The sequence below is a fragment of the Ascidiella aspersa genome, chromosome 4 (assembly GCF_963924565.1).
Source record: "Ascidiella aspersa chromosome 4, kaAscAspe10.2, whole genome shotgun sequence".
Lineage (NCBI taxonomy): Eukaryota > Metazoa > Chordata > Ascidiacea > Phlebobranchia > Ascidiidae > Ascidiella > Ascidiella aspersa.
The window spans coordinates 838,157-978,209 of NC_139450.1; the positions used below are offsets into that span (position 1 = coordinate 838,157).

The 140,053-nt window shown below is 36.3% G+C and overlaps 3 protein-coding genes and 1 pseudogene across 3 annotated transcripts; 2 read left to right on the forward strand and 2 right to left on the reverse strand.

Annotated features, from left to right (window-relative positions):
• The first annotated feature begins 330 nt into the window (after positions 1-330).
• On the forward strand, positions 331-71,292 carry LOC146146530 (ephrin type-A receptor 4-B-like). Its single transcript, XM_083387211.1, has 20 exons — positions 331-633; positions 12,458-12,522; positions 18,010-18,167; positions 18,617-18,740; positions 23,081-23,191; positions 24,821-24,979; positions 25,400-25,517; positions 36,949-37,107; positions 43,717-43,825; positions 46,900-47,044; positions 49,508-49,601; positions 53,795-54,024; positions 55,294-55,496; positions 59,349-59,557; positions 61,478-61,725; positions 65,123-65,332; positions 65,809-65,958; positions 66,513-66,700; positions 66,982-67,326; positions 69,602-71,292. Exons 1-20 carry the CDS (start codon positions 564-566, stop codon positions 69,774-69,776), a joined length of 3,270 nt encoding a protein of 1,089 aa, XP_083243337.1. The 5' UTR covers positions 331-563; the 3' UTR covers positions 69,777-71,292.
• Positions 71,293-77,294: 6,002 nt separating this feature from the next.
• LOC146146531 (ephrin type-A receptor 4-B-like) lies at positions 77,295-117,422 on the reverse strand. Its single transcript, XM_083387643.1, has 18 exons — positions 117,292-117,422; positions 111,147-111,211; positions 107,438-107,595; positions 106,954-107,077; positions 104,247-104,357; positions 102,667-102,825; positions 101,881-101,998; positions 93,214-93,369; positions 90,116-90,224; positions 86,927-87,071; positions 86,297-86,387; positions 84,678-84,910; positions 84,186-84,379; positions 83,359-83,591; positions 80,470-80,720; positions 78,458-78,667; positions 78,081-78,230; positions 77,295-77,486 (listed from the first exon to the last, which is right to left on the reverse strand). The coding sequence occupies exons 1-18, from the start codon at positions 117,371-117,373 to the stop codon at positions 77,295-77,297; spliced, it is 2,781 nt and encodes a 926-aa protein (XP_083243769.1). The 5' UTR covers positions 117,374-117,422.
• Positions 117,423-120,912: 3,490 nt separating this feature from the next.
• Positions 120,913-124,024, forward strand: LOC146146532 (COMM domain-containing protein 4-like). Its single transcript, XM_083387647.1, has 7 exons — positions 120,913-120,979; positions 121,637-121,702; positions 121,980-122,019; positions 122,087-122,206; positions 122,450-122,613; positions 123,201-123,279; positions 123,345-124,024. The coding sequence occupies exons 2-7, from the start codon at positions 121,649-121,651 to the stop codon at positions 123,386-123,388; spliced, it is 501 nt and encodes a 166-aa protein (XP_083243773.1). The 5' UTR covers positions 120,913-120,979; positions 121,637-121,648; the 3' UTR covers positions 123,389-124,024.
• A 281-nt stretch (positions 124,025-124,305) lies between these two features.
• Positions 124,306-130,682, reverse strand: LOC146146533 (uncharacterized; annotated as a pseudogene).
• Between the last annotated feature and the right edge of the window lie 9,371 nt (positions 130,683-140,053).

The window sequence follows — 140,053 nt, forward strand, 5'->3', positions numbered from 1 at the left end:
ATTATTTGGTGGAGATATGTTCGGATATCGCCAATGAAATAGCAGAAAATAACAGTTAACAATTGGCCTGATCAAGTTATGTACATTTTTCCAATGTTTTGTAACGTTTTTGTTTTTACTTAAATTAGTTTGCCGTTGCCACTTTAAACTCAAACTTCACAATACTCGTGTAACCCCAAACGTAAGGCATGTAATTTGAGTTGAATTGACATAAGCATTTTTCAAAAGGGAACTATTGTTGCGCCATTATGACGACACACACACAAACATAGACAGTGGTAATTATTAACTTGCACTTTACTCACAGCCAGGAGATTGTAGAAATCACTTGGGAGACTTTGTGGTTTAAGCAGCCGACTCCCAGTCTGCCAACGTCTCTGTGCCATTTATATAGCGGCAATTTACCGGCGCTTCGCAAACTAAAAACGTCGCGACACAACATTAAACAAAGGAGCGTCGCCGACATCACTGTTACGTCACAGAAGTGAGCGCCGCGGGAGACAGTGGATTAGAATTTTTGCAGGGGATTTTATGCATCGCTGAAGACAACAGAAGGATAGAAAATGTTGCCCGGTGCGAATTTAGCCTTGCTTGTACTGCTGGCTACAATTGGACTTATCGTTGGAAAAGAAGGTAAGTCAAACTTGTAATTTGTTTTCGAGGTTTGGTTGTAAACTCCTCATTAAAATCGTCCGATTTGTGTTTATTTAACGTGTAAAGTTCGCCTTAAAATGGTCAAATGTGTTTATTCAACATATAGTTTGTGTGATTCCCTTTGGAACTTACAAACCTGGCTTTTTAGTTGTTTTCGGACAACTTATATGCCATGTTGCTTTTTCGTCGTTTTTAAGAGTGATAAACTATCTACAGTTCAAGTTAAAGATGTGCGAATTGTTACTTGTCGGATTACAAAGGTTTCTACTTGGCCAATTGTGATTGAATGCTTAATTTTAAACCTGAATTATAACACAATTGAGCGCCGGTCAGGTTAACACATCTCGTGGTCGGTTTAATTTCATCGGCGGGCCTGCAGTTCCCTTTTCCCCGCAAATTTTACTCGCCACACAACAACGTTTCGTCTGCTTTGTAATTGTCGGTTGCATCGCTACAAGTGCCCGAGGCGAAATAGTTGAAAAGCGACCGACAATTTCAGTTTTGATCCATCCGGGAACGATTGGCCAGTTTTAACGGCCCTTTATAATTGCAAGGTTTCATTTTGACCGAAATTCAGTGATTTTATGTAATTTAACTACTCCCTAATCAAATGTATACAGCTATTTCCAAAGCAAAATCATTTTTCGCCGCTTTTGAACTTTTTTCATACTTTAATTAATATTTTAAAAAGAGTGCCGGCACTGAGAACAGGCTAGTTCTTGCAACCGCCCTGTGATTGTAATTGCGTGTTTTCCGACGTCGCACTTTGCTTGTGCGGTTATGTAAAGGTCACAACCGGGATACACACCTGGTTCTGCTGGCAAATTATTAGCTTCTGCTTGAAAGTTTGTATACAGTACGCCACGTTTGGCCAAAATACCTTTTTGCTCAGATCACTCTACCAAAAGCACCATACGATGTTTAAAAAGACATTGGCTTGTTCGAAACGTTTGCACGGCATTATCGTATTGTTTAAGAGCTTTGTTAAATATTACAACCTTTAGACATTATGACGTTGTAATGCTCATTGTGGTATTGGAACACTCGTACAATGTACCCTAACTCTGTGCGTTTGAACCATTTTTTCTACTTTTTTTTCTATTTATGGAAAAGAGTTGGTCGTCATTACTATACCTCGTCTAGTTCATTAACCCCCACGCGGTAAAGTATAGCTGTTATGTCCAAAGTAGGATTGTATCACGTTGCTTACGCAGCGTAAAGCCTCAGGAAATGACTGGTAATAAGGGATTGGCGGAAAACCTGGTGATTCTAGTGGAAACAGGGTCATATATCGGAAACCTTTGGTTGACACACGAGTCTATGTTTACCCTTAGCTGATGAATCACTACCACAGCCCCAAGAACTCAGACCAGTTTTAGACTAATCAAATTAAAATACCACCTTTAGATACTGGCCGTTGCCGCAAACCAAGGCTTCATTAAAGGTTTTGAAAACATTCGAGTGTTAACCATCTTGGTAAGAACTTAACTTAAAGGGGGTTTATGATATTAAAAGGCTCCAACAACGCCCCAAACCCCATGACTACCCTATTAAATGTCATGATTCACACACAAACATGTGTTGTACAATACGCCTACATACATCACTCAGTCATGCAAGGTGCAGGTATGAGTTGGCACGTTCACCTTTGACCCACTGAGGTGTCGGGTTACCAGCAGCTAACACCAAACTCGTCAGTCGTGTAGTTTAACACAGAGAGCTCGTAAAACACAGTTTTACCATGTTCCCTTTTGTAAATCTTCCTGGCATAAAATCCTGGAAATACAAAAAAACACGTCAGGCCCAGTTCTGTTTACAAAGTAATTTTTTTTTTTAAAGTATGTCCGAAATATACTTGATGCAAAGTCTTATTATCGGTGCCGATCCGATACCTGATTAATTTACGCAATTCAGCCATGGTTTTACAACCCATGTTGAGTCACCAAGTTAAACCAGACAACTTTGTCAGCCTGCAATTTGTTGCTAAACCTTATAAAACCGTGCTGGTTTCATACGGTATTAAATGTATTGGTAGACGTTATTTGGAACGTCTAGATAGAATAATTGATAATCGCCTATATATTACGATTTTGCTTTAATATGAATACAAAGCTGGTTTTGCAATCCCCTTAAAACGTGTAATGTCAGCAAAGATATGTTTTAATGGAATGAAAACGCATTTGTCATTGCGAGTGAAACGAAGACAGCAGCAATACGCCACTGCTCATTGCGTATTAAAAAAATAAGGGTTAAAATTTTGTTTGTCTTTCGTATTTTATCAATTCTATAATCGCTAATTGTTGCAAGAATCGCGTACAAACCTGCATTTGTGCTTCGTTTAGCAAATAATAACTTCGATATTTCCGCTCTGAAAATATTACGGATAACACAATCCCGCAAACTTAAGTTGGATTTGAGCCAGGTTTTGCCTCAATGTTGAGAGCCGATTTTCATCGCTAGCTTATCGAGTCACTGAAATTGAGTAGATTGCGAAGGGTCTGTTGCACACCAGATATAATGCGGCCCTAGTTCGGTAAAACGTTGCCGACGAAAATCTAACCAGGTTTTTTTTTCTCCCGTTTAATGTCGTGCTTGTGGTGAGCGGTTATGAACTGGTACTTTACATGGTCTTGACCCGCCCCTAGGGCAGAAAATATTGGGTATTTTTGACTTTATTGGCGTCTAAATATTTTAAGTCCATTTGTCTAAAAGTATAAATTTTTTTAAATTTGATTGTAGATTTACCTTGTACTGGTCAAATTCGTTAATGAAACTTTACTTGGTGTTGAGTAGCCTCTAAAACAGGGTATATTACGTATTTTAGGCGTTTTTCTGCTCTTGTAAGTTGCCAGTGGCCTACCTTTAACCTGTGAAAATCTTTACTTTTTGTAAATCCAAGTTGCCGCGAAATTATATAATTTTTGTTTCGGACAGTGTTGTACCTTTGCCTTATACTGAAATTACCCGAATTTTTCTGGTTAAAATATAACTGAAGGTTTTAATGATGCCTCGTCTGGTTTTATTTTTCATACACCCTCGTATTTGCAATTCAAAAGCTCCCGCTCAAATACCACCTGCAAATATCATTTTTATCGACAAATATTGTGTTAAGGTTGTCAGAAGGATAATATTTCCATGTTTTTCGCTGCGATATATTCCTAGATAGAAAAAATACATTTCCAAATTACATTTCAATTCTTTAGAACTATGCCATGGCATTTTTGCGGCGATGTCTGTAATGGCAGGGAAGTGCGAGAGAAATACTATTATCATCCCACGTAAAGAGTTGTGACGATGTGTATTTTGTAAGGCGATACACTCTAACCTTCTAGCTGTGGTAATAAGCACGCACATGGCTACAGGGTAATCCCAACCTACACAAGTAAAGGGCACAAACGTACGGCGCAGTTTAACCGAGAGATTCCAAACTGGAGGTCGCTGAGCTTTATGGGTCGCTGGTACGACTGTATATCACTTTCACACAAGTGTTACATTTATGTAAATTGTACCCGTTTCAATTCCGATATGTAAATATCTTTAAACTAACGCAAAACACAATCCCAACTCCACATCACTTCAGGAAATGAGTGTAAAAGCGTACAACAAGAAAAGTTGAACAAGAATCCGATGATGCCATTTTGTAATAAATTCCTCTTTACATTTTATAAAAACGACTGAAGTTAATTATGCCAGGAAAGTCTGAAAATTACTCATGAAAAAGTTTCCTGTTTTTACTGTAAATCAATCACGAAAAAGTTTAAATGAATAGGGGTGCAGACAAGGTTTGTGAAATCCAGGCTTAACCGACGCAACGTCGTTAATGTGCCATCCACATAGTGCGTGCGTGCGTAGAGCGATAAGCGTTTCACACACAACGAGCGATAGTGACGCTTGGACGATGTTTACCAATTTCCACGCAGCTTTCCAGACGTCGTAAAACGCTTCTTGATCGATGACAAACACTGGGGGTCGATATAGAAGGGGGAGGGGACTTTCCAAACCATGGAATCCTTGATTAGCGAAGTTGTTTTTTTGCAAGTGTTTTTATTTGTTAAAAACGCAAAAAAATCTTAAATTTTTTATCTTTCCTTGCTAAATTGCGTTAAAATTAGCTTTACACCACTGAGCTTGCGAAAAATATGCGTATTTTTTACGTATTTTTGTCCACCTTTGTACACATTCACACTAAAAGTCACATGTAAAAAGGTTAGCGCCGAAATAATGATTTTTAGTCCGGCTCTGCCACCCATGCACGTTTTCTGTGATTCAAGTTTCTAATCTTTGTTCCACTTCACACAAAACTCACACAGACCTCACGGGCTCCTTTTCATCGGGGTTTTATTGTTTGCAGACGAAGATCTTAGTTCGATATAGAATAGGTTCCCTTTCGGCCAATTAAAGTTTTACAACGGCCGGGCGACTTTTTCACCCTACTAAAATTACCTAAGGGAGAAAATATTCATTAACCAATAACTTTATAATGGTGGAATAACGATTTGACGATGGCCTTTCACATGGCAGTTCGAAAATGTCGCAAAACTAGTTTTAAATACATCCATAAGAGTTTTAAAGTGACTATATAAACATGCAAATGCTTAAAAATACAAAAGTACGCTTGAATGGGGCCTAGTCCTTCTAAAACGCCCGTGTAGGAGATGTCAAGTTTTGGAAAGCGCCGTAAACTATAGAGTTGAGTGATGACGTTATGTAAAGATGTTCGGCGTTAGGGTGACGTTTTATCACGCCGGTTGTAAATCGACTGTCTGTGTTTACTTTGCTATATTCGGCCGTTCGTGCCAGTCACATTGCACATAGCGCCTACGCCGCGATTCTCCTGATGAGTCGTCTGATAGAGAGGTAAAAATCACTTTTTTTCACATTTTCATTCGCACAATTGTTTGTGGTTTGGTGAAAATGACTCTATATCATCGATCAAGGAGTGAGAAACGAGTTTTATCTTACGCAATCACGTTATAGACGACCAACGTTCTTTGAAATGTCTATAATGTAGTTTCTGGTAAACTTAGGTGTTCATTTTATAAAAATAGCAATATTTATGGAACTTGAAATGAGTCCAATTGCCAATGCATCATTAAAATTGTATCGACATCTTTCTACAAACTTCAACCAGTATGGGGTCACTAATAATGCATGGTTTGTTGAGACTTTTACACAATTAGTACTTTTTCAACGTCTTTCAACAACGCCTCTTTTCTCCCCTTTCCCTAGAATATATTGTCCATTAGTTTTATATAGTTTTTAAAACAACCTCACATGTAGAACACCCAACTGGCGTCGGCGGGAAAATGCCTGTATTTATGGCGGAATTACTATTCCCCAGACCCCAAGTAAAGCATACCCTAGAAATTGTAAAGCAGGCCCCAGAATGCCAATTTAAAGCAGCCCTTCTCGCTTCGCAATTTAGAAAACTGTGAACCTCATTGTTGCAAAAATGGTCGCTGAACCTGAAAACCGCAAGGTCAGTGTTTCTGGCATCTAAAGTCACCGGCCCCATTTTTGCAATATACCCCTTATGAAATTAATAAAAAAGCACAGAATTGAAATTCAGAGACAGAGTGAATTTAATACACCCGAGGATTGAAATTTAGCGTGGGTTGTCAAAAGGCAGTAAAAATTTGACATAAAAAGCTAAGACTGTCGACTGTGAGCGAAACAATAAAACCAAATTCCGAACTGGAAGCGAAATTACGCTGGCTGCGGTTGACGTAATTGGAGATGTGCCTCATTGGAAGAGTTCAAGTTAAAACTTACTTGGGATATTTGGCGCCTTATTAGGGCACGAAGACAGTAGCAAAATCCGGCTGGAGCGACAAATTTTAATTCGTTTTTTTTTTTAAATTCCACGGACATGGCTATTGCACGCAAAGTTTCAACAACAATTCGCGCCTAATTTAAAACGTTTTTTTTCTTCTGGAAATAGCAAGTTCCTTGTTAAAAAATAAATAGGCGTCGTTTAAAAACGAAGATTTTGTCCTAAAAGTTTGGAAAAAAGTTATTTTGGAGCCAAATGTTTTGTGGCTACACCCTTTTTTCAAATTACAAATAAAAGTCGCCGTTTTAGTCATTTTGTCACAAAATTACCTGAAGTATGGCGATATCAGGCCAATAAGAATTCTATTTCATTCTCATTTCTGGTTAAAATTGTGCAATGCCGTGCCCCAAATTACAACCTACACCACATAGGGTATTATTTATAGGTCAATTGCTCTTTTCATAATGCATTGTGACGTATCAATCATCGGCGCGCGACAGTGGCATAACACACCGCTCTCGTATGTCAGGGATCAGAGGATTCCATCGTAATCCAAGAACTTTGCCTCTATAAGCTGTTTATTGTGTAATCGAGCTTTCGACGTTTAGATACAAGTAGGCGATAAGCGTGCAATGCAACTCTGCTGGAGAATCGTGACTTTGTTCATGTTGCCAAATCGTAGCGTGGCTTGTTGTTCGACTTTGGTGAAAAATGACTCTGTCAAAGTCATTAATTTCCCATCACAGGTCTCGGATCCCTGCCATTATTGCGCTGTAAGATGGTGGGGAAAGCTTGGTTAGGGTGACGTACTTACATAACCTCACGCATCACTTGAGCATTTTAATATCAGCCCGTTTATTAAATCTAAGGAAACCATGATATTTTGTTTTCATAAATATATTGATTTAAGGCACAACAAGGCTACTTGTTTGCCTCCAATATAAAGAGTCTTATCATAGTTGTTAAGTATCTCTTTTAAACATGTGGCATTGTAAACTTTGGCAAATTATTTACAGTCAAGTTCTTGGACATTAATTTAAGTATCTGATGCGTAACAAGGTCGAAAGTTACAATTTTCTCGGAGTACGTTTTTGGTTAACCACGTAGATACAAAAACTTTCAAATTATGATTGTAATCTTAGTACTACCTATTGAACTCAAGTTTTTGGCGACCAAACGTTATGAGAAGTACTCTGGTTAGAAAGGATTAGTTTTAAGCTGTCGTGTTGTTTTTCTACAATTTTGGCCAGTTAACAAAAATGGTCTTTTTCTGTGCTATATACATCTTGAGTTGTGAAATCGATAGAAAAGTGTCCACAATAAAAAAGAGCCTATAGTGTCCAGGACCAGGGTTAAAATATGAGCAAAACATCTAAACACCGCTTCATGTAAAGCAAAGCTGACAAATGCGTTGAAAAACGTAATGATAAATTGACCGACAACACAGATGCCATGTGAATTGTCCAAATGATTCTTCCAACGTCAAGTTTCTTTTGATGGCGAAATTTCGGCGATGATTTCTATAACGAGCCAAATTACTGCCCGTGTTGTCCGTCGCATCCTGCTTTGTAAAGGCAATTGGAAGATGACAGTCTGTAGTCGAGCATTATTCGCACAAACTGCTCGGGGCTATCCGAGTAACGACTCTTGGCCACAAAAGGAAATCGCGACTGTAGTTATCCTATTTACGTGACTTTGTCCAGTTTGCGAGCTTACTTCAAACGATCTGGTCGCAATTTCCACGGTTATTTTCAGCACCTTTGTATGCTTTAAAACAGTAGCGCCTTTTTAACGCCCATAACTCAATTTAAAACCAAAAATTAAACTGTTTAACTGTTTGATCTAAATTTTGAAGCGCTTTTGTTTTGTTCTACACGTTTGAATATATTTAGATTACATTTATTCCACATCACTAGCCACCCTAATATTGGACGATTACCGATAGTACACTTGAAATCGGGTATCGGCTCCGATCTGATATTATCGGACATCCATCAATTATTATATAACGAAATATTAGAGCATTTACAACCACTTTATAAAAAATTTTTAATACATTTAAAATAAATCGACTCTGGCTACCAGATATTTTTCGCATAACGGTTATATAAAGAGCAAAGTAAACGTATTATTTCATGCTGAGTGATTTAAGCATCGCTATCTTATTCAAGTATGTTAGGTTTTTTTTAACCCCTTCATATGTTAGAATTCACAAGGTAATAGTAAATACTCGGCGGCGCCAACATTAAGCATAAATGCCAGTAATAAACACGCACTAAACTAAGTCAAGTTTCACATCCGCTCAATGGAGACACGAAACTCACTTTTACGAGCTTTCTATCGCCCAACCGACGCCCTAGTGCCGTATCAAGTCTATGTGTGTTCCGTGATGTCTGTATGTACTCAGGTTTATTGCCTCCCCCGCACAAACAATCGGGGGGTGGGGGGGTCACATGGTACCTTGGGGAACTTCTCGCCTACGCTATGACGTCACAATCTATCGACAATATTAACCCCCACAATGGTCCCAAGTTCTTTTTGGAATACGGCGTTCGGGGTTTTAATGTTGCTGGTGAGAGGGGAATACCCGGGGATTAAGACCCTTCTCAGCATTTATAAATACCCTTTGTTTCAAAAAAGGGAATTTTATCGGGATTTAAGATTACTAAAATATTGGTGATATTGCGAACAAATATATTTGTTTTAAAGAAAAGCTTGTCTCTTAACAGAAAATTGGGGTAGTTTACCTAATAATTAGTTTTTAGGGGATGAACAAACAATAACAGACGATAATTATTATTAGTTACTTTACCTTTCGTTCTCCAAATACATTTGGTCGTTGATATCTTGCACAACTGTTTTACTATTAAAAAAATCAAAGGTTCTTTTATAAGGCTCTTTTACCCTTTTTTACTTTTACTGACAGTGAGTCTTTTTGGGCCGTCGTAAAACTTTACGAGCTCTTACAGCTTCTGTTCTTCAATAAGAACCGAGCCGACAAATTAAAGCTAAATACGCGTTATTAAGTGACAAGCCTTATTCTGCCATCAATAATTGATCGCGTGTAATTTAAGTCCCAATTTAGAGATGGTGCAAGCATGAAAGATATGGGACGCCAAATATTTACTGCGCCAGGGCCTGTGGAAATGGTGGGGGTAGTTTGGACGAGAGTTTGGGGGTGGCGTGCTGGGTGTCTTTAAGTAAGTTTTGTTAAATCTTGTTTACTCAATTGACTACAATTTTTCTTAAAAATCTGTAAATCAGTTTTATCAAGTAAATCCACGAAAGACTCTAAGCCTGACCCGGGCATTATTTTCCTTAATATGACCGCTTTTGATTTAGAATTTAGATACTTTCTTCTCCAGATTGGGCCTGTTTGCAGCTGAGCAAATCTGGTTTGAAGAGTGTGTGATTTTGGAGGGGGTTCAAATGGGTTGTTTAGCTGTTAAAGGATCTTTTAAAACGTTCTGACGTACTGTGTTGGTCACTTTCTTAATTTAACAGTCTATTTGAAAAAAAAAAAACCAGTAAATCCAAAAGGGTCTCTGGCATATATTTTCTTCAATAAACGACCTTCCTTTTCCTGATATATCCCCCATATTGCGATTTTTGCAGCTTGCTAAATCTAGTTTGTTGTTCGCCGGAAAAAAAATCTTGAGGTGTTATCGCCTTTCGAACAAAACTGTCGTGCTAATACTTTTAAATTGTTTTTTAATTATTATCGACATACGTTTTAATGACGGTAAAATTGGAATTAAAACATTTGAAATATGATTGTTTTACTGCTTTTTTTAACTAAACAAATGTTTTGTTGTATACCGAAATTAGGTTTTATAATTTCAAAGGGTTTAAAATCCATTTTAAATTGTGTCGGTAACTACAATGTTTACGCATTTTGTGTCACTTACAAGTTTAACATTAAAATCGTATTGCAGCCAATATATTGGAAATAACTCAAAAGCCTTTCGTGTAAAGTGAACCAGCTGATTTTCGAGTATTTCCGAAAACTTGCCAGGGTGAAAAAATCATTCAAAGCACGTTTTAAAACCAAGCTATTCAAAGTGCTTTTGTGGGCCCCCGAGAAGTTTCAGCTGGGGTCTTAAGTGTTATATCCGCTGCCTTTATTCGAAGCCAAGCCACACAGGCTTTCAAGCGAGGTTCAGAGGTCAGGAGTTCAAGGGTCGTGTGTTATTTCCAATCCGTATCACCACAGACTTAAAAAAAAACGTTTCTGTGCATTTTTATATTGCTAAATTATTGTCCCAAGTGTTTTGCCTCCAATATTTCGCATATAATATTGTTGAGTTGGAGAAATTTTCCTACATTTTCCCGCACTTTCATTTGTTTTGCCTTGTTCCTGTTTATCGATTGGGAAGTCTTGGATTTCCGAAGCTCAACTTTGTTTAAAACACGCACCAGACCGTATTACCAGCTGCTTTTAAATGCTTACCGGAAAAAACTTTGTACCACGATGTTACGTAGCGTTTATTCAGAGTAACTAATAGAAAACCCAAGATAGTCTTTAGAATTATCTAATTTCAAACAACTTGGTACTGCCAGTTGTTCTAAATATCGTTTTAACGCCACATGTTTCCGCATTTTACCCCAATCCATTTCTGTTCTTTGCAATTTGATTTTTTGGTAAACATTTAGCCCCGCGAAGCACCCAGCATTCCTGGTCGCCACAAGATACCCACATCCGTGCTGTAGAAGCGTGACATTTCCCCAGACTAAACACAGACTTAACTCCGATTCGCTTGTGTGCCAATTCGCTGACTAAACCCTCACAAAATGCCAATACAAGGACATTCTTTATCAACTTTTTGCTTAATATTTAAAATCTATTTAGTTAGATTGTTGATTCGGCGCCCTAAGGGTGACTTTTAAAACCGTTTGTTCTTCTGTTCGATTCGAATTTCTTTGTTCGATTGTTCTCCGATTGTTGACCGATAATTGCCCGATTGTTTGATGTTTGCGTTGTTCTGGAACGGGTAGAATTCAAGTTCCTAGGGTAAACAATGAAACGACACAATGTGACTTTTGTCGGTTTTATATATCACTGATCAACGCGAATGTTTAATCTTGTCGCTCCATATTTGCTTTTGCTCTTTGAATGATATTTTCACTGACATTGACGGCACAGAAGTTATTTGTTTAAGAGAGTGCGTTAAGTTTTATTTAAGTAAAAAGTAAGAGTTTTTTTGTATTAAAGAAAACCTAGTATATCAAATTTCTAAGAATTTATTGAAAATCAAACTTTGAAAACAAATAATAAAGGGGCTGAAAAAAAAACATCGTAAGTAAACCCTTTAGAACACTCAAATGAGCACAAAACTGAATTCCTGGAGCCAAAGCATCGTAGTTTCTCTGCAATTAAGTGTGCCGAGCCCAGGAAGTCGAAATCCTTGGAGTTGGCTTGAAAGGTCCTGATTTGTGTTAAGCTGCTCCGAGTTAGGAATGTCACGTAAGGTTTGCCCCTCTCCTAAAGTGACTTGAGTAGAAGCGAAGAGAAATTCGGTCAACCCGTTTCATCTCTCGACTAACGGGAGTGATTGCTTTACCAATTGAGCGCCTTTGTCGAAAATTCCTCTTGGTTTATCAACTTTGTGGCTTCATAAACTCTTCAGTAAAACTGGAACTGATGTTTCTTTAGGTTTATAAATTACGTAAACTCTTTAATAAAACGAAACTTGCAATGTCATTTATACCGACATTTTGTTTGCTATATGACAAAAATGTATTTCGTTAACAGTTATAAAAGTTTTGGTTAATACATTCATTAACTGATTGCTTAACATTTTAAATACGAAAATCTACTTTACTCGTATTATATGGGTTTCATACTTTTAGTATCTTGCAAAATGCATTCCAAACAAAACTACCTGTTTTAACTGTATTTTTGTCTACAGGAAGAATAATTAAGCTATTAAAATTAAAAAATCAAGTATTTTTTAATTAATTAGGCCTAAGGATTCTTTTACGACAAACTAAGTTCGTATGCATTCAACTTAATGTCGCTCTTGTTTTTAGATATTCTTCTTGATACGAGAACCGCTCTATCCGACCTGGGATGGACACTTTCACCAGGATCAGAGGTAAGATTGCTTTTTACACTCGATAAAAAATAACCCGTTGTTTGTTTTGCAATTTGATTTGATGTCAAAAGGTGATTTGGAACCATCAGTATTCAGTGTTACAAAAACAAAACACACAATTCTACTTATTAATAAAGATACATGCGATTTCCCATAAACTTAACGCAAAAACGGCAGAACGCAAAAATCCCAACACGACCAAACCAATTAAAAAAATGTTAGTAGAAATTGCGAAACCTATACCCTATAGATTAAAGTCATTCAGGCAGAGCGTCTTAACTCATTCCGCGCTAACAAGTTTTACAAATAAATGGCCGATTCCGCTCCCGGATTAACAACGACAGGTCATTCTTAACCATCGCTACTAAATCACCACCTTCTCGTGGGGATTGACGCTGGGGGCTTACATACCCCATTAACCCCCTAAAAAGACGGGGTTAGACCCCTTTACTGCTGCCCTGGCCCCTGTGATGGACCCCCCTCAACCCCCTCGTTACGCCCCACTGCAACAATGGTTTCCTTTGTTACGACACAGTGCGCGCGGAATGTAGTGTGGGCTCTGGTTTGCTCAACTTATTTTGTTTGCAAATTGTCTCCCAAGAAAACCGAGTTATTTCGTCTCTGGGTTAAATTAGATGGCATTTGATTTGTCACACATTGATATGTAATACATCTATTTATATATTATGATATGTACAATTGGCAAGTTAACAAACACAAATATTACCTGAATTGCAATCTTGTTAGGTTTGGAAAAAAAAATCGAAATAGTATTTAAAATCAAATAAATGCTTTTTATTGGTTTTAACTTTTAATTGTTAAAAGTGATTAAAAGAAAACACCATATAAATCATATTATTAAGTTTTCAATGTCCACTAGTGAACTTTTTTCATAGTTTTTAGGCAATTAATGTAAGTAATGTTCCCATGAATGGACAACAATAAACGCAATTTTCTTGTTTCAAATCTTCCCACGAGTTTTGACCAACTTTCCACGCAGATGCGATTTACTTATCAGTCGCATATCGAGCTCGCTGACAAACGGGCTTTATGTTCTACGGCGCCTTACAACAGGCCTTCTCGCCAATCGACTTTAACAAGATGCTGATTGTAGTAGGCTTGAGGTCCCAACTAAATTGGATTGCACTCAGTGAAAGTGCCTTGGAATGTCGTTGATAAATTGTCGGCTCGATAGCTTTCACTTGGTATAGCTCCAACCACTTGAAAAGGTTGTTATCTGGGGTGCAAAGCTTCTTTCAACCCCTCGCCATCCACACTTATCCTGGTCACCGATAAAAAACCTAAAATGCTTTAGGCAGGTTTAGAAAAGTAATAAAAAAGTTCAAAACGATTTAACGATGTATTACAGTGTTTCTCAACCCATATGTGGCTGTTTGATTTGGTTTGGTCGCCGACTGCAGTTCGTTTTAATATGTTTATTTAAATTTATAGAATATTGGTTCTGAGCAAGATTTTTCCTATTTTGAGAGAATTGCATTAATTTATATTAATTAAATTCCAACTTAGTTATGCCAATTTCATTTTTCTTTATTTACAAAACGTTCGGCTTGCAGAATTGGGTTGCCCAAGTCTTCGCTGTAAAACACCTTTTTTATTCATCAGTTCTGCAAAAAACGTGATTCGAATCAATTTATTTAAACATTTATGGTTTTTTTTGATCGTACGTAATTGAGAAAAAATCAACAACTGAAAGTATTGGAACAGGCGTATATCCTAAAATAAACAATATTGAGATTATTTTAACAACTGCCCGAGAAATGGTATCATTGGCTTGCCCAAAGACCGTTTTTGACCAACTATTTTTGGCTATAAGATCACTAGAAGCCTGTCAATCGGCCCTGGCCCTCTCAATCAATCAACAAGCGATTCCAGTTCTAGCGATGACCATTAATCGTCTGATAATATCTCGACACTTTTTTAACTTACAAACGCTCTTCTTGTTTTAACTATCTTGCCCTGTCTTGTCCTGAAGCACAAAGTATTTCCCACCCTGTAAAAAATAGCTTGCCCCAATAGACCTAAATGAATTAATACCATAAAAGCAGGTATCTTGTATGTTATTATTTTTCAACCTTTTGTTTAGGCTTTGTTATCTGAAAACTTTAAACCATAGTGACTTGGTAATGCGTATTGTTTTAAAAGAACACTTGCACAATGCGACTGCCTTTGTAATAATTTGATATTTATTTTATGCGTTTACTACGAAACAAACTGATGTTTCAAGGGATAAAACAAATAAGTGCCTGAACTTCTTTCAGTATACACTATGCCTGGTAGCAACAGCATATTTCCTGGCGTTTCAACATTTTGTCCCAATTTTTTCAACTCTTATCGGTCTTTGAAGTGGTGCGAGGGCAATGCGAAGTTAACGAGGCGTTAGTGGAGATACAACAGGTTTGCCTGGCTTGCAAGATGCTGCCGAGCAACTAGCAAGTACTTTGACTTAATGAAGGCCGATTGACGACTAGCAGAGGCTGCAGAACTAGGTCGTTTAAACATGTTACGGTCACTTGCGTTGGACATTTGTCTTCGTAGAACCCACAAGAAGCGGTGGTAGTATGTGTGCCTTGTACTGCGCGGTTATCGATCTAGGGTAGTGGGCACTGAAGGACCTGGAAGATAAGAAAAGGTATTAATTGTACCCTGGGTGGTCACTCCAATGTTTAAAGTGGGTGCTTGGCCAGAGGGCAGGGCTTCTTAAACTGGGACCCATGGACTAGTTTTAAGGCTCCACTCAGGCTTAATTAAAATCTTGGTGTATATTTGAAAACTGAATTAAAAATAGTTTAATTAAAAAAAATCTTTAGCGCCATCTCCTTGAATGTATTTAGACTCTATTTCCGTTCCACATTTTTTGGACCGAAAACAGTGGATTTTTTAATCTACTGGTTTTATGACATCAATTTATGACGTCATCTCTAGAAATCCATTGTCCACGCGAACCAACATTTCGCGTTAGAAAAAGTTTAAGGAGAACCCCTGCCGTAGGGGATGGCACCCATTTATAGAATGTGTGGTATAGGGAATTTTATAAATATGATGCCAGATATATTTATTACTCAACTTACTTTGAAGAAACACTGCCTAAATCCAAGTTTAAACGTACAGTCGAGTCTGATAAAAAAAATTCATAGCATAAAGGCCGTTGGAGTTTTAGTAAGAATATCAATACCCACAAAGAAGTAGGGCAGTATTTTGTGAACGTTTCGAATAAAGATATCCACTTTCAACATGAAAATCTTACAAATTTAGGAAACTAACAAAATGCAACAAATTTCACCAGTTTAATCACTTTACCAAATTTAACCCAAAATCAATCAATAACAATCCCGACTACAATTCAATGATTCTAAGTTCTAACCCTTCAATGGGTAAACCTTTTTATAGAACCTAGCGAACCCCATAGATCCCATATTCGCACATTTTAAACTGTGTTGTGGGTTTCGTATGCTGGGAAAAATCTTTGCACGTAATGATAGGATCCCTTCCAGCTGTCCAAGTATCAGGGTTCCTTGGTTTAAGGTTACCAGTTATTTGCCACACCGACCACAACTCAACCGAGCTCGTGAAAACCGGGAAGTTGAAGCTATTTTTAGAAGTTCCAAGACTGGGTTGAGAATTTAGTTGCACTTGCTTACGTTGGGTTGGTGATTAACCATCATAAAAAGTATGCAGGCGTTGCACTCGTACGCTTTAAATTAGACCTAGCCAAGTTTCGAAGCGTATGTCTGCGTCGGAATCTGCATTTCACAGATTGTTTGAAAACAAACTAAACCTGGTTTAATATCTCGCATCAGTTAATGTGTTTTTTTTAAGTTCGTATCGAAACGTCTTTATCAAGATGATGTCGATTTAGTCGTTCTATTTTGGCTTCGAGATTCATTATCAAGTTCGCCTATTGTGTTTTCTATAGCTGTGTTTAAACTTTAAAGCGGCCTACATGTTCCAATTTAGCGCAGCCCACTTTAACGTGGCATTATCCTTATTGGTCTACCATCTGCCACGAATAACGTTTCTGTGTGCTTCTGTACAAAATCCACAGGGATATCAGAACCATCTGTTGTTTTAGATAAAAATGTGGATCTCATGCAATCAGAAAACGATATCGTTCTAGTTTAGACATTTCTTAGCATAGTATCAATATGTGTTTTTTAAACGTGTATATAAATTTTCTAATAGTCATTCTTAGGTATAATTTTATAAATGCAAAGGTGAATATTTTACCAGTTTAAAAATGGGTGGTTAAAGTATAAAATAGATTTGTTTAAAAATAACATTTTTTTATTTAAAACAGTTTCGGTTAAAATGCGTATTTCAAGGTTTTAGAAACCGTAAAAAATTCCCAGCTAATCGTGACCAGGTTACCGGAAGTAAACTTGCCCCCTAAAGCACAGTGCTCTTTGTTCGAAATTCACCCTTTATTGTTTCAAGTGTCGCTTCCGAGTGTCGCGTACAGCGTTACGCGTGTCGCGCTACACACAAGGCGACATTTCACGCAGCGAGCAAATGGCAGTTTCGTGCAATTGCTACCTCAGTGATGTAACAAAGGGCGACGCGATGCGCTGTTGGACTGGGTTTGTTGTCGAGGTCTGTTACGAACAATAGAACGCGCGAGCAATCCAATACGCAAGTGTGTGGAGCTCCCGCTAAATTGCCAGTTCCGTGTTTTGCATCTAAATAATTCCTTTTCGCGAACCAAGAAAACGCTGATTTATTGGGAGAATTGAAACGACAAATTAAGCCTGAATCAATTTATCGGCTTCAGGTTCCGTTTGCAATTTGACGAAACGCGCTCAACCGTTGCGGGAATAATTCACCAACGTTCCAGTTCGTTGAACACCGCTAATTTATGCATTCCTTGCGAAGACGTTTCTTCAAACAATTGTGTGTTTGCTGAATTTTATCATCGCTATATCGATTCTTCACTTCCTCTCGAACATCTTTATCTATAACCTTTTAACGGCTTCTGAACCCAAAATATGGTTAAATATTTGCAAAAAATAAGAAAATATTATAAAAAATGATTAAAATGAGAAACATACCAAAGATATTTGTGTTTCCTGTTTTACAGTAAGTGTTGTTTCATCGATGTATAGATGAGTCTATATTTAACTCATTATTGATCAGGCCTCATATGTCAAAAAAGCAACAACAAACTTAAACACATTCCACAACCTTAGACACCATAAAAGTAGTGTACTGTACATTAAAGCTTTTTTTCCGTCCCTGATGTATGATTTTATTCTGTATTCACCAAAAAGCTGAATTTCTTGTAAATTGTGAATCATTTTTTTGTTTGCATAACGTGGCAATCTTCTGTTGTTGGTATTTTCTATTTTTTCTTGTAACCTGAATCCCTTATACCTTCAGGGTCAACTAACTCGATAAAACTCTCCGTTGAATAGTTGCTACTGTGTCCGTATTTTAGCAACAAATTATCATTTATCTTATCGTGTGTCCCTCTAGTGGCAAGAAATGACGAGTGAGGATGCTCGTGGGAACGATCGTCGGATGCACATGGTTTGTCAGATCAGGAAGCCAAACCAGGACAACTGGATAAGAAGTGATTATATTCCGGTGGAAGGAGCTCAGAGGGTCTACGTCGAAATCGAGTTTACTATAAGGTGGGTTAAGAATGAAGTTTTGAATTTTGTTAACATTGAAGCAATTTAATAAAATACAGGGAAACAAAATTTCACTTCTATTGGCATATGCCTAAAAAATGGTAGGTTTTTATTACGGTTTACTGGCCTTTTAACATCCAATTCCTAGAGTGGGTGATTATGTACCGCAAATAGCGAAAGTCGTGGCCGAAATTTATTCTCTTTTGTCTGATTTTTTGTCTGATGAATTGACGAGTTCACATTCACGTATCTTCAAATAAAATTTAATAACTGCTACGCAATTTGATTCGCCAATTTTGATTGTAATGTAGCCACGTATTTTGGGTGTGTTTATTTAGTTTGCAAATTGATAACAGCATGCAACGTGGTAATTTCTCAATAATTCAAGTCAAAAATGTCAAAGTTGTTGGTTGTTAGCTTTCCATTAACAAATGCAATATTTATTGCAGATCTTGCGAGGATGTCCCCAACGTTGCGACTTGCAAAGAGACTTTCAACTTGTATTATTACGAAACAGACCGCGACGAGGCGTCCACCACTTTCCCCCCTTGGAGAGAGGGAGCTTATATCAAGGTTCGTCAAAACGGTTTAAACAACCAACAAGGCATAATGCAGAAAAACTTAGAATGTCTGGTAATATTTGGAAATGTGAAATAAACGCACCTACTTTAAAGTTTCGTGGAATTATCAAACTAAACGTGGCTATATGTGAAGATGATTAATATTATGCATTACTTGCCTGTATTTGCCTCATGCATAAATATGACTGTCGTGGAAAAGTGTAAAGTACGACAACGCAAAAAGCCGAAAATTAAAAGACTGTTGCAAAGTTTAGAAAGACAAACGCAGCAATTATTCCACACCAGTCCGTTGCATGTTTTTCAGTTACAGTTAGCGCTGTACATATGATACAAACGTTATTTTTTTAATTAAGTTGGCTTTAAAAGAATGTGACATATTCACCCAGTGTAGCCTTTTGAAAAGCTAATTAAAATTTTCAAGAAACATTACACGAAATTAATTGTAATGAATATGGCTCTAGCAGAAAAGCAAATTAAAAAGCGCATTAGCCTTAACGCAGGTTTACTTTAAGAATAAAAAATATCCACGTTGTTGTTTGTTTCTCCACCACACCAGCGCACACTGTTTTTAATATTAGTAAAGATACTCGAACAGATCATCGCTTAAACTTCTTGTTTGATTTATTTGAAAATTTCTACTGAGTGGCTAATAACTAAACAATGCGTGGAGGAATTCAAAGTTAATCTTGTTGCTAAAACAAGTTAATGGTTGCACACTCGGGTTGTTTTAGCCTATATAAACAATTCGTGCATAAATCGTTCGCGTTTACAAAATACCGCCTTTTAAATATATATGTCTACCACTCTTGTGGGTACTGTGTTATTAATGGGGCTAATAAGCAGAGGCTTAGAGTAGGAAGCCATCTTAGAACTAGTAAAAAAACAAGATTTGATTAATCGCGTAAGGAAATATTTCTTTTAATTTGATTATTGTAGGCCAAACTGTGCTTACCTGCCAATATTACAAAAACAGGCGTAAACGTTAATACAAAACTGTATTTTATTAATGAGCTGATTAATGAGCTAAGGCCGCGGGTTTTGAGGATTTCTGTTCGTGGTTTACGAACCATATAAGGCTTGAAAACTTTAGTGTGAACGTGTTGGTTCTTTGCCCAACCGAGCATTTAATGCGACGGCTTACTAATAGGATTAGCAGGTCGCTGAACAAAGTGTCTGCGCAGTTGTTCAAATACGGGCTGGTGACAAGCAGAATATCGATCTTTAAGCCAACTTGTGGCTTGAAACAGGCTGCTGTTGTCAATACCAGGCCTCCATGTCCGCTGGTTTCGTGTTTCTACTGGTATTTGGCGTTTAAGAAATGTTAAAAGGTCTTTCGTTCGGCGAATATTTTACATGCGCCAGCTTGCATATATGGTTTGAATCAAATATTTTATATTATTTTTTCACAAGTTTAGAAGCTGGTTAACATTTTTTCTCTTTTTGTTGTATCTATAATTACAGTGATGAAGTTTATCAAATCATTTTATGTTCCTTAAGATAAAAACGTTTACCCCAGCTATCAACTAATTAATTATCTGGCATAATAGAGAAATGGTCAACGAACATAATACATGATGTAAACCTACCCTAGGAATAAGCTCTAATAAAATATAGTGACAATTATTTCGTAAATTTTAATATTTTGTTTATTGAAATTATTGTTTTTTTAGTTGCACGTAATACTTGGATACAGAGTTTCCGAAAGGCTCTTATCTTTATGAAATCTTAAACCTTCTTGCTCGCGCCCCTCATTGAGGTTTTGACCCAAGATTAGAAAAAGGCCGCTTTACTAGAAGCCAAACCACAAAGTAGAGTTGGGGCTTAACTGTTGCTTCACAGCACACTTCTATCGCCAGTTGTAGTTCACTTAACCGCAACTTAACCCTGTAATCAAGACATATGGAAGCTTCTGGCAGCCTTATCTTCCAGCCATTGTACGGTTACTGATTTATAGACTTACTAATCCTCAGCACCATCAGCCTTTTGTGATCTGAAACGCCTTCAGTGATCAACCTTTTTACTAAGCCAGTTCATCTGCACACACCTTTGTCATTACTTCGTTTCTACGCTTTGCACAGATTGGATTTAATTCGGTACTGACATGTTCTTTAATGTGAAGTGTAGACCATTAGTTAGAACGGGTTCTAAAAGGTTTTGGGTTGTAAAGGTTGATTTCGATACGATCTGGTGGATTAATTGTATTCTGTCGTCAAGATAGACGAATGGGAAACACTTCGCATAGGTTTCTGCCAAATACTTAAACTTGAAAGAAGCTAGGTATATTGAGTTTTGAAATTTTTTAAGCTTTTTTACGTTTTTGTTTGATAAACTATTGTTAAAAATTGCGGGTATTCACAAAAATGAAATCAGAAAGGGTGACACAACTATTTAATTGTAGTTCGTTTTCATCTCACACTAAGCCGTTTGGCAAATTTGAAGCATTTTTAAAATATGAGCCTTTGACCATTTTTTTTTTGACCTTCTAATGTGTTAGGATTCAACTTTTGTTTCAATTTTTTTTGTCAGTAGGCCACTTTAAAACCCATTTTTTTATGAAAGCCATCTAGTTTTTTTATTTCCACCCACCAACACAAATATCCACACATAAACCGTGGAATGCGGATATATGTGCTTATCAAGTTGCAAGTTGCATTCAAGCCCCCTCCCATTTGACACAAAAACAAAATAAAATGAATTTCAATTTACGGTTAAGTTTTCCGCCGGTATAAAAACTCCTCTCTTAAATGTCACCCTCTATCCACTACCGGTTTAAAGACTTTAAAAGACATTTTTGTTGTGATAAAATTAGAAGCAACGGTGTAAAATGTTTTATTTGTTGCCATAAGGAATTCTTGCAAACAGAAATTCATCTTTTACGACGTGAATTTTTAATTATAAAATAGCCAAGTCAAACCTTGTGGAAGTTATTGCGTCGAAAGTTTGCTTCTCTAGCACAATTGCTCAGCATTTCTATTTGCGATAGAAGAAACATATAGCAAGCTACATTTTATAGTTGCGTGAAATTAACGTTTATAGGCCACATAAAAACAACAGTTTCCAAGTTTTGCATTAAGTCAATACAGCACTGAAAGGTTCTCTCCTATCTATACAAGCTTGATTCAAAGTGAAGCGGTTGTATTTCACCGTCGTATCGATTTTCCTTCTTGATGTGAAATCAAATCCACTTGTTTGACTTCCTGCATTTAAGAATTTGTCATGATAGATTTACCGTCACCTCTGCTCTATCGATTCGCGCAAATCTAATCTACAAAACGCAAAACGTTTCCATGCCTTAAACGCCTTTACCATGAGGAATGCTGCTTGTTGTAAAATGGCAATTGCCGTCAGGAAAGCATTGTGTGATAGTTTTAACTAGCATATAAATTTGGAACTGTACTTTTGTTACCCGCTGACCAGCCAACTATATGTAATGAAAGTGTTTGTTCTAGGCAGACTTGGACAACTAGATAATTCTAGTTTTCTAATTCATTGAATTAGAGCAAAATTCGGCTAATTCTAGTTTTAATCTAATTTGGATTGTACCAAAAATGCTACTTTGTCCAACGGCTTTTTTAGTCTCTCAATTCAAACACAGAATTTCAATTAAAATTTTCTGGTTGGAACGACTTGCATGTCATTTTTACAGGCTAAAAAGCATAAAAATGCATATAAATTAGCACACACATATTTACCATTCACGTTCTTATAAGAATAAATTGTGATTAAATTAAATTGGTTGTAAAAACTAAACGTGATTCTAGTTCAAATTCTAGTTGAAATTAGATTTCTTTAGGAGTTCGGTAATTCTAATTTCAATCTAATTTGAGAAAACTCAAAATGCTCTAATTCTAATTCTGATCTAATTTTAAAAAGCTAAAATAAATCTAGTTGTCCAATTCTGGTTCTAGGTTTAATACACTTAACCTGCCTGATGATTAAAACCTGTATTTTCACGTTTATACAGAAAAGCGCCCTGTGCAGTTCCATATATGGTTCCACGTATGCGTATATTTAATAGTAAAATCCATGCGGCCTTAATTTAAGAAAACAGATCGTTTTCCACTCAAACTTACTTTACTTCTGTCTAAGCAATTTTTTTCCATATTGTGTTAATTTGTTGCACTTTAGCCCTGTTATATTTTGCGTGTAGCGTTATACACTTGGTTAAGTTATTTTATTCTAAAAACAGACAAACCTCAACGTAGCCCAATTTAGCCATACTTTATAAATAAATGATGTGCGGTTTATTAAATTTTTAAATTGCTACATCCGGCTTAAAGCAATTTCCAAATCGTTCCCGAATTTAATAAATACCCTGTTATTTTCACACAGGTTGACACTATAGCGGCCGACCAGCGGTTCCGTCCCGGTTCAGTGGACACCAACTTTGAAACCAGGGACATTGGACCAATTACGAAGAAGGGATTGTACCTGGCAGTTCAGGTGAAAAAAATGACGCTTACAAAAATTTTAACATTTTACTTTTTTTTCATTTTATGCGTCCACAAAGCGTAATTCGTTTTAATAAAGGTGGAAATAAAGCTTTGTTGTACCAGTTCAGGTGAGGAAGATCACGTTTTAACAAAGAACTTTTTTTTCATTTTATGCGTTCACAAAAGGGTCTCTTATAGGGGTGGAAATAGCTGTTTTTATCGTACTCTGTCGCTTGCATTTGATACTAACACTTTTTTCATAACCCTTGCAAAACATATCTACCCAAGGGACGTTCTATTATCGTATTATGTTTCAAGCGCAGTAATTTTTTAGAAGAAACCATCTAGGCATAAAAATTGAAACAATTCAAAACATTTTGATGTAACTTATACGAGTTTTGCAAATTTCATTCTATTTTACATGCAAATAAAACAATTCATTGATTTGATGGAATTTCAATTAAACCTATGTTATTTAACTTTTTTAAATGGCGGTCATGGTTTAATGTTGTCACGAAACTTCGAATAAATAACTATTCGCATGTAAAAGTTATAAAACCATCGAATACATCCAAACTCTAAAGCTCAGTAGTATGGACTTTTGGTAATCCATCTACATTACCTAGCGTTAAGTAAACCCATGAAGTGAAAACCCAAGTGAAGTGTGCTTATCTTCAGCAAATACACTTTCATCGCGCCCCTGACTTTGTTTGCTGAACAAGCAAAATGTGCCTGAAATGTCGCGCCATATTTCCTCCCATCTTAGTTGGCCAACTTACACGGCCAGTTTAAAAGCGGCCGGCTCTTGCTTTCAATTTATTTTGCGTGAGAAAAGCCGAAAAATGGCTAAAAAAGCAAGGATATGTGTTTAGCTGCGTAATCAAGCAATCATATTTATTTTTTTTATGTAAAATGCAAAGTTTGTTGTAAAATCTAAGTAACGGAACCGATTAAAACAAGCGGTCATATAATTTCACTGCTGTTAAATCGTCTTTATAGCTGTTGCAAAGAAAGAGCACAAAAACAAAAAAAATCAAACTTTAAAAAGAACCCAAAACAGGCCGCATTACACAGCCTATAGATTAAACACACTTGAGGCGCGAAACTTTCATTTTAAATGTAAACAATGGCTCGACCAATCAGACACGATTCTTTCACACGTTGAGGTGTTAGGAATGGATTTGCGATGAAACCGGAGACGAGTTGACCACAATCTGTCAACCTACACAACATGGAACGTGCATTGCTTGGGGCTGCTTTGGGGTTCTTTGTCTCGTTTAATTGTAGCCAAAACAAAACTAATGCTCCTGGGTAAAAATAAGATTTTATTGTATTTTTGTCACTTCTAAAGCGAGGCCTATCTTTATATATTACATACAAATAACACCAAAACATATTGCAATTTTGATTAAACATCTATAGTGCGAAAATCGTGAACTATTTTTCGGTGAATTGGCGAAACAAAAAATAAAATATAGAAAGTAAAAATGCCATTGCAAGCTTCGTATCCTGCATGTGGGATTTAAGCTAAAGTCATTATGGCACGCTGTTTTTATAGATTTAACAGCAAAAATAAGTTTTTGTTTCATTATTTTGACGCAACCGACCCGTAAAATACTTTACTACTTCGATCCTCTAGGACACGGGAGCTTGTGTGGCGATCATGCACATCCGGGTCTACTACAAATACTGCCCCGAGTCTATCAGCAACCTCGCCTCGTTCGGGAGGACCAACGCTGGACCGGAAATGACGTCACTGGAAGAATCGACCGGAACTTGCGTAGCTAACGCGTCACCGGTAAGTTTCATGTTTGAGAAAAATTGTAATTTTCTAAAATTTCATATCTCTTTTTAATTGTTAAAAATGAAATTTTACGGGAAATATTTTTTACATAAGCTTGATACCGAAAAACGCTCAATGCTAAGACTCGGTTGTTATAGAGAATCAACGAAAGACTTTCAATTTTAAAGTAAAATTTTTAAACAACCCTTACCTTTTGCGAATCAATATCGTCATATCGAAGTTTTGAAAGGCCTATTTATATATATTTGCCTAATTTTTTTTAAACAGCATTAAATTAGAATTACTGTTTTAAAATGTGAAACTATAAAGTTCGTAGCCACGAATGTGCAAAACGTATAAACTAAAAATTATAGGAATATTACCAAGACTCCCAAACCACTTAAATCGGAACATTAACCAAACAAACTTTCACAGACCTCTAGTATAACGCCCACCTTCTACTGCAACGGTGAGGGAGATTGGACGGTTCCATCTGGAATATGCGTCTGTAATGAAGGATACGAGTCAAACAAAGCTCTCTCCAAATGCTCAGGTAAGGACACTAGTGTTACCAGAATAATATTTTTTGACAGGGTGTAAATAGCAAATAAATGTGATAAGCGAAGTAGCAACACAGAAATGTTACCGCTTTTCCAAAGACGTTAAACTTTGGTGGATTGTTGTAAAAAGGTGTTTTACGGTTGGATATACTGTAAAAAAATTCTGAGAACAGATTCAAAATATTACCGCTGTTCTAAAAACGTTAAACTTATATGATTCATGTTGACAAATTTGATTCTTGGAACATTTTTTTTTTTCGGATTGTTCATTTGGTCAGTTGACTCTTGCTTTTTGAAAATATAGTTTTTTTAACTAAATAAATTAGTGTTTAACTGCTTACATACTGCAAAAAAAAACATGTTATTTAATTCAAATGAAAAATCCACTAATTGAAAACTCGTGATCAAGCAGCACCAATACACTATTACAAAATTGAATATAAGTCCGACATTTTGTTCATCTCTTCCTCTTAAACTTGAAGATAAATGGATTCCGCCACCCAGTTATCGTTGGGAATTGTGTCACGTGCACAAGCCGATTAAAATGTTTATGCTACCGATTTCTATGGACAGAATACACACGACTTTCAACCCGCAATCGCATTAACTTGATAGCTCCAATCAAACCCAGCTTTAAATGCCGTCTGACGCACGCTCGTAACGATCCTGTCGACAAATTACAGCGATAAACAAATGGATTTAAAACGAATTTAATGACTAGATACTTATTTCATTTTTCGCAGAATTATTTCTAACAAACCTTAAATAGGTCATTAGTCTAATTTATTTTAATGCTGATTGTTGGATCATGATATATGTATATTAAGTAAATCCTGTGCAATAAAAACTATTATTTACAAAGAATCATACAACTCAATTGCACAGAAGGAAATTTGACTAAAATGTTATGCGTAACTTTATCGATTTTTGACACTTTTTTGGGGTAAACATTTTTTGATTTTCTATTTTGTCATACCATTCACCGCATGTAAAAAGTTAAATATTGCTGGGCTGGACTCGCTTAAACAAAGTTCTTAAATGCGACACACGACAGGCTTAGAGTTGCTTCCCATGTGCTTAAAGTAAAGTGGCGAGGTTTAGCGATAAGGCGCCTGTCCTTTGAGAATCTGCACAAAGCGAGGAGGTGATTTATCACCCAAAACACAATTAAGTCGCCTGGAAAGTAGACCTTCAACCTTCTCAATCACATCAGCAGAAACAGTAGGAGAGATAGCGAGGTTGAACGGAGTTTGGTGCCGGACAATCTAAGTGGCCAGTTTACATTAGGCTTTTAGAGAAGTTCTTTCACCCCTCATTTAGGTTCGTTTTACGTTTTTTTTTTTTATTTAGGCCGTTTTTACGTTTTTTTTTCGGCGGCCCAACTTATTGAGCGAAGCTTTGGCGACTCAATTTTCTTCACTAAACCACTTTAGGTTAACAAAACATAAATAAATTGAATTTAATCATTATGAGCTATGTTTTCGTATTGAATCCATCTCGAAAAGTGTTAATAAATTAAAAGGGGTGGCACACCGAAATTTGCGAAGCCCTGTTTTAGATGATGCAAATCTAAATCGGGCCATAAAAGCATAAAATCACACTAACAAGGAGGCCTAAGAGGAGATTGCAAAAGCATGCTAAGGAACCGCATTTAACAAGACCCTAGTAGCTTTACAATTGTCCTGTCGTGGCATTTCACAAGTTAAAAAGTGTAAACTGGCCAAATGAAATAGCAACCCCCCTATAAAAATAGATAAAAAAGTTTCTGTGTTTTAAGTGGGGCGTGCAAGCTGACCTATTGACCTCCTTGACCCTAACTGGGCTGAATATTTGTGTCTGGGGATTTTGGCAGATCGCCGCATCAGATTAGGAATCGCCCTTCCCTTGTTTGGCTCTGCCCGTGTTGTTGGTGAATTGGAAAGAATGCAGCAGTTAACAAGGTTGCATTTGCCTGGGAACAGTGTGACTTCGAATTTTCGAATTCGAATTTCTTTTCCGTTGCTCTATTTGTCTTTTTGTTGAAGGCGAGTTTTCTTATGGTTTTAAGTGATATAAATTACATTTATTCAAATATCTGTCCCTTATGACAACTTGTCTTTGACTGATAATGAAGAATATGTTGTTGTCACTCGAAAGATAATTTTATCGGGAAAAATGCCAGTTTTTGGACCTCACATTTTCGCCCACCTTGACAACTCGGTATTTCAGGAATTTACTTTTTATCTGCCACTTGTAACTATAGGTACGTTGATTGGCATCGCATGTTTGCGCAATCTATTAACCAATTTGCTTCTGCACAAAATTGCTTTTCAAGGCTAAGCTGATCAAATTGTCAAGAAAACCCGCCCTTTTAGACCTCAAGTCCATCGACTGACGTACATGCTAAAACTTTTGGGTTTATAAATCCAAAAGTCTAAAGTCCCAGTCTAAGCTGGTTGGCAGCCAAAACACGATCCGCCCTCCTTAATAACCGACAAAGTTTTTCATCGCTTGCCAGTGTTGTAATGACTTGAGTCAATGACTCTACTTAGGTGCACTTAAGTCACTATTTTCAAGGGTCTTGACTTGAGTATTTTGGAAACTGACTTGGCTTGAAATAAAGTATTTTCATTAAACTTTTTTCATTTTAATATTGAGTTATTTGTCTTAAGTTGGGCTAGACTTGAAGTTGACATGCTTAATAATTGACTTGGACATAGACTTTTTTAAATATGATCTGACTGGGACTTGAGTCTTCAACTGACTGGTTTACAACACTTACGTTTGTTAATCCAATCGAGGATGTGAACAGTCTCCATCGTTGTCTCGCATAAATCGCTTAATTCACTCAAAGTTTAATCAACGGTTCTTTAAACCTCGTGGTGTGGAGAAACCCCTTTACATTGGCAGCTTTCCAGTCGCTGTGGAGGCGATAAAATGCGATTAATCTTCGTTGAACGCGCAGCAATCTTCGCATTATAACGCTTAATCCTATCCTGAGCATGCAGAATTGGCGAGGACCGTAACCAGTGTACCTTAAACCACATAATGAACCAAGATTCGAAAATGAGCAGATTTTCTCCTTTCTTGTTTAGGTTAGATGTTAGCGCTTTACAAGCTTAATGTGCCATGATGAATTTTTTCATCCAATGCTAGTTTTAAACTTGTCTGCAAGCGTACAATGTCTGTCCTTGTGTTTTTAATGGGCGGTGTAAGAGCAACCAATCATTGTCCAATCGTTACCAACTTAACTTACACAAGCATTTCTTGCCGCCTGGAGTTGTTTACTTTAAATATCGCCTCACACATTTGGGAGAAAGTGAACTAGCACCTAAAATCGTTCGTGAATGCGGTTTAACCTTCTATCGACGACATATCGACGGAGATTAAACTACGGATGATATTCGTGGAAGCCATCCAAAGTCCAAACCAAATAAACAAATTTAGATTATTGCTCGTTCAATTTTAAGCCGATTTTTAGATGTACTGTTAAAATTGTTTTCTCTTTTTACAATACGTGGCTTGTTTGTTGCATAAGGGCGAAGGTCAGTTAATAAAACCAAGTATGGAGCTGGAGGTTGTAGACAGACGTAGAAAAAATATCAAAACCCATAGAGAAGTAGGTGGCATTTTGAACGAACGTTTTTGATAACGAGTTATTCGAAACGTTCACAGGCTATCTGTAACCTAACACGTGGACATATCTAGATTTGGAAAAAAACACTAAACAGTCTGCAAATGCTTTAAAACAGCAATGTTGCCGCAAAGTATTTGAATCTTTAAAAAACCCCATATGTTTTTTTCCAACATTCTATGAATTTATTTCATGTGCTGGTTGAGTTATATGTTTAGAAAGTGCAATAGTATAATTATACTTTCAAACCTTTTGTTAAGGTGTTGACCATGGCATTTATAGTTCTTAATTTAAAAACTATCAATTATATTTTTATATTTAAAAACTTGGACTGATTAAATATTTTCGGTCTTTGAAAAGCTATAAATTGTCTTTAAAAATCTGTAAAACCCTGTGATGGTTGTATCAGCAACAAAACGTTTACCATTTTTATATTTCTCCCTTTTAATGTTTTAAAACTGGTAGTCTAATACAAAAAAGCTTCAATCCGTTATTCCAATTAGAAATCACCAATCAATTTTCTGGTAGGTGAAACTTGATAAATTTACGCTAAAATTGTGTTTGTAATTTTCCATTGAACACCCAATAAGATATTAAGCGCATTACACTGCTTTAAACTTGTACTTTGACCTGCATAGCGGAGGAAAATGGATTAGCGTATTACACAGTGTGCATGTGTACGAACGTGCAACTTAACAGCGATTTATGTCGCACGGTCACGATTTAATCAAATGCGATTAGAATTAAATCGCTTAAATATACACATCATGTAAATGTGACAGGTAAAACGATTAAATCCTGTCTGTTGAAGTTGTAATCATTTAAGACGTATATCGTGATCCTTGGTTGTTTCAGGTCTAAACAGGCCTACTCCAAGTTCTTCGTATTAAAATACAAAGTCCAAGCAGTAATATCTCTCCCATCCTAGATGGTTTTAGGCTCGTCAGTTTTCCATTATATAATTACAAAACTAAACATTAATAGCGAAATTATATCAAGCTTTTTAATGTGAAATCAACTTAAATAAATCGTACTTTTAGTAAAACAGGAGTGTCAGTCGTCTCGTTTGCCAATTTGGAAATTCAGTTTAGTTAAAATGGTCTGACGGTTTTCTAAATAGCACCATGCGATTTTTTACTGTTTATTTAAAGAAACGATTAGTTTCTTAATAATTACGGTTTCTGCAACATTTCGAAAATACTGAATTCTTTTTTATGATTTGTTAGTCTTTAATTTATATTCCTAGGTAACGGTTGAAAAGTTTTCGCGGTATATTCTTCATAGCTAGAAAATCGATGGGCGCGTCCAAAAGTTGTAATTTATGACCAAGTTTTAGGAAAAGCAGCAGAGATAGTTTACGCTCAATATCGCTTCTGTTTACGCGCTTTCAAATTAGAATCTCACTTTTCCATGTTTTGTCGCCACGAGCAACAAACACAGAGTGATCAATCAGCAAAATGTAAGTTTTCGCGTTGCATTCAGCAGTAAGATGTTTCGGCCTGTAACCATTTTATCTTTTAATCGTGTTTTTTGTTGCAAGTTTGCAATTTTTAAAACTATTTAGTAAAACTGGTTTTCAATTAGCAAATTGCACAGCTTTGCATTTGGCCAGATTTTCACGTTTTTTGCAAGTTTTCGCAATTGTCTTAAATAGATAGTGGAAATTTGTTGTTTTTTTCACAAATGCACTTATAATAACTTAAAACTCGCCAAAAGCTCACTAAAACAGGGCAAAATATTAGGCCCGTTTTCAAAGTGGCCAGAAAAAGTGTCCGAACCGAAGCGTTATTTTGTTTGCGATAATTGCTTTACTCTTTTGACCTCGCTCGTCGCTTTTGTTTGTGTCTACGAAAATCTCGACGTGGAAATCCTTTAACGAGTGACCTCAAGTAACCCCGTGACCTCGAGTAACCCCGCGACCCGGTCAACGTAAAGTGGCATCTTTGCGAGCGAGGGGACGGTCCCTATTGTGCGGGTTTGTGTTATCTCACAGCGATCTTTTGTTTACGTTTTCTCTTCGCTTCGAAAGATTGTTCGTCGCTGTTCTGAGTGCTTCTGGTTGCACGAAATACTGGGGAGGTAAATATCTGCAAGTTTCAATTTCGAAAGTAACCAAGCCTAAAAGGATTTTGATTCAATGCATTTTTGCCCCATTCGTATTAGTAGTTTGCAAGGTTCAATTTCGAAAGTCTTTCTGTCCGCTTATTTTAAGTTTAGCCTAATTCTTATTCAGCGATTTTAGTAATTTCCAAGACAATACCTTTTTTAAATTTTTTTTTTATTTATTTTTTTTTTTTTCTTATTAGGAGATAGTTTCTGATTAAACTTTATATTGAAAATATGTTTACCCGTTATATTTTAGTAGTAGAATTATAGTGTCTACTCTAGAGCGACCCTAAACTTTGCAGAGGTTTAAGCGTGTAAATCCTTTATAAACGCATTTTCTTCTAATTTGCAACTTTACATTTTTTCGTCATTTTTTCCCAATCATGTCAGAATTTGGCATGTGGCAGTATATTTTTTGCTTTTCTCAAGAAAACTTGATCTATTTGAAATTGAGAAGATGTGAAAATGTTCCTTGACTTTCCGTCCCGTCTGTTCCACCGCTATTACTGTCAACTTCAACTGACAGACCTGGATAGCTTCTATTTCGGTCGTGTAATGCAAGTTTGTGTTCTAACTTGTGGTTAGCTTGTTGTTTCAGATAAACACTGCTTTCGTATCCTCGCTGTAGCTTGTAGGTCCAATCTTGCATCTTCATCTCGAAAGTCGTGGAGGCGTTAAGCCTAATTTAAGTGTGTTGTTACAAGACTTTAACTATTGTGAATTCGAACAAGTTATTCTAAGCAGGGGACTCTTAAAGTTCTCTTTCGGCGAATTTGTACTTTCTCGTATTTTTTTATTGAAATAACAGAAATTCGTTGTTATGCCTTTTAATCAGAAATAGCTGAAATTTATTAGTTTTTTATCAAAAATAGCAGAAACGTATATTTTTAATTTTTGTCCTACTACGCAGATGAAATAAAAAAATATAAACTTTTTATTTCCACATCATCTAAACCGTTTTAAAATCCCCCTTAGTCGCGCCCCTAACCCCTAAATACTGTGTCTGAAGTTTAGTTTTTTGTCTGAAGTTTAGTTTTTGCTTATACGTCATGTTCCACAAACCGTGACGTTGTTTTTTTTGGAGGAGCGGCAAATATTTCCCCACAGACAAACTAAATGCGCTTGAAAGATGTTTTATCCCTACATGGGTCGGTTTTGGGGGTTGTTTATTCTGGCAGGATCCACCCTGACTTTTACCCCTTTAACCCTTGGTTAAAGAAGTGGCGGCGTTTCAATAAGGCTGTAAATAACTGTTTGAAGTGGACAAGTACCTTGTTGTTAAAACACCACAAAGTCGACATAACAATCAATATCAATGTATATAAAAATAAGATGTAACACTATCTACCACATCATTGTTAGGTCTTTCCAAAGTAAAATCCCAAATTTTGCTTATTTAGTTCCAATTAAATGTAACATTGCTGCGATTAAATCACGTTTTCCGAATGCTGATATCGTAAAAAGCGACAAGAATTACTAACTTTTTATAACCTCGCCTAACTTAAAAAGAAAGTTTGGTTTGTTTGAACAATTGGTTTATTTTTATTATGCTAACAATGTTTAGGCTACCTCGTTAAAGTCAATAAAAATTCACACTTTATGTAATGTGTTTTTTTTCCGAATTAAAGTTACTAAAAGTCAGTTGCCGTCCTCTTAATTTTTTCATTGCTTCTAAGTTTGTGTTTGTTTGAAGTTCACGGTCCATCGATAATTCTGTATCGAGTTTCCTGAACTAAACACAATCTCTTTGCGCGTGAAAACTAATTCGAGGTGTTCTGTTTGTGTCAGTTCGCCTCGATTCCCTTGCAAGGACATTACGAACAAATAGTTTACAATTCCTTCAATACAAATAAACTGGCGGAAATTTGCGCTAAATTAGGGACATTATAGTTACGCAATTCGCTATAAAAAGTGTCAAGTCGCTGTCGATTTAATTTCTATTATTTTACACAAAGTTCTTAGGAAAAATGTTTTTTTATTATTATTTTACCGAAAGTTCTTACAATATAGGATATATATTTTTTTATTATAGTTATGCACACAGTTGTTAAAATATTGTTGCTAATGTTTTGGTTCCAAAACAGTCAGTTGCTTTCCTTTTTGTACAATACAACACAAAATAAATCCCATTGGTTTAAGAAGATTTTGAACTATATTTAACAACAGATTGTTTCTGATTTTAAATCTTAGATAGGTTTACGTTAAACTATTCTTTGCATCAGAAAATATTGCTCACGAACGAAACCTTTTTTAACCAAAATTCAATCGGATATTTTACAGCAACGTTCACGATTTGTATTGAGTTATTTGTGAGAAATTGAATATTTTACTTACTTTTCGCCAATACAAAAAACAACTCAACTTAATTTTCCCAGCCACAGATTTTCCCACACTCAAGCCAAAAGTTCCCAATTGTGACAAATTAAGTTGGCATTTTGATCGATCAAACTTAAACAGGGGGAAGAAATCAATTCCAACTGCTTTCCAATTTACCCACAGCCCCATAGTGGTTTGTTTTGCCCCACGGGCCCTAATTTCACCCCTAACCCCGACACCTGGAGGGTGAGTCGCCCTAGCTAGAGTGGGTAACCGAAAGCGAGCCATTAATAACCCTCGAGACCCCTAAACGCCCCTCTCTGCGCCAAACGAGCACTTGGACTCCCCTGTGAGAACCAACTCAGCACACTTGCTTCGAGGTTTCGGTTTACAAGCTGTGCGCGGTAGAGCGTGATCATTTGAAGAGTCAATTTTCAAGTTACTTTGCAACAAATTTGAGGTTTTTTCTTCTATTGCTTTGCAAGATGATTTAGCAATTTGTAGAGTAGTGTGTAGATGATTTTTTGAACGGTCGTGTATGGTTTTACATTACTACGTCCAAAAGCTCCAAAATTACCAAAATGTTATAGAAAGTCAGGTTTTGAACCTGACTGTGATCTTGGAAGATAATTCTGATCCCGTGTTGCTCAAAGTACGATTGATATGCTTGCTACTATCGTTGATGAAACGTTAGAATTAGGCCAATAACACAATCTATTCCTCAGTAGAAAATAAGTAGAAACAAAAAAAAAAAAAAAAAAGCTTTGGAAAGATCGTGTTTGTTAGGAGTTTTAATAATACCAAAGGTAATAATACCAAAGGTAATAATACCAAAGAGTGGGTAAAGTATTTGATATCTGAGCGGGGTAATAAACGGAATCCTTTAGATTTTTACAACAGTGGTTCTTAGCCTTTTTCCTAGCTGCACCCCTTTCAAATTACCAAGCAATTCTCGCCACCATTTCTAGAATTGCTTAAATAACAAAACCAATGTAATTTTATTTTTGTACCGTAACTGATAACACTATACCAAAATGTGAGTTAATTTTAACTGACCAAAAAATCAACTGACCAAAAAAAAATCAACTGACCAAAAAATAATCGCAGTAACACATTTTCTATGTCTGATTCAGTATCCCTACAACCCCGTGGAATAGTTCTCGCACCCCTGGTTAAAAACCCCACTTTAGTACAACAGTACAACAGTAGTTGTAAGGGGAGTTGATTAGTTCCGATTAACTACAAACTTAAACAACAAAGTGTTGGTGTCCTTGCATAGTTAAACACACAAAGGATTACAACAACGGACTACACTAGTTTTATCATGTTTTCAAACCATAGATTCCAGGCAAGATTCTTTAGTTAGCAAACAACAAGTCTTGTTTTCGTCCAATTCGACTCACAAGCCTTCATCACAAAGCTGTGTTTTCGGTCATTAGCTGCAGGCAACCCTCCTATTTGAAGCTTTACCGGCCCATTCATCTTTCTCGCTCGCTAGTGGCTTTTAGAGCCCATAATCCCACCTAGAACTGGTTGGAGCGTGCGCAGACTTCAGCAAAACTTTTTAGTTTTCAGCACTTCCCTCTCGAGCTAATCGCCTGGAAAAAGCGTCCTTCTGCGAGTTTATGAATATTAACGCCCCTCTTCTGCAAAAAAAACGACCAAAAACCAGCGCTAATGGGTCTACTTTACGGCACCAATTAGAAAAAGGTTGAGCTCTGTTTTTGAAAAGCTAGTCTCCCTTTTTAAATCTAGTCTCCCCCTCCCTTTTTAAATCCTGCCAACCCTTTGATTGCTGTAATACCCTTTAAAGGTACTACGTTTTTTAACCAATGTTTATCGTTTATTTTTAAACACTCTATCAGTGAACTCTACTGGACCAATTTAAATGCGCCAGTCTGCGTTTTTAAACCTTACTTTTATTTCATCCTCATCTAGTTTAAATCTCCCTTATAAATATTGCAACGACCCTATTGTGACCCATTTTGGTCGTTTATTTTGACTAATTTACGTTGACACACGGAATCAAGCTTCCATTTTTAGGGTAAAAAATGTAAAAAAATAAATCAGTGTAAAGTCGGCAGTCGACTTGATTTGAAGTGTCCATATAAACACGCCGCTAATATGGTTAAGGCGTTTTTAAGAGCCCACCCCATCCAGTTAAGGACAGCTTTTAAAAGTGCTTCACAACTGGTCTCTCTTCACTGGAATCCCCGGAACTTTGTTTTTGCCTTGCCGCCAACGATACGCTCTATTGAGCACAGTTCGCCCTTTATCTAGTCTCCAAGCAGCCGTGCAATTACTGAGTTCTGTAAAAAAAACAAATTTTTAGCCAAATTTTAAATTTTGACTAGGAGATAAATACCCATTATTATAAGACGAGAGTTAAATTTTCCCTTCAGTAAAGATAATATGTAATGTATCTTAGCACACATCTCTTTAGTTTAGAAAATGATATGTTTTTTGTTTTGTTTTTATAACTAGCATTCACATGGCAATACCATATATGGACTGCAAAATACTGCGATTAGTTACATTTGTATTTTATTATTGCTATTGAACTAATTGCAGCAAAGCTTGCAAACATTTAGCAAAGTAGTAAACTTAGCTTTTAAGCCAACCTCGGTAATTGATGAGCGTTTTTCACTCAAAGCCGCTTCAAAGGCGCCAGATAATTTATAAATAGCCAGGCCGGGGATGATTGCCGGTATTTTACAAAGGGGGGAAAACACACTTTATAGTCAATTTAAGCGTGGTCTGTGTCACCCGGTTTCAGTGTGATGTAAATATTGCCAAGTTAGTTTTTACCCAAAATTTATTTGTTTTCCCCAAATCATAAAGTTTGTCTTAAGTTAAGCGTCTTTAACAAAATTACAGACTTTCTTTTATCCTATAAAACTCGGCTACCTACCTCAAAAAGTCTACACAACGATAGAAACTTTTTTTGTTTTTTTAGGAAAGCATTTTTTCATGTATTTAACTTGTTTCACCTTCGCATTTTTTCCATGGCAGTTGAAACACTCGTATTTCTATAACATTTTGCAGCATATGTTGGAGATTGTAGTTGGACCTAGTAAGAATACCAAAGCCCATACAGAAGTAGTAAGCATTTTGAACGTTTCGAGTAAATCTTTAAATAATAGCTGGAGGTTGTCGTTAGACGTAGAATGAATATCAAAGCCCATACAAATATTCATTTTCAACATAGTCTGACTATCTGTAGGCCTATGGGCTTTGATATTATCACTACGTCTATAACATCTGATTGTTAATTTAAATATCACCATGCCATTACCCCTCCAGTTACCGACCCCTGGCATTGGTTTATCGTTGATATATGGGCAAGTTGTTCATTGTTGCTCACCAAAGCGTCGCACTTTTATGTTCAGCTTGTGCTCCTGGCTACTTCAAATCGAGCGTGTCGAACAGCGCCTGCAAAAGATGCCCAGCCTTCAGTTCGAGCCGGGATGACGCGTCACGCTACTGTCAGTGCTCGTATGGATACTTCAGGGCTCCTTTGGTCGATTCAGTTGAAAAACCTTGCACAAGTAAGTCGGTGTGAATTATAAATAAATTCATTGACATGTGTATTCGACCCGGACAATGCAATATTGAGCTATAGCAAACTTACATATGTGGGTCTTTTAAAGTCTGTAAGGGAATCTAAAGTGAGTCAATGTGATTGTATTTGGTCCAAGAATGTGGCTTATTTTGAAGTTAGTAAGTCCATTCCTAGTCCCTAAACAAAAATTAACGCAAATATTCAAAAACATTTTAAAAAGACGATTGAAATGGATGTATTATGCAATAAACCCAACAATCGTAGCCAAAAATAAAACCAAACACATTTAAAAAACCTCTTAAATTTGACAATTTTGACACAAGTTTTTTTTTAGTTTGGTAGTTAAATTTAAACCAATGATGTTTATTCCGATTATAAAGGAAAAACACGTTATATCGAAGCAAAAATTGAACACTACCACCAAGTTCAGCGTAAACGGCATTAGCTACCGCCAATATCCATCAGTGAAACCTTTGAGCAATAATCGTGGATCAGTTTCCTTGCCCGAGTTAATTGGATTTGCGAAAGCGGTTTTACGCCATCAGAAGCGGTTTCACTTTTCTGGCGATCCACAAATAAAACGAACTCACTTCAGTAGAGCAACCAACACCAGCCCTTCGTTAACATGCTAAGGTGAAGTTTTTCTGGCACGGTCACAACTCATTGCTGAACCAGTGCGTAATCAAACAACAGGTTTTTTTTTGGCTGGCCAATGTGGCCGATTAAAACGGCCAGGCCACTTTTCCAGATGTTTTTTTGCAAGTTAGTAAAAAATATATGAGAGTTTACCGTTACTTTTTAAATTGGCCACGTTTATTGAAAAATACTGTGATATTTTAGCACCCATAATTTCTACAATGTTTATTGCAATTTTTTTAATAAAATATTGAACCAAAAGTTGTTTACCTTAAATATCCCTGGAATATATTATACCCTTTCGCTCTGTTTTCATACATTATTTTGACAAACTGGGCTAAAAGTTTACCGAACCCATTTAAAACGGCTATGTTAATCCAATTCTTAAACCTCTGTTGTTTTAGAACCTCTCTAACTTTTTCGGCCACGTTAAAGTCAGTTGGCCACATTTTGGTTCCTGGTCCGGCCGTTATTTGATTGGCACATGCTAACAGTTGTGCACCTGAACCCCGGCGCATACTTGGTGTGCGTATGTTGGCTTCTTGTGTGTTTGTACGACTAATTTAATCCTCGCTCGGAGTTCTGTTAGTTTGTTCGACCGCAGATCAAAGTTAATTTATTCCTTCTTTGACAAAAGTCTAGTTTTTCTCTCAATTTCGCCATCTGTGCCTCCACGAAAATTGACATTTAGGGGATCGTGTGTTTTACAGTTTGTAAATGCCAAGCATACATAACATAACAGGCAAAAGCGCTATATAATATGTTTTTTGAATCAAAAAATATTGGTTAAGTTGGCATTTATCGAAAAATCCTTAAAGTTGTTTAAATATTTGTTAAAACCAATCACTTCTGTTTCTAATTAAGACAAGCAAACTTTGGCGTTCAAATGGTTAGGTTAGGAGATACGATTATATTGTGAATATTTGTTTTCTGTATTAATATTAAAAAAATATAGTAGGAATTGATCGGGCTATCTTAAGAAAATTCGAAAAAACATAGTAAATTAAAACTTTTCAATAAGAACCTTAACAATTACCCGAATCACAGACACTTAACTATTGCGCAATTCTCTTTACCTATTAGGCAATCCTTTTGCCAAGCAATAAAATGCAATCAATCCCATAATCATTGTCGTTTTTGTACGTGACTCAAAATGTCCCTGAATTGTGAGCGCAGCAGACAACCATCATTTCGTCTAAACCGCATATCCCCCTACCTTACCCCCTTTAGCCAAACAAACCTCCATGAAAACCCTCGCTTTCTTGCTCGGGTCATGGTCGCATGACTTGAATACACACAGATTCAATCTCCCGTCTGACAAAACACCTTCCTCGAACTTTTGAACCAGTTTAGGGGCATTCAGGGGCATTCAGCTTCATATAGAACATGTTTATACAAAGTATTTACTTTTTCGCCACACTGCATATAAAAAAAGATGAAAATTAAGAGAGAATGGCATTAAGACTTTGAAATCAGCATTGTAAATAAACAAAACGAAAATAAAAAACTTTTATCGTGCTAAAAACGGTGTTAATTGGTCGGTAAGAGGTAAAAAAATTATGAAAGGTTTCAAAAGCACTATACACACAAGGTATGTATAAATTTCCAGCTAAATAACCAGTAAACATGTGAATATAGTCACAAAAATAACGTCAAATGGGCAGTCACGCTTTTCAGCCTAGCACCTTTAACATTCCCGTGTTGATGGCCTTATATGTCGTTCTGCTGACGCCAGAAAGTTCACCCCAGGTTTTCTTGCGTTTCGCCGCGTTTCAAATGCCATTTGACCGCAGAAATATCGTCGCCTTCCAACGTTGACAAGCCAAGCCTGTTGTTTGAGATGTAGGCTTCAATCGCTCACCACCTGTGCATTAATAGCAGGGCAAGGTCATGAGTATTTGACATAACCACCTGAATGGTTGCTTCCCTGCACAGCTGCTGTGGAATATTGGCCACGCTTTACGCACCGCTAGACAAAATTGGTGAAGTTCTGTTGTTTTGGAACAAAGTTGGTCCTGCAAGGGCATTACTCGTGTGACTACTCGTGAGATCCACACTAAAGTAAAAATGTATTTTTGTTTACCAAAAGTGCCTTCATAATTTCAATTTTTTATCCAAGAAATACTTTGGTTTTATTCGTCAATTTTTTATCAACATGGGCATTCTCAAGATATAATTAATTTTTTTAAGTTGTCCTCCAATTTCCAATCATCAAGCCGACGAAACAATTTGTTCTCATTTGTGCGAACTTATTTGACAATTCTGCGAACTACACTTAAAAACAAAAAAACGTTCTGTGCTGAAATCCAAACTGAATTAAAAATGATTTTTGTTTACCAAACATAAAGATGCAATTTTTAATTCTAATCAACATCTGTAATTCTCAACATACAATTTAATCAATTTCCAAATATCAAGCCCTAGTAACTGTTCTTCACAAATATGTAAACCTTACTTGAATCAAATTAACGCACGTCACTAAATGATGACGTCATTATCTGCTTTAGGTCAAACATTCACTTCCGATTTGCATATAAACACCCACGACCCCCAACCCTGTTCCTAATCCCATTCTTTGTCACCCCGGGGCAGTTGTCACCCAGGTGTGACGTCACAATGCGACGCGCGATGCGTTAATAATGGTCCCCGTTTCACCCACAACACAAGGGTCCCAACTGTGACGTGTTTCGATGGAATTTCGAATCGTAATTAATTGCCATGGTAACTAAGGTCACGAAATGTTAAGTGCATGAAATAGGGACAATTTGCAGAAAATGAAGATTGATTTCGAGTCACTAATGATCTTTATACAGCTTAATTAATTATATATTGGATAAATTGTAACTCTATACACTCTAGCTTCAGGTAGACTACATTTTTTTAACAATTGAAAATAAAGGATAAAAGTTTATATATTTTTATTTATCAAGATTTTATTTTTTGTTTCATCAACAATAGTTACCAACCAAAGAAAATGACCAGCTCTTTCCGCATTTGTCCATCAAAAAGCCGCAGTCTTTAACGCAAATCTCACACCTCATTTATTTATTTTGCCGACCTGAATGAAATTTATGCGCCTCGCCTAAAAGTTGGTGACATTTTGTGTCAAATAGGCATTTTGTGTCACCTCACAACAGCCAATAACGTCACACCGTGTTAATGATAAAACACGATTTTATTTGTCGCTTGTCGCTCGCGTGTTTGCGGCATTTTTGTCGCGACCGGTAAATAGAACGCGACAGGCGTAACGCGACACATCAACCGCAAGCCCCGGTTTAAGCGACCTTTACGTCACCCTTTGCTTGATGTGCGGATATTAAAGCGGGAGCCTTTGTCTGAGATGCTTCAATGAAAGAAGTAAATTCCTCTTTAAACAGAATTCGTGCAAATTGCAACAATATCTTAACAGTCTTGAAACATCTTTGAACCGATTTTCACATTTAATTTTTACGTTTTAAATATTTTTACACAAGTCTCGCCAGTAGTGTTTCGTTGTCTTTTAATTGTTTTGCATACGGAAAGTAGGTTTTTTTCAAGTCTATGAATTTATTTTATATACAGCTTACGAATTTTGTTTTAAAAGTGGCGTAGTATACCACATTTAAACTATTTATTATTATGTTGGCAATGACATCTATTTTGCTTTCGAATAATTCAAAACTTATCGGTAGATCCAATTTTCCAATTTAAGTATCTGACAACTTAAAAATTTTCTCTAAAAAGTCTTGAATATCTTTGAATTAATTTCATATAATTTTGCGACAACCCTGCTGAAAGAAGTCCAATTCCTCGCCAGCTTTTCACGTCGCCACGTTTTAATCTGCGACCCGGAAGTAACATTAAGTTGTCACACGCTTCACAGCGACATCAAGTGTCGACAGGTCAAATTCCGCCGAACTTTTATGACGTCATAACCGCTAGAGCGCCCTGTGTCGCAACAACTCGAAAAATAAAATTCTGACGGGCGTGTGTTAAATTTCGAGCCCCGATTTTGCGACGGCTTTTCTGCGATGTAATCCCGGCGGATTTGTAAAAACAACTTTGGAAGAGAAGCGTGTTAGCGCTGTCCCTGAAAACGCCAAAACGGAGCAAGTTTATCTCCTATAGGGGTAAAGTGATGGGTAACTTCGCTAAAGGGGTGAAAGGCGTTGGTAACTGGACCGTTTCTCTAAAAGGAGTAAGGGGGTTGGGGTTAGGTTAAGGGGTTAGGGTCCAGTGTTTGGGGCATCCATCAATGCCCACTGGACAGCACCGACCACTGCTAGTGGCACCGGCGCTAGTAATCAGTTTTAATTTGCTCTTTGCTTTCCTTGCTAATCCACCCATCTCCCCTCGCTGTGGCCGAAGCTAAACAAGGGATGCTTTACGTCGGGAACTAAAGGCGTTCTGCTAAAGTACGTCAGAAGGGAGGGACGTTAAGTTGCTCAGTGAACCGTAACGGCCAGGAATTGTCAGCTGTCAGTTTTAATATGACGCTTCGACTTTAAAAACTCGTAAATCACGTCTGTGTTTGCAAAGTAATTAGGCTTTTTTAAACTCCCGTCTTCGTAAAAATAACTTAAACCACCTGATAGTTATATTTTGCACGCATTTTTTGCTTTCAGTGATCAAAATGCTATGACACTTTATCTTAGTTTTCTGACGCATTGCAAATAAATATTAAACCTCGTGAGTAAAATGTTAAACAGAGATATTCCTAATTAACATGTGCATTGTCAAGATGGTTACCACTCAACGAATTACCTTTTCTAGATTTTGTTTTAAATTGTTTGCTCTTAGCTTTTAATTGGCGCCTTACATCTTCGTTTTTATTAAAACTAACCCCTGTACTGTTACCTTTGACCAACGACCCTTTGCTGCTTTATATTTGTTGACAGTGACAGCGATTATAGCCCTGCTAATCCCTCCTTCAATTATCCCGCCACCCTAACCTACTATGCTTTGTGTGCCTAGGATAATAACCCGGATCTATGTGAACCCATTTGTACGGCCAGTTAAAAGGGACAATCTGCTTTAAAAAAATATGCTATAATATATTTTTACTACACATTTTAATTTTTCACCGAAATTTAAATGACTTTGAAAGGTGACACAAAAAAACGAATTGTTTCACGTAACTTTGCGCGAAAATTTATATGTTTAAAAGTATTATTTTTTGGAAACGAAAATTTGTGGTTTAGCCGTTTTAAGGAATATTTCTGTGGCCTATTTGTTAGGAGGAACACCTAATCAATGGGTTTTCACGTAATTTTGTGCAAAATTCTCTTGATCGGAAAACTTTTTTGAAAAAATCCTTTCAATTGGAAAAAGTGTTAAACACGGCGTAAGAAAAGGCTGAAAAACACTTTTTCAAGCAGCCATATAAACCTTGTGTTGGGCATCTGCTATCTTTCCATCTTCCAAGCGACGCCGCTCGAAGTTTACGCAGCATTTGAGCAAACGTGCGTCGTCCACTTAATTACAAAGCAAATAGCGGCTGCTACGCCGCGTCTCCACAACCTTGTATGGAACCTGTTTACGTTAGCTCAAGCCAGACTCGTACTAGCTAGAGACGCAGGCTTATCGAGGTGCTGAGTGCCCAAGAACAATCACAAACATAAACTGTCGCCATGCTATCCCACTTGTGCGATTAATTTACAATTAAGTGCTGCGTAAACATCAAGGCATCTGAATAGCGTAGTAAGAATATCAAAGCCCATACATAAGCTGGCAGCATTTTGAACGTTTCGAATAAATCTTAAGATAATGGCTGGAAGCTGTAGTTGGACGTAGAATGAATATCAAAACCCATACAGAAGTAGGTAAATTTTGAACGTTTCGCATAACTCTTTACTCATTTTTTAGCATTTACAGCATTTTGAACTAAGGCCCTTCGTCGACCCTCTAAACGTAATCCACCTATTTTAGTTTTCCCACCCATGACTTACGTTTGTACGAATAAAGTAATTATTTCACGCAGAGCCACCTTCCAGACCTACAAGCCTGTACACAGTTGTGAACAAGACTTCTGTGAACCTTTACTGGGAACGACCGATGAACAACGGTGGAAGGACGACCCTGTGGTACAGGTGGGAAATAATTGTGATACTTTCCTGTTGAAAAAAAAAATTTTAAGTTTTTACTTTCCTAAAGTTATAAGCTTCCAAGGTTTTGTAAAAATCTCCGTTTTGTGTGAAATTTGAAACTGTTTGCTTAAACCAGCGTGGTCCAACTGCAGGCCCGCGGGCCAAAGTTGGCCTGCGAGTTCAGCTTTTTTGGCCCGCGAACTGATAGTCAGCTTTGGTTCAATCTAGCAAGATAACTTCAATTTTTGTTTTTTAAATTTTTTGGTGTTGAAATTACCGTAACTGAACACAGGTATACATTCCATAAAGTTAGTAGATACGCCATAGACTATGTATAATTTGCCAGCAATAAGCCTAAGAATCGCAATTTAAAAACATTGGCCCGCAAGATAAAATAAACCTTGTTTTTGGCCCGCGATGAAAAGAAGTTGGACCACCCTGGCTTAAACAATGAAACGTGCTTCGGTAAAAAAACATATTCTTTTGAAAGTAGCGAAAAAACTAAGATACTCACTGAAAAACATGGATAGGCAGCGAATAATGAAAAAGGTAATGATTGTCCAAAAACGAAAAACAGGACATTTCATGCGGATAATCTCGCCATAAGTAACTCAGCCATTGGAAGAATGCCGATAAATCTTGTAAAACATCTTTTCGTGTCGTACGCATCCGCAATCCAAGCAGGTTTCCACCAGGATGCGCCACTTTGACCCCCCTCGCTTAATAGCTGCTTACAACCCCGCAATCACAATCCTAGCAATTATAAGTAGTGAGCTTCTAAGGAAATCTTTTCTCCGATAAAACTCGTGTGAAATCAACGCCCTGTGCGCATTCAGCCGTGGAACGCACCTGAGCGTGTCGTCCGAGCGGTAGATCTTGTTATCACGTGATCATTTAAAAACATAAATATCGTCTATTTATTGTTGCACAGGATGCTTGGAAATAAATGGTATTAAGAGATAAGTGCTTAACAGAAAATTAAAACTTTTATTTAGCATCAATTTTTATAAACTACGTCCAGTCCGGCCATTGCTGTAATTTAATCAGCGTGTCAACCTTAAAGAGGAATAAAAACTGAACTGAACCTTTAGCTAAGTGTGGGAATGGTATATTAGACACTTATGTTTCCACCTGAATTTAAAACCCTCAAAACAGAAAGGTACTTCTGCTTATGTATCAGTAGTGCCAAAAATATAGCGAGCATTTTTTTAAACTTTGACAGTTATGACCGCTTCTACATAATATATTGCGAATTTCAATTATTGCGGTATCTGCAAAAAACTTCAAAACCTGGTGAACAACGTGATAGCCCCCTTAGCACACACACACCCACTTTCATACGCACAGACACACCACAGTCAGCCGGTGTTCTGTGCTACGGTTTAATGGGATAACCCGACCACAAAAATGTCGATCAACTCAAACACGGGAGCACCTGCATAAGTACGAACATTTAAAAGCTCAACATGCCCCAATATCCCGGGTATTTCCCACCACCTGGGGCACAATACCTGCTTTTGTTTGGTCCCGAGTCCACATTTTGTGAGGGGGGTTAAATAATGTCAAAGCTTAACCTTGAACCTGGCTCTTAACGCAGAGTTATTTGCCGAACTTCAAACGGTTCTTGTCATGCTCGGATATTTTGTTGATTTAACTTCAATCACCGAATCGCGTTGTTAGGGCGTTTTACATCAAGCGAAACCTTTGAATGCAAATTATTCATGCTCAACTAAATATACATTTTTTTAGTTACCACTATTTGCAATTTGGATGCATTTTTTTATTTACCACTATTTGCAATTGGCACATTATTGCAAAAGGATCTTATCCATGGCATAACAATGTAATTCATTTTTATCAAAGTTGTTACATTTTTCTTTTTTAATTGACGCGTGTCTAGTTTAAAATTATTAAATTCATTGACATTGACAATTCAATTTTTAAAGCTAACCGTCAATCACATGAAGTTACTTTTAATTTAAAACTGTAGCTTCCTTAATAATTGTTTTTGTTAGCGCTACCCTTCTGTGAAAAAACACGTGAATATTTAAATTTATGGAAGATCGAATAAAAATGTTGTTTTTCAATAACTCCGTGCTATAGATGACGATATAAGGGAACTAACCAATCTAATCTTACGCAGTAATCTCAGATCAGCGAAAGATAGCTCACCATTTATATACTGTTGCGAAACCTGTTGTTTCATACGTGGGATATTACCATGATCTTTCTCGAACTAAATTACTGTTGTATAAAACTGGTTATACACGTTATGGTGGTTTTCTGCATTGTTTTTTCAACAAAACAAGGTTTCTTCACGTATTTTTGTAAATGAGATATTTAAGTGTACAATTTGTTTTGTTTGTGTTTACCAAAAAGAAATTCATCAAACTTGCACAAATCCTGATTTAACCTTGCTATTGCGGCAGATACACCTAATGCGTCTATAGTTGTAAATAAATCGGAATTAGTCATACTCCACTAAATTTAGACTGTCGCTTCAAAATTTCAAGTTTAATACGACAGAATAAATCGCTACAAGCTGCCACACGATACACTTAATAGTGGTCGATTCTAGCCGATTGTAAGCTGCTAATATGCTTCAAAAGTGGCAGTAATACCCCAGGAACGCTTACCTGGGCTTATTGTGAGGTGCGACTTTACATTTAGCTCCACCACCAACTTCAAAGTGTTCGTAGCGGGTGGCCCGTATTACTGTGGTTTCCACACACGTGTATAGGCATCTTAAAATTAGTGGACTTTTAGACAGAAGATAGTTTTGATAAGTGGTTCTTAACACCTCTGACGGGATTATGGATTTTAATCAAAGACCCCAGAAAATGCTCAAACATAACCGGGATTTAATTCATAATAAAACAACATAAATATTAAAATTTTAAATGCAAATAAATGAAATACTTAAAACTACTCTTAGCTGCCAAGCCTTAAATGTTTTTAGCAAAGTATTCGACTGTCAAAATTGTACTTTTTCAAATTACCCTAAGTTTTCGTCAGTTTAATGAGGGTCTGTTGCACACCATTTTCCCCAACATATTAACTTTGTATATTTCTTCCAGCATCGAATGCTTCCGATGTGAAGCCGGCTTCATCTCTTGCTCCCCTTGTTCGGGCCAGGTCAAGTACTCGCCCTCTCCTCACAGAATCGCCAAGACAGAGGTCGCAATCAACTCGCTCAGCTCATACGCATTCTACAAGTTCCAGGTAAAAACAAAGTTCATTTAGTTTAAATGTAAAATTGAGATTTTACCGATCATATGCATTTTTAATACACATTTTCATTGTGATAATAAATGACGCTGTGCTAACTCGAGTTTTAAACCAAACAAACGCATTTTTTAATTGAAGTCTAATTAGCCCCAATATCAAGTGCGAAAAATACTAGCCCCCCTCCCTGAATCACAGTTCTTATAATCAAATTATTAAAACTTACGTTTTACCAAAAGTATTAGTTAAAATCACGCTACAGACTTCCGACACCTTTCTGATTTTGGGTCAGGCCCGCGGCTAGAAAGGTTGCCGACCCCTCGTTTATACCAATTCATTTATTAAAATTAGTTTACATATTTCCTCTCAACCAATATTTTTTTAAATCAATATTTTTTGATTATGGTAAAACCAATACTTTTTTGACGAAATGGACAATTTAGAAGACTCTGCATAATTCTTGTAGTTAAAGTGGAAGAATGTGGTTCATGCGGCAAATATATCACGTTGACGTTTTAGTGACGGGAGTAATTGACTTGGTTCGTTCTGCGCCACTTTTTAATTCGCTCGAAATGCGGTATTAAACTTAATTTCCTGTATTTTAAATTATTTCCACGATGTACTTTCTAATCCCTTTATATACTTAGTAAGCCCGATAAATATTTATTTAATTTAAACCGTTCTTTGGGTAGGCGTTAAAACCAATGTTTTTAAACGAAATTGGAGTTTAGAAAATTGAAAGACCTCTGCAGTTTTATTCTTCTGAGTTATTATTGTGCCTCTGCAAAATACTCGTAGTAACTGGAAAAATGTGGTTTATGCGGCAAATATATCACGTTGGCGTTCTATTGACTCGAGTAATTGACTTGCTTCGTTCTGCGTCATTTTCCATTTCGCCCGAAATCATTGGAAATTCTTGGCCGGTCAAATTTGTCGAAGTTTGTTTAAAATCGGGCGGGGGAGGTCTAATAAAACAACTTGTTGTCTTTGGATCGCACTAGGCCACGGGCTGTAGTCTGATCGATTTCTATGAGCGCGCACGATTTTTCCGGCATCTTCGTTTGACAAATGACTTTAATTATGTCGCGCTCAGACGAAATAACCTTATCGGATTTTCATTTGTTCTGGTTTATTCTGTCCTGTTTAAGTCAAACAAACGTGTCCTTAACGAGTTTTTTTCGTTGCGGTTTTGGAAAATCTATTAAATCGCAAATGTGCAGTAGTTACTCTAATCAAGCTTCCTATTGAGCGTATATTGACGGCAGCAACCTCAAACATAGAAGGGACTCGTTTTGTTGCATCCTTGATAATTCCGATGTAGCTTGATAATGAATTGCCATTTGCAAGCTGTATTACAGATCCGTGCATAGTGCACCCAAATCCGATATTGACATTGGGATGCCAGCTATTATTCTCTAAGGTTCAAAGTTCAGTAAACAAATATTGAGTTGCCAGCCACGTTATTGTTAGAAAAGACTGATACAATTAAGATTTCATACTAAAACGGTTTATTTAAACTAATGTGCAGTCTGTGATATTTGTCTCTGATAAAAAAAACTTTTGTTCCTGTGTCCAATTATGTTAATGTCTGTTTTTATGCATCAAATTTATGTCGCTAACTGAACTATGCTTATACACCACATGTGTGTAACTCAGATCTTGAACCAAGACACTTTAAAGACGTACAACAATATAAAACAACGGAGTACTTTTAATTTAACTGGTGTTATGCTTAGTAGACTAAACGATTAAAAGCAACATTCAGGTAATCCCAAGATGTATATTTTTAAAAAAAATTGACCATTTCGAGCAAGACTGTGGTGCCGTACATCCACCGTTGGACCAAATATTCTGCCGTAATGTAATATTATGACACGCATGGTAAGGTTGTGCTCCTGCTGCGTTGAACAACATCTGCCAGTTGTAACAACATTGTAAAACCACACATATTTTTCATATAAGCAGCATATTGCCGATGTTATGCTTGTCACTCATTCTGCAGCAATGCCCTGGGCACCTGATCTAATGATGATCTATTTGCAAGGGAAATAAAATTTAGAGTTTTTTATTTGTGTTAATAAGGCTTTAGTACAGAAAACACCGAACTGTTATCTAGCGGTCAAATTTGCTAACTTTTCGAAAAAAATGCAACTGACTGTACTGACTTGGTTGAACAATTGGAAGCGTAACTACCTTACTGTGCTAAAAGTTTTTTTTTCAATAGGTTCTGTTTAGGCTTTTATATTACTTAGCCGATTTTATCGGCCGAACTACCGATATATTTGTATCAGTAAACTTGGGCCAATTTTTACCGTTATTGCACTCTGATATTATTATGTAGCGTTTTCTTAAAAACAAACAAATTTCCCAATTTTTTAACTTTATTTAATGGATGACAAATATTTTGGTTTTACTGTGTACAGAATTATTGCATATTATTAAACCGTGTTTTTTTTTCAGGTTGTCGCACAGAATGACGTGAGTGACGTAGCAGCTGCAAGTGGATTACGCATGAGTAGTTATGCAGAAGTGACCGTTCAGACCAACCAAGCAGGTATGCTAGTCTTCCTTGGTTTTAATCATTAGCCTACTGAAATGTATGGGTTTTCAAAAAGTCTTTAAATTTTTTAAAAGTGTGTGCAGCTTAAGTGTTGAGGAAGGGCTTTAGTACAACTATTTTTCCCGAATTTAATTAAAAACGTCGCGCGACCGAATTTAGGTCTTTAGAAACCTGGTAATTTACTTCGAATGCACGAGTTGCAAACAAATAAGAAGCCCATGTATGTATCTTTGGTATTCTACCAAATCGCTACAGCGAATCCGGCTCATAATTATTGAGCAAAAATTTAAACGATCGAACCAGAAAAGCGCTAGGATTCCATCAAACTAACGAATAACGTGTAGTTTGTAATTTGGTGTGGATCAGATCTTGTATACAAGATTAAAATCGATGTTATACCTGACAACTCCCCTGTACTTCACTAACACTGTGGTCTGTAAACATAACGGGCTTAATTTAGCGTAATAGACCTCGCCGTGTAGCGTATGCCAGTGTGCAGGCCGATCCATAATTCATGCAATATTGCCCCTTAGACGTTAACATGTCTTGTTTATTGATGCTAATTTTATCAGCTTTTCAATTCCCAGGACACTCGCAAATTCCTGCGGGAACATTAGGGTTTTATTAGCGCAGAGTGTAACCGCGCTGTGGAATTGGTTCAAACGAAAGCCCAAAACTAACTTTCACGTAACATTGGTGGTTCTGTTTTCATGGGTATTAATTTAACGAACCTCATTACTTATATGCGATTTCTTTTTTGGGGGGGTTCTTTATGTTAACAAAAGGTTTATTCTTTTTTTAATGTAGGTATTTACTGTTTACTCCGAGGGTAAATTTTTTTAAGAATAGATGATTAAGTTTACCATGTTAAAGCCAAAAATAGTGAAACAACTGTTGATCAAATACCATTAGGCATCGGCCAATTTTTTAAACGGTCACCGCATTAACCATTTTGCTCTAAATAATTAATGCACATTTATTTCGCAATTGCTTTGGGTCGTTTTTCAAATTAAAATGAAAGCGACATCCATCAAACGCCCATATGTTGCTCTCGTTTCACATCATTTAAGACGGATACAAGCAATCCGTATTTCAAACCCTAAGGCACTCTAGACTTTGCCCCCCGTGCATTGGTGAAAAAAAAACGTCATTTACTGGTCCAATAACACAGTTATATTTGTAAAAAATAGTTGACTATTTTGAAAATGTTAATTCATGTGTGTAAGGAAGATGCAATTATTCACCACAATAGCCACCAGTTTCAGCTAAAAACTTTTATATAACCAAATTTTGAAAATGACGTAATTCAGTCGGTTTCGTAATAAAACGTCAAGATTACTTAACACGGTAATAAAAGGTCAGTACGCGCCGGTTTGGTTTGTCAGCGGAAATGCCTCGAATGCTGAAATATCAAAAAGTGTTTTATCTGCCGAGCACGTTTTAAATAACTCTCGTATTTACAAGGCTTTCTATGTAAGCCCACGCATTCCAATAAATAAATCGTATAGAAACCTTTTCCTCCGTTCAAAAAGAACAATTTTTAGCAGATTCGTGAGCCTGACACGCTTGTAAAACACACAGTAAAACATTGTGCTACGTTTCTGTTACATTCCAAAATGTTCTAAATGTTGTTTTATTTTGTTTGAAATCTACAAACGTATAGCATCAGATGGGATCAATGTTCGTACATCATTAAAAATCGTCAAAGAATGGTAAAAAATAGTAAAACCCGAACAAATAGTATGTATATATAAACTGTGATTGTGATTGAAAATCCTGCTGTCAATATATTTGATTCTATAAATAAATGCCCCTTTGAAGATGTTGTTTTTTCTAGAGTCTTTCTTAAATATTTATTTCCCAAAAATACCGTCAAACAATTTTTTTGTAAACTTGTTTTTTATAATTTTTTTCTAAACTGAAAAACATCACAGGCATTTAAAGACATCTAAAACTTTTAAATCCCCGAAGTTAGGCTTCAGAGTGGAAAAATGAAAGTTGTTGTAGATTGAGATAAATTCTTCAGTTGCTGTGAAGCAAGTCCAAGTGACTTTCTCCTTACTATAGGAGATAATTGCAGCCAGTTTTTAGCGTCAAGTTACCATGGCTGGAGTCAAAAATACCACAGTATTTAACCCGTACCGCTGTAGTAGTTAGGATTGGGATCGGCTATACAGAACCATTAAGCAATCGGATTGACTCAAACGTCAATCATCGCTCTTTTAAGGATTAAAGGTGGCTCACTTTTTATGAATCATAGTTTAGTCGGGTGTTCTACCATCTGCTAATCACCTACTATTGTGTTCGGATAGCAATTTTCACATTAAGAGCTGTAGGTGATATTTATGGGTACACAAAACTTTTGTATTTTGCTATAATTATTACCATTGCATCCAGTAATAATCTTTCTGTAATTATCCATACTTTACCTAAAATTTCATATTGATTTATTTAATCTACAAGGAAAAACATCAGTTTATTTTGCATTATCATCAACGTATATTGTTTCTAGTTCATTAAAAATATATAAAAAAAATTAAAAATACGAAAGAAAAGTTCAAATTTGTGATGGTATTGTGCCATCTTAAGCAAAATATAAGATAACAACACAAATTTTATAATGAGCAGCAATAAAAATGCAATAATATTCGTATAATAATTAGGCTTCACATGGACGAAATTCATCGATTAACGTGGTTAACACCAGTCGTTAAAATATTATGATTCCACGAAAGTCATCACCCCTTTAACCCACCCGAGCGTGTAAATGTCTCTCAACACCCCTGGGTACCTGGGACTTTATCACCCACGTTTGTGGACGACGCCCCACCTGTACTACGGGGTAGGGTTGCGCTGATGACTAAGCTGTAAATAATGACGAGGAACACGTAAACAGCTGAGTCATGCCTAATGAGAGAGTGTGCGACGAATTGGAACCAAATATCGACTTTTGAAGAAAAAAAATATAAAAAAAATTTCCTCCTGGTTTCCTGAACTTATTGGTGATTCTTGTTTGAATTTTATTGTGAGCTTAAACATTTTTATTTGCTTAAATTCGAGAGATTTTTCGAAAAACAAGTGAGTCAGATTTAATGACAGCTTTCAGACTTAGCGTAACTAATTCTTTGAACTACTACAAAGACCAAAAAAATGATCAGAATGGGTTTATCACAGTAAATCTCCTATTCAAAGTCTTATAGATAATCAGAAGTAATTTTACGAACATCGCACTTTTTTTAGGTTATAGAAAGTAGCAAAAATACATACTATAAAAATATTCCAAAACATTTCAATACAACAGCTAACTGTAGACAATCCGCATAGATGGATAATGCTCGATTTCTTGGGCATTCGAGCACTTGATCATCTTGAACGATAATCGATTCTTTACTTTAAGTCGTAATTTTCCAGGAGTTATGTTTTGGGGAGCTGTGTAGTTACTGAGTAACACCCTACTTCAGAAATTTAAAGACTTGTTTAACGAGATCTTACAAACATATAAATAAACCAAGATGCAGATGAAAATGATTTAACGAGATTGTCTTGTACATTCTTGACTGCGTTAAAATAAAATTGTAACAACTTTGACTCACACAAAATATCAAGTGGTTTCCTGTATAATGTCTCGCTGCAGCATAGCAACGACCAATGTTTCAAAATTATTTTTTAACGAAATGGTTCTGGTCTTTAGAGAGCGTCTAAAACCTAACCCTCACCTTTCGAAGAATAAGAGGAGTAGAAAGACATTTTCCTTTGCTTAAAATAATAAATATAAGAGACAAAAACAACCACAAAGTGTCAAAATTATTTTAAAGTAACCAGTTATAAAAGGAATAACTTTTCGCAGAATTGCAATTTTTTAGTTTACTTACATCAAGCGAAAGTCAAATAATAACTTTTTACCTTATTTATTCAGCACTAAAATCATTAAAATGGTTTAAAAATAAATACTAATATAAGCTAGATGTTTATTTGTCGCTGAAATGCGAACACAATAGCAAAGGATCAACGAAAAAACAAAACATAGTTATCGAGTCCCTGAACAATAAACTAAAAAAAAATAAAAATTTAAACTATGGTTTTCTTACAAAATATAAATTACCGCACATTTTTAGCAAAATTAAAATGTTTTAGCCATCCTGGCTCAAGTGAAGCGTAACTTAATCCTCTCCCACCTTTCGTTTCAGCACCTTCCGCTGTACTTGACGTTCGAGTGACCCAGGTTCGAATTAATTCCTTCATCGTCGAATGGCGCCCCCCAGCTTCCACTAACGGACAGATCCGTGACTATGAGGTCACAGTTGCCCCCCTGGAAGGACTTTATCCGGACCTGTCCAGTACGAGCTACTCAAACCGAACTAGCAAACTACGCCTTGAGATCCCGGCGTTACAACCATCGGCGATATACGTCATTAAGGTAAGGTTTTATTTCATTTGGGAAATTTAAATTTTAAAGACACAAGCTGTTGTTGTTAGGATCAAAAATTTCAAGGATAAAAAAGAAGACGAAATTTTATAATTGATACAATGCCTGGCAGCAAGAGTTTATTTGCAAATGTAAGCGTTAAGCAGAATGTCCGATATTTTGTGTTTTATTCCAATATGTTTTTGGCAAAAGTATTCTGTCAAATTATTTTTTGCAAAAAAGTATTATATCAAATCTATTTTAAGGTCAAATTTACCAAAAGTATTTCGCATTGAAAAATACTTGATAAGCATGTTTTAAAGCCATATTTTGATGTAACGTTAAAAACTTAAGTTACCTTAAGTTGGAAAATCACTAATGTCCCAGAAAACCTAAACCGATATCACTGAATACGATCATCCCAAAAATAGCTCAAAAAATTTGTCCTTGGATCAGCCCTTGTACCCCTCTAGCATCGTTCGACTACCGATAATACTGCAAAGTATCGGGTATCGTATCTGATAATATCGGCCATACCCAGCCATAATATATCGCCTTTGTATTCGATAAGGTCAGCGGCTGATAAAGCCACTTGTCTTACAGATTGTGACCTTCAAGGTGGGGATTTAGGCGAGATTCTCCCAAAGGCCAAGGATTTATCTTTTATCCGCATAACCGACAATTTAGTGTCTGCTTTAATCTCACCTTGCTGTCTACAGTTTGTGTAAGAACCAATAACCATGCAGGAAAGTGCGATTTACACAACAATACTTTAAATGCGATAACATAGCTCATGGCAACAAATAATATAGTTCCGACACAAGCTGTTGTTTTATTCGCTTTAGATTTGTTAAATGAAGTATAAAAGCGTTTTACCCAAACGTCATGAACCTTTTTTTATTTTTTGTCAGATTGAAAAATAGTTTCCTTATCGATATTTTTAATTTATTTCCCGCTTTATATTTGTTATTTCCTGAAAGGCAATCATTTGCTGAAAATATTTTTAAAGCGAAATATATTTATTTCTAACATCCAAACAAAATGATTTTCGATTTACTAAGTTTGTACTTAGTTAATCTTTATCATTGATGTGCAACCAGAATCGTTTGTTTTTCACCATTCGGATTCAGGCAAATTCAGTTATTCGAAAGAAAATTCTGATTAATATTAAAATGAAGGAAATGGTGTATTGCAACATTTTTATTTTATTTTAATCGTTTTTATAGACCTTCCACTATTGTATTGGTGGCGAACAATAAACAGTTATTATCTTACCTCCAGGTTCGAGCGAGAACTTCTGAGGGCTTCGGTCCCTTTAGCGCCCCCATACGGGCGAAAACAAAGGAACAAGTGACGTCACCGCCCCAAGGTCCGGGGGGTAATATCGTGGCTGAGGGGGTCGACTTCATACAACTCATAATCGCTGTGGTTGGGGGAATATTCCTTGTTCTAGCTGTGGTCATCGTTATATTCATCTGCAGAAGGTGAGTTTCAAAAAGGAACTAATTGTGAAATCACGATAGTTTTGTTATAACACATTAAAAGAGAAAACAGTTTTACATTACAAGAAATCAGTAAAATTACGAAATATGTTAAACTTTTTATGAACGAACAAAAATATTCTACAAAAACTAATTTCATGCACAAAGTTGAGGCGTTCGTTTCTGTATTTACAATTGTTAGGACGCCCAAAAATGTACTAAGATATTGCTTATCTGCAGAAGTTACAAATAGCGAAAATGTAAAATCCAGTGCAGTTTGGCTAATGAAAAAAACAACAACAAAATCAGTTGGACCCTGCTTGTTTTCACGGACTCCCGAGCTATTCGGTTGATTTAACGCTGGACCACCGCTAGACAAAATACATTTACGATGTCATTTTTAATTATACGATTTAAAAAAAATAATTTTACAAAAAGATAACTGATAGGTAGAATTCCAACCCAGACGTATTTCCGTATTTACAACTTGTTGTCATTAAAATAGTCTGTTCCAGCGTTGCTAAAATTCCAACAACGATATTTTTAAGTGATTTATTTTACGACTATAGCCATTACGACCAGTATAAGCCCCAATAATTATGTTATAAGTTACTAAGGTTTCAGAATGAGTAATATTTTGTATGCAGTTGAACTAATATTAATGGAGTAGATAGGAGACGAGGACTATACACAGATCAAACACATATCATAGCTAAAATATACCTCGGGTAAAATCGCTCTGTTTATTTGCTTGCCGCGATCCAATTCCATCTCACATTTTTCCGCCCACTTTTCGTAGTTTAAATGCAGTGAGCTGTTCGCGCTTAACATTGTGGTTGGTGTGTCAGTTAAACAAACAATGACGAGCCTCGAAAACTCACCTTGGGGTCAGTTAAGGTCGTCTCCTACCTACTCAACCCCATCGTAGATCACCACCTACATGTTTGAGTGGGACTCTAAACTGATAATTTTCACACTATTATTTGAAAATATATGTTTTTCTCAATATTTTTTGCCGAATGCGCATACACTTAAAAGCCAATTCGAGTTACCATTTAAAAAACTCTCATTCCCTTTTCGGTCATTATTTTGTGCGTGTTTTCAACGCTTGGGTATTTTCGTCAACCGCTTCAAAATCAAACCAATACCTGCTATTTAGGTTTACATTTCTCCACTTTTTACTACAACCTCCAAATATTAATCCTAAAAGCGAAATATTGCATTTAAACAAGTTTATGTATTCCCAACCTCTTCAGAAGTGCTAACCCGGAATGACTTGGTTTCCGACCAAACGGCGACCTCACCTATCACGTCACTATTAATCCCGAGTCAGACAGTCGCGTCACATCTTGATGACGTTATCTTTTGATGACGTGTCACGCATTAGGAAGCTACATCACAACAACAAATATGAAGATGATTTAGTAGCTTAGGCTATAAAGAATGTATTTTATAAAGAAAGGTCAATGATTTTGGTCTTACTGGTACAACACTAGTTCACTGGAAGCTACTTCTGGAAACCTTGCGACGCTTCTACATATAATGTAAATACAAAGTAAGCTCAGTCAGGTAACATATCAATCAAAAAAAAATCTATTGTGTGTCAGTGAAACGTACTTATATTAGTCGGACTTTGGAACTGTTTTTTTGCAAGCAAGTCAAAATCCACCTGTTTAAGCTAAAAACATCACCACATGCTGCTTAAGCAAGCTTGATCAGACGCAAAGTTTATTTTGTCTTTTCAAATCCACTTCGTTGTATTGCAAATCCTACAACAAAGCGTTTATGTGGTACGAAAGTACAGCATTTAACCTGCAATTCGCAAGCGTCAGTCAATGTATTTTGCACGCTTCACCCAAGCGTGACCACAGATGATCCGTTTTTTAACCTTGAAAATTGTTGTTGACCTTGAAGTTGGCCTTTAAGCCCTCCTTAATCCCGGTTAATCACGTGACTTAACCCGCCACCCTTATGATATGCGAACAGAAAAACAATATTTAAACGACCTTTCTTTGTTGTTGCAGTTTCTTGTGCTTATGTATTTAATACAACTTTCTGCATTTTTGTTAAGTTTGGAAAATTCAAAAGTAAAAAAATTTCATTTGGCCAATAATCAAAACTTGGTAGTAATACATGAAAAAATTTAAGCTTTTTTGTTTGCCGAGGTTGTGACAATAACTTTACTGCAGATGCCAAAACAAATAAAACAGAAAAATATGTAGATTTTGTCGAATAATATTACTTTTATATTTTTACATTAAAATTGCTTCGAGTTGGTCTGAACAATCGCAATGCATTTATAACAGATAAAAACCAGAAACTTTGGGAGGTAATTTGTCAGTTGTCACTTTCTTAAACTTCCATATTTCTAAATATTCCAAATCCTGATGAACTACGAAATGCTTCGGCCAATATTTAGCAACCGTTTGCCAGAAATACTATCATACCTTCGTTATTGTCACGCAATGTCTTTCATCCCAGCAGTGCAAAGTGGTTATGGGTCCGATGTGATTTCAGCCCCACCCTACCCCAGTTTGTGTGTTCCCAAATGTGCATCACCCATGAATGGGGGCAGCTTAAGGCGTCGAATGATGTTCCACGGCTCATTGTTGTTCCGTTGATTCCGCATTTTGCGAAGTGCCAGACGAGTTCCATCTTTTAGTGTTCACCTGAAAAGTGATAACAGCTTAAAATTAATTTAAATCATCTGATTAAAACGGTTTTAAAGGGTAATGCGTCCTGTTTTATCAGTTCTAAACTTTTAAACTTAGGAAAAGGATTCCAGTAATACAAAAATAAACACAGCAGTGTGATTTTGTTCATGCATCTGAAATTACGACAACATTTATACTTTTTAGTAGACATTTAGGTTTTGAAAAAAAAGCAAAAAAGACGCATGTTTATTAATTTGGTTATCCATAAAATTTGTAAGTCAAATAAAGTGTTTAGCAGTTGTGAATAATAATTCACTGCCAGTAATCAATAACTGTTAAGATGCTTGTGTAAGGTGGTTGTTAGTGAGTCTAGACATCCAGATAATTCCAGGCGGCAACCATGTGTTTATGGATTCCCAACGCGTCGCATAATCCTAGTTGCGCTCTAGACGTGAAATTTAAAGCCTCGTGGATTTAAATGAATTTCACAAAATCCCTAAAGTGTCGCAACTGGCGTCTAACACTTTTGCACAAGTGCTCCATAACAAATACACACTTCCCAGCTTCAGCAAGCTTGTTATCTTGAAGTCCCGAAACCCACAGGTGTATTACCTCGTCGCATGGACATTACGTGCTGCAATTACCTGGGCTTTAAACGGATTTGTAATGGTGACTCACTACTCTTTCATCTCCAACGTGTTATTTACTGGGATGGGGATGCCTCGTTCTGTCTGATCCAACTTCGCAAATATCCTAAGCACGAAATTGCCGGATGTACAATATGAATATTAGGAGTTGTTCAACTAGTTTTTAACTTAACGAGTTTCATAACTAGTCTTTAAATCCTTAGTCGAAAGCAAGCCATAGCATATTAACTCTAGATGTAGACGTTAATCAGCTTTCTTAATCAATTCCCAGTAATTGCCATTAACTAATAAATTTAAAAAAATTATAATAAGTAAAAACGCTTGATTCCTAGAAGTAGTTTTCACAGTGTAAACATAAATGTACTTTTTGGCGCAGGTTGTATACGTCAAAAACTCCCAAACAAAAATGTACAAAAAATATACTTGTTTTATTTAAAACATGATTTACAGGCAAATTTATTTTCTTAAAGGACAAAATTAAAAAACGAGCTAAATAACACTTGCTTACAACATCCTATTGTTCTTTCGCGTCATCTCATTGTTCTTCCATTCAGACGTAACACAGCGGCGAAATCGGGTTCAATCGACGCCGAGAAGCAACCCATCTATAACGGGAGGGCGGTGACGTTTAACGGGGGCTTCCCCTCACCCCACAAGACCTACATTGACCCCACAACGTACGAAGACCCCCAGAGGGCTGTGAGGGACTTCACCAAGGAAATAGATGCAAGTTGTGTGAAGATTGAAGAAGTTATCGGTGGAGGTAAAACTTTATTTCTAATCTTTTTTGTCTGAGAAATTGCGGTTTGTGAATTCATTTCTTCGTATCTTACAATTTGTTTTTTTTTTATATATAGACTGTTTTATTTTTTCAAATTGTCCTAACATTTATTTGATTTTCAAGCATTCTTTAACATATCAAATATATGTATATATATATATGTGTGGGTGTGTATGTGTCAAAAGATTGAAAAGGTTATTAATAAAAAACTATTTTATCTTTTTGTTGTTTGAAAAGTTAAAATATTGTCTTAAGAGCGGTGAGTTTATGTATCTCAACACCAGTTTTGAGTAGTTATGCGATTACATTTTTAAATTATACTAAAAGTAACAACTTGCAACCATTTGTTTCGATCAAACAAACTGTTTATTTTTTTGGTGTTATCTAAATTTAATGTTTAATTAAAGGCACGAATTTTTGATGGTGTTTCCGTAAAAATACGGTCTTTAGGTAGAGGCTAAAGCGATTTTTTTAAAGCCATGTCGGCACTTTTATTACACATTTCTCTTTAGTCGCATTCACATACAATTACTATGCAATAAAACTACTGAATTTCTACAAATGAGATCCATCTAAACCCGAACAAAGTCAATTTACAAACGCTTTTGTAGAAATTCGACAATTTCTTAAGCCTGAAGTCCGAATCGTTTCGTGTTTTCTAGGGTTTCTATCACATCGCACCTGTGGGAGATTTACCAACGTATAAAATAAATAACATATCCGTACCGAAGTATATATGTTACTTATTGTTTGAAGGTTCCAAAAGAACAATCGGCATTATTGACATCATGTATGTAGAACAAATAACAAACCCCTTTATTCATAACTATCAAGGTATGAAATATGAAGTATTCCAAAAAAATCTAAATGTTTGGGACTGCCAGGTTATCCAATGATGCAAAATACTCGCTTTTTAACAAAATACTTCCAGAGTTTTAGAGTAGCTTAAGTTTGCAAGATAAATACAACAAGGTCGCAGGATTTCAATTCACCTTGGCCCGGTTTTGATCCGAAAATTAGCAGCGAATCAAAACCACGTTAAAATGTATCGCTTTTCATTCGAAATATAAAAATGTCGATGACAAGTGTTATCCAACATCTGTCAAATATCGGTTGTGTGGACAAACAAATCGTCCATCTGAATTAGAGAGTCGAAACACTTGCTACCAGCAGATTCAAGCGAGCTATCTCAGCAAGACACGCAACTGTTGATACTCGAACCAAAACTTGTTAAATTTCGGTCACGGTTCAATTATGTACGACCAGGGCAAGCGGTGAAATCAGATAAGGGCGATTTCGTCAGTTAGTAGTTTAAACTTTGCACACAGGGGGTGTCGAGCCCTCCCTTAATTGAGCCCATCTACTGCCCGTAACGAATCGCTGGCCAGTCGTTTGTCCAGTTAAATCTAAACAGGAAATGCCAGGCTATATACAGAACCTGCGTATTTAATAGACAGTATTCATGGCTGGAGTTACACCTGTTGGAGGAGAAATGCACGTTTACGCTAAAGGTTGACAAGTTAGTCCTGGTTGAAATCGAAATAAATAAATACCTGGCATGCAAGACGGTTTGAATTAGTCTTGAAATATTCAAATTAAAAAGCATGAAACTGTACCAGAATGTTTTTATGTCCTCCTATAGTTTTACTTATAGATTACTAATTTAAGGTTGTAAGGTTAGTATAGAAATTAAATGTAAGAAAATGACGCATCGTTTTTTATTTGTTTTATATTTCCATGCTTTTAAAATGCACTTAATTCACTTTTTTTTCACCTTTAAAAACTGAATTTTTTGAGGAATAAATTTGTTTTACTTAAGTAATTGGTGTACCAATTAGTTCACGCTATGTCAATCAACCGTTTTAAACACTATTCAATCAATAAACAACTCTAATTTTTCAGGTGAATTCGGCGAGGTTTGTCGAGGTCGTCTTCAACCGCACAATAAAACTGAGAGGGACATTGCAATCAAAACGCTCAAGTCGGGCTACAGCACTCAGCAGAAGCTGGACTTCCTCGGTGAGGCGTCGATCATGGGTCAGTTTGATCACCCAAACGTCATCCGACTGGAGGGAGTGGTCACCAAGAGCCGACCGCTCATGATTATCACCGAGTTTATGGAGAATGGATCGTTGGACGTGTTTTTGAGGGTAAGATTTTCTGGATTTTTTTTGTCTTTTTAACATTTTATGGGGCTAAACATTTGTTTATATTATTTTTAGATTGAGAAATTTCAGTAATTGTATTGTTCCAACTGGGTAGAGTAGGTTATTAAATATGGTATATAGTAGTACGTTTTGTGTATTATGCCTAATAACATCAAGCCAAACAGCAAGCAACGAAATTAACTTGAAATATTTAGGGAATTTCTACACTCATTGTACAGTGCAACAAAATTAACTTCAATATTCACAAACTGTTTTTATATCCTAGAAGCAAAGAACACGTTTATTTTGTCGTTAAGTAAATTTTATGGCTTTAAAGTTTTGTTATTTAATGTTGTATATTTCTCAATTCATTAAGACTAGTTCAGTTATCAAACAGTGGTCTTTGAACCTAGTTTAAAAATGCCCGCTTTGATGTTGTGAGTTCAATTCCTCGCTCCTCGCAAACCCAACTGTCAAATATGAGGCGACTAATCGCAGTTTAGTTAATCCTCTCAACCCGATCGCTAATCGACTGCGATGTCTCGATGTTTGTCGGCAAATATTATCCGAAAGTTGCTGTCAATCATAACTGTGACGTCACCACGAGCTAATAGCTGCTTATCAGCGCAAAGTGGAGAGCTAATATTCGTGAAGTTACCCGCTTTTGATGTTAATGTCACCTGTTAGCTTTCGAACGACAGATGTGGTTTGTTTGAATTGGATGTGCGCGTGATTTAGTGGATCGAGTTTCAACAGATTGAGCAAATTGTCAAGTTCGCCCTATCTCTAACAAACCAAAACCGATTAGGGGTTTGCCCCAGAACGAAAGTGTAACGTGAAACACTTTGATGTGCAACCAGAATTGTTTGTTTTCACCATTCGGTTTCAGGCCGATTCTGCTATTCGAAAGAAAAATTCTGATCCTTAATGACATTTTACTTCTATATGCCTAGTATAGGAATAAAAAAAACTAAAAATGAACTTAATGACATTTTTAACTATTTACTTCCTAGCAGAAAATTTAACTATTTACTTCCTAAAAATTTAACTATTTACTTCCTAGCAGAAATTGCTGTTACACAAAAAAAATTAAGAAAACTCGTATTTAAATAAGAGTGTATATAGAATGCTAGACTGGCATGTTTTTTGTCCAAATAACGGTGCACTCTAGTTTATCGCATCTGTATTTAACTTTCCCGCTCTATCGTTAAATTCCACGTTTTTTGGAAACGAAATTTTTCTCGTTTGTCAAAGTTGTTCTGTCTGGGACCAAACCGCAGACAGCTTTACAATATCTACAGAACATCTTATTTAAATTGTCTGAACGTTTCGCACCAAAACAGTTCCAAGTCACATCTGTCAAAGTTTTAGATCGAAATCGTCGACTGATAAGACCCAAGCTTGTCTGGTGCTATTTGTCAAACTTCACCCACTAAATGTTAAATATTTGGGCTGTTTAACAAAGTCTGGTACAAAACACATTTTTTAATGAAATTTATATTTTGTTTTATAAAAACAGGCATTACACTTTGTGTAAAAGAACAAAAAGTAGGAGAATTCCAAAGTAATGCTCTATGCGTTTTGTTTTTCCGGTAAATTCTAATTATTACTATTATTACCTTCAAATCGTGCCCCTTTTTAACATTGTTTAACGTATTTTTTTATAATTCTTAGCAAAACAACGGTTTATAGAGCGACGGACACGTCTATTAAGGTTTTTTTTTGGAAATAATGTGGAATCATAGTGGTACCGGTCACCTCAGAAATGGCCACATAGCCTACTCTGTATGAGAAGAATGTTCAAACGCGTTACCTTACTTGGTCAGCACATTTGGGCGAAACACCTCACGCTAACCTCGCAAAAACATCGCCTTAACCGCCCCTGCGTACTATTTGACCCGCATTCCTCACAATGTTTGCGTATTGGCTTATGCAGGGGCCGCCTGAAACATCAAGCCCTACCTGGCTTGCTACAGGATTAGCGGCATGCCGATATTTGGCCAAGCATTATGGGCTTATAGTGCCAGGAGCATTTGGTCGTTGGAGGAGCCCATAGCGCTTATAGAATGCGATCTTCGATGATAACGAACGTTTTGGATGTTTTTTTGAAACGCCCTGATTGCTTAACTGGATTAAATGTTTATCTCTGTGTGGAGGGTGGTATGTTTCACTGGTGTGTTGTGCTTTGAAACATGACATAGTTGAGTTGATTTTGTTTATTTTGTTGCTAATTATCGACGACGTAAAATATCTCAAATTGTTTATCGGATAACTTTACACAGTAATTGCTTCCCAAACCTGTTCGAAGTTACGGTTTCCAGAAAACTTACAAAAATAAAACATCCTACGCTTCATTTTACATGTCTGCTTTTATTTTAAGCGATAGGACAAGGTATATTTAAGATTATGGACAAAGCGGTATTCATGATTCACTTCTGACTAACTTATCCCAAAGTGAATTGTCGGAGCCTAATTGGCAGTTTACTAAAATAACACTCTATGTCCAACGGACAGTTTTAACACCTGACAAATTGCTGCCTAAAGCCGACAATTTTATCGCGAAAATCGGATTTAGATTCTTGTCAGGCGATTTCTTTTAAACAGCAAAATTCCTAAAAGTTTTACAAGAACTGACCACAATTACCTGTAAAAAATCAATGAAAAAGCTCCCTTTAAACAAGTGTTAAACTTCCAGGGATTTGATTGTTTATTTGTTATATTTCGCTGAAACTAGCTCTTTGGTGTGTACTATGGAAAAGGAATAAGTTTTAGTGATAAATCGGGCCTATGTGTATACTTAGTCGTGGTGGGATAGACCACGAATTTTTTGCGGTGTTAAGGAGACATGATAAAATAAAGGCCTAGTTAAGTAGTTCTACTTGTGAAGTGTTTGCAGTTTATGCCTAGAGCCACAAATTGTGCGGATGTTACAAACGTTTGGGCTTTAATTTTAGTAAACTAACCGGGAGGTGGGGTCTTATATAATCTCCAACACCAGTGGTTCTCAACCTTCTTTGGCTTGCGGCACCCTACAAAAATTATAAATAGTTCGCGGCACCTTTGCTCGTATTTTTGCTGATTGGTTAACAGTAACGTTACAATAAACGAGATTGAAACAGCACAGCAACTGTGCAACAAGGTTGAAAACACCTTTTTCATTTCTGGGACTTTTATCGTACACTAAAAATTGTATCGAGAAGCTTACCAATAAAGCAAAAAATGGAATCCTAAAGAATTCGAAATATCTCTCGCCACCCTCGAGTGTTAGAAATGGCACCCTAGAGTGCCGCGGCATCCCGGTTGAGAACCACTGTCCTACATAGTTTAACAGTCACCGAAACACAATGAAGTGAGTTAACTGCAAACTCACAACCCTAACACCATTCCTTTATCTTTACAGAACCACGACAACCAGTTCACAGTGATCCAGCTTGTGGGAATGTTGAGGAACATCGCTGCAGGGATGAAGTACCTCTCGGACATGGGATACGTGCATAGGGACCTTGCAGCAAGGAACATACTCGTCAACGCACAACTTATCTGTAAAGTGTCAGACTTCGGGATGAGCAGAGTGCTGGAAGAAGACTCTGAAGCTGCTTACACAGCGAGGGTGCGTTCATGACATGCTCTCTCCACTATTTAAAATAATAATTTTCGTGGATGAATTCTGTTAAGGGCTGCGAATGGAATGTGCACTTTTTTTGAGAGATAATTTCTTGTTGACACTTCAGCACAGGGCTTTTTTAAAATACCTAGTCTTCTTTTTGCTGGCTTGTTCATATTAAAAAAATAGTTCTTGCGCTAAAAACTTGCTGTGCAGTAAATTCCTCAGTTTTTACAAAGGGTAATTTTCTCCCCATTTTCCACGAAATATCCTGATTTCTTTACGAACTGTAAACAATATAATACCTTAATTGTGATTTTTCGTTTGGACTTTGGACGGTGGCTACCATACAAACTTATTCTGTGTAATAACTAATTAGTAATACATTTTTTCGTTAAAACTTCGGCTTAAGGATCCTGTTAACACATTTTGTCTTTGCTAATAAGATAACGTTTTATAATAATCGTCAATTTTTTTTCCAGGGCGGTAAAATCCCAATCCGCTGGACGGCGCCAGAGGCTTTCACCTTCCGTAAATTCACTTCCGCAAGTGACGTGTGGAGTTACGGCATCGTCATGTGGGAAGTGATGTCGTACGGGGAAAGACCCTACTGGGGAATGTCAAATCGTGATGTAAGAATTCATTATACATACCAAAAATAAAATTATAGGAGTATTATTATGGACAATTGTGTAAACTTTAGACCCTGAAAAAAATACTTTTTCAAGAAGGCGATTTCGCTGGCTTATTTTTACAACATTGATGTAAATACCAGAACTTGTATGGCTTTTAATTTTGTTTTTCTAAATTCTGCAGCATAACAACAGACTTAAAGTACATTTTAAGCTGGAATATATAATAATTCATGTACTATGTAACACTGATCTGTAATGTAGCGTTGAAAGTAATATGAAAGACAAATTAGTAAATTAACATTATTAAGCTAAGGCGTTTCCATACGCACTCGTATCATTTATCAGTTAATGGAAACGCTTTCAATAAGCTTTGATATATTCCTTTACAAGCTGCCTTAATTATTTAGAATGACTTTAAACAGCTTTTTTGACAGCGATACTTTTGTTCATATTTTTTGAAAGCTCACATACATTCTTATAAACTTTGTTTTGAGTATAAATATGTCATAGTGAATTCAACTTCATATAATCGCAAACATTAATATTCGCAGGTGATGAACGCGGTGGAGACAGGTTACAGGTTGCCAGCGCCCATGGATTGCCCACAAGTTCAACACAGACTCATGTTGGATTGCTGGAAGAAAGATCGCAACCAGAGACCCAAGTTCGGTCAAATCGTCGCTTCTTTGGACAAAATGCTGCGAGATCCGACACAACTAAAGGCTAAAGCGGGCAACGAGTGAGTTGATATTATGTTCGGAACTTATCTTTTTGTTTAATTTTTTTGTATTTGCAACAATGTTTTGCCTGTTTGAAACTGCGTTGCAAAGGTTTAATAATTTTGATTTTTTAGACAGAAACACGAATTTGCTGGAAAAAAACAATAACTTATTTCTATTTAAATTAAATTTATACTAAAACAATCATTTCGTGTTAAGAAGCTGTCCTAAAAAATTAAAAAAATCATCAAAAAACCTTCGGTTTTAATATGCTAACTTTAACAACTATTTATTTATCCAGGCGTCCTCGGAACGGTCGCACCCCTAACGGCGGCGCCCAAACCCCTTCGGCCACCCCGGTCCCGTCCCAGACCCCCCTGGCCACCAACAGACCCCCATCCAGGGCCACCTCCCCTCCCCCAACCACAACAACCCAGGCATCGACCGGGGATTCAGGTTACAGCGAAGGGACGGATGAAGACGTCCCTCTGGTGCCCCCTGGTGGTGATGCGAGGACGGATGACCCGGTGGTGGATGTGTCCTCACTTGGAGCTTGGCTGGAGAGCTTCGAGATGGGCCACTGCAAGGAGAAGTTTACAAGGAACGGATGCTCCTCGCTCGAGCAAGTTCTACAATTAACCTTAAGGTGAGGATAGTCGTGTTTATATTTTTCTTGTGAATAAACCACAGTTGATTTGACGCTGTATTTGTCAAGCGGGTTGAATTGTTAGATTAAGTATATTTCACCTTTGAGAAGGGGTTTTAGTTTGTAACGAATTAACTTATGAGGCCGATTAATCGAACTACAAAAGAAAAACTAAGTTTGACAACCTGAGCAAAAAAAGGACCAGGAGTTTGTCCAATGAAATAAAGTTTTTATAATGAAAACGAATACGGCTTACGTATCATTAGTGCACCGACAGCGATCGCAGACTCACCGAATCTGCCGATCAACTTCTTTACAACTACTATTTTAAATGAGTCCTAATTTAAAATAAGCAGAACGCCCAAAGCACACACGGACACACCTTCTCACTTTGGTGTAGGCTTTTAAAAACTTTCGTTTTACGTAACTTTCTAATATACAATTTCCACATTTACGGCTTACACCCGATAAAACAAACGCCAACACACACGCAGGCAGATCTTCTCACTGGCGCTTGCGTGGCTTGGTTTGTAATGAAAGCTCCAAGCTGGATCGCTTCAAGCAAAACGATTCGTCAATCACCAACAGGTTTAAGTGGCGCGTGAAAAGCTCAACTGTGAGGATTTAAAAGCACAAGGGAAAGTAAAACAAGGCGATTAATACAGGGGTGGGAAACTTCTATGAAACATGCGTCAAAAACTTGGCAATTTATAACGATCCTTCAAATTAAAATGGATTTATACTTCAAGGCAAGCCCAAACTATAATTTTTTCACAGTTCATCCTTGTCCACCATAGAATTCGCAGCCATTAGTTTTGTGATTAAACGCCACTGTGTTCTGCACTTTGCCACGAATTCCTGTCTTAACCAACTTCAAAGCCAAGTCCAGTCTGTTGTTTGTCAGTTAGCAACTTGCTGAGGGATCTAGTGCGTGATTAATACCCAGTTCTTCTGGCCCAGATTACTTAAGAGTGCCAGGCTCTTGTTTAATCATTTTCGTGTTTTTTCTACTGGCGGGTTATGCATAGATGTTTCTAAGTTAATGACATTATTAAATTGACAAAATTTAGTAGTCAAAAAGGTAGCTTTGGTTTCATATCGCTTAGTAGACCAACCAAAAGTTCACATTCTACCAATAGGGCTTAACATGTTAAGGTTTATGCGTCCCAATTAGTTTGCGAAAACTTGCATTGAGATACTTTGGAGCTCTGTTATATTTTCACGCTTGTAAAAGTAGTCATTAAATCGGTGCTGATTTGCGGGACGAATTTCTCCACTGTATACAATCGGTCGTTTTTACATATTTGTTTCTGATCTATGTTAAATAGAGATTAATGACATTTTTCTGGTTGAGTCTTGCACATTTCCTAAGTATACCAATAATAAACGGCATTATGTAAGATAAGGCAGCTCATGTTAAATACATTGCGCAATTGCTTTTAAAGCTACAATGACCTCGATAGCTGGTGTGTGTTTTCAACAAATTAAAGGGTAGAGCTCAACGCTTGGGGGGCGAGATTAATGACCACGTCACGCCCCACTAACTCACCCACTTGGCACGAAGCCCCCCATCTATCTCGTCCCCAAATCTCGGGGTCCTGAGGTCAGGTTTACCACCAACCCACCCCACCGACACTGCAGCCCCCTTTTGTGTTTTTTCAGCATTCCGCGCTTGTGCGTACACTGACACCGACACTTCTTGTGAACTCAGTTGGCTTAAATGTGGCGTTAGTAAAGAGGAATGTTCTACTGCCAAGTACAAAGCGCAGCAGTTAAAATCGTTATAGTGGTCAAACTTTGTCTTGTTTTTATTCCACGCCGAAACCATCGTTCAGATTACTTTTTGTCTTGCAACAAAAACTTGTTCACCTAAATCAGTTCCACAAGAACTTGAATGTCGAAATGCAAAAAAGTAAAATTGATCTTTTTAAGTATTGTTGAAAAACTGAAAGTAATGCTGCACGGCCGAAATGTTTTTAAAGCAATTTGTCAAATACTATTTTTTTCATTTTTACTCGAAGGCTGAATTTTCGCAAAATTCGTTTTGTGCATCTTTACCAATCAGTTTTTACAAAAAACTAATGTCCTTCAAATGACTGTGTATGCGCGTGCATTTTATTTCTTGAAATCTCCTCATACCCCAATACTGCTGCTGATGTTAAGCATAGTTTTTTTTCTGAATTGCTATATTCATCAGTTTATTAAAACCAATGTATAACTTTATCTTTTAAAAATCAGTTATTCACAAAAACTAAACCTTCATCTTCCTCTCTAGTGACTTGGATCGCATGGGAATCGAAGATCCGGAGGACCAACAGCTCATCATGGAGGTCATCTTCAAGACGGCTGATCTCCATGGCAACGAGCACCAGAGGAGGAATCAAGAGACCCCGGGAATCGATCTTCCCTCCTACAATGAGAGCCAGCGACTCACCGGCATCTCTGTGTGATCCTGTGTGGTGATGAAGATGCAGGAATCAATTGAAGATATGCAAGGAGAGGATCGTGGTGGATGCGAGAAGGATAGAGGAGGGATCGCCTCGCTTGAACACATGAGGGCGCCCTTTAATTTGACTTTGAAAACCACGCTGAGGCAAGATTCGCTGTAGCGAAAATTACGTGTATATTTGGATTCGCTGTAGCGAAACCTTACGCGTTATTCCAGGTTGGCTTAAGCAAAAATCTCCGCATTTGCTTGGAATTGCTGTAGCGAAGCTTTCTTGTCTGTTTGAATTCGCTTTAGCAAAGCCTAACAAGCAGTAGTTGCCGTGAATGCAATAGCCTACCGGGATGATTGGGTGCTTTTCATTTTGCTAAAGCAAAGCCCAAACCTGTAAAGAAGCAATATATTGACCCTTGAAACATGACAGGCCATAAGTGAGGTCTATGTGTCCAGGCAAACTTGGAAACAAGTTTAAATTGTGACTGTGGATCGAAATGTAACACTTGATACCAGGTTTGTACCGGTCCCATCCGGTTTAATCAAGCCAATTTAGCTTTATGTCCAAGCTATGGCTTTTTTCTCATTATCTTCTACGAATCTACCAATTTGGTTTGATTAATTACTTTTTGTGCGCGCAGTTTGTATTTCTTTAAATCTACGTTTTTTTACTTTGGGGTTAATCTGGCCCAAATATGTTCGAATTTAACGATGTTTTCGCGTTAAACGCTCGTATCAATTCCAATGCTTTAAAAATCATGTTTTTGTGCATTAATGTTCAATATCGCGTTACTTTTTCTATTTTGCCTTCCGCTTATACTTCCGCCTTTATATTTCGTTCCGCTGTTTTCTGCTTTCCTGACAATTATCGCCTGTTTTGCAATCTTACTCATGAACCTACTTGTATTTTGTCGCAATATCAACGAACTAAGATGTTTAATGAAATCTCAGCGTAATTTTAAGTTATTAAATAACGAAGCTACTTTACAAAAGCGCTTTAGTTATAAGCCGCTCATATGTTGAAAACCCTATGATTTCTATAGTTAGCATGTGAACGTCAACCACATAAACAAATATCTCCGTCACTGCGTTAGTGATTACCATTTTTCTCACAAATGCGTTTTTTCTTAGTCACTGGCTATTATAGATCATATATAAAATCGAAAACTATTGACACCGTAAATTTATATTTTGCCCATCTTATTATTCTGTTTTTGGAAACTATTAAAAAGTGAAATATCACGTAAAAGTTTTTTTTCTGAACTTGTACTTCCACTTAAAAAGACCTAAAATTTCATATTTTTTCTTGGAAATATATAGGAATGCCGTGCGTTCAATTAAAAAACTGTTTTAGAAGACCCATAAATTTTGTTTTCTAGCAATATTAGGGTTGCTGTTGATAAACCTGTGTTGATCACTCTCCAGTGTAAAGTGCTTGCTATTTATTCGCCTTTTCTCTTACTGCTTCATGTATTTCTGCAACAGAAGCGGTTTAGCGACTTCGTGGAGCCACCGTAAATAAAACAAACAAGCTTAAAACGTCACCCTGACTTGTACTTATCCTTCAAGATCGTTATTTAGCAACCTGAGCCTTGCGTTAATAGGCTTATCATCGACGAACACCACTCGTTGCTTGTCCAGTTCCGCAACATTCGGAACATGGGTTGAAGGTCAAGGGTCGCGGCGTTTCAAAAGGTCAAAAGTCGTGCCATTCAGTGACCTTTGACCAAGAACGTTGCGCAAAGTTGTATTTTTCACATTTGTGAAATTCCAAAAATAACTCAAAAATTCTTGTCCAAAAATAGTTATACTTAAAAAAGTGATGGTTTCCTCCGTTTTGTTAGACACTTATCTATTATTGCGTGCTTTTAAATATTTATTAAAAAACTGCAGTCCATAGTTGCAATTATACTGCCCTGAAGATGATTGACAGAATAGGTGGTCGAAACGTTGGTAATTTTGAAAAATGTTTTACAATTGAAACAATACCTGGAAGCAACAGCCTATTCAATATATAACAAAAAATACTAAAAAGGTTTATTTCGCACAAAGTTTAAATTAATTTAGTTCTGCTCCGTTGCTATGTGAAATATGTACCACGTGTTCATGATAACCCGTCCCACGAATTCTTAAACCAATTATCCAATCTTCTAAAAATTCTGCATGATTTTTAATTTACTTAAAACAGATTTAGCAAAATGCCGGCTTCGGCATTACTTTCAACTTCCAACTAATCCAGCTTTATTGCAATTCTGATTCGCGCATTTGCAAAACCATGGACAAACTTATTTTCTTCAACCACCAACAAACGACGGACTTGAGCGGCTTAATGAATTCCACTTGCCTTGTGACGCAAATGCTGATCCGTTTAACATTTCGCGAAATAGGTGAGATTTCTCCAATTAGGTCACCGAAGCTTTACTATCTTTGCGACCAGAATGTGGGAAATGTGATTGCATTAGACCACGGGTTCTTAAACTTTTTTTACCACCCCTAAAATTTGTTTTTGCTTTGCATGGACCCCGGTAGGCAAAAAATGCTCCAAAATGACGTCACAATACAAATAGATTTCATAACTCTGTTTATTTCTGTCCGAAAAATGTGAAAGTTAAATGGAGTCTAACTATACATTCAGTGCAAAACAGTTTAATTTTTAATTAAAGTGTTTTCTTTGAAAAATTAAATACTTCTGTATACACTAGTTCTTCAATTAGGCCTTCATGTACCCCCTAAAACTAGTTCACGTACCCCCAGGGGGTCCAGGGACCCCAGTTTAAGAACCCCCGCATTAGATTAAACCAGCAAAACAATGGAGTTTTCCAGTTTAAAACTAAAAAAGAGTGTTATAATTCTAATAGCGTTTCGGATTTTTTTCCTACATTTAATTAAAAGGTTTTGGATTTCCTTTTATTTACTTCATCAAGGGCCAGTTGACAACTTTAATAATATATATGACTTTTATGGTGCAATTTTATCAAAGAAATAATATTATTCTAGAAAAAACGGGATAAAATTATGCTAAAATTCGCAAAACGTTTTAGAAAATCTGTTGACAAGGCAATTGAAAACAAAACCATTTCAAATGGTTTCGTATGAACATACTTTGTTTGCAATTCCGAACCTATAAAGCTTATTTCGTCCACAATAATCCGTCTACTGTTTCAAGCGATTTCAGGGAGTAATTTAACACCGAATAAACCAAAGCGGTGGTTTACAATTTTGTTCTCATCGCCCAAGCATCTATACTTACATTATTAAATTACACCACGTTGGTATTTGGTGGGCACGAAATTTGATTCTTTCCGGTCTTTAAGCTATCTCATAAAATCACCCTTAATTGAGTGAAACCCCAAATATCCGCAAATCTGGGCTTAATTTGTTTAAAAAAATCCTGTAGACCTTTGGGAATTTTCTTATACAATAACGCATTCAATGTACATGTGGCCAACTCAGTTTTATGACCGCACGTCAACCACATTATGTCGTGCCAGTTTGATGGACGTGAGGATTAGTTTCAAAATTCAAGAAATCCGATTGTGGTCGGACCGCCAAATCCGGACCCAGGGAGTGAAACCCCACATCTCCGGACGTGTTCGCACGAATTATTACGTCACTGTTGCTTGTTACATCACACTTGGGTATTGTAATCTTCTTGTATAAATGTGAAGGTTGACAGAAAACTTGTGCTGCTGTGTAAAACATGCGGCTTAGAATTCCTGCAGATAAAAATAGATTCAAACGTGACTCTCCGCTTCACAACTACTTCTTAATGTAAATCCATTTTATTCTGCGATTCTGGTAAAATACCAAGCGCATTTAAGCAAACGTTCATTGAAAGAATAGTAACAAAACATTTTTTTACACTACTTCTAAGAATATGCAGATGTTGCGAAATTAACTCGCAACTTAAAGTTTGCTGAAGTCTGCAAGCAAGCCTTATTAAAAAAAAGGAATCTTGATTGAAAATTTGTCCAAATTTCGCGAATTTAAACGCCGTTAACTTATTTAAAATTTAAGTCGCCTCCATTTTTAATAGCCCTATTTTTTATTTAATTAACGCCTGTGTCATCTTTCAAGAAATAAGTCGGCAATTCAAAACTATTGCGCCAGTATGCGAAAACACATGTCGCCCTATAAAAAGTAATAATAATTAAATCTATTGGACCTTATTAAACAAATATAAACGAATTGTGAAAAGGCATATTACTTAAAATAATTTCTGTAAGGCTTAAGTCGTCCATTTAATATACATTGTGCCAGTATGCGAAAATACCAGTCGCCCTAAAGTATCAACAAACCTATATGGGATATTATTTAACAAATATAAATGAATCGTAAAAAAGGCATATTACATGTAGAATATGAAAGCCATAATATATTTATGTAAGAAAACATTAACCAATAAATAACAGATCCTATTAAAACAATAATCTATAATTATTACTGTTCATAGAGTGGGCTTTCAAAAAACAACAAACAAAAAAAAAATTTTTTCACCCTGTAAAAAGCTAACATTTGCCAAAATATTTGTTTCTACTTTAATCCAACAAACTTCAAAGTTTAATATAATTTTCTAAATATGTACCGAAATAAGCCAAATGAGCAATGGTGTGTTCTACCAATGTACGACGTTTAGCGAAGTACTGTACTGCATAGCTTGGACGCTGAGCTCATTTATACCTAATTGATGTGTTTCAACTAAATATAGTATAACAACAACCAAAGTAAACTGATTTGTCTGGACATTAAGCTTATATTTAATGGTGAAAATAACGGTCCAAATAGACGTTAAAAGCGACATGCTTTATTTTCAAAGTCTATTTGGGCCGTTATTATAAGACAACACGTTTTATTTAAAAAATATGATCCTACGAACCTTCAGTGTTCGGTTTTTCAATTTTTCAAATAATTCTAGCATCATGTTGTTCTTGAGTTCCCCTGACGCTGGTATTCCTTAAAGTTATTCAATCAAAATGGCGAAAGTCTGTCCGCTAACACAAAAAAGATACGAATTATCAGTAAACTGGTGAAAAGATATATGGATTTAGTAATTCATTAAACTTTTGTATTGCATCATTTATCTGTTCAATGTGGTAGCATTACAACACAGACAGATTGTTCAACACAGACGTATTGCCATAATGAGGCCGAATATAAAATAACTCATTATGAAAAAGTAAAATAGAACATTTTAAATTAAACCTGTAGCTTATTTTGTTATTTTTGATGCTAATTACTTCTGTATGAGCTTTAATATTCATTCTACGTCTAACTACAACCTCCGGCCATTATCCTAAGACTTATTCGAAACCTTTCACAAAATTCTAACCAATTTTTTATGGGCTATAATATTCGTTTTACGTCAAATTAAATATAGTTCTTAGGAAACCTATTATTTCTAAGAACATAAATTGACTGTCTTGCTGTATTTCTAATAAACAGTCTCACATATTTCGGGCTCTTGATGTTTATTAATTTTAAACACAGTGAATATAAGTAAACGAAAAAGCAAAAAAGTACCGAGCGATGAACAAGAAGCCGTTTGAAAAAAAGTCAAAGACGGTTTAAATTAATTGCGTTTAAAGAGAAACACGCATAAAGACAAAAAACATCTGCAGCAAAAAAAGAAACGACAGGCAAACGTTAAGATATGATTAATGTCGTTCGGTAATTACACGACATTCTTTGGTATTTTATACAAATCTGTGAAACACAAGTAACTAAAAGCATATTTCACGCGGTAGCCTTTAAAAAAGACGCTTCGATAAAGTTGTTAATACGTCAGAAAAAACGCAGAGAAATAGCAACTACACATAAACAATATGTCGCAAAAAGGAAAAATGTGCACAAAAACAAATAAATATGCGCCCAAGATAAATCGGATGAGCTCAGCTCCAATCTAAATCCAATGAGCTGCAGGTAATTATCGGCCCTCGACAAAAAACTCACTTTTAGCAGCAATTGAACTGTTCAGAGCCTACAAAGGTTTCCACAAAACCTGCTAGTTTCGGTTTGTAAACTTGTTTAAACTGGAATCCAAGTAACTCTGTCGTCCTTTTGGTGAAAGGTGTCCCTTATCTGATAATTGTGGCTTCTCATGTTGCCAATGCTGTCCATGAGTCGGTCTTGATGGTCGATATCGCCGATCCCCAGCAGTGAAAGATCACTGTAAAGTAAAAGTTGGGATTAAAATTCGGAGCAAAAAGCACAACAATGTTTAACACTAAACACGGGTTTTGTGGCAATTTTAACACAAATTAAATCGCCAGAAAGTTCTATCTTCACTTAACTTTACACTTATGATTGAATTAGTTCTTGTCGAAACGTTTAAAATAATACGTCGATTTTTTGCATGTTCTGGCTTTATATGTTTCCAATAACAAAAACAAGTCTATATTCATAGCGCAGCACGCAAACTACAGTGCTAAGTGTGTAGCAGGTTTAAATTTTTTGTATTTCAATTAAAATTAGAAAACTAGTACAAAAAGGCAAAACGAAATATTTTTCGAAGATGAGATACAATTTTCTGAATTTTTGTAATACATTTACCGTTAAAATGCTTGAATTTCACAGGGAACGTTATCCCTTTATTTATTTTCAACATTCAAATGTGGTAGGATAACAACACAGTAATGTTGAAAATGCTGAAAATTAATATCTACTTCTGGGTGAGATTTGATATTAATTCTACATCTAACTAGAACATCCAACCATCATGCTTCTTCAAAACAAAGAAGACCTCCTTAGTCCTTACTTTGGTGTGAGTTGTAGAACTTGTTCCAACGATGTGCATCCGTTCTGCACAAAGTTCTCCTTGTAACTTTCAAGTTCGAGGCTGTCCAGCCAACTCCCGAGTGAGGAGAGATCCACGTGGCTCCGGGTAATCTCAGAGATGATGCTCTCCTTATTCCCCCCTCTCTTGTCAAGCAGAAGAGTAGCAGCATCCGGATCATTGCAGGAGAAGTTCCCGGGATTTTCGTGAAGGAGATGGCCGTTGCAGTTCGGACTAAATAAGGAAAAAACAGGTAAGTTTTAAAATAACAATTCAAAGGAAAATTAACCGAGAATAGAGATGTCCAGTTATATAGGATCAGAAACGAAACCTGATACTAGGTCCCAGGTCGTACTTTCAGTATTCGCCCGATACCAGAGTGGTATGGTCGCCGATCCTTTATTAAATTAATTATAGGAATTTAAACAATGATTTTCTATGAAAAGACTAAAGCAATTTTTGCCTAAAGATCCCCAAAAAATACTGAACATTTCAATTTTTATGTTTAGCATTTTTTACCATTATTATGACGCCATTCGGTGTCGGTTAATATGCAGCAATGTACCGGTTGCACATTGGTATTAATCTGCGTGTTTTTAAATTTCTGGCTCGACCTACACCTTATACATCCCCTGGCAAACACCAACATATTTAATCTTCACTTATTTTGGTCCCACAGTGTGTGCTATGAATCTCTTTTTTCGAGCCGCACCTTATTTAACCCTTATGCAAAACAGTCATATAAATTAGCTTCACTTACTCTGGCCCTGCGATTGCCTTCAGTTGCGATGGATCCCTGAGCATCCGATCCAAAGCAGTGACGATTTGCCCGAACTTGGGCCGGTCGTTCCTGTTTTTCTTCCAACATTCGACCATGAGTTGGTGTTGAACTTGAGGGCAGTCCATTGGGGCTGGGAGTCGGTAACCTGTTCCTACAGCCTGAATCACCTGTGAATGCAAAAAAGTGAAAATTAATTTATCATAGGTTCGCTATACACGGACCTGTTATGTAGCTTTATAACAAATTGTGAAGACAAATAGGCCTTTTATCATGATCAGTTAAAGTCACTTGGAACAGAATTTTACCCTATGCACAGATCCTGTTGTTATCAAAACAACAGGCGCATTTAGTTGACTGCTTTGGATATTCTTTATAGGGTAAAAATCAAATTGTCATGCGTTAAATAATCTTAACGATGTATAAAAACTAGGACGATTAAATCATAATCTACTAAGCTAAAAATCTTCTTCAACTTTCTTTATTGACACAATTTGCTTTATATGGTTTTACTGGTTATTAGTTATTGTGGTGACTTTATATTGAGCTTTCCAATATATTGTGTTATACAACTTACATTCGAACCTGTTCTAAATTGTCAATGTTTTTTTTATATAAAAAGGTAACATTAAAACTAACAAAAACACAACAAGTGTTTCAAGTCCTTGAGTCTATCTTTGAAATCAAACATAGGTAAAAATGTGGGATCTCATATGTTTTAGCTTTAGGATATTGCGAATTAACTAAATAAATTCTCAACTCACGTCTTGATTCGACATTCCCCAGTAGGGTCTTTCCCCGTATGACATCACTTCCCACATGACGATGCCGTAACTCCATACGTCACTTGCGGAAGTGAATTTACGGTACGTGATGGCCTCTGGCGCCGTCCAGCGGATTGGGATTTTACCGCCCTAAAAAAATGAGTAGTTGATTATTTAAATGCAACAGGAAAAAATCTAATAATGAAGGGTTTTTCGTAGAACAACCATAATCCTACATATTTGTACAAACTATTTAAATACGATAAAGCAATCTTTGTTCTTGTTTAAAAGTAAAATATAGGTTTTAAAAAAACAGTGTCAAAACAAAAATTAAAAAACAGTGTCAAAATGTAAAAAAAAATAGTTTAAAAACTCACTCTGGTGGTGTAAGTTGCATCTGAATCTTCCTCCAAGACTCTACTAAGTCCGAAGTCTGACACTTTACAGATGAGTTGTGCGTTGACGAGTATGTTTCTGGCAGCAAGGTCCCTATGCACGTATCCCATGTCCGAGAGGTACTTCATTCCTGCAGCGATGTTGCGCAGGATTCCAACCAACTGGATCACTGTGAATTCACCATCGTGTTTCTGCGGAACAAACGGATGTTTAGAGAAACAATCAACGCTAAAATTATATTTTAAGGGCAGAATTAAATTTAGATATTTGAAAAGTTGACAGAAACTCCTTTTCTTTATTATTTCTCTTCTCTTTTTCTCTTTTTTTATTTGCCTTCTTCTCTTTGGTTATCTCTCTTTATTTGCATTTTTCTAATTATATATTCCCACTTTCTTTCTCTTTTTTCTACCTCTTTTGAAACTTATTTAACTATATTTCTTACCCCCTTATTTTAAATGGACGTCAGCATACAGTTAGGAAATAAAGTTTTTGCTTAGCTAACAGAACAAGCGTAGATTTTAGCCATTTTTTTAAACCCAGAGTTGCAACGACTTCGGAAAACGAAAAGACTTCAATAAACATGACTTCATTTAACGTATACTGCCCGGTTATATGAGTATAACTGTTTGTATACACGGATCATTCTGACATTCATTAGTTTACATTGTTTCCCCAAATGTTTATAGGTTTGCGAATTTCCCGTGACTTTGTAGTTGGATTTATACTTTCCATTTCGCCGCTAATGGCTCCGTTTCTTGCGACAGACTGGATATAAATCTTTAATGATGCTTTTCCTTTTAAATATCGGAGCGCGGCGAAAGAAAAAAATTAAAATACGTGTGTCTAGCTCTGACATGACAAGCAGCGTATCTAAGAACAATAACCTCAAAGAGAGAACCTACGTTGTTACTCTTTAGTTAGAATCGAAGCAAATTGTGTCACTTCAGGTTTTGAAATACGTTATTGCGTATCTTATTTAAAACAATTAATTTTCTTCGATGTGTAGTTTTGGTAAATTTTACTCCTTAAAAAATGACTTTTATTGGGAAAACTAGGTTGTCGTTTAAATGACTAGTTACGTTGGTTTAACAAAGGTTTTCAATTTGAAAACAAAGTTAAATTTGAGCTTTGTAAGTCTGTTTGTTAATTTAAATCTGTGGAATCTGCAAATCCCCAACCATTGTTATGTTTATATATTTACTGCACATCTTCAAAACATATGTGAACGTGCAATGTGCAACACACAAACAGTTAATCAGAAAACACAAGTCCAACGAGCTCATAGACCATTTTGTCTTTTTCGGGCATATCTCGGTCTCAAAACGGCTTAACAGTATAAACAGATGTTATCTGGGCAAGGTATGTTGTGTTAGATTGGCTTGAGGCAAGATATCACCACTTAAGGTGAGCTGAGGTGTAGAGCAAACTATTAGGGTCGAAGCGTGCAATTCATCGTCAACAACACGTCAAGCAGGCCACGACATTTAATGATTAATCTGCGCGGGCAAAAGTTGCCAAGGTATGGAGACACTGATGGTATGCGCAGCTGGTCGTGCTACAAGGCTGTTTATACGGCGAGGCTTTCAAACACTTTGCAATGTTATGAAGCATTTGGGGTCGACAATTGCAACTTAAAGTCACGGGCATCATTTGTTAATCCTTTTTTAATTTATCAGTCCCTGGTCAATTTCCATAGCTACCATAAAATATAACAATATATACTATTAAGTAAACTTCTGTGATTTGGTTATTGAGTTGGATTGTTGACCAAACTGCTGACTTAAAATAAACAAAATTAGCCGGTTTTTACAGAATGCCCATTAGTAAATTAGGCACATACACCAACCACAATTTGTAAAATGTGTAACTTTTCCATGAAACAAACTGTTTTAAAATATATACAAAGTAAGAGGGGACATGACGGTCAAAGGTGTATCATGCGAAATAAGATAAAAACTTCTTGATTATTCCTAAAATATATAGAATTCCTTACTCTCAAAAAGGCATCCAATGATCCGTTCTCCATGTATTCAGTGATAATCATATGAGGACGGCTCTTGGTGACCACTCCCTCCAGTCGGATGACGTTTGGGTGATCAAACTGACCCATGATCGACGCCTCACCGAGGAAGTCCAGCTTCTGCTGAGTGCTGTAGCCCGACTTGAGCGTTTTAATTGCAACTTGCTGTTCTTCTTTCCCACTTGGTAAACGAGTTCGGCCTCGACAAACTTCGCCGAATTCACCTGAAAATGATACAATGATTTTAAATACATTTAAAAGATCATTGGCCATGTACTTCATTAAAGTTTTAGAGTATCTAGTCTTGACTCTGATGTTTACCAAACTCTTATATTTTCTAAAGCCATAGGATTTAATTGGGCATTTGGGACATTTCTAACTGAAAAGTTTCGTGGTTGTAAATAACAAAATGTACAGCAAATTTTTTGAAAAAAAATGTACACCACCCTTTTTTCAACTCAATGGTCAACTTGAAACAATATTTTTTTGGGCAATTTTGTCTAAATCATGGGCTACCAAAATCTAAAAATTACAGAAAAGTTGTATGTGCAATTCCAATGCGCATTGGTAAGTATACCTCTTGAACGCTTTTAAAATTCTTAGCATTTAAAATATGTTGAGAAATGCGTTTAAGATATTTCCGAGACACTGTCATCTCTGCATTACACGCCTTGCCAATCAGAGCATAACGAGTGCATTAAGTCAAACATCCTTGCGATCTGGACGTAGATAGGGTCATCGGGTCAAAAGGCCACACAGAGGTGACGTTATTTTGGTGTCCGAGCGGTTACTTTATACAATTAAGCGTGACATGACCGCTTGACCAGTGGGTGCTTTGATGGTTGTGTGGCGCGGGTTGGGCACTAAAGGACACATAATGTTGATTTTATGTCCGATGTACGCCGTTTAGGTTAAATATCGATCGGCGGCTAATGTTTGATGTGTAGCTAAACACAGGTTTACGATAGCTTAGTAGCAGATGGTGAAATGCGTTCGAAAAACACCAATTTGATGAATTAAATTCAATGCAATTTGTCAAAAGTGCAACGTGTTTTCAGTATTTTGAATATAAGACAAATACAGTTATCAACAATTATTATAAATTCTTGCATTTTTAAACTAAAATACGCGAATTATATTTGTAAGATTTCTTTGCAGAACTTTATCACATATTTTTGGTTTTTATTTTGAATTTCCCAAAATATGGTGTGGCACATTTAACGTCTAAACGAAAAGTGCCTCATTTTATACAAAATTAAAAAAGAAATCTCAAAAAAATTCCGCCCCATGGCATTAGGTACAGAATTTAACATTTTTTCGAAACTAATTATTTTTTACTCGCAAAACCTGCATTTCGCGAATATAGAGTCGGTAAAACTTATGACCCAGAACATCACGGCCCAATAAGTTAAGAAACACGCATCAAATCCTCTATTTAAATGAACGCGAGGCTGTCAATCTCCCGTCCTATTGATCTTTGGAATGTGGCTTGCACCTGTCGTTGCAATAAATGCGCTAACAAATGATTCCATCACTCAAACACGTAAATCAATACCGACGTACCACACAATCGATGAACAACCTTGTACAATATAACGGGGAGAAATGAAATATGAAGATTTCATCTAATGACCCGCATTTTATTGCACGTTTGATTAGGTCACAAATCGCCATTTTTTTATTGATTTCGTCACAAATTGTCACTAGTTTTATTAAAATATTGTTTTTGAATCGGCTGATAGAATACAAGGGCAGGGGTAGCCTTCTAATAATATCATTAACAGTTTAATATTCAGTGTAAAAATACCTTAATTTATATCTTTGAAACCATTTTTGCTATATTTTTAGAAATTCCACTTTTTCCAATTAAAATTCCGGCTTTATCTATTTTTCCATATCTTCACATACAAACCAACACACATAATGTAATGATAAGGTTGCCGAAAGACAGATGCCTCGCATAATGTTTGCGCTTTTAAAATGATTAGGAATTTATTGGGCAGCGCGATTGTGGAAGCAATGATTTAGATCGAAAGATTAGTTGAAGAACGCTGGACATCTGCCCGGTTTTATTTCACCACTTAAGTGACCAGACGCTATGGTAATAACACTTATCGCTGTGTGTAAATGTCACAACCATTTGGTGTCAGATATAGAGGAAATCATTTACAACAAAACATGAAAATGAATTGAATGACAATATAACAAGCATGAAAATGAATTGAAATGACAATATAACAAGAAATTGATTAGCGATCTATACTGGTGATGGATTAAATTACAGGGAACATTTGATCACAGTTTTTATATATTTTTATTATCTTTTGTAGACCATACTGTATGATAAATAATAATTTTCTCACTCGGACGCCTGAAAATTTTAGAGATGACGTCACAAAATTACGTCATAATGGGACGTCTAAAACAAGTAACCTTGAGTATTTTGAGGTCATTATTTGATGTAGTGCTTTGCACAAACTGAAACCCTAGTTTAAATAGGCCTACATTTAAGGAGATGGTGTGCTGTCGTGGTGAAAAGTAAATGGGCAGCTGAAAAGAACATTTTAGCTTTAATCTTGCGCAGGGGAGACGATTTTGCAGCTTAAAGGCTACAAAGTTAAAATTGCGCGGCTGTAATATAGTTTTTTGTAAAACAAAAACTCGTGCGGCTGGAAATGAAGTACTTTGACTGTAAACCGTTTGCTTGTTTAAGCGATTTTTCGCGGCTGACCGCATTTTACGTTTATTTTACACGAAATGTAGCTAAAAATTTATTTAACGTCCTACTTTTACCACTGATGATAATACTTGTATACATTAAGCAGAACTTAACGTAATCACGACACACCAAAGCATCCTTACCTCCTCCTATAACCTCCTCAATGGCCACATAACTTGAGTCAATCTCCTTCGTGAAGTCGAGAACAGCTCTCTGTGGGTCTTCATATGTTGTTGGGTCGATGTAGGTTTTGTGGATGGATGGAGGATAGCTCCTCATGGATCCTCCCACTCTTGCCCCAACCCCTCCTGTTTGCATCATCGCAAACTTCTCAAAGTCCCCCATCATCTTCGTGGATCGGTGGCCCTTCGATCGCCTAGAGGAAGAAGATTAAGATGTTTTTGTGTACTGCAAACAGCTTTGGAGCGTAATGGTTGAGGCCTCAGCATCAGCAGTTTATATATACTTAGAATAAGTGCCTAACCAAAGTTGAAAATAAATAAAGATTTATTCGAAACTTACAAAATGATACCCACTTCTGTATGGGCTTTGATATTCTTACTACTGCAAATAGTGTTAGTTCGAAAAAGGTTAGAGAAGTTAATACTCCAGGGTGATTTACAACAAAATGCTTTTTGATATTAAACAAGAATTCCCATATTGACAGTCATTTAATGAACTGACGTACACAATATACTCTTATTTGTGCCACGGCAATGTCTTATTTCAAGTTTTGTTTTAAAGTTCAGGTCATGAATGTTTTGTATAATAACAGTCAAGGTAATTTAATCAAACAACTTTTTAAACAAAAAAACGGGTGTTTTTAGAAATTAGAAGGTTTTTCAATCATGCAGTTTAATCATCGAACAACTAGTAATATTATTTAAAAAAATAGGGCAGATATTTCTAGCAGCAGCAGCAGCAGCAGCAGTATTACGCAAAACCAAACATTGGAACAAAAGGCAAGTACCTTTTGCAGAAGAAGACGACCGCAATTACAATTACGACCAGTAGAGAGCCAGCGATGACAGCAAGTACAAGGTGCAACATGCTCGTTGTCGGTTTAGCTTTCTCTTCCTCTGTAGTTGACGTCACTGCCAGTCTGGTCCGGACCTTCAGAGGAGTGCTGTAGGGTCCGTAGCCTGCTGATGTTTGGGCACGGACCTAAACAATTGGGTAAATATGTATGTTTTAAAGATGCAAGAACGTTTGTTAAGGATGAAACATCGTCAGCTGAATAGCATAACAGTAAAACGAACACAACTAAACTATGGACGAATTTTGACAATTTCGCGACTCTTGTATTTCTGAAAAGTCACTGTAAAAGTGTGTAAAAAAACCTTTTTTGAAGCAATTATAAAGGCGAATTCAATGAAATATTACGATTCAAAGTCAAACTTGAGTTGTTACATCTGTGACGAAACAGCTCAATTGTGTGACGTAACAATACAAACCAACTCACAGTGACCAAGTATTCTGAATCCAAGTCGAGTCCAGTAACTTGAAGCTTCAACTTGCTCGTGTGACTCACAACTTGGTCCGGGACTTCCCCTGGCCCCTTCTGCTCCCCTAGTGACGTCACTGTGACCTCATACTCCCGGATGCGACCGTTGAGCTTGGAGGGGGCGGCCCACGTCACAAGAAACGCGTCATCAGTGACGTGGGTGACGGCGACATTGGCGGCAACTGAGGGTGCTGAAAAAAAACAAGTAAGTGAGTTATTTGAATAAACTAAGGAGTTGGGAAATGAAAATATGGTACATTTAGTAAAATTTCTCATGTTGCTTAACTTGGCTCTTAAGTTGCGTGAAGGTTTAGCTACTTTTATCAAATTATTTAGTTCTTTGAATAAACTTAAAAGACTTGGCAAATAATGTCAGACGTATTTTGCCTCATTTCTCATGTTCATTTACTTGCTCTTTAACTCTACCTTACCTAATTTGCGCGAATCTTTAGCTACTTTTCTATGGACTATAATATTTCAATCTTTACGGGCGAGATCCAACACAATTTTGAATCGGCTGAACTTAAGTTGGTTTACTGATGGGTTGGCTATTAAATTATGTTTTTGCAACATTCTTTGTCAATAACTAACATGTTAAGCACTGCAAGGCATTGTGCGACTTTCTTGACGATTTATACTAGATTTCATCGCAGAGCTCGAAATATACACATTTGGGCGCCGGCTGTGTTGATTTCGATCCATGTTGTCATATATGCTTTGTTTCAAACTAAAGCTATAGTCGTTAGCATAGATATCGTGTGGCCCGTTTGGTAATTTGTGAAAATATTGATACCAGTCGAACAGCTAAGACCTACTGATAACCTTTTAACGTGAAGTGTCAAAATTTTAAGTTTACCTTTTTAAAAGCGCTTAAGGTTTGTTTATAGTTATCAAGTTGACCCTTTATAAAGCAACCTGGTACCAGGCAAATTACCAAGATCTACTGAGAGCCCATTTTACGTAAGTGTAAAAATTGATTTTTACATTTTGACGAAATACCGAGGAAGGGTGTAGTTTGTACGGGTCGTCGATAAGGGCGCCTCTAATAAGAAAGGGTGAAATGGTAGCAATGTTTATTTGATTTTCAGCGATGTTGGCAAGCACGCTAGACTTGAACAGGGTAGGACGTACGATACGCTCCATGAATAGAAGATAAATATTTTGAAGCAATTTCAACGCTAAGACCACCTTTGGGATTATTACAGTGAGTTAAGCTGTTCATGTAAATAGAAAAATTGCAAACAGCAATGAAAGCTGTATCTTGACTTTACAGGAATTGAGGTACGCTAAAACATCTATATGCCAATACCAAATTATGAGCTCGATTTGAAAATCCGAAAAATATAAACAAAATAACGCAAGAAGGAGTTTTCAAGCTGAAAGAAAATTCAATCCACAAAAGGCTCTTTTATTTTAATTTTATCCTAGCTTAACGGTTCAGTTTAGTTAGTAATTAGAAATAAATTAAAGACGGCAAAAATTAGCCAAAATATTTGTTTAAAGGATACCAGGTTAACATTTTTTTGGTATTTTCAAGCGTACTTCGTTTACTTCACTTGTTTATCAACCTCACTCACCAGCTTGGCTTGTCTCCGCCGTAATCTCAGCGTAGCTCGTGCTCTGCTGCCCCCTGCTGGCCACTGACGTCACACCGTTTAATGCGAACACCTGGACACACAGATCACATGGTTACATATCACACAGATCACAATACATATCACAAAGTGCAAGTTCAACAAAGTAGATGTGAGGGGCTTAAGGCAGACTTGATTAAAAGTTCGCATAAAACTTTTATCGATTTACTTCAACGGACGAAACAAAACGATTAAAGTTTTATGCGAGGTTTTCAAACAAGGTTAGCTACGAGTGACTTTTTAGCTTGTAAAAATATTTTACGTCAAATAAAAGTCTCAAAATAGCTTATCCTAAAGTTAAGAATTTAAAGAGTAAAGGATCTTAACGTTGAATAAGAAATACAATCACGAAAGGAGACATCTTGATTAATATTATCCTGGAAGCAACAGTTTATATTAAATGGTAAACATTTAAGTTCAAAAATGTTCTAATTTGTCTTCAAAAAACAATACAACTATCAGCAAAGTTTGAATTTACCAATAAAATAATTTGTACTGAAGACAATTAAATCTTTAGTTTATGTTTCTGCAAACTTTAAATATTATAACTTAAATGTAAAACATTGTTTTTACCTTGAACTTGTAATATGCAAATGAGCTGAGATCTTGCACAGTTACGCTGGGGGAGGTCAGGCCGCTTTTTGAGGGGGTATAATCTACGTCATCATCACATGACGTACACGCCCGGTAACCGAACTGACAGCGAAAGCACTCAACCCTGTCGGACAAAAACATAACGTTAAAAATGCAGAAGAAATTACACGCTTTGATGTTTTTTGGAAGACTTTTGCTGAATTAAAAATTGTTATCAAACATGTCGAAAGATACTCGAAAAATTGTTAAGGAAATGGTACACGAAGGATGTTACAAACCACAAGCATTCAAAACTGTCCTCCTTTGTTTTTTTCTTATTTCTAAAGACTTGTTTGATCCACACCAATGTTTTTTCACATAAGTAAATACCTTATATAGAGATTATTACACCGATGTACTTTATTTGAGTTGAAATCTTTAGTTTACTTTTTAGTAAACCTTGCAATTCGATCAAATCTCGCAACTGCAACGCCACGAAAAAAGCTAAAAGGAATCCAGTGGCTTTTGTGGTTTAAAATCGGGAAAATCTCGCTTAAATCGATGAAGGAGCGGTGCCAAAACCCAGGGACGATTCCACTAATTCGTTTTGCGACCGCACCTTCGTGGGGTGAATGGCAGAATTCTGGAAACGGAAGCGCATCTGCATCTGGCATTCTGCCAACTGGGGGTTCTAGCGCGATAATTGCATTATTTAACGCGGCGGGTTTCCAAGGGAGTGGGGTGCATTGGGGATTAAGGCACCTGCTTCAATTGTGGAATGCAGATGCGCGTTTGAAATTCAAGTGACGCTGCCAATGACAAATTGGATTGGTAAAATTGACAAGAATTTGCAAACAGTGCTTTGGTCCAATATAAATCGATATCCAACAACTGGCCTATTATAGCTCATCAATGCGTCCTAAAAATATTTCATAATAATGATGACACACATCAGAAACTTTATGTTAAAACTGGGATTTTAACAAACTTACACATACATACATAACAACTGTAAAAAGTACTTAAAATTACAACAACAAAAATAATAACACTAAATTAAAAAGATCAATGATAACTGGCCATCATTAAATAAAAAAAAAAAAAAAAGTTTATCGTTAAATAAAAATCTTTGTTACAAAAGTACACAGTTGAGGTATAATTCACACCAACCTAGATTTATTGCAACTTTAAAATTGATTATTACCATCAAAAATCAGTCGAAAATATCTTAAAGTCGCTTTAATTTCTTAAGGCAAATAGGAAATGTTCAGGTATGCTTTGGTCACGTGACATACCGCACAGAACTGGGGGAGCGGGGTTTTAATTAAAAGTTAAGATGGGCTGGGCGCGCGTCGCGTGTCGCCAGAAACCGCGCGACACGCGACAAATAATTGCGACGCGCAACATCCGGTGGGGGGAGACCTCCGCACCTCAAAACTTAGGCGCGCATATCAAGGGAACCACGAAAAGGTGGTGTTTGCATTCTAGTGGTGTTTATGTAAAAAAAAGGCAAATAAATTATTCATGGAAAAGTCGTTATAAAGTTATAACAAAACAAATCTCCAAAATATTTCGGAATATAGAGCGTACAGTAGATATCCCTTTTCGTTTTTTTAAGACTAAATTGTCAGTTGCAAGGTTTGATGTTATTAATGAAAAAACGAGGAAATGAATTCTGCTTTTATCTTTCCATGAAGCAAAAATGTAGTTTTATTGACAAATGTTCTTTCATTTCTCCGCAAACAACATCCTGTATCAGGTGAATAACAACGCTTTAAAATCAGTCAATTTTGATGCCGCGTTATAAGAATCTAGTAAATCCTTGTTTGCTCAAAGGTGCAAAAATGGAAACGGAAATAGTTGGAAAAATAAATCTGGTTAGATATAGTACAAAAATATGTTAATTGCTTGTTCCTTATGGCATCTTTTTCCACCTTGTCTAGTTTATAAGACTGTAAACTGAACAAGAAACGCACTGTTATGTGGATCGTGATTTCAGCAATATCAACCCTAAACTTGAAAAACCCACCTTTTTACCTCTATTTAAGTCGTTTTTTTGTGCGAAAGAGTTAAAATCACCGATTTAAGATAATTTAAGTAAAAATATCCTTGCGTTTTACTATGTCCATGTAAAATGTCCCTGCATTTGTCACAATACGCTCCAGACAGCCACAGAACCTCGCCCAGTTTTAGAGGCGTCCAGTTACACCGCAGTGTAGGAACAAGGTTGGAATTAAGCGAATTAAGCCAAGATTGTGACGCAAGTCCGCCGCATGTACTGACAATTAACAGCAATCAACTTTGTAAGATCGCATGTAATTCCCACGTTCCCAGCACCGGTTTGTAAAACAAGATATTGGTACAACCGCATTAAAACCTTCTTTTGTACGGTTAAACGATTTCCGGTGTGTTTTACATGACAGCACGATTCGGCAAATTTAAATATCCGCTTTAAACATGTTTATTCTTTATCGAATCGAATAAGAAATGAGATGAAGGGAAGTGATTTACAAAACCCTTTTATATGTTTTTAAAATTTATTGCAAAATCATTTTAAAGTCATTCTGGCATTCAAAACTAAAAACAAGAATATTGTGTTTAACACAGCTGAAAATAAACTAAATGTTTACCCACATTTTTTGCGAGTATTGTTCAACAGGTTCTTTATAAGATCATATCTGAAACAGTCATGCTTTAAAATCATTCTGATTTCTTAAAAAAAAGTTCACGTATTGACATCGAATAGGTCAGTGTATATCAGCTAGATGTAGCGTTGTATGCCGGGGCCGCTGCTATTGCGTTAAACAAATAAATTTTGCGGAAGTATTTTCTCCTTGGATTGCTGGCAGCGCATGAACATCAAATTAGCGGTAAATAAGCATGTTCATGAAGTAACCATTCTCCATAACATGACTGCACGTTTCTCAAACCCAACTCAAACAAGTGTAACATTATTTAATTACCAAAAATCCTGCTTTTGAAGGGCTAAATATTCGTTTATGAAGCTTTAATAAGATATTTTGGCAGTTTCTTATTTGCGGTATGTTGTTGCACAAATTTTGTACTAATATTAGTATTATTTTCACCTCAGATGCTATATATCTGATTGCAGTACAAACTTGGATATAATATTTTACGGACCAAGGTATAATGATCAAAAATGTCGGACATTAATGCACTTCTACTGACCTGTAAGTTAAGTCGTTCCTTCCTCCGTCGTGTAAAGGTCGGTTCCAGGTTAAATGTGCGTTGGTTTGGTTCACGCTCACTCTAAGGTCTTCCGGTCGACTCGGGGTTTCTACAAATTACACGAAATATTCGGCATTAATGTATTTTTAAATAAGAATAGATGATATCGCATAGTAAGTACTGTATAAAGTCATTACAATCTTTTTAAATTTTGTGAGTCCTTTTTAAAAGTAACAACTAACAGTAAAAAATAGGTAGAAATCCAATTTATTTCTATTTAAGAATTGTTCGTAAGACAGTAGAATACCCATTTTTTTATATTATACATGTGCAAACATAACTGTTTCACAATGTAAAAAATTAAATTACTTTTAGCAGTTTAGCCATCGCATAGTTCGAAAAAAATATAAACAATAAATAATTTGAAAATTGTTTGTAAGACAGCACAATACTTTGCCTTATTTACAAAATAATGTAGCATTTTTTTCATAGTGGTTAAAAACTATAAACATGCCTGTTGAATTTAGCGCAGATTTTTGTTTGACAATTGTCGCAGAGCGTATCAAGCCATTTGCAAGCTTCTAAACAAAAGCATCAATCTCCTCAGTGAAGCAATTGTTAAACATACAGCGCCTAGCGCGAATTTGTCGGCAAAATAAGTGACCCGGGAATAACCCCCCAGAAAATGTGCCAAAAGGGGGGGGGCAACAAAATGCCGCCAAACTATGCCGAATGCAGCGGAGCGTAACCGAAATATGTACATAATGTCAGTTCGAGCTCCTTACTAGTCGCACATCATCCCAGATACAAAGTTATTGTATGCGGTATTCAAACCGGGTTATATTTGGAAATGATGAGTTTACCATCCACAAACGTAGAAGTTTAAAAAAATAAGTAATTTTCACAAGCAATCGTTTATATTTTGTTGTTTATGCCAACAGAGCCATTACCAAAAGAGCAATTACAATGCATCACTCAACGGCTTCATAAGCTTAAATGTGTGTTCCATTGTTAATAAAAAAATATTAGCATTGCATAACTCTTATTTAAAAAAATGCTTTCATTTGAAATGTTATTTTTAACTCCCCAGTACAAAGAATTCAAATAAACCCGTTTTAAACATTTTAATTAGGCTATAATGTGCTTTTGCATCAACAGCTCAGTTATCTAGGGTTGTTAATTTACTGAATATTGACAACTTTCCTTTGTAGTAAATATTTAACTTGTTTGCAAGCCATAACTGAAATTAATATATTAATTCGACATCGGATCAATACCGATACCATCCCAGTATCGGACGACTTAATATCAAGTATCGTCCGATCCTAAATTATATCGGACATCGCTTGTCCAAACCATTACGTCATCATTAAATGACGTTTACGAGCGTGTGTAGCTGTTAAAGCGGCTTACAACTCCTAAACATCGCGGTGTCGGCATTTCCTGGGTCGCTCTGCGTTTGTGACGAAACAAAGAAGGGGCGCTTTTAAAAATTAATGTCCCTCCGCCGAAGGCTTCCGCGTCGCGAGCTGTAAAAGCCGGGAAGCTGACAGGTCGGGCGACCCCGAAACAAAATAAGGCCGAAGATTCGCTTGAACGCTTCACGTCGCTTTCAAATTGCGATGCTTTGCGACAAAACAGTTGGTCGAGGAAAAAGGCAATTATTTCAGTCAGGTCTCGCGGCAACTTCGCTAAAGAAACGGCTTTTTTTTAAATAGGCATATGTTTAAAAAATATTTTTAAAAGCATTTTTTTCTTATTTTATTTTAAAACCGTTTGAACGGTTCATGTGGTTTTTAAAATTGCGTTGGACACAATCGGATAAAAAAATGTTTTGTGGCCAAATTTTTGTGTGCTTTCGTAAATCGGTCGGTTCTTATTTTTAAATAATTAGTTGGTGAATTTGATGTTAGCTGTTTTATTTGAACTGTAATATGGTAAATTTTCAACCCTTTTAAATGACAAGCTTGTCCCCTTTGGTTTTGCGCTCAATAACCTGGTTTCCACAGTCAACTTTCCCCGTCAAAAACATCTAATTATTTTATATGACAGCTGCGATAAATCATTTATGTCGGCGTCTCTTTTTGCAAGTTTTTAATTCGTTGCAAAGTTTACGAATTCATCCAAAACCAGTCGGCAGCCTTTTTTACAAACATTTTCGCAATTGGTTGAATAGAAAGTCGAATAAATAAAGCAACCTTGTAAACTAATTTAAAGGTTAGCAGCTACCAAAATTTAAAAATAATACACCAATATCAAAAAAGGCATTTAAAATGTAAAAAGTGGAACTTTTAAAGCGGAATTGTAAACACTCCTATTGTCACGCGACATACATAAGCTTGACATGGCCACACTGACTCAGGGGATCCAAACAAAATTAGCCGCAATTTAGTGGCTGGGAGACCCCCGGTTTGGCTTTGACATCAGGTGAAGCGTATTGCGCGTTTTGATTGGATTATTGTTGTACAGAAGCCCTGATTTGCCCTAGATTCGATTAGGCGACGTTTGTGCCGCATGTCGCTTGCGTAAACCGGCGGTGCGCGGCGTGTTGAGAGGCACAGACGAAATTTAATTATAGTTTATCGAGTTTTGGTGGCGAGAAAACCATCATGAGATAATGTTCACATCACCATACAATTGGGTAAACAGATGTTAAAAGCGAGTAAATTTCTATTATGAAAGGCAATGGTCCCGAAAAAGCTAAAACCGAAAATAGGATATAATCTTTTTTTAAAGAAGCCTTTATTTTATTCAATAGAAAAAGTGAAATTGTTGGGGACCTTGATAAAGGACTTTTTCCTTGAGGAAATACTTGGGATCCTAATACAATTTTTCATAAAAAATTATAAGGGAAAAAAATTAGAAAAAAGTATATTACAATTTTAAACATTTTTTATGTTATATTTTTTCTTTTAGATTTCTTCATTTTCGTCCCAAAAACATCAGTTAAGTAATCATACCGTGTTCCACATTTATTATTATTTCTCATGTTTTTTCCAAATGCACATTGGATTTTATTGATTAATAGGCGGCATAAAGAACGCCTGACTTTGTCCATTTCCCACTCTTGTATTAATAACGCCTTAACGTCAACTTACTGGTACAAGGAGACGTTGCAAGATCAGTAGGCGCCCTGTAGTATCCGTACATACATTCGCACACAGTAGAGGCGTAATCCCTGGAGTGGCTGTATGCTGGGCACCTCTGGCAATCTGCGTTACCAGCATTGTTCTTGTACTGGCCTCGACCACAAGCTGGAACACAAAAGAAGGAGTTTAGATTCACGCAATGAAATTAAAGGCAAACTGCAGTAGTAGCTATAACTGTTAGAATGTTTGTAATTTTGAAGAAAGAATTAAAGGTATGATTATATTGGCTTCTATTTAAAAAGGGTTTATCATTTATATAGTTATAACTGTGTTAATGACAATAGAGCCTAAATAGGACAATACTAACTGTAAATACAGATTGATTAGAAAGAACTTTAGCTATGAGATAAAACATTAACTCTTTTTAGATAAAGAAACTATATGTTGTATACTTAAAGAAACTGAAAACATTGAACATCGATGTTTTAAACTTGTGTTGTTTAAAAGCACATTGCCTATGCATTCCAAATTGCCCCAAAAGTCCTAACACACCTGCACTAATTAGGCCTACAACTGCACGCGTCAAAAATTAAACATTTTCTTCAGAAACCTATTTTTGTCGCAACCTTCTAAAAGCCGGTGACAATTCGACAGGGTTCGTTTCAAAGTAATGGGGTTCGCTTTGTGGGGGTGAAATTCCGCGGAAATGCCCCCTCACCCCCAAATGGGGTCGTGTTTCGTGCGAGGGGGCATATAAACCACTTCCCGGGTTATGGGTCTTGTTCTTAGCCCCATATCACCCCAAATCTCACCCACAGCTGCAGGGATGGGTTGGGTGGCGTTACCCGCTTGGAAGAAATGGTCGGCTTGAAATTACTCGGGTTATTTCAGGATTACGTGATTGAAAACCTCGATGGGTGTTCTGACATTTTTTTACTTAAAAAACAAATGTCCCTTACAAAAGTGAGTAGCATTGTGTAAACCTTTCTTAACAAACACCAATTAAGAAAATCTGTCAAAACTTTCCTAAAATGTTACATACCTCGTTATGGGTTTCTTATTTCTGTTACATATTGCTAAAGCGTTAAACCATTAAGCTATAAAAACTTCAAAGGGCGTGTTGTAGTTAGAATTAATGAACTTTATGTCATTCAAGCTGGCCAACACTTTTTGGAATTTAAAAAATTTTTCTCAGTCTCATGAGTTGTTCACCTCGCCGTCTATTGTTAGTCATCGACTCTAACTATGACCTCATAGTCAAAAGAGTTTCGTTTCACGTCGGATTTTGCGCCGCATTTTTTATCGGAAGTATCAGCGTGCGGTTGCCATGGTTGCACAATGGACGCGCGATCCCCGATTGTGTAAACTCGCCTTTTCACAATAAGCGATCCGTGAGTTGGAATGGACCAGGGGTCTTTTGCGCGCGACGAAGCGACACGATTCACATTGTGCGCCTCGGACGCGACACAATTGTCGCATGTCGCGCGCTTGTGTAAATACGTGTCGCACAATGCCGAGGTTGTTCGCGACATTTCAGGGGTGCAAAGATATCTTTCGTCACCCCTAAGTTTTGAATTTATGGCTGAACTTCAAACAAACGATCATTCGACAAGTTAAAACTTACAATGACTTCAAATGAACGGGTTTTGAAAGTTTTGTTACGACACAATATGAAGCACAGTTTTAAAAAATATAATAAACTTGATCCTGATTTTTTTCAATTAAAAGTTTATGGGTTAAAATCATGGTGTATTGTTTCTCAAATTTATTTTCTAAAACAGCGTATGATTTATTTCAAAATCTTTTGATATATTTTTGTTAATATTACAAGCTACAATGGAAAGTGCCTTTATTATTTATCATTATTTTATCAGTAGTTTTTTTAATGCTTACATTTATAGATTCACTAATAAATTTTAGATTCATTTTCGTCCTAAATTTAATCCTCGAATTTTACAAGCCAAGGTTCTAATATTTGTGGATCACTTTTTAAGATATCATTGATTTCTTATTCTTTATCTCTTATAAATTCTCTTTTTGATATCAGCTTTCACAAGTAAAGGTCAACGTTAATGAAACATGTCACCACATTCACACGCAAAAGGCCCAAAGTGTTTAGTAAACATCCAGCGGTGCTCTGTACACATCCGTTTGTCAACCCTCAGGAAGGTTACCTTCCCCTTAACCGGCAGAAGCAGCCCTGCGACACTTGAACACCGAATTCTTGTCCACGACCGAGTTACACTTCTTAGTTGTGCGACCAAAGGTGGCAAAGCAGTGAAACCCGATCATGCGCAGAACCGGACTAAATGTCGTGAGATCCGGGAAATGTTCGCGGCGAATTTAGAAGCCAAGGCGATTCTCTAAACACTTTGTTCTCATGAAGTAGTTTCCGGTAAGTTTTAAATACAGAGGTTCTTACGCCTTTCTTCAATTAACAAAGCTTGCATAATGCAAGGGTTGTATTGTTATATGTATATATGTATAAAATATGGGAATAATATGTTGTCTAAATTTGAACACTCTAAAGGGTGGTTGCATCTCAACTCTATTTGTAATTATCGTGATTTGAAATTTTTCTCTTCAAATTGGCACAAAAAGGTGCAAAAAAACGTAAAGAAGCAATACTAAACAACTGAACATAAAAAGCAATTCGTATGCTTTACGTAGAGTAATAAATTACAAACTACACTAGAGAGATACAAGATTGGTCTAACATTTTAGCAATGTTTATAATGTGTTTAATAGTGTTGTGTAAAACAGAATTTAACGTAACGTTTAAAAAATGGCTAGATTAGGCTTAGACTTTTTGAAATCAATTTTGACCAAATATAGATCTTCAGCTTGTTTCGAAAATGATAAAGAATTGCTTTCCGTATACGTTGTTGTGTAGTGTTGTATGAGGGCAGAATTTAACGTAAAGTTAATAAAATAATGGCCAGATGAAGCAACAAGCTTATTAAGGCATTACAGTTTTAGTGGAGCCCTGCTAACCAAGTGAATCACGGGGGACAAGACTTCCCCCAAATGCGTTTTTTTACTTCCATGCTGACAATTTGTCGCCGCGCTAATTCGTCTCCACTGGGTCTGAGCGTCTGTTTACAAGCTTCGCTTAAGACAGTCTTATCCTCGTTTAACGTCAGTAGCAGCGTGGAACGCAAACCTACGTGCTACCGGGAGCCTTTAAGCCTCTGTAAATCCCGGTTGACTAGTCGGCCGTTTTATGGCCACTGGATTGGCATGGCTAGAGCATTTAAACGCCCTGTTTTTAAACGACGTGTAGTTATGCAAAAGAGATGGGGAAATACAATGAGCTGCATTGCTGGATACTATGTTGTGATAAAATACAATTCTTTAAACTGTGAATGACGCTTCAGTATTGTTAATCAATCGTCAAAACTACCTTTTTGGAAAATATACATTCTGGAAATATATTTTTAACCGCTTGGGATGGCTAGTGCATTTAGTTTTTATGCCGCATAGTTTTGCAAAAGGGATGGGAAATATGATGGTTGCATTGATAAATACACGAATTTTTGACAAAAGACATTTTATTAATCATAAAATTGGCGTGTAACTACTGTTAAAAACTAACAAACAAATCAAACAATTTGGAGCCATAACGTACAAAAAGGGTTCATTAGGTTACCGCGTTAATTAGTGCTTTTTTGCTGTTGGGCTAGAAAATTAATTTCAAAACGTCGAAAAGGTTGAGTGTATTATTGTATGGAGTTATGAGTATGTTGTATCACATAGAGCCCAGGGCAGGGACACAAGTGTCCTGGTGTTAAGCGTCCGGGCGTTAAACTTACACAAGCGTGTTTATGGAGAATTGATCGATTGGTAATCTGCAATTAGTGAATATAAACCGCCCATGCAAGATTGTGTATATGCGATTATTATGCGTGTCGGCATGCAATTGACGCATTGCGCATTTTTGCATTAAAACCCACACCTTTGAAAGCTGTAAGCCTAACAAGAGATTACCAGTGGAAAGGCGCCGGTAAAGTGTTGAAGCAACAAGCTTAAGTAACATCTTAGCATAATATCGGGCTAATCGTGACCCGATTATTTCACGGCATTTACTTTGCTAATAAATACGCTTTACTTTATTGCATGTCTCCAATAATTGGACTTTAAACCTTAGGGTATGCCAAGCCCTTTCAAGATTTTTTTTTTTCATTTAACAGAACTTCTACGGTTATGGGTGAAGTAAATTCTAAAAACAGTGAAATATTCTCAAAATCACTGCAGCGAAAGTTAAAAAAGTACATAGAAAGTATAACCTCGCCACAAGGTGGCAGCACAGCGTCAGCATAAATCTCTACAAAATGTCAACTTCTTCAACTAGCTCCAACTTCGAATCAGACAAGCATAAATCGCGTCCGTTATCTGCGTCGGGGTATTGTAATCCCGGAATAAAAACCACCTTAAAACGAAAACCCTGTCTACCCCGCCCCTTCGCTACTATTACCCAGACCTCATTCACCCCTTGCTTATCCCCCGCCCCCAAGCTTGTCACGAGCTCTCATTCAAAGGCCCGAATCGTCTTTTCGCCGCGCCACGCGAGACGCCAACAAACGACATTGTGTGACGTCATAAAAGAAACGCGATTTTAGGGCAGCGATCGGGGTTTGATATTAGACGAGCGACGATTTGTCCGGCTTATTGTGAAAGGAGTGGCTGGCGTTTTAAAACGGCGCGTAAACCGCTATGGGCGCGACAACTTTGAAAATGTCGGTGAAAATTTTCGGTAGATTTTTGAAAATTTATCTGGATTTTCGATTCAGCCGAAAAAAAAATATATTGAAATTACTAGTAGATGGCTCGGTTGCCGTTTATAAAAGTTGTTCAACTTATGGAAAAATGGTGCCTTTGGCAGACAGCGAAAGATATTAAAATGATATAAAAGCGCTTAACATCACTCTACAGACCATAATGGCATCATAGATCAACTAAGTGTTTTTTAGGGCCATGCTGAAAAGGGCCCTTAAAGGGTTAAACAACATTGTAATAAATAAAGAGTTATTCATAACGTTCAAAATGACACCTACATCAGTACTGACTTTGAAATGCTTACAACATCTTACTATAACCTCCCACCATTATGCCCCGAAAATATATGAGTTTGCGAAGATTCTTTTTGTGAGGGTTTGCTTGCAAATACGGAAGGAAATCTACTTCTTTCGCGAAGCTTCCCTTTCCCACGCGTTAATTGTTGCCACAACAAACTACCAAGGCTGGCGATGTTTTGGGAACTTGTTCGGTCGATGTAAACAACTCCCTTCAACAAACCAGTGGGGGGGTTACCCGAGGTCATTTGCATATGTGCATTAAAACCGACATCGTTGAATATTGAGAATTGGAAGAAATAAAGTTTACTGGCCGTCTTGTTTGTTTGAAAAATGGCCGACAATATTAGAAATGCTCTATAAGTTGGCTATAGTTTCAATAGTTTCACTTAAAAAAACAAGTTTTCTGTGAAGAAAAAATATTTCTTTTAGGCGCTTTCAGTTCGCTTCAAAATAATTGCGACACGAGAACGTATTTTGGTTTCCATAAATGGAACACATCTCTATGTGGGCGACCCTGGTTCAAGTGACGTCGAGTGTAATCGTTGTGCTATCGTATATATTCGCTGAGTGGCCTAAAGTACAGCACTTAAACGTTTATCAATTTTGAATTGCAACAGAACAACTAAAATGCCAAATGGTCAAAACAGTGCAACCCTGAACCATAAAAAAACGGGTTGATCTGTCAATGTTAAGTGCCTAAATTGCTCATAATATGGTAATTCTAAATACATCGTGTAGTTTAGGGTTGTAGTAAGACCTAGAAGAAATATTAAAGACCAACAAGGGTAGTGTGCGAACTTAGTTAGTAAATACAACCGAGTGGTGCTCATCCAGCAGTTTTATACAAACAATCGACCTACAAGACGCCTTCTTAAGGATAATGGCATGTGCAAGAAATCACTGCTGGATGAGCAACACTCGGTTATACAATAAGCCTGGCAGCAATAGTTTATTTCATATTTAGTAAATCTTTATTCCGATGTAGGAAATAATTTGCACAAAACCAGTACCTACACACACATACATTGACAGCAAAATACTATAGCAGTAAGGTCGGCATTTATCAAGGGTCAAGGTGATTTCTATTTTTCACATATTCAGTGCAACATTATTTGGACTTTGATGTTTCTTGCTTAAATTAACCTGACTATTTTTATGGCGATGTGGGATCAATATAAGACTCATATCGAAACTCATGGGGTTTAAGGGAAATACCCGTCTCACCCTTTCAACGTAAACGTGCTTTGTCGGGATTCCAAGTGCTAAAGAAACCGGTAAAAACAACACAAGACGCTTGACGTAGATTGTGAGGCGGGGTGACTTTGAACTGGCGCCAATACAAACATCAAGGTCAAATGAAGGGCAAAAATTTGGCGAGCGTCAGAATACTTTTTCAGGCGCTAAATTTTAACCGACTGTGAACAAATATAAATAACCAACGCTAGTTTGCGGTTTGCCATTGCAACAAACTATAGAAAAATATTTAATTTGAAAACATTTTTTTGGCAAGTGTGTTAAATTTTACAAAACAACTTGTTGCATTTTTACAAAACAATTTGTTGCATTTTTACAAAACAATTTGTTGCATTTTTACAAAACAATTTGTTGCATTTTACGGAAGAATTTGTTGCACCATTTGTTGAATTGTCTTAAGTAAGTTTAGCCAATTGTACTGAACAAGTTTAATTGTAAAGCGTTTTTCGCAAAATCGTTTTCACCACTTTATTCACATTTCAAAACGTCAGAATCTAGGGGTGACAACGCACCTTTCGTCACGGTTGGTCGCCACCACTTCTAATAACCCCTTCCCCCCCTGTGAACCCCCCCTGTGTAAGGAAGGTTTTTTCAGACCCGAAACCACGCTTCACGTGAATGTAGGAACGCGAGCAATTTAGCACCGGCTTATATTGCTGGGGCTGGTGAGGTTGGGCTTGTGGGGCTTGTGGGTTCCGTTTCAAGTGGTTTAATTAAACTTTTTGGCGCTGTGTGATTGAACCGATGTCACACCATCTTAAATCAATTTTGATTTTTCTCACTATTTTTTTTGTCATTATGAGTGGTTTGAGTTTTTGTAGGGTAATATTGTGAAAGTAATGAAAACATTTTATGGAAAATTAGTAAAACGGTTCATTTTTAGAATATTAACACTAATATTTAAGGAACTTATATTTGTCTGTCCTGTATACTTTTTTTAATATTTTGACACGTTGTTGAACTAAAATTGCAATTAAGGGTCCTGTTCTTTGCCAGTGTCGCAACCTTTCTTCAAAAAGTTCTAGATAACAGAAAAACAAACACTTTTTATAAATGCATTGCACTGTGTCGATTGATATGCGACCTGCAGAGACAAAATCGATTTCAGTCCAGGTTTAAAATCGCCACTTAAGACAGGTTCGACGCCAATTCCAGGCGTTTGACAAAAATCAATGTTTCAAGCGCAGATGAAGGCACAGGGAGATTACAAGAATCGATATTTGCAAAACGTTGGCGGTTGTTTGGTGTTTTAATCGCAACAACTGTTTGAAAAGCATTGCGTCCCCATGGGAAAAGTGGGTGGCACGCTTGTTAAATATTTACAGTCTCCTGTGGAATTAACTGAACGTAACCTTTATACGCCGATGACACAATAATTAGGTAAAAAAATTGACCTGCGAACTAATTTAAGGTGCATTTCAGTAAGCTGACAATCATAGTGGGATTGGGAACATAGCAAGCTTTTTTCGGGTAATAAGCTCGATTCCAAACTATAATCTTTTTCGCAACCTTTATAATGTCACAAAAAGCCGCAAAAAGGAGGAAACGTTCATGAAAGCACAAGAACTGCAACATTGGTTGCACTTTTGTTGGAATTACATCAACTTGTTAATTTCATATAGTGTTAAACGAACAGCTACTTCTAATTGACTGACTGCAGACAAAAATGTCAGACAAAAACTTTAAAACAATGCGTGAAACGCGCTTCAATCTAAGCAAATCGACAAAAAAGTGCCAGCAGGCTTTGTGCAAAAAAGCAAAACTCAAATGCATAACTAAGCATACAAAACAAGCATTCTCACATATTTGCACCTGTAGGGTTAAGTTATTTCTACAGAATTCAGACTATTCCTCAAAACAAACTAATCAGCAATGAAGTTGGTTTGGATTGAAGGGGCAAGATCTCGCCCCATACATCATTTCGGCAGATAAGAATCTAGCTCTATAAGTCTATAGCTTTCTACTCGTTCGTCTTAATACCAGGATTGTTAAGTCAACATTCTGTCAGGTCCACTTTCCTAGAAACTACTGTCTTACTTTGCTGGCAGAAAACAAACTTTACCATTTATCGTATTTTTAGAACGGCAAAAATATATGCAGTAGTTGTCAGGCAGTTATTCAATATGCAGTAGTTGTCAGGCAGTTAGACTCGTTTTGGATAAATGACTTGACTTTGTCTTATGTTGCTGTGCGAATGACTTATATCGGAATTAATATGTTTCAAAATGACTTGCTTACAAAACTACCAAATATCCATGAGCCAATTAACAAGTATAAACCATTGTCTCAACATTCCAGTAAAACAACACGCATTAAGGCGTCACAATGACACGCAGCAGTGTGTTACCTTGGCATGAAGTTAAGCTCGGGTTGGGGCTGAATCCAGCATCGCACACACAAGAACCTTTAGGAACCGTCCATTCTCCTTTGCCATTGCAGAAAAGACTGGGACTTTGACCGGCGCCCTGAAACAAAAGTTGATTTCTCAATATAAGTCGCGTATGTAAGCAAGTTGTCTGAATGTTTTTTGCAAAGTTAAATGATGGCTCTGTAAAACTAACTGAGGGATGTTTGTTACTGTAGCGTTTGTGTTGTCAAAATAAATAAGAGCCTAAAGTAAACAATTCGTTTTATTTATTTAAGTTGATGAATAAAAACCTAAAACTTGTTAATTTGACTTAAAGCTAAACTAGAAAGCACTATTGGAACAAATATTCAGGAAAACCTGCTAAGAGAGCAAAACACTGATTACTGAATATTTTTCGTGTAAAATAACAAAAAACCTTAGAAGTTCGACAAAAAAAAATTATTCGACTGTATTCTATAGCTTTTCCAAGGCAAAATATCTATTCCCTGGTATCCACGATTGCATAATTGTACTAAGCATTTACAGAGAACTTCACTAAAAGTCAAACCCCCTAAAACTGACAGAGAGATGTTTGTTACTGTAGCGTTTTTGTTGTTGAAATAAATATTAACTTAAAACGTTAGCAAGTCAAAATACTCGATCAGCTAAGTTATAAATAAAAAATAAAAAGTGTGAGCGCGTATATTTGATTTAAAGCAATATTTACATAAGTACAACTAAACATTCACAAAGCACTTTATGTAAAAGTCTAACTACGAAACTCACCATCATGGAGTTAGCCACGCAACTTCCGCCCACTTCGACCAGTGACGTCATTTCCGGTCCAGCCACAGTTCGTTCGAAGTTCGCGAGGATTTGTGTGGATGGCGAGCAGTACTTGTAGTAGACCCGCACGTGCATTAGCGCCATACAGGCTCCCGTGTCCTGTGAGTATTAGCAAAAAAACTTGAAGTTTAAAAACCAGAGTAAAACCAGGATCAGACATTTTATTAAAATGAATATATATTTCACCTATACTGGCATCGTCAGTTCCGATTTCAAACTGTAAATATTAGCAGGTGCAAATATTCTTTAGACTTTCCTGTCTTAGTCAAAGTCAGTCATTAATAAGTTCTAGTTATTTACAGGAAACTCTAAATAATATTTGCTTCCATTTGTTTTTGTTTTTTTCATAAATTCATTGTCGTCATTTACGTGGAAGGGCGAGGAGATGTCTTCATATTCTACACATTCAGTTTGCCTTAGCAGGTGTTTGTTAGTGCTTGGGAAACCGCAGTTTACATAAACACGTCAAAAGATCGCTTGCTAAACCCCAGATTGTCTGACTTTTACAAGCAGTTTACATGGCGTTTTAAAAGCGTCCGGTAGGCGTTTAAGTGTTTTTGTGCTGTTCGGCCGTTACAACTCCTTGCATGCAATGGTTAAGGCTATGGAGCTGTTTTAAAACTAAATTGTTCAGTTTTTGTAAATAGATGTGCAATTAATTTTGTGTTGTTTTTTAATATGCCTAATAAAGGCAAATAATACTTAGCCGCCCAAACCCAGGAGGTGCCCAAAACAAACAAAACAATTTTGTTTTCCCGAGTTAAACGGCTGTGGCCGATAAAAACTAATATAAAGTCAGCAGTCCCATTAATTATATTATTATTAACAACGTTATGTTTTACGCATTGCTTTGCCAAATCTAATTAAACAAACAAGACGGTACATTGCATTTTCACGAAAAGAAGCTTTCTTTACTATTTTAGTAATAAGCTACATATCCGCCTCTACACTTCAAAGGAAGCTTATTAGCGTATTTTTTGACGAACAGAGAGTGGAAAACCTTGTGAATGGTAGCACGTGAGCAGAGCGATTGTTTAGGCAAGTGGCGACTGTTTATATAAACACACGAGTCGTGTCCGACAAGCGAATAAAGACCGATCGAATTTACGACCCGGTTGGAAACGCGACTTCTAAAGCGACGCAACCCACAAAAAGACTGCTGGCAATAGACAAAAAATGTGCCTGGTTGGCGAAAATACAAATACACGTCAACTTTGTGCGATATACGGTCACTTACCATTAACAACATTGGCTAAAGTTAAGAAGCAGCAATATCATATACAAAGCATTACCCACGCATAACTCTCCATTGCAAACTTATAAACCAGGTGTAGCTATCAACGAAAAATAACAAATGTCAGTATTCTAACGCATAGAACACGTTTTGTCTAAAATGCCCGTTTTTGTCTTTAATTTGCTGAAAAAAAAACAATGTACAAATTAAACTATTAACTTGTTTGTAATTGTTCGAGTTGTTTTCACAAAACCTGATTTCACTCCAAAAGTGTGTGGTTACGAACCTGAAGTGCCAAGTAAATTCCTTTCTTCGTCAAAGGTCCGATTTCTCTCGTTTCGAAGTTGGTTTCTTCCGATCCGGGTCCAAAGCGTTTGTCTGCGGCGATTGTGTCGACCTGGATGTGAGAAAACACCAAATTAATGAACCGAGACGTACATTGATAGCCTGGTGTCGTTTTAACGCCTTGAACCTTGAAAAAAAACGTGTGAATTTGGCTTGAAATCGCTTGTGGTCTGCGCCTAAAGGATTGTGGTTGCCTAATTGCCGTAACTTTGCACCCGGCTATGCACCAGCACTGCCTCACGAACAAATTACTTTGAATGGTTAATTAACTGATGTTTAAGTAATGTTGCTGCAAAAATAAGATGAAAGACTCAACTTCGCGCAAAATAACGTTAACCATTGATTAATATAGAGCACTGATCCAAGGTATTTTTGTGCAACTTAAGTAATGCCTTTTTACCACGAAAACTTGATTTACGATAGGAGGCAACTATTACATAAACCTTTTTTACAGTAGAAAGCATTAGAAGGTTGTAAATCGTTTTTAACCGTATAGAGAAAAGCAAACAGCATACAAAACGCCTAAGTATGCTTAACTGCTAGTCATAAATCGTTATATTGCTATGCAAGGGAGTTTTCAATGAGCTGTTATTACCACGACTGGCAAACAAGGCTCACTAACACTACAGCATTTAGTGCAAGTGTGCAAGTCAGCAAAATGCGTGTAATCTGCTGCGTGGGAACAAATACTGGCCAGCTAACATGGCCGCTTGAAAAGGCCCAGGTTTTTTTTATGCCTACTTTTTAAACCAGGCCGACAGCAGGCCTCATTTTCTGTAACGTGGAATTAAAAGCAACTTATTGATTTTAAATTGGCCTGTTTCATTTATTGTGGCCTTTAAGGTATTCCAAACGGTTTAAAAGACAGTACATTCGATAGCGCTAAAAAGCTAAAAAACGATTAACTAAAAGATACTTTACAGAGCGTTTTTATCTTTTGTAAAGCAATCAACAAGTTTGTATGAGAATTATGTTTCATATCAAATGTTTGCGAATTATAATAAGACATAGTTGGGTTGGAAAAGTGGCGTACTTCTTAATTAAGTCATATCATAACTGATTTAAAGCGTGAAAGTCCACAAAATCATTTTGATTAAAATATGGATTTCTGAAATTTCTGGTATAGGCTTTAAAAAAAAAACATAACTATGCGGTCGGATAGGATCTTAATGCTTCAGTGTGCCAAAAAGCCGAGCGACTGTTTAACATGAGTGAAGGGGAGTAAGTAAAGCGTGTCGAGCTATACTGTGAGAGCCTGTGGTGCAAAAAAAACGAGATTAAGTGTTCTTTCGTTGCAAGCCGAGCGCCTTGGGTCGGAATGCGAGGCGTGGGACTTTAGTGGGTGAAGAAACCCTCGTTTACCAAACATGGTTTTGCGGGCGACGTTTTCAGTGGGTTTTACGGCTGTCTCTTTGTTGAAGGCTTTACGTTACGCATGTGGGCGTTTTACGATTCACCTGACTCACAAAAAAGGCTTTAGGACGAATGAATATTGAAATACGTCATTGTATAACATCGGTTTATATCTCGTGACTGGAAAGAAATTGTCGTGGAAGAAAATCTTATAGATAGACAACACTATGTGAACGACTGGACGTTTCGAATAGTTCTTTAGTCATTTTTAACATGAGAAAAGTTACCTAGTTTAATGTATACCATAGTAATACAACTTTTAACCATTTAATTTTACATTTTTATTGTATTTAAATTACGAACGGCTCAACTAATATTAAACATAATTTTAATACATTTGTGATTTTTTTGTTAAGAAATTTGTAAACCAAAAACGATGCAACAAAATTATCTTAAGCAATATTGTGAACTTAAAACCTTTACCTAAAACGAAAATTGATTTTTTTTCTTAGGATTTATTGTACACCTGTGAAATGACCACATGCAAACCTATTATGCCAAAAAATGACTCTATCGCCTGTATATAGACTTGGAATCAATTCGAATCTTCTTTTGATCTCCAACCTATAATCTCCCCACACAATTTCCCTCGCAATAGTTTGGAAATGAAAATTGCCGCCCAGAGCCTCTTTGAGCCGCGCAACCGACATTTACTTTACACAGGGGAAATATGACAGGTGCGTAATTTAACGTCGCGTCCCTAACCACGCTTTGATGCCACCGTCACTTCGGGCGACCTTTGCTTGTAAAGGTTCCTAAACATCCAACAGTAAACACGCAAGGTGTTGTGTAAACCCGTGAGCACAAATTGCGCCATTTCCATTAACTATGTAGGTCATAGTAAGAATATCGAAGACGACCACGTTCGTTCAAAATGCAACCTACTTCCGTATGGGCATTGATATTCTTACTTATTTACAGAAGACAAATTGGGATGATGTTAAAGATAACAAATTTCATTCAACTGTTCTCTCATTACTCATAGCTTTGTGTTTAGAATACCCTTAGCACTTATATATTATTTTCATTTGAACGTGATTTTATCACATAAATTCTAAAAAAACCTAATACTGGTAAAATTGTCCCTTTTTCTGTTTATGCCCTTTTCTGTTATATTTTATTGTTTACAGACTTTCCAATTTCACAAATTAAAGAAACACTAGAAAAAACTAATTAAAAGTTCGTCGGGGTTTTCATACAGCCAAGCTCATCTATTGTTTCATATTCATACGAACCTTAATATAAGCTCCCTCTCTCCAAGGGGGGAAAGTGGTGGACGCCTCGTCGCGGTCTGTTTCGTAATAATACAAGTTGAAAGTCTCTTTGCAAGTCGCAACGTTGGGGACATCCTCGCAAGATCTGCAACCAAATATTGCATTTGTTAATGGAAACCGTATGTTATTAAGAATAAATAAAAAGTTAAAGAACGATAAACCAAAACCAATTTAAAAATGCTACCAAATTTTTTTCAAATATTTGAGCAGAAAAATTGTCTTTTAAAGTTCATTATACTTTTTCGGAAAAACAATTATTTTAAAAAATATAAAACTACGAAGTGAATAAAGTAATCTGTTAATTTAATTATGCTTAAATTTGTATAAAAATATATTAAAAAAGCTGTGAACGTGATTTTAAATTGCCAATAAAATACAAGATATTACGTTCATTCGCTTAATTAACAGTAATACTGCAGTTAGTCCTGTGTTTATTTCCGCATACCTGATCGTGAACTCGAACTCCACAAAGACCCTCATGGCCCCATCGATGGGTATGAACGGGGTCCGTGCCCAGTTGTCTTGGTGCGCTTGCTTGATCTGGCAAACTACCAACATCCGACGGTCGCTCTTGTCAGGATGGGGACTGCTAATCTCTTGCCACTGTGAGGAAATATAAAGGTCAACGTTGTGATTGAGAGATAATTAAGGATAAAAGGTTTAGCTTTACATTTTGATAATGTTTGTTTAAGGACATATAATTTAACAGGTAAAAAAGCAAAAACAATTTTTTTTTACCTCGGGTTAAAAGCTTGTGCTATAAACATTCAATGAAAAAAACAAAAAAACATTCAATGAAATATGATACATTGAAAGTTTTTGCCATTAGGTTTGGCCACTAACATTTTAGGGTAACTAAATACTTCGGATGAAAAGTTATTTAAAAAAATCTATTTTTTTCGTTTTATGTGTGAACTAATCTTACCTGTAAGATAAGATACAGTATTGTAAAATCATTATTTACCCTTGTAAACTAGAAGTAATATTAAGATTTTTTAGTATTTTTAAGCAGGGATACTGACAAGCGACCAACGGACGGCGAGTCAGAGGTTTGTTCCTTTTCATAAAATTTGTTGAAAAGCACAATGTCAAGCAAAGCCAACAACGCCAATAGGTTTAAACAGAGGAAACCTCAAATTCAATCAACATTATTCGAGAAATCACAACGAGGCCCCCCAAATCCCGGTTGCCACGGAAACCAACCGCGCGATCGAATTGTGACGTCACACAGCGCATTGTCCCCCGAAATCGAGCGATATTCCAGGGGGTTTGGTTATCTCTGATGCGATCTGTGTTTTCTTTTGTCGTCTCGTCGCGATTAGAGCTTTCCTGCTTGTAACAACACAAGCTTACCAGGCCAGTTTACATTTGCTCGCTTTTAGAGATTCAGGCTCAATTTTACACATAGAAATTTCCCACATAGAAAAAGTGCTAATTGCTTTTTTAAATTTTGTTTTTTCAATGTTACGATGTAAAAGGACCTTTTTTGAAAACCGATTTTAAAGGTTGTTGACGCTTGGACAATTTTCTTTATACAGAATTGTGTCATTTATCCAACTTTCACTCAGTTTCAAAAGTTGTGTTAAAGTCCCATTCCCCACTGCGTTGTTAAAACTTGCCAAAATTTGAGCTGTTTGGACAAAAACTTCTTTTCAACCCTTTTAGTGTCACTTTTTAACAGGAGCTGCACAAAAAAATGGGTAAGCCCAAATTTGATCGAAATACCTTAAAATCATGGCAAAAAGATTTTTCAACCCTCCAATGCAAACAGGACTTTAATCGCAAACGAGTGCCAATTACACAACGGAAGTTTGCGTTGGAAGAGAGAAAGCGACGACCAACTCCACGTGTGCTTTGATCGGGCAGCTTTCTATAAGCGCGCTCGCGTCCTGTCGGCCCACAAATGACCCCTCATTAGAAGGTGCAAGTCACGCCCTCAGGCCGATGCTGTAACCATCTCTCTAGGGTCTGATCGTCGCTCGTTTTAACATTTTTTTCGCATTAAATTTGTTAAGATTCGTCTACAGGAAATATTTTTATATTGTTTATCACAACATTTCTTTATTTCAGCTCGCTGTTTCGAAGGGCAGCGTAAATTTGCGGCTAAAACTTTCTTAACACTAACTATATTCAGGGTTTTCGTTTTGTTTCATTTATTTTAAATTTCCCGAAGTAAACGGAATTTAAAACCTAAAATCTCGATTTAATACCGTGTTTTGCCGGACAGAGATTGCTAATGATATACAAAAAAATGTTTTTTACATAAGTAAAACAATTAAGCATATGAGTTTTAGACGTAGAATGAATATCAAAGCCACCAGTAGGCTGAATTATTTTCTGATGTTTGAAATGAACAAAGAGTTATTCAAAACGTTCAAAATGTTATCTATTCTATATGGGCTTTGATATTCTTACTACGTTTAAAAGCAATAGCTTTGACAAGCTTTAAAAAGCTGGAATCCTTGGGCGTTGCTTTCACTTGTTTCAGCAAGTTCGTAAAGTGACCGCGACTTATTCTGCGGTAACTTGTCGAAGCGGTGCGATTCAATTACGGTTGCGTTTCATCGGGATACTCGCAATTACGCGGCTTCGGTGGAGAGAAGGGCCTGGTTTGCAAATTGTGAGATTGTTGGCCCTGTAATGGGGCGGATGTGAACGATTTGCTCGCCTGTGATTAACACGTGTTGATCACATATGAATGTCCTGTTAATTATTTTGTTCCCTGGCATGAAAAGATCCCACAGCAGATAGCAAGCAAAGCTTGCGGTTTTGCGCAAGATTGTTATGTTTTTTTGTTTAATCCAACAAAATGCAAAAACAATCTCAATCTTGGTCTTCGCATTACACCCTGTTGTAGTTTTTTTACGAATATCTTCTCTTGTACTTTCGAAAGCTTACGTTGGATTTTGAGATTTATTTTTAATTTTTTCCATAAAGTTTGAATCTTGATTGTATACTCTTGTTTAATTAATCATTGATAATTTTATAGTTGAATGTTGTTTGTTACAATCATTGCTTCACTTTAAAATTCATGTGTTACTCAAGACTCAAGACTCCAGTATGATTTTCAAACCAAAATTGCCCGAAAAGCACCCAATGTGTTGTATGCGTTACAAGTGATAGTAATAAGGTGTAATGATCGGTGTGGAACGGAGCTCAAACTTCGCCTTTCTGCCTTTCCTGGGAACCTTCGCTGAACTATTTAAATTGCAGGCTACGCTTCCCGGCCAGAAAGCCAGGACTCTAACCTTCAACAAGAACCTCAAGTTTTAGGGCTTTTCTCCCAATGTAATGAGCTAAACCGACTCGAAGATGGAAAAAATCGCTCTTTTAAGCGCTTGTGTGGTTTTTCTATAGGCCGGTATACAAGGTTTATTATGTTTTTACGTTATCTAGGTTGCCTACTGTAAACGTTGTAGAAATAGTCGGGCTTTTTAACCTATGTCGATATTTTGTAACTTCAAGTTTCAAGGCTTTTCTCTCAAAGTAATGCGCTATACTGACTCGAAGAACAAATAACACCTTTTTTGTCCTTTACCAAATCGAGTTTAAAATCACCAGAATCGGTTTTTCCCACATTTTTTGTTATGTTTGTAAACCCCAATGTAGTTCTGTAAACGATGGGAACAGTGGGCTTTTTCCAATTTCTTTCCATTTTCAATCTTCGAAATAATTTTAGACCCCTTCAATTAGCACCCAGCAAATTTTCAGCCATTTTATGTCTGATTTTAGCAATCCTTAAACCGCTAAAGTGGCAACTATAATCTCCAGGCGGATCCAAGTGCTTACCAAGTCCGTTAAAAGCTTTATCTCTCTCGCCGATTTGTAATCCGTGCGCGATTACAATCAACACTAGAACAACTGCTCTAATGAAGAACGCCCCAAGTGTATCACGAAGCACTAAATAAACAGGATGAACGGCGCCCGTCAATGCACTTTCGCCAAGCAGCAGCTAATAGCACGCCTAGCTGAAAATCTCGGCACGGACGGCGGCAATTTTAATGAATTAACAGCAGTTTTACACGCTGCCGACCCGGATTATCTGCCCTAGATAGCGCTAGTCTATTATCGCATGAATAATGCATTAGCAGAGCTCATTTTTTGCCACGGCTTGTATATGGTGATTCCACGTTGTGATGTGGAATGATGCTTACCTTGGAACCCTGTGACATCGTCCACCCTACGTCTGACGTAGCTGTCCGCGTGTCCATTAAAATCGCTGAAAAATAAAAGAGCTGGGTGTTAATTGGGCTAAAACTTGTGTAGATCTGTGAAACCTAAAGGTACTGCAATATTGAATTGAAATACAGTCCTACTATATGAATTTAAACGGTGCCAATCACATATGTATTTGCATTATAAGATTATATCAAATTTAGCATTTTCCGAAAAATCATGTTTCACAACTCAAGTCTTTTAGATTAAACATAGCTTGTGAAAAGAATAACATTTGTAAATGCGTTGTTTTAGCTTGTGTTATACAAGCAGGTGTAACCACAGGTAATAGTGTTACAACATTGTTATTCATTAACGAAATCGCACCGACCCATTGTAAAACCGAAGTCTGATCATATAAAAGTCACGAGCCTTAATATTGACATTACGTCTGACACCACTGTTTGGTCTGAAGGCACAAAGTACCACACACAAAGTTATTATGGCTTTTATGAATAAAAGCCAATCTTAAGGCGTTGTTCAACCCCGTTCTATGCTTTAGGTGGCCTTTAAGACCAATGTATTTCTACTTCGCCTTATAGCATCATCAGTTTCTTAATTCGAATGAAACTTTGTCTGAGGGAGATTCCTTACTTCCATAAGTGTTAAGCTTACTGCCAGTTAAAAGTGTATTTAAGGTCAATTTAAACGTGCAAACCAAGTTGTTTTAAACCCTGATGTAATGTAAATTACACAACAATTATTTCCACGAGGAATTTAATCAAAATTCTAACTAGGAAAGCGTTTGTTTTAACTCAAACATTCCCCATACAACCATTTTCCGGGCTGTTTTGCAAGTAAAGAAACTGCTTTGTTAGAAATACAGCCATTGTCTATTGTTACAAAAATTGCCCTTTTTTTGAGATAATTGAAAGGCGCGTTCAATGAGCCCTGTGAAATTTATAGTTAGTTAAATACGGGTTCCTCTAAATGTCATAAGCACGCTATGCCAGGTGCTGCCTTATTTTAAATTCCCCTTGAATGTGAGATATACGTCAGGATTGGAGCCTTTTGTGTACAACCAGCTGCCAAAACCAACACAATTTCACATAATGGCTCCAGTGCTGCTGAACGACTTGAAATAACATTGGCAGTAAGATTCCGGAAATATTTCAAGAATTGGTTTATTCTACGTGACTATTTTGGATCTAAACTTCATTTTTTAAGTTTAATTTATTTGCGATGTTTAAGGATTGTGTATAGAAAATTTAAAAGCACTAAAATAAATGTCGTACTTTTGTGTGTGTTTCTCTAATGCTTTTTGGTGAAAGTGGTGATCAATTAGGTTGGGTGTACATGACACCAAGCCAGTCATGTTCTGTTTAAACTGGCACACGTGTTCTTGTTTTGATTAGCATTACTTGTGTGAGCTTTGCTGGAAACCACTCCGCACCAAGTAGAGACTCAAGACAGCTTTACGAACATAATCTGCAGACGCAGTGTAAGTTATTGCTTGCTATCACAGTGAATCAACATTACACCCTTGACTGGATAAGCGTTTGGTTTTATCAAAGCTCCTGGTATTGCAAAAAATGTAGTTTTACACAAACAAAAATTTGATAAATGTTTAGGTTTTTTACAGCTCCTGCTTAAACACAAAAACAAACAAAAGTTGTTTTTTTACATAAAAATAAACCAAGACTATTAAAATTATTAGATTGATTGTCCGTTAACTATCAATTTGTGTGGCTGTGGACTGGTTTAAAATAGCCTTTGTTACATTTTTATTAAGTTCGAAAACGACAAATAAACGTACAACAATATTTGTTATTTAAGAAAAAACAAAAACAGTTCTGGTGTGAAACAAACAGTGTGAGAATCTAGCACGGAAACAGTTTGAGAACAAAACTAGTTCCTTTTGAAGTGGCAAAAGCAAATAGCAGCAGGTTTGTAGAACCCAGTATACCCGCTGTGGAAAGGACTGGCTTCCATTAGGATATTTGTGTGCTTGTCCACTTTATAGACAAGGCTTATGGGGGCACAAATATTTGCAGGCGCGGTACGGAGTGACGCAGTATAGGCCAGTCTTTGTTTAGGCGCTTCTCAAGTAAATAAGCACCACTAACCAGACTGATGGGCGCGAATTACGAAGCGGTTTTAGCCAGACTGGATGGCATCAGCGAAATTGCACAGGGCCGTCGTAAAATCCGTGGACTGTGTGAATTTTTAACCCGTACACAGCGGTATTGTTGAGATGGACATTTGGTGATTGTAAGCGAATGTTATTTTGAAACGAAAAAGAAACTTTACAATGAAGGAAAAAATGGAGGCTTTTTATGTAAATATTCAGGAATCCAAAGGCAATAATATTCAGATGGACATTTGGTTCTGAAAGTTTTACCGACATATATATACGTTGAACATAAGGGGAAACATGATTGATATTAAGCTGTTTTGATACGTACACGTACAAACAGTAATCCGATGGTTAATCAAAATACTAAAAAATGACAAAAAGGGTATCCCCTTGTATTTTCCCTCAGTTGTTTTTCAAACCTGTGCGCTCAGAGTTTTTAATATCACGCGATTATTCATATTGAGCTTAATGAAACCGCATCACCGGTATAAAGTAGGCACTATACTGGTGGCTATGAGCACCCTTGGAAGGGCTTAGAGAATTTCATTTCGTGTTCCGACAAAGCAATACTAAGGGTTCTTAGGTCTGCTCTTAACATCAAGTATTGCGACAGCGTCTGCTGTTGTGATTCAAAAAATGATAGGACTGCCACCGAATGTACGAGATGAGTTTGGGATTTTTTATTCTTACAAAAACAGCCTAAAACTGACAGATTTATGGTATTTTTTTTTAATTTTACTGTGAAGATACCCCTTTTTAGCGGAGTTGAGAATAAAACAACTTTTTCAAGTCCAAAACCACAAATGAGTCACAATAAAGAAAACTGTCTTTAAAATAATTAAAATCTGAATCTTTGATAAAGTTACAATTTGTTAAATCAAGTTAAGGTAAAAATCCCCCAATTTTCTTTGACAGACTTTACAGTTGCGCAGCCTGTACAGTAACTGTACGTTCAAGGTCCCATTCGAGCCAGTGTTAAAATCCTTGTTTAAAAGCTGCGCATCCCAAAGGATTCCCGTGTGTTTTGATTCGAATCGAAAACATCGCGGATTCCTTGTTATCACAACTGATCAATGGCGACCAACCCGAACCTCAAATCGACGTCGACGCGCGCGTTCTTGCGCAACTTGCAGCAACAAATCGATATCTCGCGGATTATTTTCATTGATCACACAGAAGGAGACGTCAGCGCCTCACGCCAATGATAAATATTTTATACAAGATACTTTGTGTTTTTTGCTGTTCTATTTGGCCTGGAAACTAAAAAAACTTCACCTTACGACTTTAAAGTTTTGAATAAAATCCGACGATTTTTTTGTCAACTTAAACTTTGAGGAAGATGCGTTTTAACATTTGCCCTGTGAAATGAGAAAGCGATTTCGCTTTAAAACCCAAAGTTTTAAATTAATTTGACGATTCAGAGCAATATTTTACTGAAGTTTACCTTTAATTGTACGTGTATGATTTTCGACGTTCCAAAATGAACGCTGTGTTTAAAAATTAAAAAAAATATTCCAAAACCATTATAAATAGTTTCCCCGTAATGGAACGAATTTCACTTTTCTTTCCAACAAAGCCTTCAAAGTTTATGGGCGGATATCTTCTATCTTTCCATTGTTCCGAAACAATGCGGCATCGCGATGCGCGGATCGTAAGGTTACGTGGATGGAAGAACAACACACTACATCCAGTCGCGACGTGCAATTAAAAATTACCCGACGGCGCTCACACCAGCAATAATAATAGCCCAAGGCAATGGCTTTCACGAAAGTAGCTGTCTATACTGGCCAGCTATGAAAGCTAACATTAGACAGACAAAACTTTTTTGACCAATTTAAACCAGTTTTTACCCGTTTTGAAACCTTTTTAACCTCTCAATAGTCCACACAACCCTTTAAAAGCAGCTTTCATCATTCTACTTTCATTGGTACAAAAGTTATAAAAAAACAACTTGATAGGGCTTTTATATATTATAGGTCCATATTTTGAACATTTTAGTTCCATTTTGCCATATTATCTCTTAGTTAGTTTATGCTGCTATTCATAAAGCAGCTTTCACTTTTTTACGCTCATTGATACGAAAGGTTGTACGGAAAGTTTGTAAGTAAGCAGACTGCTACGATGCAGACACAAGGATCAGTTGCTTTCTGCGGCTTTCGAGACGATTCGTTTCCGCCAAGGACAGCCACAAACACACCAACAAGTCCCGGGACTTTACACAGGGGACTTTGACTCAAACAACATCTAAGGACAACCCTGCCTATACTTCAAACGACCACTTTTACACTATTTTCTCTACCAGTGTAAAAAATAAGGAAGGAAAACGTAAACGCCCCGTTTAAAATCTGTCTGTGTTTTTTATAGATTTAACAATCAGTCTTGCGACTGGGAAATTTACCTTGGCTCAATTTATAGCGAGTTATGTAAGAATTTGAAATAACAACACGTTAACAGTTTTACAAAAGTGTGCAAAAATTTTACATTAAATTCTAGAACAATTAGTCTCTCTGTATTTAAATTACCCAAGGCGCAAATGAAGTTACATTAAATTTAACTGAAAATTGGGCCACCCATAATTTGCACCGATGTTTAAGATTTGCTAGGATTTGTTACTTAGTTGGCACGCGAAGACGCTTGTGTAGCAGCGAGAGTTCATTGATACACATCCAAGCGCGACCAGTCGGTGCCATTCAAGCTCAAAAGACCAAAACACGGACTGTCTTTTCAGCCTCTTTTATGTGCTTTTTCCAACACTTGGAAAGCATAATGCCCCAAATAATGAAACCGACTCCATATTTCCACCCAATTTTAGCATCACTTATGATAGAATACAGCCGTTTTGTTTTTGAAGGGGACACATATTTTAGACAAGTAATGACAAATGCAAAATCTTGGTTAAAAGTGTGCCTGGCCCTTTATAAAGTGGCCACATAGAGCGTCCTATTCATGCTCAAAAGTCCAGGACGCTAATTGTCTTTGTGTATCACGGCTTCGTTGGATCCAGTATTAGGTTACCGAATCAATGACTGCCTAGATTTCCTTAACACTGATTTAAAATTTATAAGTAAGCGTGAGAAAAAGTGGATAACATCTAGCGATTTTATATATGCGCGTCTTTTTACGTATAATTATTACGTCGTCTGTACAAAGACCGATTGAAAGGACGAACGTTACAGAATAGATTTGGTTAAACTTGAAAAATATGTGTATTTTGCGAGGCGAGTTTGTTGTTTTTGTCAAAAACAAGTAATTCTTATGACAGATATACTAGAAAAATCTGCAAAAGGCATTAATTACATTGACTGTTTTATTTAAATCCATTTTTTTGATGAAATCACCCCAAAGTGAACTAGAGTGGGCGAACGACTCCCCATCACCCCCACAATAAACGATCAGGGGGTACAAAGCTACTTTACGTCACTCATCCAAAGGATGACGTCATCGCAAAATCGATGTTCGCTCGGAGACAAATATTGCGTTGGCGCCCTTCAAGTGCTTCGGTCAATAAAGCTGATTCAAAACGATCCGGGATCTCTCACAGATGCGTCAATCCTGCATGTTCGGCTAAATTCACACTTTATACGTATCATTTAATATTGGTTGCTTTTTTCTAATAATATGACTGATTGTACGGTTTTTCAGTTTTGTAAAATGTAAGTAGTTTCAATAACAATAGTTTTCGAATATGTATTGTTACTTGGTTTTAAAACCTGCTGTCGTTTAGTGACATTAGTTTTAGAAAACTAATATCGCATAATACTCTCATGATATACGGATTAACAACTTCCAAATATATTGGGTAAAGCAATTGATTTACATCATTAAGTTAATACATGAAACACAAGCACTGTTTTTTTTCTGGGAAATTCTGATAACTTTGCTATAGACTAACACTTACAGCATAATGCGAATAAACGGCAATTTTATAGATTAAACAACTTCGGATTTAACTATTATCGCTTGTGATCAACAAGGATAAACACTTATATTTTCAATTCAAATCTTACCTTCATTGGCAGACGCTGTCCAACTGTAAAAACTTGAAATGCATATAAGGCAGCATACTGTTCGTATCCATATCCGCACCATTTTGTGGCCAACTACACTTGGGAAGTCGTTTGCAGTCTAAATATTCCCGTTAGCTTGGCTTCACTTTGCTAAACTTCGTTGCGGCGCATCAAATTTTCATACAGTTTACACAACACTAATCGCTCGTCGTTTCGCCCAATAACCGCATCTGCGAGAGAAGCAACGTAGTCGGCAAATATTTGCCTTTTTCTCGACGAAATTTTTTCTCCCTCTTCTGCGCTGCTCTCTGGCGCTACTGAAGTGTACGTGGTTGTTTTGAATGCTGTTTTTAAAATAAAGCTCAAAAATACACCTGTTTTTATTCGTTTTTAGAGAAAATCAATATATTTACACAACCATCTAATTGCAGCAACAAAAAAATTAAAAAAAGCGGAAATAAAAATTAGGAAATAGTTTAACTTGTAAAATTGGTCAACAAATAAGGTTTTACGGCACTATTTAGTTTGCTTTGTTAAGAAATGCTAGCTAGGCCAATGTCTATTTGACAAACCCAAATATCAAGACTAGAATGTATGCGTTTTATGGGTTAATAAATGTTATGTAAGCCATATAGCGGTGGTATTTAGCGAGTGAATGCAAATAGTTTGACTTTGTAAAATTTTTGTTTAATCATAGCAATTAACCCCCTTACACTTATTAAAGAACAGGGGCTTTAACTGTTGATTAAAAATGAGCTGTTTTGGATCCCTGTTGCAATCACAGCTCCAAACCCTTTGTGACGTAATAATACGGAATTATGACGTAACACCATGTTCGCCAAAGACACTCACAGCTGTTTCATCATGCATAAATTGCTGCGCAGGCATAATATATATACATAAGCGCTATACAGGCATATGGAAATCCATTTACAGTATGTTCTATCGCTTAACACCAACGATAAAAGTCACAAAACAGCTTTGGCGGTTAAAGCCAAGGGCCAAGGCCAATGCGGTCTAACTTCCGATTAACATTGTCTGGAATACATTTCGTAATACTCTCGGTCATTCGAACAACACATTAAATGCAATTATTGTTTAATGATTTTCAAACATGGCTAACTAAGGCCCTTTTATGCAGTTCTTCATAACAATATCCTACCATTAACATTTGCAGCGGACATAAGTTGTGCCTAATATCTTGCTAAACTAGCGTTTTTAAACTGTTGTCCAATAATAAACCCTTTTGGGTACGCGGAAAAGTCTTAAGCTTGGTTCACACTAGACGCGTCTGGCGTTAAAGTTAAACGTTTTTTTTAAACCTTTCTGTTGCACGTTGAATTATTTCAACTTTCCCACTTTCGGTTATTCTTTTCATGAAAAATGATATATTGCTTTCACAACGTTAAATATTATGCGACGGAAATCATAAAGGGGGTAGGGATTGAGCTACGGAAAAATGCAAAAAAATCGTAAAATGACATGCTTGACATTTGTTAAAACATTTTTGGTACCATTTGAAGCCAATCTAGAGGGCGTGGCCGCAAAAATTTTTACCGGGGGAATACCCCCGCACCCCCCAATATTTCTGCTCGCTACGCTCGCTTGCGGTCTATGCTGCCCTTACCAAAAAAGTCACCCCCCTTGCCCTGCAATCGCTCCGGCGTCCCTGGTTGTGGTACTATGAGGTGGTCTAAATGTCCGCATTTCTTAAGAATTTTTGCAAGAATAAATCCAGTTGCACTGTTACTGCGATAATATCGAAGCCGATATCCGATGCCAAGTTGCAGCATCGGTACTTGTCCGATACTGGAGGGTATCATATCTAACAACTGGCGATTAAACCAGGGAGTCGAACCGTTTGGCTTTCCCGGTTCAGGTTCGGTTCGGGTTCAAAGATTTTTTCGGAATACGGTTCAGTTCCGGTTTCGGTTTAGAGGAATTTAAAAGTTCCGGTTCAGCTCCGGTTCAACCATCGTTATTTCAAAACCGGTTCAGATACAATATAAGTTGCGTTAAATCTCAAAATGTGGGTCGATAAATGTAGAGAATAATCTTTGAATTGTAAGTCATTCAATCAAAGTCACGTGACGTATTAAAAAAGCAGCTATTGAAATATCTAAAAAATAAAAAAATTAACTTTTTTTTATTCAATTTTCAAATTTGTTCATAAAATTTTAAACATGGCGAAACTTGACACTTTAAAAATACAAGTTAAGACGTCATGCTGGAGTGAACCGCTTTTATTTACAGGTACGGGTTCGATTAAGGTTCAGGTACTTTCAAATTATTCGGTTCAGTTCCGGTTCGGCTCCTTAAAAACTTACACAAAACTGTTCAGGCCCGGTTCGCTTTGACTCCCTGAATTAAATTTCCTAACGCTAAAGAAAAGTTTGGCCTAATATTCTGAAAAACAAACCTTTGAGCGTTTTTATTTCATTCATTTTCCTTGTCACTTGGTATCGGATCGAATCGTGATGCTTTTTATTCAAAAATATCGGGCATCTGTATCGGAATAAAAGTCAAGAATCAGAAATCCCTGGTTTCGATGCCTTATCCCTACCTATTTGTTTGTCATTAAAATCACCGAAAAAGCTCAATGCATTTCTTAGTTACTAGTTGTTTTCATCAGTTTACATTTAGGCGATCTTTTCGTGTATTGTGGCACGTAATTTCTAGATTAAAAAACTCTTATGAAAAGCTCTGCGTTCGTCTTCTATAAGTGTAGAAGACGTTACGAATGACTGAGAATCGTTCTACACGAGTGCACATAATTTTTTTTGTAATTTTGAATTATTTTTTGAGAAAAGTGTTTCTAAATATTATGTTATTTTTATCTAAGCAAAAATGTCATTACTTTTTTAGAACAAATACATTTTAGTTAACGTTGTATTACGAATAAACTCACAACGTTATAAGTAATATTTGTAAGATCATTTATTTTCCGAAATAAACGCAAAAACTTACTCAAAACCTAGGTTTTGGAACTATTAACAGGGATAGCTGAAAATATTTGTTAACTTGTTATATGATATACGGTTCAAGAATTAAAAAAAACATGTCAAAAAGGTTGAAAATCTTACAAATTTGCAGACTTAAAAATTGGAAGAATAAGATTGTTTTGGCAAAGATAAGTTGTTTTCGATTGACTAAACAAAGCTGCTGCTATGGTAAGTAAGAAATGTTATTGTACCTAACCTGTTGTTATTGTACATTACTGGACTTTGTGTATTATCTCTTATTACCGGTTGTTGTATTACGTTTAAAATACAAATGAAGTTGCGTAAGATTTGTAAGTTTCCTAGTCAGCTTAAAGGTAATTAACCAACAAACTACTTGCAATATTGTTAATAATGTGAAAAGTTACCGTTTTGTATTGTATAATAAAGTTTTTGCTAATCTTACATTGTTTTCATACTTTAGCAAAGTTAGTTTTTGACACATTTACCTCCAAGAGCTGAATCACAGTTGTTGTTCACATATGGATATACATTGTAGATATTCTTATCTTATCACATATGTAATATGGCACTCTTATTCTGTCGCGCGGATTGCCTGGCGGCTATTCGCTTGGTTATTCGTTAAAAGCTTTAAATTAATAAACATATATTTTTAGAGATTCAAGTTCTGTGGTGATCTGGATTGCCCGGATTGGGTTCTGGCAGAAATCAATATTTTATCTCGTCTGGTAAGTTTTTTAAATTTGTATCTTTTTTACTGACTATTTATTATGATCTACTTTTGTTTCAACGTTGGAAGTAAAAGATTTTTGCAAACTAACTTATATTTATTTATTGTGTGTATGTTTGGTACTAGAAGTTTCAAGTTTTCAGAGCATTTTTTCCAATCAGTGTAAAAATGATTACTAATCGCACAAATACCGTGACATCACTTAGTTACCAGAATTTATGCTGTAGCACATTATGGCTGATATAAACCATTTCGCATAGTGTCACTTTCTTACAGCGCCTGTAAGCTAAAAAAGTTTCCAATAAAATGGAAAACTTAACATTAAATAAATAAAAAAACATTTACATATAATTAATAATATAATTTGAAGGCTTTATGGCCTCGTGCCTATACTTGGTTATTCTGAAATTTTTTTTAAAAAAGAACAGGGTATCTTCAAATGCCCAACACACCCACGTTCAGCACCTGTGGCTATGATAGCTATTCTATTTCTTATAAGCAGAAAGTTTAAAGTGCATACTTTTGATTTCAGTTTCATGTGTATTTCTATTTTGATTAAAGTTTTGTTTGTAAAGTAGCATTTAAAATATGTACTTGCAGGCCTAGACTAACTTTATTTTGTAAGACTTATTTCATGTGTTATATTTACATGTAGACGTCTGTTAAAATGAAGCTTTTTGTGACGCAAGTGATCAAAGGAATCCTAGGTGAAGAAGTTGATGTAAGTTTGTTAGGTTGCCACCTAGTTGAATTATTCTAGTTTTAAATACGTGTTTCAAAATTTAACTACTGCTGAATCCTTGCTGGTGATTTAATTTACTTTTATAATATTTTTGTGTTTTAATTTTTAAATTAAATTTTATAATATACTAAATTTCTGCCTAATGTTATATATTGCCTTAAAACACTGCACTTACTAAGCACAACTTCATTAGTACCTTTAAAATAATTTATTTTGTTCATAGTTAAATCTTTACCTATAAAATATTGTTTTTCAGTACGCCAAAGTTGAAAAAATAACTTCTGATGCAAAGTTCGGTAAGTCTGACGTGTGAGTGATAAACTAATTATTATGTACTATGTTTTAACCCCCTATTTATTTCAGACATTGGTGACATTAAAGCGAGCATAGCTGGTCTGCAGTTCATAATTTCAAGTGCAGCCAAACACGACGTCGACGGAGATACTTTATCGGATGAACTACAACAACTTGGGCTTCCTAAAGGTTGGCTTTATTCTTAAGAAAATGTTTTTATTTTGTGAGACCCATCCTTGTAATGTTACACCACTGTTCTGCAATAATGCTTTGTTCATTGGTGAAATATTGTCTCCTATTAAAAATAAAAATAAGACAGTCGTAATTCCTTTTCTGCTAATAATATTTTGTTATGTTTTAGATTTACTTGGTGAGAGCAAAGGGATATAAACCTTTGATGTTTCGAATCTTAATATGGATAATGTTTTGTAGAACATGCCACAAGTCTTTGTAAAACCTACGAATCAAAATCATCGGCAATTCACGACGAGCTACTCCTGAAAAGTCTTCGTCGCAGCGCTCACTTCAAGGACATCGATTGGAAGATAAACCCCATTGTTGGAAACAATGAAAGGACAATCGATGTCAGAATAGTGGTCGGTAGTGGTGTTATAGCTTTCATTCAATTTTTATTTTATTTAGTATATCTAAAGTTTGTTTAACGCCAAGTTCTGTTCTATTTATGTTTAGAAAGTGTTAAATAGAGTTGACTTGGAATTTTATCTCATAATAATTTCTCCCAGCCCACACCAAGTGGTTACACAGGATCAGTGTCACAGAAAAATGTGTCCTAAACATTGCACAATACAATTTTGATATATGTTAACCTTAGCCACTACTATAATGTTATAATCCTCTATTCTGTGTTAGCCACACTCTTTAAATATGTTTTCTATTTTTAAAAAACATGCAAGGCAGTTTAAACAGTTTTTACAAGCCAATATATTGGCCATTCGTTTTAGTTTACCAATAACTATCTTATGAATTTTATACAAAAGATTAGCCTTCCTGGCCGAGAAAATAGTTTCTAACAGTGTCAAATAAATATAGATAAATATAAAAACTAGGACAAATCGAAATAACACTTGTGAATGACCTATGTCAGTATAGTGTCTTTATGGAACCTAGTGCATGCTTTTTACAAAGTAAAGGTTTTATTTGTTGATACCGATTTGCATTTTAGCTTGAAGACCCACATACAACAAAGAAGGAAGTTATTGAGTTTGTATCCACTGAAAGTAAATTTAAAGTCTTGCTGCACGGTATGTAACTTTTGTTGTACTCACAAAATGTTCTAAGTTTCTAATTTATTAACTTTTTGTTGCAGAAATGAAGGTTCTTCAAACGCAAATGCAGCAAATAGACATTTAGTTTTCAATCATCATTATTCAAAGTATTTGATTTGTCATTTTGTAGCGCCATTTTACATTCATTTTTTGTGCAATAATAATTTTTAACTCTTTTGATTGCATTTTTGTAGCATTTTTATACAGTTTTAGAGAAAAACTACTGGCTTTATTTCAAAACTGTATTTAAATTAACAAATGCATGACGCAACAAAAAATATCATATGAAAAAAACAAAACACGTCCCAAAAAACACAGTAAAACAAAATAACATTATTGTTCAACATTGAGATTACACGCACATAATAACCAACTACACAAAAATATCATGGACTTGATTGGAGTAATTCGCAAATCGCAATACATAACTTCTTTTTAACAGCATAGCAGGAGTACCAAGTAACATTTTGCAGTTTTAAAATAACCCTTGATTCATTTTTAACATCAACATATATAAAAAAGACGAGTTATTCGAAACGTTCACACAACGCTCCCTACTTTTAAATGTGCTTTTATATCCCTTTTATGTATAAAACCTCTGTCAATTATGCTTTAAAATATTTAACACCAAATTTACCGATTATATTGTATTAATATAACCACGATAAGGTTATTTTTGAAATGCATAGATTAAGTGACTTTTCCTACTGGTTCATTTTTATTTTGGCGCAAATGTCTCAAAACGTAAAAAAATATATATTATTGTTGGACGTTAATGGTATCTACGTTTTTAAATGATCAACGCTAAATAAATCACCTTGTTACTGCTTAAAAACTATAACGCCATAGACCTACTTTAAATGGTATTCAACAAAATTCATTCTATTTTTCATTGAGAAACAGCCTATACGGTTGAAACACTCCTTTTTGTATCACTGTTCAAAACTCTTGGGAATTTTCTGTTGAAAATAACCTCCACTTATAGTGGAGGCAAATCCAATTTCAAGGGTAAACTTGTGTCCTGCTTGTATTAACCGGCTCCCCTTTGCCAAACATACTTCGGTTCCATAAACTTGGTCGCGACTTGTTTCTGAGAAAAAAACGAATAAAGTTTTGCAATTACTAAGTCACTGGACTCGAGACCCAAGACTCGACGGTGTCGGTTTATTATAGCTTTCCTTGATTTCGGGACTCTAGTAAGACTACCTGAGAACCGTGTCCCTAATCGGACGTGCGCATGCGCAGTAGCAAATTTAGGGCTACTAAGCTACGAATTGTAAAGGTAAAATAGCATGAAGTGGGATATTTTCGAACCACGTATGGTGGGTGTTTTAATAATATGAAACCTCTATCAGGGGATTGCTGTATACCCACCTTATTTTAGTTACGTAAATGGGTAAAGTACCAGCTGTGGGGTCAGCCGGACTCGGGAGATGGCGAAATCGGTAAATTTGCCTAACTAAATATGGCATGGAAATGTAAAGTTTGATATAACGTCAAAAGATTTTGTAGCCAATTCTTTTAATATTTAAAAACTATATAGTCTAAATACATTTCAGACCTTACATATCTTACCGTAGTCCAAGCACCCGTTGTATCGATGGCCACTTCTTTGGCTTCTTGCGTTTCATTGAAGCCGTCACAATGATTGCGCTTGTCATAAGTATGGGGCCTCCTATAGCCTTGATCAACGTGTCTATGGTCTCCACTGGTTGGGACGAACCTTTGAAATATTGTTTCGTTAAGTTTAAACCGGAATTAATCGGTAAATGTGATGTCGAGGCTACTATTTCTCATCACGGTAAATTAATTGCTAGAAGAGCAACTCGTTAGTATACAATGCATATCGCAGGAAACAGGATTTAGCCTTTCACTGGTCTGGCCACAGTTCAAAAGAACTGTTGTTTTCACAAGAACACACCATGAAGATCAATAGAACAACCATTTCTGAAGCGGAATTATCTGTCATACCGTAGTTTTAAGACCAACTACATAATAAAACTAAACACGTAGTAATATCTACGACAAAATAAGTTCCAAACCCTTTGGAATAAGACCTAAATGGCTTAAATAACAACTGAAATCACATAGGAAGAGTCAAAATACAGATAACATTTGTCAAAAAATCTCAAAACAGAGCAATTCCCTTGTAATGATAAGTTGTTTCTCTATTTGAAGTCAAGCTCCGTAGGCACTTTATTTCATATCTAACGCTAGATGGCGTATTAGGGTCGCTTAAAGCAAATGAGTAGATTATATTCTATTTGAGATTAGATTGTGTCGGTCCGTGTACGTCTCTATTGAAACCTGCAATAAGAGCTCGTTCTAGCAAAAGTATATTTGAAAAAAGACGTAAACTGCAAATCGTTAAAGTGGAATAACATATGGTGGATAATTTTCTAACCTTGTATTTTGGGTTAATGCGTCGTATGAGTGGATTGCTGTATATTCACCATAATTTAGTTTCGTAAATCGGCGAGACACAGGCTAGAGTCGAACCCGGGACTCGATTAAATCGGCACATTTGGTCGGAGTCGGAACTCTGGTTGTTTTAACCGATTCCGCAGCGCAGTTAAAAAATGAAGAGACATTCGAAACGTTCAAAATGGTACTTCTACATGGGCTTTGGTATCCCTATACCGCGAACCTTCATTGTGCCCGGAGTTCCTTTTGCTTTGGCTGGGGCGTTTTGACCCCGAGGGGCTTGGGGTTGTGCAGGGTTTCAGTGTGTCGTTACAGGGGACAGAGGACCGGTTTGTGGACACGATAAAGTTCTTCAGAAGCTTCTTGGCGGCGTCTTGGCGCAAAAAATGTCGGTTGCTCTCCCTTATGACTCGAACGAACTGCTCGTAGTCGATAGATCCGGACTTGTCCTTGTTTCCAAACCTTGGGGGAAATATAGGCTACATATATCATCTGTAGTTGTCCAATATTAACATGGTATTTAAAGAGTTAGCCCTAAGGAAATTTGCATGTACAGATTTTACCAAGTTTGGTTTTGTCGATCGCTGAAATAGATTTTAAGACCGTAACTATTATATCTGATTACTAACATTTTATGTTCTAGTTGTACAAGTAAGTTATATTTTGTTCCTAAAACAGGGGTAAGGTGGGTATCATATAATATCGTTAGCTGATAGTAAGTGTATCCGTACTTGTCCGATATAATTAATAGGCTGGTATCGGTGCCGATCCGATGTAATATATTTTAGCTATCGAAGCGATTTCTATCCATAAGTTAAATTTATCAAAAAATATTGACATTGCCTTGTAATTCGAAATTTTTTTTTTGTAAAACATTTTGATTATAATAAAACTTCAAAGATCGAATATTTTCCACCTTATCATTTCGTTGATCTCCTTGAGCGACATTTCCTCTCCGTGTGTCGTCATCATGGTGATGAGGTCATCAACCTGAACCATTCCGTCATCATTGTGGTCCAAGCACCGAAACGCTTCCCTGGGAAGAATTACAATTTAGGAAATAAATAGATTATGCCGCCATAAAAGTCCTGCTGTGCATCACAATACACGCCTAATTACTTAACATCAGGTCACTTGTGACTTTCCTTAGTCTGTAAGCTTTAAACTTAAAACTAGGGATGTCCGATAATATCAGATCGTGTCGATACCCGATGCAATGTTGTAGTTTCTGAATTCGTCCGATACTAGGGTGGTATCGGTGACGACCCGATCCTATTTTATTGTAGGAATCTCGGCTATTATTTGCGACCCACGCAGTGATTTTACCCTTAAACCTTTAAACGTAGTAGTATGGCAATTTTAGGTAACAAAGCGTATGAACAGTAAAACATTATAGCCTAATAGTCTGGAAGAATTTACTTTTAAGGGTTTTATATAGTTTATTTTGCTTGTTTAAGGACAGTAAAGACCTCATTTGGTATCTGATTAAATCGCCATACGTTTTTTTTTTACTATGGGGTGTCGTTATCGGAATGTCAAGTATCTAACTTAGAACCCCTAGTAATATGTCTGCTTTTAGTTTTAACTTTTAGAAAACTAGAATTAAATCTGAAAGGCTCATTAATATTTAATCTCATTGAATTAGGCTTTATTTTTTTCGAAACATCGAAAACGCATGCTTTAATATTCTATTAGGCCTACCATGTCTACGACGAAGATAAAAGTCAAATAAAAATTTGAATAAAATAAGTTTTAAACAGAATAAAGCTTGATAAATATTTGTAGAAAGTATATACTCCACCATTAATGGGAATTTTGCGCAGCCTGCTAATTCAAATATACAGGTCGATAATGATTTCCCTCTAAGCATCTTATAAAATTTTAAACATCTCCTGACTTTGGCCGTTTTTCATTTTTGTCTGAAGCTCAAACCGCTTTGTTTTGTAGTTTGAATACGAGGTAAATTTTTTTATTTTAGAATTAAAAAAAAGTGATACACGTAATTGCCTAACGTCAAAATTGAGTAAAAGTTTCATCCAAAATTCCAAAATTTAAATCCGAAAAATTAAAGTGGATAACAATTGCTTAAAACAACAAGTTCACTTCACTGCAAAAACTTCCACGAAACGAAGTTAAAAGTAAGGCTTTTTAGCATTAAATACAACTGAGCTATATTTCCAGTATTGAAGCTTATTGATCGGTATTACAATCCAGCGGTAATATGATTTTGTCAAATCGTAATATTCGTGCCACATTCAGTGGTATTTGATGCTTAGCCAAAATAGTAAATTACTTCCTATTCCACAACACAAAACGTGGACCTGCAAGTCGCAAATTATTTGCAAAATGCGGAATAAGTATCAAACGACGGTAAAATGTTTGAATTGAGTAAAAAAACTTTAACGTAAAATAAAGAAATCAATTTGTTGCAATTAACGTGCAACTTAAAATCGAGCAAACTTTTACCTGAGTTCGCCGTACTCTCCCCTTTCTTCTTTAATGTACTCAACCAGCATACAGAACTCGCTAAAGTCTATGGTTGGGTCTCCATCGACATCCATGAGACTCACAAGCGTTTCCACTTCATCCTGATGAGGATTGTAACCCAAAGCTCGCAAAGCCATCTCTAGGTCACTGTAGATTGTATAACGTCGAGATAGTTGTTAGTTTGAGCGTCATAGAATACTTAAATCGCTATCAATCTTAAAACGCCATCTTTAGGTCGCTGTAGGTGGTTAACGTCAAGCTTGTTGTTAATTTGAGCATCATAGAATACTTAATCCGTCATTATTCTTAGCATGGTGGATAAAACGACATAGCGGCTGTTGATTTGAGTATCATAGAATACTTAAACCATAATTTGCTTAGACTACTTAAACCATTAAGTTTCTGTGGTTATAAAAAACAACAACTTATGTGGTAATTTGAGCGACATAAAAACTTTAAACTACAACAAAATAGCCTGCTAACTAAAGTTGCTGTATACAGCCATGGTTTTCCGATTAATATAAACAATACCAAGATGCGCTTGGAATGTATGAGGTTGATAGTTGTTCTGAGAGAGTCCTGTGCTTTCCCTCTAGGGAGGCACGTTTTTAGTTTAAGAACTCTTGTAGTATATTGTAAAACCACGACGACCTAGCTGTTAATTTCGGCTAAGTGCTACAGAATTCTTAAACCGAGGCGAAAAGACTTAACCGTTGTTGCTGCAAAGATGTAGGTTTTGGTTAGCTTTCAAAACGAAAAACTATATTGAAGTCAAGCGCCATAAAAATCTTAAGCCGCCGGGAAGCTTCTAAAGTGTAACTTCCTAAAATAAGAGCCAGGGAAATGGTAAAACACCGAGCCATAGAATACGCCCGGAATGTCCGTTACCTCGTGTTTTAGTCTGATATATACCTCGATGTTTTGAAAAAAAGTATGACTGCCTTTGAGTCAATTAAGGCAAATTCAAAACATGACGTAAAACCTAAAAACAAACATGACAAAAACTAAACAAACGACGTAACACCTAAAAAAAACTAAAGTAAAACCTAAAAAGCATACCGTAAGACTTGAAAAAAACATAACGTAAAATTTAAAAAAAATTAACATGAAGTAAAACCATAAAAACACATTACGATAAACCTGCAAACAATACACTGCGTAACACTTAAAAAACAAAAACCCGACTTCAAATCTCACCCCAAGTCCATCATCTTCGAGTTATCGATGTCATAGAACTCGAATATCTGCCTGAACTCATCGACCTCGTCAGCTGTGAAGCCAGAGATGCGCCTTGCTTCGTACTGCTGCTGTAACCTCCTGTGACCACCACTTGACTTCCTGGATGATCGGTCCCCAGCCCTCCCCTTGCCTCCCCTGCCACGACCACCTGCATCCCTGGCGTAACAATAGGAAGAATGTAAGCGGTTTGTGGCGTATAAAGGGTTAGCCTAATACAGTGTTTCACAACATATTTTCGCGGCATACAAACACTGAAGCGCAAACTTTTTTTCACTTAACTTTTTGTAAACGAACAAAACATGAAAGATTGGCATTAATGCAATTTAATTAAAGTGAGCCATGCCTTCGTATAGCTTATGAATTTTTTTTTCAAATAAGTTAAAGCAATCTCGCTCATAACCAATCTTAATCTAACGTACCCAATAAAACTAGCGCATTCGGCGGCCCAACCAAATTAAGCGACGAACCAATTTGAAGTCGCGCTCCATCAATTAAAAAGTAGTGCTTTTATGACAAATAATAAAACCTAAAAGCGTTTAAAACTCTCAACAGTCTCAAGTGACGTTTTATCGCAAGTTTGTTAATTTGTGACGTAAACTTTTATTAGGTGATCCTATAATTGTGTTTCGTGCTAATATCAAAGTGCAATTATTCCTACAAACAAATGTTGATCGATTTGCTTAGCATTTGTTACACAATCTTTTGCAAGATTTTACTGCAACCGGTGTGCTCATTCACACATGGGTAACCCTAGATTACTGTACACCAGGGTCCAGGGGCTCCGAACCTGTGGTACGCGAAGGTTTGCAAGTGGTACGAGATCATAAAAGCTTGGGTACCCCTGATATACACTGATAACCTTGGATTACTATACTTTAATGTTGCTGTTTTTCTCTTTATAGTTACACGAAAAACTATAGCTAGACTGATTTTAAATTTTAAAGAACTACGTTTCTTATGCTGGAAATGAAAAGCTTTGTTCGGCATTAATAAATAAGTATGTTAGTGTTATAGCGGCGCATTCAAGCAGTTGGAGAAGGTTTCCTTCGCTTTTCTTGAAGGTATCAAATATCAACTCGCGTACCTTATAATTGGTTTTGCATTGTTTTACAATTTGTGGGTCAATTTTGGCATTTCAGAGTCGGTGGTTCCCCTTTTCCCACTTACCCAGTCATCCATCCCATGAAATCAATAAGCTGGACATCTTTGCGGCGATTATGGCTCGACATGCTGATGTTTTACAACAAACTACAACTTGCCAACCTGATTCTGCAAATTATTGGAGTTGCCTGATCAAAAACCCGTAAAATATTTATGTATATGTAACTACACAACGTTTACAAGCCTCAATCAGAACCAACGGCTTGCAAAGGCTATACTGGCCAAAATTTCACATCTATTTTTCCACCTTAAGATTTTTTTCTCAATTTTTTTCACCGATAAAAAGTAATCAGTTTGGAATTGATTTTTTAACTAAATAACAAATAGTTAATTTTGCGCTTTTTATACTAAATTAGTAAAGTTTCTGTGCGTTTAACTTGATTTTTGTATTGATTTAAAGTCCCTGGGATGGATATAGGTAGCTGCCCCCTATGCCTTTTTCGGACCTCATGTAAACGTTTATCTCTATTTTCATTATGATCGGTAATAAACTTATATACTAAGTAGTTGACATCCAAATCAACTTCATACTTCAAACATCGGAAATTAATATGTTTATAATTCGAAAGAACAGCTTTTGAAAATCTTACTTTGCACATGGCAGGTATATCAAAGCCCATACAGAAGTAGGTAACGTTTAAACATTTTGAAAATATAAAAAAGAGATATTTGAACCGTTCACAAAATGCTCCCTACTTTTGGATGGGCTTTAATATTTCTACTACGCTAACCTAAACCTTCAGCCATTATGTTTCCATCTTTGCACAGATATTAACTGTGCGTTAATATTAACTGTGGCAACATTAACTACACACACTGTGCTGCAATGACATTTTTTTAGAATCAGACTTAATTAATAACAACTTTGATGCCAGACAATAAACCTAATCTCTTGCACTTAACTGGGTAACATACTAAGAATACTGAAACCTCGAATTTTGCTAAGCTCTTATATTTCAAGTGTTTTACTCAAACAATTCTGCATTTAACCTGTTCAATTTTGCCTTAAAAAAACGCTTCACCGCCGCTTGTTCAGCCTTTGCTTTTACAAATCTCCAAGGTAAACTGAATTAGCAAGAGTGCCAAGCTTTTGCCGTCAAGGCTAAGGTTAAACGGCAATATCGACCCGAACAAGAGACTTTGGCCGACCCTTACTGCAACATAATTATCCAGTTAGTGCACCGAAGCCTTGTCAGTCCTGGCACTTCGCCTGTGGCAAGTCTACAATTTGTTAAAGCGATGACAGCTCCGTCGCTGCTTAAACAAAACAGACGAACCGCTCAATCTTGTGAGATTGATGCGAGCGCCAAGCAACAGTTAAGCATTAGCCACGCCGTTGGCTTTCATTTTATTGCGTCGTAATTCGGTAATCAATATTTGCCGTGTAATTCAGCCCTGATTACGACTGGTTTTCATCGATCTAATCACTTCTCTGCATTTGCCTCGTCTGGACATCTTTCTGAACTTTTAGCTTTGGTGCATCTTAAAGGGCAATTTTTTGTGATGTTATGCGAACTCAAATGCTGACGACGCTTCCGCTAAATGACCGAAAAAAAAACGCAAGGTCATATCACTAATTAAATTGTTTATTTGTTGCGAGCGAATTAAGCGTTTGTGTTATAATTAGCAAGTAGAATATTATGTAATACGAATTGATTGACAGCAGGCTTCTTTTAGTTGATCACTGCTTCGCTAACGCGTTAAACAAGTAAAAAAAAGTGTAAACCTAAATTGTATGATTTGTTATATAAAACGTATATTTTGCGAAAGCAGCATCATCAGTTATTTTTAGTAAAATAAATAAATAGAAAAGTAGTCGATAACTTAGTACAAAATACATAAAAATAACAATATTTTAGTGCGAAAAACGTTATGCAATTAAATTCACAAAAAGCTTATACCAGTCCTGTAGAGACTCGAGATTTTTTGGCATATGATTTGGTTTAGCGGCATTACAAATTTACATATGAGCGTTACGTTTGTCTATTTTGTTAGTTTTAGGTTGGTGAGGTGTTACTTGTTAATTGCGAAAGCCATATCACAACATATTATCAATTCGCGCCAAAACGCCTTAATGTCGTTTATTCCAGGGGTAACTAAACTACGGCCAGTGGGCCAGAACCGGCAAGCAGAGTTTAGCTATTTAACAGGATTGCTCTTTCACGCTTGCAACTATAGGTCATGAAATGTTGTTTTAAACTACTTTGGTGTTCTGGTGAATAGCCTCATCCAAAAAGTATGATGAGCTTTGTGTTTGGCAAAGTTAAAAATCAAGAAAGTAAAGTTTTGGCGCTGGTCTAGAATCCTACCACTTTTTTATAGAACGATATAAGTTGTCAAAAATGAAATCGTAAGGGAGAAATAAATATGGCAGAATTTTGTTTTAAAAAGTTCATAGTTTTCTCACCAGTAAAAAACTTATTTCATTATCTGAGAAAAGAATATAGTCCGACCTAATGGTGTCGTGCGTTTCATGTTTTGGTGGAAAAGTTCAGTTTTAATATTAGTGCAAAAAATGTATTTTTTAGCAAATTCCTAAAAAACGTGGGATTTTTAGTTTATTACTTCCTTCAGTATGTATGTAGAAATTAACCAACAAAGAGCCATCCACAAATACCAAGTGACGTGTATTTCCTTTATTGAGACAGGTACAGGTTGAAAATGTTGTTGGAAACTAATTTTTGCCGAATGTTAAAATGCACGACAATTTGTTAAAGCCCGCTACAGTTTCTGTTGCATAGTTGTTTATGTTTCCTGCGTTTAATTATATTTACCCAATAGAGTTGGACAGTAAACTTTATAGCGGGCCCGCGATAGACAGGTCTTAAGAGTTATCCGGCTAAACCGAAAACCTATGATGACGTTGTGACGCCTGAATTAAGGTAACGAAACTTTTATTTTTAAGGGTGCGATGGGAAAAAATGCATTTAGGCCGTAAAAAAACAATGAAAAATATCTCTTATTAAAAGAAAGACTTCATTTTAACCAGTGCGACCTGTGGGTGCTTTTGGTTATAAATAAGTTTATGAGAGCTTCATGTAGCACCGAATGTGTGATATCGGAAATCACCTTGACCATGAAAAACAAATTTCTACCTCAAACATACTAAATTATTCTACAGTTCGTTTCATGTAGGTATATTTTAAAGGCTGTATTGTGTTGCAACAAGGTATGATTTGCCTTATAGGACGCCCTTCGTAATTTAAGTTTGGTGTGTATATCGTTCACTTCTTGCTAAAGATTTAAGCAACCATATAAGTAGGCAGTTAATCTAACGCGCATTTCCGTTGAAAAAAGATCCAACACTATGCGCTCTTTACTGACATCTTGCGTAGCTTGGTATAAAAGTTGTTTTTCGTTTTACCTGACTAATTACGCGATACTTTTTTTCCGATAATGACTTTCTACAATAAAATATATTTTTACCAAGACAATTATTGTAAGAACAGACATTTGTGATTCATACTTAAAAAAACATCCGTATTCTAAACTAGGCGCTTAACGAAACAAACGTTCGTTTTTGTGTCGTTCTTGCTGCTTAATATTGCAAAAAGACACAAAACGAAATTGTAGTTTGCACAAAACAAACAAATTCAATAAAAATAAAACCTGTTCTAGCAGCACTTAAAATGTTTGTTTTTTTATGTTATAACCCAAAATCAAAAAGTTAAGTTGCAGTATATATGCAAATCACAACAACTAAATGGTTAAATTAAAATATTTTTCTTTAAACGCGTCGACAGAAAAATTTAAACGTTTTCACTTTGAATTGTTCTCTCTTTTGTTTCTCCAACTTTTTGGCAAAAACATTCTAAATTGTAGTTTAACCACAAAATAATAAGTGGAGACCTTTTTTGACATGTGTTTATCCGAAGCATGTCGACAAGAGATTTGTGCTTTTGTGTTACTTAAATGCAGATCTTTCTGCTCTGTACAAAATGCAAATAACATCCAAATAAGTTGCGCAGCTAAATCGTGCAATTATTAAATCCACGAAACTTCTAAAAGTGATTTCGCAAAATTAAATACAGCTGAAAAACAGACACAATAAACTCATATATTGCTGCCTAATTATAGTTTATAGATACAAGTGACGATTTTATGTAATTAATTCCGAAAACACGTCACAAAACAAAAGTATCTGGGATGAAAAATAGAAGAGTCTAAATATATGTTTCTCTTTAAAATATAATTTTTCCACCTTTTACGTTTTTCGTTCGCTTTTCATTTTAATAAAAACTCATCACGATTTGCGCTATTCAAAAGGGGATTCCCCTACAAAACAGACTTACAGCTGGTTTCTTCGTTTCCCGGCAACGGCTCGTGACATTATGACGTCACTGTTGTAGTTGATCGATGACGTCAATGATGTACTCGATGCGTTGAACAATCGACCTTTCTAGAGTATATCTCGCAAAGTTTTTGTGCAGAATTACAGCAAATTTATTGTTATAACCTCAATCGCCCTGCGATCATAAAAAAAGGCAAAAATGCTTTTACGTTTTTTTATAGTGAAACAATTGCCTGAAGCGGTAACCATGGTGACTTTCACACAAATGAAAAAAAGTTTTTAAATAATTGTTTTTACATTTTAGATAGATATATAAACGATGTTTCCCCAATTAAATGGGAGTTTTAATTCGTGCGGTTCACCTGAAAATTGTTTCATAATGAATTCAACATTCAAAAGCAGCTAACAATTTCCAAAACAAATCGCCAAACGACGTTTCTGCAGCAATTTTGCTGAGTCAGTCGTCCTTTTTCTTGTAATTTTGACGAATTATCTCCCGCGTGCGCCTCGTTATAGCGAGATGTTGGCGAGGACCTTTCGTAACACCACCAAATGCATTTGTGGGATTCTCGCTTAAACGAGCTTCCACGATCACAGGGAGGAAATTACCACGCTATAAATCTTAATATGTTATTCGAGTGGTGGATAATTTCCCGCTTATGAGTTTTATTTCCACCTTTTTGACGTGATATTGGAATTTAACACCATGTTTTACAAATTTCCACCCCAAGTGGATTATTACAACCTCCAAAATGTACGGTGTAATGTTTAACAGCATAATCTGCTAACGTTCTATCCGACCAAAAAAGCCTCATAAATGTATACTATACTACTATTACCGTAATCAATTATTATATGTATAGCTTCTCATAACAATGTCAAAAGTAGCCCTTGTATTTTTTTAAATATACGTTACTCGGTTAATTAAATTAAACGTTTAAGTTTTTACATGACTATAGCGTTAAGATAAGCAGCTGTTCTGAATTTTTGTTGTCATAATTTATAGCACTTTTATTTTAGCACAGAAAAAGTATTCTATACCGCGGTTATTTAAAATAAAAATTACTGACATTTAACTTCGTACGTTCCACTCATACACCAACTGTGTGGCTTCTAAGTGAGCACTCAGCGTTTGACAAATATCAAGTGAACTGCTACAAATGATTACACTGCCGCATTGTCAATCCACTGATTGGATCACACAGCCTAATGATGCCTGTACATTATAATCCACCATTAGATCGATACCAGTTAATCACTTACAGCACAGTAGGTTCTAATTAACAAGACAAAAATACAGCGAAGCCATAGTAACCTGTTATACACCATACGTCGAACCAATACAACATTAGTACGAGTGTTTTGTTGTCCCTAATTGATTTGTCTTAACCAATTATACATACCTAACTATATTCATATTGATTGTAGCAAAACCAAAGCCATTTACTGCAAACACAAACGTATATATGACATATGAAAGTAATCTGAACAACACCAGAAACATATCTACCATCCCTAAAGTTCTGTATGCATTACTATTTCTGAACACTGCGTTTATATATACTTTGTATGTAATTTTGTATAATTACATATAATCTGTATAATGATGCTGTAAAATGTAATAGGGTCAAGGACCTTAGAGACAAACTTGTTTCTCTAACTAAACCACATGCCTTATTGCGAAGCTTTGTAAATATTTTTCATTTCATCTGATGAAGCACGGTTGTGCGAAAGCTTGTCGAGATTTCAATACAATTTGTCGTTACATATTGCCACCTTATAACCTTATTGCGAAGGTAATGCTGCAATGATATAGCTCTACACATATATCATTCCACTTCAAATTCATCTCGATATCAATATAATACCAACCTCGATTCCAACTTCCTTTCTCGGTTTCATAAAATATTGATAAGCTTATTCATTCATCAATTGAAACAAACTCGGCCCCCCGTGTCATTTGATCGTTTCGAAAGCTGCCTTAACACCGTATGATCTACGCTGAGTACATTGAAAGCCATTCTTGTGAGTTAACAATTTGGTTTTAGATGGCTTCATATTTACTGTCAGCAGTTGTCTTAAAACTTATTAAAGCTTATTTTTAATCTGAACCGCCGCATATTTTCCAAATGACCCTAAAAAATTAATATTTATATATGCGTGATGTTTGTTGGAGGCAAAATTAGCTACGTTTAATATATTTTTAACTTTCATAATAATTAAGTCAATAAAGCTAAATGCAGGTTTTATATCCGAAAAAACAGTTTATTTATAAAAAATAATTACACGTAAAAAAAAACTAAACGTAACAAAAACTATTTATTTTTTGCTTCGAAAAAAGCAATCTGCAATGTTTCTACTAAATAAGACTTTTAATTGCTTTTGCTTTAGACGAGAACGAATCCGCAATATTATTTCCCATTAAAATTGCGGTTGGTTTAGTTGTGAATAGCTAACAAAAGAGCAATTCAATTTTTACTTTGAATAAGGATCAAACCGCTTTTGTTCGAGGAAACTAGCGAAATGAAATCTATTAATGTTTACCTAATCACAGTTTTATCTATAGAACATTCCACTGTTTCTGCAAAATAAGTATTTTTATTTTAAAACTATTAAAAATGCTATTATTGAAAAGTTGTTCAACAATTACAGATTCTGTGGGTATAAAAACAATTCCGCAATGTTACCGGGAAATTAGCAGCAAGTTATATTGTTAAGATAAAAGGAAAATCACTAATAGAAAACAATGCAACTATTTACCGTTTGACTAAATCAGTCCGCTTTGTTTTTAGGAAAATATATGATAAATTTATTGTTTAGATTAGGGGTCGAAATGTACTGATTTAAATTTCTGAACGTGTTTCAACAAAAAAAAAAAAACGGCTACAAAAACAGCAGATTGGGTTCGTTTATAAAATCGACAAGCAACAGACTGTTTTGCAAAATGCGCCTAAAATGCAAATCATTTAAAAGCAGGGAGTCGAACCGGAACCGAACCGGAACTTTATGAACCGGTTTTGGCTCAATTTTTTCCGAACCGTAACCGAACCTGAACCGGATTTATAAGAATTTAAGGAGCCGAACCGGAACTTAACCGAATAATTTGAAAGTACCTGAACCTTAACCGAACCCGAACCTGTAAATAAAAGCGGTTCGCTCCTGCATGACGTCACAACTTCTATTTTACAGAGTCAAGTTACGCCATGTTCGAAATTTTATGAAAAAAATATGAATATTGAATGAAAAAATCGTTTATTTTTTTTATTTTTTAGATATTTCAATAATGAGTTACTGTTTTGTTAATAAATCACGGAACTTAGATTAAATGACTTACAATTTAAAGATTATTCTCTATTTATCGACCCACATTTTGAGATTTAACGCAAATTATATTGTATCTGAACCGGAACTTTATGAACCGGTTTTGAAATAACGATGGTCGAACCGGAGCTGAACCGGAACTTTTAAATTACTCCGAACCGAAACCGGAACTGAACCGGATTCCGAAAAAATCCTTGAACCCGAACCGAACCTGAACCGGAAAAGTCAAACGGTTCGACTCCCTGTTTAAAAGCGATAACGGAAACTAAGCTTTCTATGAAAACAAACACTTCTCTTTCTTATGCCTAACTTTTATGAAATAAAAATTGATAATTTACACTCTAAATTACAAGAGTATAAATTATTAGGTAAATACTTATTTTTGATTTAACCAATACCTATACAATACCTGTGATATAAGCCTTGATTTAACTCATTTAAAAAAATATTTTGACCTAAAATGGCTGCAATAAACATGTTGTTGCTTTAACGTCTTGGTAAACAAAAAAAATAAACAAAATTTATAATAACAAATAATTTTGTGAGAAGTTCAAAGTAATATTTAACCTGTTTAAATAATAAATTTTCATGGATTTCTCGAAAAACGTATATTGCAGTTGGGCGAATAAGAGTTTGTTAAAAAATATGTGGTAATTCGCGGGTAAATAAATAAACGTTCACGTTCTTTATGTAACACCACTTTGTCGTCGGCTCCGACTGCATTCCATAATTTATTCCCGCCGAATTATTCATGCTAAAATTTATTTCTTGAAATTCTGTAGGCCAGAATGACTATTTGTTATAGTCAACTCACAGGTTGGTTATTATTTATTCCTAGCCAAATGCTGTCAATAGCGAAGCATTCCTCGCTAAAAACATTTGGCGGACACAGACTGCAGTTAAAAACTAAACAGTTATTACATTTCATAAGATGTTAGTACTTTACAGCACCGAAATTGTTATTTAAAAAAAATACAAAACCAAATGATAAATTATAATGGTTGACAGGCAGAGCCAGTTTTTACAAGACAAGGTGTAAGTGTTGGGTAGTTCTACAGCAGAAATGACAAAAATGCAGATTATTTTGAATTTGTTCAGCTATGGTGCAGTATACACGAATGGAAACTTCCCCCTCAAAATTTTGTGTTGTAGCTAGCAGTATAATAAACAATCATGCATGTTTTGTGCTAAAAAGCATAATATTAGCAACTTCTAGACCCTATACTGTGAAAAATATGGCAAGCAAGTGCACCCATGAGTAATTTTAACAGGCCCCACCTGAGCACCAAAAATTAAATTTGAACCCTAATTTTTCCATTTGTTAAACAAACATGCATTTTTGACCTTGCCACCCTATTTTTTGGCTGTTATCAAATTTGAAATACGTTTTAGATATGACTGAAACTTGTACAGTATATCTTATTCCCAATCCTAAAGGAATTGGAATAATATATGCTCTTTTACTTTACATTAATATTGATAAGGTGTGGTATAAGTTTTCTTTTTACATTCTGAAAAACCATGTATATATATTATAATTGATTTCTTAGATTAATGAGATTTATCAAATTGTCCATTGATGTAAAGTTAAGTACAGAAAACTTATTATTCAAGGTAAAACTTTTGCAATTCAATAAATTCTTAATAGTATGAAAAGTTATAATTCCATTTCAGATTTCTCTTTAAGCAAACATTTCCATAGGTATATAACTATAAATTCTTATGTTTTTTTTTTGGAGGAGGATGCTTGTAAGTTAGAAATTGACTAACGAAGGGCAGTATGCCTTCTTCCAAATACAGACATAACTTGGAAGGTAAATATCGTAA

Coding starts and splice junctions, on each gene's coding strand:
- LOC146146530 (XM_083387211.1), top strand. CDS start 564: ATGTTGCCCGGTGCGAATTTAGCCTTGCTTGTACTGCTGGCTACAATT. Junction 47,045..49,507: donor ACGCATTCTACAAGTTCCAG/GTAAAAACAAAG, acceptor TTTTTTTTTCAG/GTTGTCGCACAGAATGACGT. Junction 67,327..69,601: donor GTTCTACAATTAACCTTAAG/GTGAGGATAGTC, acceptor CTTCCTCTCTAG/TGACTTGGATCGCATGGGAA.
- LOC146146531 (XM_083387643.1), bottom strand. CDS start 117,373: ATGGTGCGGATATGGATACGAACAGTATGCTGCCTTATATGCATTTCA. Junction 107,596..111,146: donor CGATGTCACAGGGTTCCAAG/GTAAGCATCATT, acceptor ATTTCCTCACAG/TGGCAAGAGATTAGCAGTCC. Junction 107,078..107,437: donor GAGTTCGAGTTCACGATCAG/GTATGCGGAAAT, acceptor ATTTGGTTGCAG/ATCTTGCGAGGATGTCCCCA.
- LOC146146532 (XM_083387647.1), top strand. CDS start 121,649: ATGAAGCTTTTTGTGACGCAAGTGATCAAAGGAATCCTAGGTGAAGAA. Junction 121,703..121,979: donor TCCTAGGTGAAGAAGTTGAT/GTAAGTTTGTTA, acceptor ATTGTTTTTCAG/TACGCCAAAGTTGAAAAAAT. Junction 123,280..123,344: donor ATTTAAAGTCTTGCTGCACG/GTATGTAACTTT, acceptor TTTTTGTTGCAG/AAATGAAGGTTCTTCAAACG.